The sequence below is a fragment of the Xyrauchen texanus genome, chromosome 41, assembly GCF_025860055.1.
Source record: "Xyrauchen texanus isolate HMW12.3.18 chromosome 41, RBS_HiC_50CHRs, whole genome shotgun sequence".
In the NCBI taxonomy this organism is placed as follows: domain Eukaryota; kingdom Metazoa; phylum Chordata; class Actinopteri; order Cypriniformes; family Catostomidae; genus Xyrauchen; species Xyrauchen texanus.
In genome coordinates this window covers 7,582,459-7,726,637 of record NC_068316.1, presented here as the reverse complement: position 1 = coordinate 7,726,637, position 144,179 = coordinate 7,582,459, and the positions used below count along the sequence as shown (strand labels likewise).

Here is a 144,179-nt window from a genome sequence, read left to right as displayed (position 1 = left end):
GAACACACACCCACACGCATGCACGCACCCTCACACACACACATTACACAGAGACATGTTCTTGTCATGTTTTGTGAGATACACCCACATAGCTTTTAAAGCACAGGCAGGGAAATCAAAGATGTGCCCATCAATTCATGTTGACAGTTCTTTGCTGAAATGAAAATCACATCTTAAAATCTTATTCTTTTGAAGTAAAAACAAAATCTTAAGGACAATCTTAAATAATAAAAATAGTGCCCTTGCTTCTGTAGTCTGCTTTGGTGACAGTTTGAAGTGTGAATGAGCACAGAGGAGGTAGGGGGGAAAGGGGAGGGCTGCCTCCACGAGCCACTGTGTTACTGACATCAGGAAGCTAATGATGTCATAGTGATGTCAATGGCCCTGACAGTGACTGTACACTGAGCTTGTGGTTTGGAGAGCATTACATACTGACAGCAGAGAGACACAGTCAAGCTTTCAGCTCACTATACATGGCTGTGACTGGAGATGAGACAGAATCAGGTATGTTTGTTGTTTGTTTTTGTGTGCTTGTCTTGTGGTTTTAATTGAATTTAATGTTGGGAACTCACTTTAAATATATCTTTATAAAGATTGCATTTTTATTCCACGGTTTAGGTGATTTTCCCAGTGTGTTTGTTGGATCATTTTGAATTTGATTAAATAGCATTCAGAGATTATGAACAAAAACTACATTTTAAAAAGAACAAACATATAACTAAAGTTTGTTTGAAACAAACAGAGATGGTACACATTATTCTTGTAGTGAAAAGTATGTGCTGAACGCAACAGGCTAAAAAGTATGACATTCTCACTTCTCATAAGTCTTTTTTTACACTTTTTGTTCAATTCATCTGTAGCCATGCACTCACTTTTTTCAGCACCTCTCTCTCGCCATCCATCTCTCTCTCGCTCTGAAATGCATGAATGCTCTGCCCACTCACAGTTCATCTGACGTCATCATGTTTCCTAGAATTGCACACTAGCAGGGAAATGTTAATGCTGAACAGCAAATAAGATGTTCATTGAAGTCAGTCATTCTGTGATTACAGGCAGCTCCTTTAGTGAGAACAAAACTACACGATTAATCACTCTTAGATAATACTCTGCAGTCTCCACGGAGACAAAGAGAAAGTGAGATTTCTAGACATGCAGAGAAATGTTACAATCACTTGCATATCTTGCAGTGCACTTTTTTAATGTTCATAATATTAAAACATTTAAAGGACTATTCCGGGTTCAATCGGTCGACTGCATGTGTTGCATAATGTTGAATACCACAAAAATATATTTAGACTCATACCTCCTTTTGTTAAAAATAAAAGGCATAAATCTGGGATCCAGTGAGGCACTTACAATGGAAGTGAATGGGGAATTAACTTTAAAATACTCGCTGTTTAAAAGGATAGACAGAAGACATAAACAATATGTGTGTTAACATGATTTGAACCTTTTCTGAGTACATTTATGTCCAATTTTATAACTTCGTTGCCATGACAACATAATGCCGTAAACCCTAAAGCAACCATAAAAATTTACAGCATACATAATACATATATACATAAATAGCATGTAATGTTCTTTTAAATTGTGAAGATTTAATTTGATTAAAGAAAGATCAAACAGTATGGTTGGAAATGAAGTTAGGATTATGCAAGTTCATTTTTGTCCTTAATGTGACCTGCTGTTTTTTTCGTATTCGTGACTGTGATCATGAATAAGAGTTGTGAGGATCATTTCCGTTTTCATCAGAACAGGATGGTTGTCTTGCATTTCGCTCTGTGCACAAATACTGTGAGTCAGAGCTCTCACTGGTGTATAATCCAGTTTATAACTGTACAGTGTGTAGATCTGTGTTTGATCAACTTCTGTGACTTATTCAGCTGCCACACAATGTGTTTCCAGTTCACCAGTGGGTATTCATTTACAGCCTTTAGTCCATGCAGACATTTAAGATGGTTTATCTTTATGTACGTAGTAACATGGCGATGTCGTGGGCAGATGACATCAGAAATCATCAAAATGGACTTCTTGTCAATTTCATCTAAATGTTTTTTATTTTTTTATTTATAAAGCTATCCCTCCTCTCATTTTAAATTGTAATTAGTATGTGTGTTTTATGGATAAATGTTTTTTTGTCTGTCTTACAATTTAGGACAAATGCCAGTTTGTCATCTCAGATTAATCATCTAACTGTTGAGAGTTTTGCTGAAGGAGATTAGCAGATTTGAACTCTGAGCCACAATAACATCTGAAGGTCACCGCTAGCATGCTTGTGGAGAGTTATAATGCTACATTCTGGTGTACTTGTGTTGATGTGAAAGGAATATTCTGGGTTCAATACAAGATAAGCTCACTCAACAGGATTTGTGGCATAAAGCTGATTACCACAAAACTTAATTTGGACTTTCCCCTCCTTTTCTTAAAAAAAAGAATGAGCATGAATGGGGCCAATCCGTAAAAATTAAAATACTCAATATTTCAAAAGTATAGCCACAAGATGTAAACAATACAATTTAACAAAATTTTAGCATGATAAAATTGCTTACTAAACATTTCTGTGTATATAGCCAATTTTAAAACTTCGTTGCCATGATGATATAATGTCAACAAACCCTAAAACCCTAAAATGACTGTAAAAATTATAATTTAAATAACTTTATAGCTCAGATAATGAATGAGTTTTTACAGAAGAATTCATGTAAGGGCTTTTATAAAATGATCAGCTTCACATTTCTGCCTTTAAACCCTCCAAAAATTGGCCCCATTCACTTCCATTGTAAGTGCCTCACTGTAACCTCGAATTGTGATTTAAAGAAAAGGAGGGACGAGTCGGAATAGTTTTTTTCTGGTTATCAACATTATGTCACAGATGCTGTCGATTGATCTTAACATTGAACCTGGTGTATTGCTTTAAAGAGGGAAATACATTTCAGTCTCAGTTTAGATTGGTTCATGTTTGTTTAGTCTCTTGAGTTTCTTAAGCAATAAGAACACTTCAAGTATGGTAGCCAGCATTTTTTAATTTGGTGATATTAAATAATATCTTTGACTTGAATAACAGCAGTTAATTTAGATGTTGTTTTCAATGCATGAATCACATATCAAAACACATTCAACATGTTCATATTTTGGAGCTTAGTCTAAGCCCTTCAGTCAGTAAGACCGGTCATTCACTGTACTCTGAAGAATGACCAATATTAGCAGTCTAGATAATAGCAGCCTTTATGGTGTCAAAGGCATTAGGTAATTTATCTTTGCCCCACCTACTTGGCATACAGTATATATGTTTACATAAAACTGTCAGGCAATCCACGTGCACAGCCATACCAATAACCACAATATCATACTGTGACTAGGAGGAGGGTGTGGAGAGTGCTGATCAACGGGAGAGTGAGATAAAGGCAAGCCAGAGGCGCCAGATCGAGAGAGAGCGAGAGAGACGCACGTGGCTGCATTGCATGTGTGTCTATGTTTGTTTATACTTGTTTTAAGTTAAGTTTGACATTAAAACTTTATGTTTACTGTTCAGCCAGTTCCCGCCTCCTCCTTGCCCATCCTTAAATGGGTGCACATAATTTATCATTATTGTTTACATATTACAGGTTTTGGTCACATAAAATACCCAGGAAAATAATGTTTTCAAAAGAAAGGATATCCTGTAATATTCTTCCATAAATGAATGTGTGTGTGTTTTTTGCAGCCACTACTGCAGATATGTCGTCGTATCAGATTCACTCTTCTACCTCTAGGAGTTCCAAGGTGATGGGTAGCTCACCTGACTCTTTACCCAGCCCTCAGGAACTGGCTGAGGAGGCATCACGCAAGAGGGAACTCCGTCTGTTGAAAAACAGGTAAAACCCAGCAGTCTTGCCCCACTTATAGTTCACCATAGTTCACCCAAAAAAGCAAATTCTCTTATAATTTACTCACTGTCATGCTGAATATCTGAGATGTGTGTGACTTTCTTTCTTCTGCAAAACTCAGCAGGCCCTAAGAATGGTAGAGGATGGTGATTCGATATTTGTAGGTCCAAAAATCATCTTATCAGCATAAAAATAATCCATCTTGACTCCAGCCATGACATTAATGTCTTGTAAAGCTAATCGCTCACTTTGTGTGTGAAAAAGAACGATATTTAAGCACTCTATTATAAAAGATCACATACAGTCAGGTGTTGACCAATGGACAAATTTTCACATATTGATTGATTTGCTTGAGAAGACATTAATGTCACCACTGGAGATAGGATGGATTACTTTTATGCTGACTATCTGTGCTTTTTGTACCTACAAATATCTAATCTTCATCCTCTCCAATTCTAAAGACCATGAGCCTGGATCTTTTTCTACAAATCCTCAAATGTGTTTTGCAGAAGAAAGAAAGTCATACATATCTCAGATGGCACAAGGTTGAATAAATGATCAGAGAATTTTCTTTTTTGGGTGAACTATCCCTTTAAGGATTCTCAGTCATTCTGTAGCCTAAGAACATGAATTCATTGACATTATTTCATTTTCACCTGATTTTCATGTTTTACCAAAATGGCAGCAATTGATTCTTTACTTCTCATACATCTCATTCTTTCTGCATGATGTTAAAAGTAGCTTGTCAGTCTGGGCGTGTTGACCAAACGTTTTGTAACCGGTCCTACTCGACCTGCTGCGATTGGAATTCAAACTAATGTCTCTGGTATAAGAGGCGAGTACGCTATTAAGAAGGCTAACGTCTACAGCCTCTAGCATCAATCACTAGTGTGCTGCTGGAGGCCAGGGGATTGAAATTTACACACTGCACAGCTACCTACCAGCTGGCTAACGTTGCACTAACCCCCTAAACCTCACTTCCATCTGGGTCACGGCACCACTATAACTGGTCCTACTCAATCCACTCCAAGCAGGATTTTAACTGGGGTCTCTGGCATGGGAGGCAGGCATAGTAACGAGGAGGCTTAAGGCTACAGCCTCTAGCGTCCATCGCTAGTGTGCCTCTTGAGGCCAGGGGAGTGATGTTTACACACTGCACTGCTACCTACCAACTGGCTACCATTACATTTTCATCAGCTCTTTCTGCGTCCATTAGTCTTTATTTCGTTCTGTGATAAAGTCACAGGATTTCCAGTATCATTGCATCATGCTCGTTCCGTCTTGAATTTGAACATTTTTATCTCATTGTCTTTCCATTTACTTTTATCTTCATGCTTAAATGGGAAAACTTAATTCTTAAAGGCACAGTTCACCCAAAAATTTAAATTCTGTCATTATTTACTCTACTCACATGTTGTTCCAGACCTGGAAGACTTTCTTTCTTCTGTGGAACACCAAAGGCAGAATGTTAGTGACTGACAGCCTTAGTCACCATTCACTTTCATAGCATCTTTTTCCATACAATGACAGTGAATGGTGACTAAGGCTGCCAGTCCCAAACATACTGCCTAACATCTCCTTTTGTGTTCCAAAGAAGAAAGAGAGTCATATGGGTTAGAAATAACACAAATGTATTCATGCTTATGAAGGCTGTCTGTTGTTGCTTCCAGGGAGGCTGCCCGGGAATGCCGTCAGAAGAAGAAAGAATATGTCAAATGTCTCGAGAACAGAGTTGCTGTACTTGAAAAACAAAACATGATGCTCATCGAAGAACTCAAGGCTCTTAAAAATCTGTATTCTCACAAAAATGAATAGCAACAATCCAATACAAGCCACACACTAAAGACTTTGCCGTGTACAGACTTGCCACAAAGTGGAAAACAGGCTTTTCACAAAATGTCTAGCCACCACGGTGACCACTCACAACAATCGGATAAGGTGATGGCTGCATGGTTGTGTTGTCCCACGTGCTGAAGATGGTGATGTGTGCTTGCGTGTATGCTGGTGGATACAGAAAGCTCCAAAGCAAGTGAATATGCTGTGTTGCCTGTGTTACTTGTGCTTTTTGCAGGGTTGTTGGCCAGACAGTGCTGTTTCAGGAGAAAGGAGTATGTGCAAAGTCTAGAGACCCTCCTTGCCACGATGGAAATCCGGTACAAGAAACTAAATGAAGAACTGAAGCATCTAAAGGAATCCTGTAAATAGCACACCAGACTGCAGTTCTCACGCCTTCCCCTTTTTGACTCCTGTTCCTATTTTAATGTTGAATATTGCTGTCATATGTGTGTGTGTTTTATATCTTCTGTGAAAACTGAACACCAGACCAGCACAATACTGCCTATGCTAATTTTGAAAGGTTTTATATTGAAAACTAGATTCAATATTTGACATGTTTACAGTTAAAACTGAGGAAAGTATCTAGAGATATTTCTCTGAATGTCCTCTGTATGTAATTTCAGAAGGCCACATTAATCAGTGTTATGCAGTCATCATTCACTCACACCAAAAACTGATGTGAATATAGTAACTGTAAATGTACATATATATATTTAATAAATATTGCTTGAACAGACATTTATCTTGCTGTAGACTGGGTTGAGGAGTAATGGAATACATGTAACGGGATTACTTATTTAAAATACTAAATATAAGTAACTGTATTCCACTACAGTTACAATTTAAATAATTGTTAATTAGAATATAGTTACATTCAAAAAGTATTTTGATTACTGAAGAGATTACTTTATCTTTTATTGTCATTTGTTTCATTTAATATTTAGTCCTTTCAGATGAAAAACATTTATACATATAAATTATGTGATTCAAAGTATATTTGAACAGCGGGGAAACATTTTCTTATAATGTTTTACATTCATACGAGCAGACAGAGAATTAATCTGAAGTAAGTCTGAAGTAAGTTTGGAGCAGAAGAAATAGAAATAATCCTTGTGTAAATTGTTAGCGTTACGCTAAGCTAAAATGCTATTTCTAGCCATTTTACATGCACATGTTACCAGACACGATCATATTTTATTATAAAGAAAATTCACGTTACATCATAATTTATTTTTTCTTGTAAGATCTTTGATATTAGGGCAAAACGTCTAGGTTACGTATGTAACCTCAGTTCCCCGATGGAGGGAACGAGACGTTGTGTCAGAGAACGACACTAGGGGTCTCTCTTGAGCGCCGATATTCACCTCTGTACTATGAAAAAAGGCCAATGAGAGTTGGCAGCCAGTATTTGCATGTCCCGCCTCGACATACGGGTATTTAAGCGCGCAAATACGGGAGTTCATTCAGGATTTTTCTGAGGAGCCGGAAATGGTCCGCCACAACAGGGGCTCGGCTCAGCGATGTGGCAAGGGGGACACAACGCCTCGCTCCTCCATCGGGAACTGAGGTTACATACGTAACCTAGACGTTCTCCTTCTGTCGCCTCTCTTACGCTGTGTCAGAGAACCACACTAGGGGTCCACTTAAAAGCGCCATGCGCTGAGCCGCGTACGTGATCCGCTGATACAGGAGCGAGCAGGTATTCCTACGTGCAGAACGACCAACTGTATCAGGTCGCGACGCACTCTTCCCCAATGCCCCATTTAAGCCATCAGGATTCCTTATCGCTACCCCGAGGGGGGAACAAGGTGACGGCCGCCAACATGGGAACGGGCCAGCCTGGCTGGGCCTCTTTTCTCTATGTTTCTCGCGATAGAGCAACTACGGCCGGGCACTTACACGCATTGAGGGAAGGGGGTCTTAGCCCTTGGTAGGGCGGGGAAGACCCTGCGGAGGCCACACCTACCCGAGGGGAGGCAAATTTGAGTGGCACATACATCGCATGGCCTATACCTAGGCCTTATGCGAACAGTAGTGCGGTGGTAGCCCCAGCCTCAGAGAGGGGGAGCATACAGCACGGCACCTGAGGTAGCTGTGACTGCCTAAGGGAAACACGGCCAACTCACGTGAGGGGACAGAACCGTGGTTTTACACACAGGGGAGTCCGAGCAGGAGGCCTTACCTGTGGGGCCCCTATACCAGTACAGGGTAGCTAGCGGTACCGCGAGTGGTTTGGGTCGGCGAGTCCCTCCAAGAGAACTGCGACCCGCAAGGGCTAGGGGAGGAGCCAACCAGTGTCCCAAGCCTGGGATCTCCTGGGAAGAAGGCGCACTGTTTCCCTGGTTAGGGGAAGGGCGCTGGGTGCAAGCGATCCACCCGGTCAGATCGTCGGCGTGTCACCGAAGTTCTACGGGCTCGGTACCTGAGAGAACACGGGACTAAACTGACTCAACTCAGAGATTGTAGAATCTCGCAAGAGTGTTAGGTGTTGCCCAGCCCGCAGCTCTACAAATGTCTGCTAGGGCAGTGCCCCTAGCCAGTGCCCATGAGGACGCTAACACTCCTGGTGGAGTGGGCTCGACCCAGCAAAGGGGGGCACGGCCTGGGTGTGATAAGCCAGGAAATGGCATCGACAACCCAGTGGGCGTAGTCTCTGCTTGGAGACAGCTGCTCCTTTCTGCTGTCCCCCAAAGCAGACGAAGAGCTGCTCAGAGCGCCTGGTGCTCTGTGTGCGGTCCAGGTAAATACGTAAGGCACGTACCGGACACAGCAGTGAGAGGGCTGGGTCTGCCTCCTCCCGGGCAGCGCTTGCAGGTTCACCACCTGATCCCTGAAGGGTGTGGTAGGAACCTTGGGCACGTAGCCCGGTCGCGGTCTTAAGATCACGAATGTGTCTGCCGGACCGAACTCCAGGCAGGCGTCGCTAACAGAGAACGCATGCAGGTCCCCGACCCTCTTGATGGAGGCGAGTGCGATCAGCAGGGCAGTCTTGAGAGAGAGGGCCCTGAGTCCAACTGAGTCAAGCGGCTCGAAGGGGGGTCTCCAGAGTCCCCTCAGGATGACCGAGAGATCCCAAGAGGGAAATAGGTTAGGCTGGGAGGGAATCATCCTCCGGGCACCTTTTAGGAACCTGACGATTAAGTCGTGCTTGCCAAGAGACTTGCCGTCTACCGTGTCATGGTGGGCCACGATAGCAGCAACATACACCTTGAGGGTGGAGGGGGACAGCCTCCTCTCCAGCCTCTCCTGAAGAAACACGAGCACTGACCTAACTGCGCACTTCTGCGGGTCTTCGCTCGGAAGAACACCAGTTCATGAACAGACGCCACTTCAGGGCGTAAAGATGCCTGGTCGAAGGGGCTCTGGCTTGGTTAATAGTGTCTATGACGGCTAAAGGTAGGTCGGCTAGACCCTCCGCGCCCGGCCCAGGGACCAGACGTGGAGTTTCCAGAGGTCTGGGCGCGGGTGCCAGAGCGTGCCCCGCCCCTGAGAAAGAAGGTCCTTCCTCAGGGAATTCGCCAGGGAGGGGCTGTCATAAGGAGCGTGAGATCCGAAAACCACGTCCGGTTGGGCCAGTAGGGGGCCACCAGAGTGACTTGCTCCTTGTCCTCCCTGACCTTGCATAGCACCTGTGCAAGAAGGCTCACTGGGGAAAAGCTGCTTGCGAGCCCCACGGGCCAGCTGTGTGCCAGAGCATCTGTCCCCAGGGGAGCCTCTGTGAGGGCATACCAGAGCGGACAGTGGGAGGTTTCCTGGGAGGCAAACAGGTCTACCTGGGCCTTGCCGAACCTGTCCCAAATCAGCTGGACCGATTGGGGGTGGAGCCTCCACTCTCCGCCAGGCAAGGTTTGTCTTGACAGCGCGTCCGCTATCACATTGAGGTTGCCGGGATGTGAGTGGCGCGCAGCGTACTCCAGTCGCTGCTGACTCCAAAGGAGGAGACGACGGGCGAGCTGTGACATGTGGGGAGCGTACTCGCCTTGGCGGTTTATGTAAGCCACCACCGTGGTGCTGTCTGTCCTGACCAGGACATGTTTGCCACGAATCATCGGAAGAAATTTCTTCAGGGCAAGACGAACGGCCAGCAGCTCTAGGCAGCTGATGTGCCAGCGCAGCGGCCTTGGTTCCACCGGCCTGCGGCTGCGCACCGCTGCACACGGCACCTCAACCCAATTTAGAGGCGTCGGTTGTAACCAGAACGCGACGGGACACCTGCTGCAAGGGTACCCCTGCCCGAAGAAAGCAGAGGTCTGTCCAGGGTTTGAAGGTTTGGAGGCAGGCAGTGGTAATTTCCACGCCGCGCGTGCCGTGGCGCCATGCTCGCCTCGGACTCGAGTCTGGAGCCAATGCTGAAGTGGTCTCATATGCATCAACCCTAGTGGCGCGACCGCCGGAGGATGCCATATGCCCCAGGAGCTGTTGGAAACGCTTCAACGGGACCACGGTGCCTGGCTTGAAGGAAGCGAGGCATTCCAGCACTGACTGAGCACGCTCGCTGGAGAGACGTGCTGTCATTGAGACTGAGTCTAACTCCAAACCGAGAAAAGAGATGCTCTGGACTGGGGTGAGCTTGCTCTTCTCCCAGTTGACCTGAAGCCCCAGCGGCGGAGGTGCTCGAGCACCTGGTCTCTGTGTGCGCATAGTAATTCCTGCGAGGGGCCAGAATAAGCCAATCGTCGAGGTAATTGAGTATGCGTATGCCCGCTCCTCGTGAACGGGCAAGAGCCGCCTCGCGACCTTCGTGGAAGACGCCGAGGGACAGAGACAGGCCGAAGGGGAGGACCTTGTACTGATACGCCTGGCCGTCGAATGCTAACCGTAGAAAGGGTCGGTGTCGAGGGCTAATTGAGACGTGAAAGTACGCGCCCTTCAGGTCTACCGCTGCAACCAATCTAGATGCCGAACGCCAGATAGAATTTGTTTCTGGGTGAGCATTTTGAACGGGAGTTTGGACAGGGTCCGATTGAAAACTCGCAGGTCCAAGATCGGTCGTATGCCACCGCTTTCTTGGGTACAACGGCAAGGGCTGTAGAAACCCTTCTTCGCTTCGGTTGGAGGGACAGGCTCTATCGCGTCCTTGATTAGAGGGGAGGTGATTTCCTCACGCAGGGAGAGGGCATGTTCGCCGTGCACTGCGGAGGAACGAACGCCCAGGAAGGGGGCGGAGACCTGGCAAACTGAATTGCGTGAATCGAAGTCGAATGGTCCGGTGCAGCCAGCGTGACGAGCTGGGCAGAGAAAGCCATGCCTCTGCGCTCTGTGCTAGGGGCACCAAGGGGACAAGTATTTTGGATGTACCCGGCGGGCTTCGCGAGCGTGTGGAACAGGTAACGCAGCGCCGGGAGGCTCTGTGGCGTCCCGAGGCTCTGGTGCTGAGAATAAGCTCAAAGCACTTACCTTGTTCCGCGCACCCGCAGGGGCAGGTTCGTGACAGAGGAGGAGGTCTGATGTCGGCGTCCTCTGGACTCGCTCTGAACCGGCCGGCCGGGAACAGTCGTGGGGCTGAGGGCGGAGCACCGCATCCTGGGCGCTGGACTGTTGAGGCCTGAAACAAAAGTGCCGTGGAGAACGGCATTTGCGGGCCATGTGACCCAGAGGTAAAGGAAATAGCTCTTTTATTGAGAATTTGGGTACCGCAGCCCCCGCCAGGGGTGCGGCAAATGAAAAACACAAGATTCTCCTCCCGCCCTCCACCGGGGACGGAGCAGTCTCACCATCTCCGGGCTAACTTCTCGCCCTCTGGGTCCGCTGTCTCAGGGACGCTTGGGAGCCTTCCGGTCCTCGACGGGTCCGTGGAGGCAGGGGCGTACGCTTCCTGCGGTTTGCTCGACGCTGGGGCTGAGAGCTGGGCCCAGGTTGGGGCGGAGCAGAAGGTCTTCTGGTCGCAGGAGGACGCCTCGGCGAAAGCAGATGGGGCCTGGGCCGTGGCGCAGGCTTGCGGCGCCGCATGATGTGAGAAATGGCCTCCGCCTGCTTCTTCACCAGGGAGAACTGCTGGGCAAAGTCCTCCACGGTGTCGCCGAAGAGGCCGAACTGGGAGACAGGGGCGTTGAGGAAGCGAGTCTTGTCGGCTTCACGCATCTCAACCAAGTCCAGCCATTGCTGACGCTCCTGGACCACCAGAGTGGCCATCGCCTGCCCGAAAGTGCCTCGCGCTGTGACCTTCGTCGCCTCAGGGCGAGGTCGGTCGCTGAGCGCAGTTCCTGCAGCGCGTCGGGATCAGGGCCACCCCTTGCATGTTGCGGAGTGCCTTGGCTTGGTGGACCTGCAGGAGAGCCATGGCATGCAGGGCGGAAGCGGCGCGTCCGTAGCGCTGGAGGCCTTCGCGGTGAGCGAGGATGTTGCTCTACAGGACCGGAAGGGAGTACAGGGCGCCCCGCCAGGTGGTAGTGCTTCCGGGCATAGATGGATCGCAACAGCTCTATCCACCTGGGGATCTCCGTGTACCCGTGGGCGCTCCGCCGTCGAGGGTGGCGAGGGCGGATGAGCAGGTGGCACGACGAGTGGAGAGGGGTACTCTCCACGAAGACGCCAGCTCATCATGCACCTCCGGAAGAAAGGTACTGGGGGCGAGGCTGTGAGCGGCGCCCACGCTCAAAAACCAATCGCCTAGCCGTGATGGCTGCGGGAGGATGGAGGGTTCCAATCCAGGCCCACGCTATTGGCTGCCCGGAAAGCATATCGACAACTGCGCTGCCGGCCTCCTGCTGGGCGTGCAAGCCCGGCGGCAGCCCAGAGGAGCCCTCAGCGCCAGAGCCCACGCCCGATGTCGCGGCGAACTCATCTGCTTCCATCGCCTGAGGGTAGGCAGACTGGCTGTGAGGCGAGTCGCCGCCACCTCGAAGCGAGGACGGAGTCAACGAGCGTGCCGGGCGCTGGTGGTCCGAGGGGCGCATCCGGCGTCGCGAGCTGCACCCGCTGCCATCCCCAAATCGCCTCCATCGCCAGCCGCGATCGCCCTCAATCCCGTGGGAAGAAGGAGCGACACGGGGCGGCTGGAGTGGCTTGCTTACGATTGTAAGCAAGCCGCGATCGCTAACGTTGTCATGGTCATGTTCTCGCAGTGAGAACATGAACCATCCACAAACGCAGCCTCGTGTGATCACTGCCCAGACACACGAGACAACGCCTGTGGCCGCCGGAAGCGGAGAGTACTCTACCGCGATCCAGGAACAACACAGGGGCGAAGGGCATCTTTAAAAGACGCGCCCTTAAAAGGACGCTCACACCGCTTGTGTTTTTGCTCTTTTAGAGAAATTACTCTTTTAGAAGAAATTAACTCTTTTATGAAAGAAAGACTCGTGAGAGATCCTTCTTATTTCTGCAACTGTCGATGCGCTCAGGGGCAGGAAGTGCACAGCCGTGCAACCAGGAGAAAGCCACTGTTGTGCGCCGCAGAATCCAACAGCATGCAGCAGAGGATAGCAGGAACTCGGTGTGTAGTCACGCAGCAAACTGCAAACACGACCATCGGCTCCGAAGAAATTTTCTGAATGAACTCCCGTATTTGCGCCGCTTAAATACCCGTATGTCCGGGGGCGGGACATGCAAATACTGGCTGCCAACTCTCATTGGCCTTTTTTCATAGTACAGAGGTGAATATCGGCGCTCAAGAGAGACCCCTAGTGTCGTTCTCTGACACAACGTAAGAGAGCGACAGAAGGGGAAATCATATTCTTGATGTTTGTATTGCTTTCCTGTAAAAATATCTAAAAATCCTTAAAACAAGATCAGTTTGATTGATCTTGTTTTAGAAACAACACTGCATAAGATATTTAGGTTTTTTAGAGAATGTATTTTTAACATGTGTGTTTTGTCTTACTGTCCTGGCAGAGTTTTTATAGTCAAAACATGTGAAAATATCCACCAGTATGAATTCAAAGTATTTAGAATATGTTTCTGACCTTGAGTAATCTAATTTAGTAACCCTCCCAACCCTGGCTGTAGATCAGATGATCATCACTGTGTTTACTGATTTTGTGTGGGATATCCAAAGTTCAGTTTGATTGACTTTTATGATTTAATGGAATAAATGAAAATTTTTAAAAGAATATTTCTGCTCTGTTTGTCCATGCAATTCAAGTCAACAGAGTCCAAAACTTTGAAGGTCCAAAATGCCAATAAAATGACTCTAGTGTTTTAATCTAAAGCGATATGATTGTTGAGGGTGAGAAACAGATCATTTTTAAGTTCTTTCTTGCTACAAATCTCCACATTCAAACTGCCCTCCTACTGTAAGATTTTCTTCCATGCATATCGCCACCTAATGGGTAGGTAGGATAATTTATAGTTAAAATGACTTAAACATTTATCTGTTTCTCACCCACACCTATCAAATCACTTCTAAAGACATTGAATAAACCCCTGGAGTCATATGGATTACTTTTATGCTGCATTTGTGTTCTTTTTTTAGGTTCAAAATATTGGACCTTGTTGACATGCATTGAGTGGATCTACAGAGCTGAGATATTATTCTAAAAATCTTTGTTAGTGTTAAGCCAAAGAAACAAAGTTGAACACATCTGGGATACCATGAGGGTGAGTAAATGATGAGAGAATTTAAATTTTTAGGTGAACTATTAATGTAACCATATGCTCTACAAATTTTATGTGACTCATTTCTGACTATTCCAGTACAAATATGCATGGTAGGGGCATTCTAGTGTTGTTTACATTAGGTTTAATTTTCATTGATTGTAAAACTGTTGAAGGAAAACAAAGGGTACGTGAAACACCACTTTAACTGATCTGTTTTCAAGTCCTGAGATCCATATGAAAGAAAAATACACTTCAAAATACATTTTAGAGACACTCCCACTGGCTGTGGCTTTTACAGTCAGTCATTTCCTTCACTGCTCGAGGCCACTGCACATGCGCAGTACAGCGTCAGTGGGGCGACGCAACGGTCCCACTCATAATTACAAATCGAAGCAGGGGAAAATATCACACACATTGGAGTTTGTTACGCTTTTTTTTTCTTTACCTACATTTGTAACAACCAGTCTCACAACTCCGAGGAGACCCAGACAAGGAAGGCAATCTAAACCGAAACTATCGACAGAACAATTAAGTCAGAAACCAACTACTAACTACACAATGTAAGTTATTCCTTCTCTTTTTATGGACTGAAACAACAACTCCCAGTGTTACAATCTTACTCTTTTACCGCAGTTGACGCGGTTGTTTCCGTAGCTACTTGCGCGTTGCGTAACGCGGGATTATGACGTCACTGTAAATATTAAATCAGAGGCTTAGAGCTTGTGTGTGCAGATTTATATTTAATGGCTATTTAAGTGTGAATCATAAAAGTGTAGTAGAGTGAATGTGTTAGGCCTCTGCAGAGGTAGGTGGTGGTTACATGCAGAAGGGTGTGTAGTATCTAAAACAGTGAGTCACTGTGTGTGTGTGTGTGTGTGTGTGTGTGTGTGTGTGTGTGTGTGTGTGTGTGTGTGTGTGTGTGTGTGTGTGTGTGTTTTGGAGGTTATTGAGAATATTGAATGGAAAGATTTTCCAGTGCTGTCATTACATGTCAGATTTTGGATTTTCAAGACTTAGAGTGGCCCCCAAAAAATCATTTGCACACTTAAAACACATAAAAAAATATTTGAATGTTCATTACATTAGACAACAAAGATTAGTATCTGTATAGTAAATGCTATTACAGCATACTTGTGGCAGTAACATGTACAGTAGTGGTATATAATACCATGGAACTGAATGAATACCATATTTGTGTTCCAACAAACATAGCATTAAGAAAACATGGTTAGTATACAGTAATTATATATATATATAAAAATTATTTCAGTGGAGTAAACAACTTTATTCTTGAGACTTCATTGCATTGTTACAGCAACAAATAGACAATAGCAACACAAAGAAAATGTGTATGTTCATCAGCTCAAGTAATAAATCTGGTCCCTGTCAAGTTGTTGTATCTGTGAGTAAACCCTAACAAGTAAAATGTTTTTGCTTCAAAGTAATTTAGTAATGATCTTTCTCAAAACTCATTTAACCAAGTTCACCTAATGTTTTCTTCGGGATTTTAGTAAAGTTTCAGCTATTAGATTTAGATAAAATTAAAATAGTGTTAGTGTTCACTTTATCATTTCCAGAAAATTGGCTAAAAACCATAAATTTGCATGATTTTGGTGAGAACTGGTTTGACTTGAGCAGGGTAAGTTCATCAAAGGGAACGCTAATCACTGTCAGGGTTAATTCAAATGAAATATCTATTAACAAGAAAACAATATCGGCTAATATACCATACTTATTCTAAATAACAACTAAAGGCCTATATAAACCTCCATGCTTTGCAGGGCTTTACACTTACTATTTTAGGTGTTAGCACTGGTGCTGCTGGGCTAAAAGATTCATTAGCACAAATACAAATTAATTAGCACACATACATGTATGTGTGTACTTATTATTATTATTATTATTATTGTTATGTTTATTATTAAATGTGGAATGGCATGCAACTAAGTGGTAGCTCATTCATATAATCATTTTATCACATAATGTGCTTCAAACAGTATGCTACTCTTTCATTTCTATCAAAGATTCAATGCCATAAACTTTGCAAACTTTGGAAAATGTTGTCTAGTTTTTGAATAGTTTCTTCTCAAAGGTGCTTATTGTAGCAGGCTAGTTACTTCTAAACAAAACTGCATTGCAGCCAGTCAATCAGAAAGGATTTTCTGCCAGCTCTTGCCCTTTTTGCTGCAGTATGCATCATGCCATGAATGATCTGTGGGTAATCCATGGGCATGCTGTCTGAGACTGAGACTAACCTTAAGGATTGAAAAAAATTCAAATTTATTTCCTTAAATATTCATCGTTTTAATTGTTTTGTGTTTTACAATAACAGCAAGTTAAGCATAAGGGAGTGCAAAATAAATAATCAATCAGCTTTTCATTTATCCTATATCCATAACACATTTTAATACAATTACATACTTTATTCCTAATAATACTCATGTTAAGATATATTATAGCCATTTCTTAAACTCCAACACATCATAGAAAGCATATTTACTTATTCTCTGCTTTGTTAAGAATAATATAATACTTGTAACCTTATATTATAAATAATATAAACTATTTTAATAGATGTTTTTGTGAACATTCATTGTACTGGGTTAAAAATAGACCACCGAGAACCCTGATATGTCGACTATTGCTACTAGAATGAGTGGTAACAACTAGGTTTATTGTAATAAATTAAGTAACTATAACCAGATTAAGTGCACAGCATTGCATAGTTTACATTGTAATCCCTTCCAAGCTGACACTGAACTCATTGAACAGTCTGAGAACAAATGTAAATAATATATTTTTCAAAATATCCCCTAAATGTGAATTGTGTAAATATTGCTGTGTGGCCTAATTATTACATTGTTATATAGAGGTTACAATGCCTACTGCATGTGTTGCTATTGAGCAAGTCACTTGGAAATTGGAAAATACAATGTGGCAATGATCAATTAAGGAAGGACACAGGGAACTGGATTCCTCAATCACAGGTTGGAAACTTTTAATGAACAATTTCACTGTCAATAAACTCATTGCTTTATCATTGCTAAACAGTTCAGTCCAATGGCGACACCGTGTGTTACCAAGGTGGAGCTGACAGTCTCCTGTGAACATCTGCTGGACTTGGACATGGGATCAAAGTCTGACCCTCTGTGTGTCCTGGTCATGAATTCATCTGGAAACCAGTGGTTTGAGGTCAGTTGATTAGACCTTTGTGCAAAAAAAATTAGGGAACAGGTTGGGAATACAAAACTTATTATGAGGGAACACAAAACTATTGTGAGGAAACAAAAAAATGTATTGTGAGGTAACGCAAAACTATTGTGAGGAAACAAAAAAACTTATTGTGAGGTAACGCAAAACTTATCATGATGGAATGAAAGCTATTGCGAGGAAACTCAAAACTATTGCGAGGAAACGCAAAATGTATTGAGAAGGAACGCAAACTTTTGGAAGGAAATACAATACTTATTGTGAGGTAACGCAAAACGTATTGTAAGAGTATGCAAAACATGTTGTGAGAGAACGCAAAACTATTGCAAGGGAGTGCAAAATTATCGTGAAGGAATGCAAAACATATTGTGAAGGAACGTAAACTATTAAAACACAAAACTTATTGTGAGGGAATGCAGGTGTTGCGTACTAATGCGAAACTTATTGCAACCAAATGCTAAACTTATTGTGAAGGAACGCAAACTTTTGTGAGGGAACAAAAAATGATTGTGAGGAAACACAAAACTTATTGTGATGGAATTAAACCTATCATGAGGTAAAACACAATTATTGTAAGGGAATGCAAATCTGTTGCAAGGGAGAGAAAAATATATTGTGAAGGAACGCAAAATTATTTTGAGAGAATACAAAACTTATTGCAACAAAACTCAAAACTTATTGTGAAGGAACGCAAAACTAATTGTGACAAAACACAAAACTAATTGTGAGGGAATTCAAACTTTTGTGAGGGAACAAAAAACGAATTGTGAGGGATGGCAAAACTTGTGAGGTAACGCAAATCTTTTTTTGATAGAATTAAAACTATCGTGAGAAAACACAAAATTATTGTAAGGGAACGCAAACTATTATGAGGGAATGAAAAGCTTATTGTGAAGTAATGCAAACTATTGCGATGGAATACAAAACGTATTGCAACAAAAAAAAAAAAACTTATTGTGAGGGAACGCAAACTACTTCATGGGCTCTGTAGTAAAGACCGTCTGAAAGTGAATGAATGTGTTTTTTGCAGGTTGATCGCACAGAGAGGGTTAAGAACTGCCTGAACCCAAAATTTGCCAAGAAGTTTGTCGTCGATTACTACTTTGAAGTTGTTCAGAAACTCAGATTCAGCATTTATGATATTGACAATAAAACCATTGATTTAAGTGATGATGACTTCCTGGGAGAGGTGGAGTGCTCTTTGGGTCAGGTAAGACAATCTCAAAATCTTAGAAACATCATGGTTTAAAAGTCATTTTCTCTTCCATGATGTCATCCAATGTGTTTTATCAGCTGTTTTTAAATATCTACTCAGATTGTTTCCAGCAGCAAGCTGACAAGACCTTTGGTGCTAAAAAGCAAAAAACCTGCAGGAAGGGGAATTATTACGGTGAATGCCCATCATACACAAGTTCTTATGATGTTTAACTTAAAATTCACTCTGCATGATATTGCTTCGGGATAATAATTTTGCATAAACATTTTACACCATAAAGAAAATGAGCTTACTGCCAATATGTAAAGAATAACTGACTTCAGACCATTACATTATTAAAATAATGAATGCAGGAATGCTGGAACTACTTCATAACCGTGCCATTAGAAAATTAATCAACACCTTTGAACATATCACTGTCGTGGTAAAACAGCAAATATTGTATTGTACTTTTTAGATCTGTGCGGAGGAAATCAAGGACAACAGATTTGTGAATTTGGAGGTGGAGGCCAGAAAACTGGACAACAAGGTAAGACTATGAGTGACTGAAGAGCGAGATTGTGAATCTTGTGAATTTGTTTTATTTCTAAAGGATAGAACGCAGACAATGTCTAAGTGGGTTTTGTTACAGGATTTCTTTGGAAAGTCAGACCCATACCTGGAGTTTTATAGGCAAACAGGAACAGGCTGGCAGCTTGCACACAGAACAGAGGTGCAGATCTGCTAACATACAGTACAGTAGCATTCCCCTTAAAGGAATAGTTACCCAAAATTAAGACGCTCCTAACTTCCTACTTTTCATAATGAAAAACTCTCTTTCTCAGGTGGTGAAGAACAACTTGAACCCCAGCTGGAGACCTTTTAAAATCTCTCTTCAGTCTGTCTGTGGTGGGGACATAGAGAAACCAATCAAGGTAGAGTTTCTATAATAGGGTTGCATACAGAGCATGTTTAGTGTTTATTGGTTAATCCGAAAGGTTTTGCAATGTAAGAAAAGCTTTGACAACGGTTGAGAAAGAGGGAGAGAGAGAGTGTTGTCATTGGGTTTTTCAGTGTCTTGCAATTCGTTTTCTTGACTTTGTGATTTTTGTTTTTGCATAAGCATCTTAAAGGGAAACTCACTGTCTGGAAAAGAGGTATATGCTTTTAAACAAAATGTGTGTTTTATTCATAAATGTGTCACAGAATAGCTTCTGGTGTGTCTTCTATAGAACTATTCTTTTAAACTGTTATCCTCTGAATAGGTCATTATCAACCCTTCTCAATTGTTTATAGGGATAGTTCATCCAAAAATGTAATTCTTTCATCATTCACTCAACTCATGTTGTTTCAAACCCACATGAATTTCTTCTGTAAAACACATTTGTGAGTTGTTCATTTATAGGTGGATTTGTATAAAAGCATTTGCTAAATGTATACATGTACTGTAAATTAGGCTTGGGATCTATGCCTTTTACATGCATCTATCAGAACATTTTCCCAACGATTATTGATATTTACCACAATTGTTTTCAGATATAAATTGGGCTACCTGTTGCACAATAGCCTTTGTCTCTTTAGACGTATTTCTCAACACAACATTGTGTGAGCGGCAGGGTAAATTAAAGAAGGTCTCACACTGGACTTGTCTGGCATACGACATGGCACGTTCTAAAATAATAAAGTTATCTTCTATAAAGGATGACGCTCTGCTACAACTCCGGAGGTTGCATAAAATTCGACAGTGTCACGGAGTTTTCCATCAAATTAGACACATCATTATCAAAAGTCTAGGTAATTTACTCTAGCCATCAGTGGATGATATACTGTGTATATGCATCTTTCATATACTGTACCTACACAGTGTAATTTCAGTTTGTGGCAGAGCCTAATACGGGACTGGGTGCGTAGGATCACAACCCGGCCCCGCCCTTTGCATAATCATTTATAATTGAGTTGTTTGAAACCAGTTAAACCAGTTTAATTCTAACCTGCAAACTAATTGTCACTTTCATTCTTGGAGAAGTACAAAAACCTTTGTATCTTTTGTGAGCATAGTGCAAGGAGCTCTAAAATACCATCTTACGTTGTGATACCTGTACCTTGCGACCTTCTTCAGTCAATGTTGTACCACCACCTTGTGGTCTCCCAACGCTATTATGCCAAACATTAAACAGAAGCTCAACTGAGTGAATTGGAAAGCATGCAAATTAGGCTTCTAATTTTACATGTTGGCTAATGTTAATATCGATGCCTCAAAAATATATCGATAAAATAACATGCCAATTAATTATCGTTATATTGATATTTTATGACATGCCTAATGTAAATGGAATGTAAAATGGAACACTAAAGGAGAAGTTTAGCAGAATGTTTCTACTGGAATTCTCCAGTACATTGAAAGTTCCATTCCTAAAAGATCTTTTTTTTAAGAGCAGTCAATGGAGACAGATGTTATTCATCCATTCATTCATTTATAATTCTGCTATCCTGTTTGGTGTGCAGTTTCAGTGGTGTCTTACTAGTGTTTTGATGAAGAGACCGATAGATCTGTGGTTATCTATGGTTCTTCATTTGGTTGAAATTGTTTGCATGATCTCTTTCTCCTTCAATCTTTTAATCTCTCCCTCTCTCTCTCTCTCTATCTATCTATCTCTCACTCTCTCTCTCCATCTCTCTCTCTGATTAAGTTTGGAATCATTTCATCATGTATTTTGCACCCTCTCTAGGTTGAATGTTACGATTATGACAGCGATGGGTCTCATGATTTGATAGGGATTTTTGAGACCACTGTGAAACGCTTGCAAGAGGCTTCCCGCACTACTCCAGTAAGAAAACCCTGTGAACATATGTTTGATTTCTGTCCCGTACTGCAGACTGATTTTTGTGTTTGAACTAAAGAGTTTGATGTGTCCTGCAGGCCGAGTTTGAGTGTATAAACAGCAAGAAAAAACAGAAGAAGAAAAATTATAAGAACTCTGGAGTCGTGAGTGTGAAAGTTTGTCAGGTACTGTTACATAAACACACACACACCTAGTAACGACATCCAACATTATACCCGTTACATTATAATGCAAAATGTTAAAATGCTGCATATGTTCCCTCAGATTACCAGAGAATACACCTTTCTAGACTACGTAATGGGAGGCTGCCAGATAAATTTTACTGTAAGTTATGCATTATACTGCAATGTTCTTTCATTTACAGTACTCTATTTACAAAACTGTAAAATCTACACAACTTTTGTTATAATGAGATAATGAGAAATGTAAGTTAAAATTATAAAATGTTTGTCCTCTTTGTTCATGCAAACTATATATTTATTTAATTAAATGACAAAAAAAGTGGGCAGTATAGAGTATATAGGTGTTTCTTAAACTTCAGGGATTTTAATATCCCAGTAGTTGATTTTTACTAAAACAAATAGATTTAAACTTATTGGCTTTTTGTTATATGAAGGCCACATTAAAACTGACTTTTACTAGATACTTTTTCAAATGCCATTTATGTGTTGGATTTACTGTTTTAGCCTTGTCCGAGACCCAGACTTTCAATATTAAACTATACAAATCTATTATAAAAATACAAATGATTAGATGTTTAAAGCTACTATAATCTAGAGAAAGAGTGAAATAAAAATAAACAATTTCAATATTTATTATCTGAAAATAATTTCTATCAATTTTCCAAATATTACGATTGTCTCACAGTTGTGGTGGCATTTCAACCACACCAAATAGTTTTTCCTCTAATAAAGTTTTTAAAAAGTTAGTGTACTTGTTAACCAAGTCGACGACAGTGAAGAGCATGCTTGAGATTAAATACTGAGACAAGTGATGTTTGAAGAACACACATAAACAAGAGTATTTTTAGTGGACATCATTTCCAGTCAAGCTGTAATTTTGCCAAATTGTGCAAAAATTAAAAACATTTATTTAATTGTGTGTATTTAGTATACATAAAATGTTAACTATGAAACCAGCCTTAGCAAGACAATGTAGTCCACTGCAGAATTATATTAAACACAATATAGAGTTTGAGATGTGGTGGGGATTGTCATGACATTCAGGAAGAATTACAAGAAAATTGACATAAATCTCCTGTGGTGCATGTACATACACTGTTGGACATTGTTAGTAGTAGTAGTAGTAGTAGTAGTAGTACTTGTAGTAAATTAAATAAACTAGTAAGAGTGTGAAAACAGGAATGTACTTTCTAGAAATTCAGAATATTGAACAAACGATTTTTTAAAAACGTTTCTTCAGGTGGGCATCGACTTTACAGGGTCAAATGGGAACCCCAAGGCACCTGATTCTTTACACTACATCAGTCCTCAAGGTGTGAATGAATACCTCTCAGCCATCTGGTCAGTTGGCCTTGTGGTCCAGGATTATGACAGGTAGGAACACTTTTAGTCATCATACAGCAAAATCACTGACACTTAATATGCCTCAATTGCATCTCTTTCATCTCTTGCAGTGACAAAATGTTTCCAGCGTTTGGCTTTGGTGCCCAGATTCCACCCAACTGGCAGGTAAATTAAATGTAACATTTATCATTTCAAACTAAAAATTTTTATATCTGTTCAGAAAAATGTCAGTAACCAAATTTTCTGATCTCTTTAACGTCTATTCCAGGTGTCACACGAGTTTCCTCTTAACTTCAATCCCTCAAATCCATACTGTGCCGGTATGTTACCGTTAGCCCGTGTTTGCACCTGGTAATAACATTCATATCGGGGGATCCAGTCACAGGTGGTCAAGCTTGACACATGGCCATTTACACTTGGTAGAAACATGTCCCAAATGTGTCTCGTGTGACCACTTGTGATCGGATTTTGAGGCGAGGTTAAGGTCTGTGAATCAACACTGCATATATACGTCATTGACAGAAATAATGCATATGAACAAGAAGATGCATTTCTGTTCTCGCAGGTGTTGAGGGCGTGGTGCAGGCCTACAGGGTGTGCCTTCCACAGGTCAAACTTTACGGCCCAACAAACTTCGCCCCCATCATTACACACGTGGCACGTTTTGCACAGGAGGCGTTACAGCAGAACACTGCATCGGTGAGGGTATTTGCTTAACTTGAATTGAACCCGGAATATTCCTTTAAAATGAAGAAGAATTATGCAGATGCAAGGATAACATTGATCATAAGGTTTTACACAAACTTGTGAAGTTCAGCTTGAGAGCATGGTGTCATTAAAGCAAAAGGTGGATTTACCAAATACTATTCAATTATGTCAATTTTCAGTTCAACTTTTCACTCAAATTGCTATGCTGACAATATCATTTACAATGAAAAATGTTTTATTAAATTAGAAATAAATTCACTACTGATCTCAGATGTTTGGATCCCTTTGTATATAATCCACTGTGTGTTTCAGCAATACTATGTTCTGCTGATCATCACTGATGGAGTGATCACAGACATGGATCAGACGCGGACAGCCATAGTCGCTGCCTCCCGCCTGCCCATGTCTATTATTATTGTGGGCGTGGGCAAAGCTGACTTCACAGACATGGAGATTTTGGATGGAGATGATGGACAACTGAGGTCTATAACGGGAGAGCCGGCCGTACGAGACATTGTGCAGTTTGTGCCCTTCAGAAAGTTCCAGAACGTGAGTGGAACCTCTTAAACTTTACTGGTCTGAAGAGTTTTGAAAGAATACAGAAATTATAATGGCCTTGTTCTTTCTTTGGCTTTCTGTATTTCAGAGACAATCTCTAGCTTTAACTTTATTAGTAACACTTTACAATAATGTTTTATTTGTTAACATTAGTTAATGGTTAAGTTATCATGAACTAATACTGAACACTATATAACAGCATCTTTGTTAATGTTAGTTAATACAAATACAATTGTTCATTGTTAGTTCATGTTAGTTATAATTTGCTTTTAAAGTAATTGACAAAATGGCTAAGAAAGATAATTTTTTTTTAATTTGAAGCAACAACATTCAGTCATTTTATTTGTGACTTAAGTGTCCAAAAATTCACTTTCACACAAATCACAACTACAATGGCTGATTTTAACATTATAAACATTTATTTTTCACACTATTACTCAAACTGCTATGTTATGATATTGAAACACTTTTACTCTAATGCATAATTTGAAAAACAACATATTTTAATGCTTGCATTACAATCCCACCTACATTGTGGTTAGCTTGTGCTGTTGCTCACCTGGAAGAGTGTTGGACTTTGGACAAGGTTCGAGTCTAGACAAACATATAAATTGACACGTGAGATTAAATTGTCATAGATGTGTAAAAAGGGGTATAAACAAACTATTGTTTCGATGTTGGATTCCAATAGAATAGCCCCTGAAGGTTTCTGCATTGTTCTGTCTTTTCTGAGCGCTGAAGCAAACACACGTATTGTTAATTTGCACTTTGTCAATTGACTCCAAAAAGATTATCTGACTCCAATTTTATATTAATCTATGTGATTTGGTGGTGGTCTAAGCACATAACTTGTAATCTGAGAATCAGAAGGACACTGGTTTGAACCCCACATCCACCACCATTGTGTCCTTGAGCAAGGCACTTAACTCCTTAACTTAACATTGCTCCAGGGGGATTGTCCCTGTAAGTAAGTTGCTTTGGATAAAAGCATCTGCCAAATGCATAAATATAAGTGATTACTTTGAATTGTCCTAACTTTCATTATCCTTTCATTCAGGTCCCAATTGTCGCTCAGAGTCATATGCCGGCCGATTAATTGCATAGATCTCACTGACACAAAATCGCCAGTCCTGTTCATAGTCAGCGGTTGCCGGGTTTACTAATATCATCTGATTCGGCCGCCTACTGCTTGCTCATTACCAGATGATAGTTTTATTTAGTCACATTTCATACAACTTGCTAAGATGGTGATAAGCAGTGACTGGTAGTCTTACGTGGTTTTCTCCTATTCATAAGCTCCTGTAATGAACATTATACTGGACATTAGTTTGCGGTAACAAAAGGCATCCCTCGAATCTACCGGTGATAAATGATTTTGGAGGAATACAGATTAAATCAAAAAGTAACCATTTGTTTTCCAGGTAGGACTTAAAAAATAAGTTACATAAGTCAATTTCACACATGATCAGAATAAACAAAATTCCTAAAAATAAAATTCAAGTCAAAGAAACATACCTGGCAATGGAAAACTACACACAGCAATTGTGTGGGATATCTGACTACAGACTGCCCAATTCCTTTGTCATCTCTCCTTAAGTACCAAATTATTCTATTGTTATTTCAGATGTGTGTGTTAGATGTTATTCAGGATTTGGTTTACAATTTAGGAGGTTGTAAGTAGACCTGTGAAACTTGTGATTGAGAAGGCGTTTGATGTTTACAAAGAATGCTCCTAATCTGCATACAGCATCCGGTCCCTGATAGAATGCAGTGTTTTACTAAGTTCCTAAATCTTACTTGTGATTTGACTTTGCTGAAAGGGAATGAGACTGTTATACCAGTTGCACTGAGACCTCTTGAATGATACCAAACATGTATGATCAGAAAACCTTTTACATTACAGAACAGGATAAGTCATAACTTTTTGATAATGTTTTTGGTGACCCGAAAGTGACCTGAGGTGAGAGAGAGAGCAGATGTGAGTGAGATTTGTGTTTTATGGTCCTTAATCAGTAGGGTGTGTTGTCTCAAGTGGAGATGCTCTTCTGTGTGAGAGTTTTATGATGTTGGCTCTCAGAGAGCCTTTTGGGTGTAGACATCCTGGTGCCAGTCTTATAGAAGTGACACAAAAAGACGTAGTTGCTTCAGAAAATGTGCTTTTCATGTCGCATTTGCTTTTAGGACACTTTCGGTTATGTTTAGGTCTGTTTGGTGTCTACTGTACCTCTCATTTCATTATAGGGCACTATTGGTTCAGTTTGGGTTAAAGTGTAGGTTAGGGAGGTACGTTTTACTCATTAAAACCATGTGATTATGACACTATTTCACTCGCTTTTGGTGCCCCCTCCCTGCATCCTTTTCCCAGACCCAGACTTTCAATATTAAATTATGAAAGCTATTGTAAAAATACAAATGATTACATGTCTGTTACTATGATAATCTAAAAGTAAAATAAACACAGACCATTTCAATATTGATTGTGTTAAAATAATTTCTATTAATTTATAAAAAATATGACTGTCCCACTGCATCATATTTACCACACCAAATCATTTTTAGTCAGAATGACTAAATCTCCTGGGGTGCATACACAAACACTGTTGGACATTGTTTGTAGACCAATAAAAATGTTTTACTGAAAGTGTGAAAATTTTTTAACGAGACTTTGCTTAAAGAAATCTAGTACCCGAATTTGAAGAAACAACATGTTACTTTTTTTTTCATTTCGACTTACTTCGGTGGAATTATTGCAGCTATTCTGAAGGAATTGTACATTTATTTACAAATTATATAAATATATGATATATATAAATCCTATATATTTATTTAAAACATTTTATTTGCTTGTACATGGAGGTTAGTGTTAAAAAGCATGCCGATAGACACAGAGCAAAGCAAAACACAACTCTTGTTTTTCAGTTTGTGTTTTTAGCCCCAAATGTCGACAAGCCATCAGCATTTGGTCCATTTCATTTCAGGCCCACTGGGAAAGGCTTGCCCAATGTGTACTGGGCTAAGTGAATCAGACTTTGCCTTTTTTTTTTAACTAAATATTTAGTTATTTGCTGCTGTTTATCATTATTTTTCGATTCAGTTATATATATATATATATAATATATATAAATTATAGTCTATTAGTTTAAATTAAGTATAGATTTATAATGTTGTCACCCTATTTGCATAACCCTTATGGAAATTAACCTGGTTTTACTATAGTAATATGGTAGTAACTTTATGTTGGTAGCTTGAAGTGTAGCTAACTACTTCTTCAAAAGATCTGCTGGACTGTAGTTTAACTACTTTTAAGTTATGAGTAGCTTGTAGTTGGGGAAGCTACAGTTTCAAAGTCAGTCTTTATCGCCACAATTCTTTGTACTGTTTACATGACATTACAATGGGAGAGGTAAGAGTTGTTATACAATTCAGAGTTTGACAAAACTGAAGTTTGAAAAGGATGTGAATGTCTCATAATTTCAGTATTTCTGACATGACGTTAAAGGAATATTCCAGGTTCAATACAAGTTAAGCTCATTCGACAGCATCTGTTGCATAATGTTGATTACTTCAAAAATGAATTACAACTTGTCTCTCCGTTTGTTTAAAAATGCAAAAATCGGGGTTTCAGTGAGGCACTTAGACTGGAAGTGAATGGGGGGCCAATCTGTAAATGTTAAAATATTCACTGTTTCAAAAATATAACCAAAACGTAAACAATATGTGTTTTAGCGTGTTAAAATTGCTAACAAATCTTTTTTGTGTAAAGTTGTATCCAATTTTACAACTTCGTTGCTATGACGCCATAACGCCATAAACCCTGTAATCCCACAGAAACAAAGATTGAACCACTTTACAGATAAACTAATACATACATTTTGACAGAACAATGAATGTAAGTGCGTTGGTAAAATGATAAGCTTCACATTTCTGCCTTTAAACTCTCCAAACATTTTCCCCATTCACGTTCATTGTAAGTGCCTTACTGTAACCTTGATTTTTGCTTTTTTAACAAAAGGTGGCACCAGTTGAAATACATTTTTGTGGTGATCAACATTATGCCACAAATGATGGCGATTGAACTTAACTTGTATTGAACCTGGCATATTCCTTTAATACTCTAAAATATTTTTTATTTTTGCATTATGTCTGCATAGTATTTTAACAAAGCATTTAGCTTCTTCCCTCTCGACATCCCCCACCACGATATTATACATTATCTTCTGCTGTTAAAAGTCTGATGACTAACACTTCACTCCTCTCTCTCTCTCTCTCTCTCTCTCTCTCTCTCTCTCTCTCTCTCTCTCTCTCTCTCTATGTAGTCTCCTAAAGAGGCTCTCGCTCAGTGTGTTCTTGCGGAGGTTCCTGGTCAGGTTGTCACTTTCTTTAACATGATGAAGCTTCCTCCTCCAAACAATAACACTCCAGTTGCTGCTTCACAGGGGCCGACACAGAACTGAAGGGCCCAATCCTTTCCTCATACTGAACACAACTTCCAACTCAACAACTGGATACATCTCCACAACGCTGACCTAATATTATGCTTTCTAAAGAGAAACACCACCTTTAAAATGATACAGTTGCTTTGCAAGAGCCTTACTTCTAAAGTGAAATACTTCTATAGATCTTGTTAGGACTGCATAGTTAGGGAAAGTATGGCTGACTGTATCCTAAATGAAGAAGAAACATTCTGCTAGAAGGGGAGAAATGGTTCCTGTTAAATTCCAGAAAACGTTACTGAAGAAACACTGTTAGACATGCAGGTGAGATGGCCAAACACATGGGTGGTATGAATGTCTTTTAAAAACAAGTTCAGTTGCCATTTAATTCCCTATAAATCCTCTCGAAACTTGTTTAGAGTTTGCATTATGATTTTTTTACTATCTTGCCATTCTCATACTTTTATGTATATATATATATATATATGTTTTTTATATCTGTAGTTGATTTTTTTAAACTGTGCCTGACTCATAAAGCATTTTGCAAAGCCATATTGCTGTGTATTTGAGACAAAGTCTTACATGGATATCAATAATGCGCCAGTGCAGTTTTATTTACATTTCCTGTACAAATTGATTTACACAGATTATGGGAGCTTTATATGCCAAGCTTTATGTATGGCAAGACTGCACATAGACCTAAAGAGACTGTGGAAAATTGCTCAGATTTATCTCATAGATTCAATGTTGGATATAAAGTTAATGTATACAGATGAAAGCTAAAACTGATGTTTGTCTGTTTCATGCAGCAGCTACTATCATGTGCTTGAATGCACTGTGCATGGATACAATAAAAGAAATATGCATTAATCAACTTTTACGATCAGTATTAACTATGTTTGAGATTTAAGTCTATTTTGTTAGGTGTAACTTGCCGTTTACATTACCACCACAAGCCGTAAGAAAGCAATACATTATATCATCCTTGTTATATTTTAAAGATATATTTTTTATCAGACTACTTTTTGTTTGTATTTTAAAGGGTATCTTGTGTATTGTTAGCACACTATTGCATGTGTTGTATGTGCTTTTCTTAGTAAGTACGATCTATGTCCCTGTAGCATGTTTTGTGCCAAATAAAAAAATATATAAACATATTTTTACAGTATTATTGAGGTGATATATATATATATATAAGATGACAGAGTGCAGGGTATATAATACAAATTTGATTTATATGAAAAACATTGAGCTATTTACAGTGAACAAAGCAAAAACAACAACATCAAAAAAGTCACTTACTACACTGGTTGAATAATGAGTGCAAGATTATTAGTGGACAGTGTCTGTCACTAAACAGTTTTGTAGACTGTTGTATATACTATAACCAACAGGAAGCCATGAACCGCTAGGTGAATTATTATTATTCGTCTAAATGACTTGCTGAGCCTATTTACTCTTATGGGGTTTTCTTAGCAATATTTTTCCCTCTGAAAAAATAAATAAACTAATGTGGTTGAATAATAAGTACAAGATAATAAGTGTAATGTAGTGTCTCATTAACAGTACATTTTACTGGTTAAATCACAGTTTTGTAGTCAGTTGTTTACAATCTCAACCACCAGTTGCAGAAGCCCTAAACCACCAAGTAATTGTTTTTGTCTTAGCGCCTTCCTGAGCCCATTCCCTACATTTAGAAGGGCTCCACTTTTTTGTTTCCTCCGAAAAAGATTATAATAATCAAGTTGAATCAGGTTAAGTCCAAGATTGATAGTGGAGAGTGACTGTCACTTAACAGTCAATTTTACAGTTGAGTCACACTTTTGTAGTCTGTTGTTTAGAATCACAACCACCAGTTATAGAAGCCCTGAACCGCAAGGTAATGTTTTTCTCCACAATATTTTTTCCTCTAAATAATTTTTTAGAATAATCAGGTTGAATAATGAGTGGACAGTGACTGTCACTAAACAGTTTGCTCCTACATATTGTCCCTCTGAAAATCAAAAAACAACCTTATCTGGTTGAATGATCAGTCCAAGATTATTGAAACAGTCAAGATTACTGTTTAAATCACAGTTTTGTTGTCTGTTTTATACAATCACAACCAGCAAGATAAAACAATTGTTTTGTCTTTGTGCCTTCCTGAGTGCATTTTCTACTTTTACAGGATTTTCTCTGCAGTTTCGTTTGTTGTGAAAAAATAAAATAGAATAAAATAAAAAAGTAAAATTCAGAATGTAAAAAAGTTTTCTCTGCAAATGATGTGCATTATTGGACAGATGTTTGGATGGGATGGTTGTTGTATGGATGGATAGCAGAGGGATGGATAGAGAGATAGATGAACCTCGTGTTCATCATGTGTAGCATGATGTGGTCAGATGGATGGATGAATTTACATTTACATTTATGCATTTGGCAGACGCTTTTATCCAAAGCGACTTACAGAGCCCTTATTACAGGGACAACCCCGGAGCAACCTGGAGTTAAGTGCCTTGCTCAATGACACAATGGTGGTGGCTGTGGGGATCGAACCAACGACCTTCTGATTAACAGCCCTGTGCTTTAGCCACTACACCACCACCACTCCATATGATGTAATGGACAGACAGGATGAATGATGTAATGGACAGATAGCCGGATATATGAATGGATAGATTTCCTAATTTTGTTTCTCTGCTGCTTGATGAGCCTGAAAAAAAGAGAAAGTATACTGTAATTTCAGATCATCATCACAACAACATTCCGCAGTCAATATGGCCATAGATATATATATATAATATATATATATATTTTTATATGGCTAATTCATACCAGACCAGCTTCCAAGATGGTCAAAATCACGGTGACTGACTAGTTATTTATCAACATACACAGTTAGAATGCTGTAGTAATCTAACTAAAGCTGCTTCCGCACCACCAGCACAGAGAGAGACTGCATTATATTCACAGTCCACACATACCGTACCTTTGAAGAGGCAGCTGTCTTCGGTTTCGGATACTACTGGAAAACTGTATTGTTCAACTGCGTGTTCTTGTGTATCGGTCCCTCTTTTTATGTGTCTAAATCATTTGACAGCCATTTTATTGTATGTGTATTGCAAGCACAATATGCCCTGTGTTTTAAACATTTTTAAAGCAGCATATTGCATTCGACATTGTGTGACTTGAAGAAGTAAGGATTAAAGTTATTTCCTCATCTCCAATAATAGGACACACAGCGATAATTGTTAATTATCCCACTTTGTCTTGTGCTGCTGACTTTATGACTGATCTTTGATATCTATCTTGTCTTAATGTGAATTAAGCCAAATTTCCGTCTTGAAAGAAGAATAACGAAACCCCCAAAAAACGTTATTTTACTCGATAAGCTTGATAACATTGTGCAATATGGTCGTTCTACGAGTCTACGACTATATGTCCTTACCAGGAATATACTGTAATGTCTGTTGTTGTTGTTTATGCTTGAGGACTTGCTATTGGCTGTTGTCATTGCATAATTAATGAGGTACATCTGTGCAGGTTTTGGGGACTGTTTGGGGGTGTTATTACTTAACATTTAAAAGTTATTGGGGGTTACAGTCATGTTTTAAGTTACATCTAATATTATGTTGTTTCATGTTGATGGGTGAGATTAGTGTTCCTTTGAGCCCCTGAGTACATTTATTTACAGTATCCCAAACATGCAGCAAATTCAATGGCAGATGACATATTGCATTTCATTATTTCATATGTTTTAACCATTTTACCTCTATATCATTTTATTTTTAAAGTGTGAACATCCCATACCCTAAGTTTCTCCAGTAATCCTCCCTTCCCAAAGCCTCCAAAAGCACGCAGCATTTTAGGAGTGGGAGGTTTGGTTCCAAACATTGCCAGTCCTTTCTTCTTTTCTCCATCATCTTGGACAGCAACTTTCCCTTTGGCTTTCATCAGCTTCCTGATGAACCGACAATGAATAGTCCCTTATTTTAGTCATTGTGTTTCAAATATGTCATTGATGAAACAGCACGTTGCATATTTATGTCTAAGTGTGGTGCTCAATTCCACTTTAACTCACCGTCCCTTCTTAGCCAGCACTTTCTGGGACTCAGGATAGTGGACCAAGATATCATTCAGATCTTTCTTGTCCAGCACAAACAGATTGGCGAATCCATGAGCAGCTACATTTGCAGTTCTTCTATTGCCTCCATCTTTTGCTGACTGTAAGAGACTGATAAAATCAAACATTTTAGAAATTGAATATTTGAAGCCTTTTAAAGTAGAAATGAAATCTAAATTGACTATTTACTTTCTTAATGCATGCTCCTGGTCTAATTGTGCATTATTCACTGTTGCACGTTATTTCAAGGAAGGTCTTCCTAATTTAATATGACGATCAATTAACTTGCTCTGACTCTGAAACAACTTCACTTATCACTCTAATTTTCGGCCTCACTTCTCCAACCAGCTGGCTCCATTCTGGTATGCAACACCCATGTTTTACAATCCAACCAATTCCCAATGAATCCAATCAATTCCCACAGAAGTTCCCTCTAAAATGTCTGATTAAGGAATGATATGACTACTGCCCTTTTGCACATTGTATAACTCTATTGTGCACACCGGACACTGGTCCTGAAGCTCATACACTATATGTCCATTACACATTGACACTGCACAACTGCTACGGCCCTGCACCTGTTCCTTGCACAAAGACAATAAAGTTGAATCAAAATCTAATTATAAATTATCTGATTCTAAAATGGGTTGCATTTTCCATTTCCCGTTGATTTTAATCATAAAAACAGATTCCTACCTGATCTCTCCGAACACACAGCCTGCTTTCAGTGTCACAAACACAATCTTATTGTCCGGTCCACCGATGACCTGCACCTCTCCTGCCTTAATAACATACATTTCTCTTCCAATGTCACCCTGCATGGAATGATAAGAGAAGATTTTCTGTGAAGCTGAATCATAATATTCAGTCTACAAGCTGTGGTAAATATCAGGGGGTGTGGAGGAATTTATGACTGTAGATATTCTGATTTATGATATCTGATATTCTCACCTTCTTACACACAAAGTCTCCTGGCAGGTACACAATGGATTTCAGACGTAGCAACATATCTACGAGCATCTGGTTGTCGCAACCCTAGTGAGATACATTTTATAATTTAAATATTTTTTTATTATAGGAGGAAAGTGTAGAAACAATGGGGTCCTAAACTGGGTTTGATCACAACTACCCTAACTACTAGGCCACAGCATAATTTGATTTTTCAATCACAATATACCTGAGAAAAAAAGAAACCCAGGCAAATCTAGATGGGCCTAGCCCCCATTTATCATAGTTTCTGCCTTTTTTTTTTTTTTTTTTACACATTTATAACTCTTACTTTGAAGAGGTCGATCTTTTGGAAAGTGGCGAGGTTGACGTCGATAGCGATGGCCGTTCTCATGACCAGAGGCATCTTGTCTAACAGCTCTGACTCATCTGTGGAGACATCATTAGAGATTTCTTAAAGTGATTCAAATACGTTTTCCATCTACACAGAGGCCATCTTAAAGGGATAATTCTCTCATCGTTTACTCACCCACATGCCATTCCAGATGTGTATGACTTTCTTTCTTCTGCTGAACACAAACAAATATACAACCAATCAATACCTACAATGTGAGTGAATGGTGGCCAGAATTTTGACTCCATGTTGAATGTTGACAGAAAAATGACTCCAGTGGTTAAATCCATATCTTCAGAAGCAGTGACGTGCACAGACCTTAGCAGGGACGGGGCGGATGGATAAAAAAAAAAGGGCACTGTTTTTTTTGTTTTTTTAAATGAGTAGTAATTATAAATACTTAACTAAATTCTTTGCTTTTTGAGTATTTAACCATTTTCTTGTATATATATATATATATATATATATATACATACATATACATATATTTAAGCAATATCGGAAGAGTGCAACATGGCCCTACATCAGCACTACTGTGATTCAGCCATAGGTATTCACAGCAGTGCTGATTTAGGGCCATATAGCATGATTGCGAGTGTGATATTGCTTATATATTACAGTTCAATGAACAAGTACATTTTAAATAAATAGGAAAAACTGAGTATGGTCATAAAACACATTTGTGCATGAAACTACTTTCTTGCGCGACGGATCAGAATCTGCCGTTGCTGGTTCAAAACAAATGATGCATCCAAGCCTACGTTAGTAATTAAAAATATCACTTCAGAAATAGTATCACGGCTTGTACTGTTTCTACCAAGTTATTGGATAAACAAGGATGGATGGATGCGTGTGTGTGTGTGTGTGCGCGCGCATGTGTGTGTGTGAGAGAGAGAGAGAGAGACAGACAGAGCGTGTGCAATCACCTGTTGCCACACCCAAGCAGAGATGCTGTCAGCTTTCTGAAGATCAGCTTTCTCAGTGGAAATATATATATATATATACTGTAGATAATGTTGTCCATTTTTCCTTTATCACAAATAATAGCCTATTCTGTTATATTTCTCACAAAAAGCACCATGGTAATACACTTGTTTATTTCTTTATTTTCAGACATGGTCTGTGATAACCCAGTGTTTTTCCACATGTGTCATAGTAAAGCCATGGAATTTTTCATAGTACCTTGGAGCACAATGACATAATCATGAAATATGAACATGATCAATCATCCTGTACCATGGCATTGCCCTGGTAACGTGGTGCACGGTGCGAAGGCGTGGTGAGAAAGTGCAAGCATGAGGACTCGAGGAGATCAACTGTGTTCCGCAAATGCTACAGGATCCTTGAATAACGTGTAACATGCGAGTAAGGGCAGCCAGTGTTTCTGGTGCCCCCCTAGGGCATGATGTGCCTCCTTGGCAGATTGCATAATATGCATATAGGGAGCAATAATACTGTGGTAGCCTAATGGTATTTTTCTGAAATAATTAGTCTAATGGCTTATTAGTTTCAACAAAACCAAACTGGCTTTGGCTGAAACAGACAGCTCCTTCATTCTATGTCAATATTCTATAATAGACTAATTAAATTTATATCACTGAAAGTGAAACGACCACTCACATTATAATTAATAAATCTGTCTACACTAGAGGTACGCAATGTCGTAAATGTGGTAGCAATCAAGTATTATTCTTTAAAAAATATTTATAACATAAGTATTTTATAACTTACAGCACAATACATGGAGTGGACTTTTTATCTGACCTGTTACTTGTCTGAGGTAACAGCACTTCGATCCTAATTTTAACTATTTTAATTTAATTATTACAATTTCTCCCCTTTTTCTGGATGACCAAAAGGATACCCGTAGATTTGTGAACGATTACACCCCTACTGCCCCCGTTCTGTGCACATCAGTGTTCAGAAGGGATTTGATAGGTATGGGTGAGAAACAGATCAATATTTTTTCACTTTAAATCTCCACTTTCACTTCCACAGTCGTCTTCTTTTGCTTATGGTGTTTCACATTCTCCCTTCATTTCACCAACTCCTGGGCAGGGAGGAGAATTTATAGTAAAAATGACATAAACATTGATCTGTTTCTTATCAACACCTATCATGTCATTTTGGAAGACATGGATTTAACCACTGGAGTCATGGATGGCTTTTATGCTGCCTTTATGTGCTTTTTGGACTTCAAAGTTCTTTCCACCATTTACTTGCATTGTATGGACCTACAGAGCGGAGATATTATTCTAAAAAGAAGCAGAAGAATGAAAGTTATACACATCTGGGGTGGCATGAGGTTGATTAAATGGTGAGAGAATTTTCATTTTTGAATGCATGTGGAATCTCCTAATTAAACTTTCCTAAATAATAATAATAATAATAATAAAAACAGGTTAAACCAGCCTAAAATTGTTTAGTTTGTTTTGGTCTTAGCTGGTTTAAGCTAGTCTCCCAGCCTAAAAAGTAGCAAACCCCCTCTAAAACAAGATCAGTCTCGGATACCAGCTAAGACTAGCAAACTATCATAGACTGGTTTAAGACGTTTGCTAGGAAGAAGAAAAAAGTATCCTCTAAGAATCCACACTGAATGACCTGAAACAAAATACACTTTTCCTCTATTATTTTGATCAGAATTTCAGTTTATTTAGTATCTTAATTGAATCTTAAGATGATTCATTAGGTTTGATTTCAAACTCTGATAAAAATTCCATTTGGCATTCCTTTAGGAAAGAGCACATCTGTATATATTTACAAATGACTGTATCATTGCTTTAATTATTGGGCATAGCTATTCTGGTAAGCAAGTTCTTACCCAGCATGCCCTGAGAGTCCCAGGTGTAGTTGTACCAGGTGCGCACTCTATTCTGCACCAGTTTGGGGATGGTGTAGGTGTTCATATATGCCACACAAGCATCCATAGATGCACGGAAGTAGGTCTGACCTGCCGTGGCTGCACCAATTACATCTCTCATCTGTAATTAAACAGAGAACTAGGTCAGGGGTTCCACAGGTAACAACTTCCAATGGTGTAAATTTATTATTATTCAGCGTCACGTGTTTTGTGATTTTCTTTCACCTGTCCAATCAAACTGGAGAAGACAAAGACTCCTGTGAAGAAGTTCACCAGCTGGAAGATGATCTCGAAGAGTGTGTGGGGCTCAGGTAAACCTCCAATAGTGATCAGTGTTCGAGTGGCAAAATAATAGCAGCGGAGATACCTTTGCAAAAAACACATTTGTAAATAACAAGCCCTTCTGATATTTAATCATGTGCAGGATATGAATTATAGAATTACATTTTCACTAGTGAATATGGTGATTCTAGATATGAGTTATTAATTTTGCTCTAGTAAAATGTACATTTTTTTACATAAAAAATGGCATCAATGCTCTTGATATCAAAAATGGAATTTCAACAAGTAGAATATAGAATTTTTTATATCTGTATGAATAATTAATTTCTTACTAGTTAAAATTCCAATTTCACATATCATCGATGTACTTAATACTAAAGGAAAAATATACATTTTTAAATCAATAATTGCAAAGTGAAAATGCTAATTTTTTAAATCTATACATTTATTTCAGCATGTTAGATTTGGTATTTCAGATATATGGAAATATCAAATATCAATATATTGAAAAGTAATCTTTAAAAGGCTTTTTTCCCTTGTTACAGTTATACTGTACATCTCTGAAATGAACATTGCCACTATTGAAAATCAAAGTCCAAATATCAAAAATGTGCATTTTTACTAGTTGTAATTCAATTGCTAATATCAGGAATTTATGTAAGAAATTAATTATTTGTATTGCATTTTGAACAGACATATACATATACACTCACCGGCCACTTAATTGTGTACACCTGTACATCTACATATTTGTGCGATTATCTAATCAGCCAATAGAATGGGAGCAGTGTAATATATAAAATCATGCAGATATGGGTCAGGAGCTTCAGTTTCAACCATCAGAATGGGAAAAAAAATATGATCTCAGTGATTTAGACTGTTGGTGACAGATGGGCTGGTTTGAGTATTTCTGTGGTGAAAACATGAAACATCCAGCGAGCGGCAGATCTGTGGGCGAAAACGGCTTATTAATGACAGAGGTCAGAGGAGAATGGCCAGACTGTTCCAAGCTGACAGAATGGTGACAGCAACCCAAGTAAACACGTGTTAAAACAGTGTTATGCAGAAAAGGGTTTTCTGAACACACAACATGTCCAACATTTAGGCGGATGGGCTACAGCCCCTCCAGGTTACACTACTGTCAGCTTAGAACAGGAAACAGGCTGCAGTGGGCACATGCTTCCCAAAACTGGACAGTTGATTGGAAAAACATTGCCTGGTCTGACAAATCTGGATTTCTGCTGAGGTACACAAATGGTAGGCTCACTGCTGCCTCTGTTTTCTGTTCTTGGCTGACATATGTGGAACCCAACGTGGTCTTCTGCTGTTATAGCACATCCGCCTCAAGGTTCGATGTGTTGTGCATTCTGAGATGCTATTCTGCTCACTACAATTGTACAGAATGTTTTTCTGAGTTACCGTAGCCTTTCTGTCTGCTCGAACCAGTCTGCTTATTCTCTGATGACCTCTCTCATTAACAAGGCATTTCCATCCTCAGAACTGCCGCTCACTGGAATTATTTTGTTTTTCGCACCTTTCTCTTTACACTTTAGAGACTGTTGCACGTGAAAATCCCAGAAGATCAGCAGTTACAGAAATATTCAAACCAGCCCATGTGGCACCAACAATCATGTCATTGTCTAAATCACTGAGATCACATTCTTTCCCCATTCTGATGGTTGATGAGCCATATCAGAATGAATTTATGCTGTACACTGTTGCCACACGATTGGCTGATTAGATAATCGCATGAATAAGTAGATGCACATGTGTAACTAATAAAAGTGTATATATATATATATACACACATTATTTTTTAAATAATATCAATGAGTTGATATACGCGTTTCATTTCCATCGTATGGTCAGGCACCTCCGCTATTTGTTTAAAAAATGTTAACAGAAACTGTATACTTTTTCAATGCAAATCTCCTGAAACTAAGAAACAAGCTCTTACGCGTTTCCTTTTCCATCGTACGTCCATCTAGTGCTGCCCAGTCCCTCGTATTCTGATGCTATGTAATACAGGCAGGAGTTGATATGTAGACAGAAGAGGAGATATCCAGTAGTGCGGCCAACTCTGAAAAAGACATTTTAGATATTCACATTCATTAAGAGCAGGGGCATTGCTAGTCAATGAAAAAAAAAAGTCCTCTAACTGTTTAACTAAATCCTTTTTTTTTTTTTTATTGCTGGGTGAGTTTGAACTTTGATTAGTCAGAAATTGACAATGCTGTGCTTCAGAGTGTTGTCATCTATTTTATTTTTCCTCTTTTACCAAAATTCTTTAAAATCCCAGTTACCTCAATAGAGACAATAAAAAAAGTCCCGTACTGTAATTTTGGGATGACTTACTACAATGTATCTGGAAATGAACATACTGCATTATCACTGATGAAGAAATAAGCAGAGCCAAGGAAGAATGCACATAATTTATTTTATCTTATCATATCAAATGTAACCATTCTTTTGAGGTCTTGTGTTGTACATATCAGAATTCTCAAAGTTGGTTTGATCTTGTAAATTCTGCAATTAATTGCTTGTCCGGGACATATGCTCAGCCAGTTGGATCAAGAGCCTCTGCTGGATACTTCTGCTACATATACAGACTATGAAAAAGTTACATGCAACATCAGTTGCTGAGGATGATTCTTTTGAAGTGTTTTTAGCCCCCAAAAGGGATTTTTTTTTGCCAGATATCACAAGAAAGATAAGCTATATATATTGAAAATATTTTTTTCCCCCTGTGAGGGAATTATCAGCATAAAATCATAGCAAGCATAAGACACAATAGCCTATATAAAATAACGTATTTTCCCACAAATGTATTCTCAATATTAATATATCCGCAAAAAATATTTAAAATATACATCTGGTCGTCTAAAATCAGTTAATAGCCTAAATAGCACATACATGTTTGGCATGTTTGGACAAAACATCATCTTACGTGAATTATTTTATTTTAATTATTTAATAATTGTATTTTAATTATTTGTTTTAATTACAGATCAGCTTCTAAGTGAAAGCCCATCGGCATTAAATCTGTATTATTATTGAATCATACCTAACAATAATTCAGTGAAGTCTGGGAAAACATCTGAGAAATGTACTTTTTACCTTGATATAGTATTTCCTGGATTAATCATTCATGTGTATGTAGTAATTATATATAGTTTCCAAAAATGTCATAAATCATGTCACAGAAAGCTACATCCACAACGTGCATTTATTGGCAAAGGAATGTGTAATGCAGCGATTTTCTTCAGGATCAATGCTTGTCATGTTCTACTAAAAAGAGAGAATCCTCATTTTTGGACAACAGGAAATGGTGTGATTCTGAAAATTTACTGTGATAAACACTTTGTTCAGTTTACAACATGATGTATCTGCAGCTTGTTGATGACTCGTACACAGCTGACAGAAAACTGAACTAATGCTAATGATTATGACTTTAACAATGGTAATGTTTAAGGTTTGATGCAACATTTCTTGATGCAGAATCATATAAAAAAAATGATCTAATACTGCAGCAGTCGGTGTAGTATTTTAGTAAATTTAGTCAGTTTGGAATTCTAGTGTTTTAACTGCACCATTAAACCCTAGCAACCACATAGCAATGCACTTGGAACAGTTTAGCAAACACATAGTGACTCCCTGGCAACCACCCACAACACCTGGCATCATGCTGGAGGGTTTTGCACAGGCAAGAAACTATTCAAACAAGTTTGAAAGCTAGTCCAGGCCTTTTCTGGTATATATCTCATAGTTGTTTTGAGGTATAATGCTTTAAAGGTAAATTGTTCAGACGTACCTCCAGATATAAGCCTTGGCCATTATGCTTTCCAGGCGATCACTGAACTCAAAAAATGATTGGTACTGAAATGCAAAGGGAATATTCATATTATTCAGAGCTCAAATACACATGCTGTGTAACCAAAAACAACTACACAGGTGATGTGAACAAAATCCATATTGAAGATGTTTACTGGAGTGGTGGTGGTGGTACTGACCCGAATAAATCTGTTAATTCTGAAGATTGAAGTAAATCCAAAGTGAAAACACAGCAAGTCAAATGGGATAATACTTATCAGGTCAGCCTGTTCAGAGCAAGAGAAGTAGAAAAATCACAAAGTACGACCACAAAACACAAAAACAACTTATAAAATAATTTATGAAATCTTACACGGGTCTCTGCAATACTTAATTTTGGATTGGTCAATCATAGCATTCATATACAGCATATATTGGTGTGTATATCTACATTTTACCCACCTGAAACCTGGTAGATTCTCTGTACTTCTGTTTTGCCAGTACTCTGTCCTTCTGTGTAAGGAATTTTTTTATTTTCTTAGGCATTTCTCATAGTGGGAATTTCAATGATGACCTTCCTTGTTTCTATAAAATGATCTAAGTGTTGACTTACTATGATGTCTCCCGCTTTCACAAACTGTAAGCGTGGCTGAAAGATGGTAATGTCAACAATGTTCACTATATCGGCAAGGACATCAAGAATGATCCAGACAGGAATCGTCTGAGGAGTGTGGTATGGAAAACACAAACGTGCCGTGGCAAACCATATGTTGTAGTTAAAAGCGACCGTTACGACACTAAGCCATTTGATATATCGACGATCTGATGGTAGAATAGAGAAAAAACAGGGATTGATACAATGTTAAGGCAATTTCCTCTAGCAATGTCACATTTCAAGCGACAATTCTCAAGCCTTAATTTCTCATAATGTCCCACCTGTGAACGGATCGATAGTTGTCCCTAAGTATGTGTCCATCTTGTCTTCTATAGGTTGGAGCAGTATGTCTATGCATGTGCATTTGATTTTGGGGCACATGGCCTCCTCTGCCTCTTTCTCTGCTTTCACCTTCTCAGCTTGCAGCTTTTCTTCCTTCTCCTTCCTTTCTTTTTCCTCCTTTTCTTTCTTTGCAGCAGCTTTCTTAACATCCTCCTCTTTTTTCTTCTGTTCAGCCTCTTCTCGTTTTATTCTCTCCTCTTCCTGCTTTCTGATCCAATCTTGCTTTCGATAAATGGGTGCTGGAAATCGAAAGACCAAGTTCAGTAGGGTACAAAAATGAATCCACATCAAATAAATTAACAATAATGTCAAGAGGACAGATGAGGGTGTGACGAGGAGGAGGGCGTGGCCAGGCTGTGATGGAGTACAGCCGGTGCTAAATCAGCTGATCAGTGGGATAAGGGGCTGCCGGAGACGCCAGTTCGAGAAAGAGACGCATGCGGCTCTGTGTCCTTAAGTTGTAAGTTGTTTTAAGTTCTTTTATATAATTAAAGTTTATGTTTACTGTTCAGCCAGTTCCCACCTCCTCCTTGCCTGTCCTTATCTGTTACAGGCGGATGGATGGGTTAGTGTGTGGATGGATGGGTTGGAAGATGCATGATGGCTTGGATAGATGGATGAATGGATGGATGGGTTGGTGGGTGGGTGGGTGGGTGGATGGATGGATAAATGGACAGACGGATGGATAGAAGGATGGGTTGGTGGATGATCATGGCTTAGATGGGTGGAAAGATTGTTAGATGGATGGATGATGGCTTGGAAGGGCAGATGGATAGATGATGGATGGAAGGATTGATGGACAGACCAATGGATAGATGGATGGACAGATGGATAGGTTGGTTTATGGATAATGGCTTGGATGAATGGATGGCTGTGTTGATGATGGATGGATGAACGAACAGATGGATAGATGGATGTTTGGAGGATGGCTTGGATGGATGGACAGATGGATAGATGGATGGGTTGGTGGAAAGATGGATGGATGGATGGAAAGATGGGTTGGTGAATGGATGGATGGATGGATGGATAGATGGACAGATGGATAAATGGTCAAGATATTTGACTGGAATTTGGATCTGGTTTTGACCTGGGAAGACCATCTTGTACCAAATAAACCTGGCTTTTCCAGCAGGGTGGACAAGTCAAACAGTCAGTTAATTCTTACAAATAAAATAATGAATCATTACAGACACGTTACAAATTGTTGAGAAGAACCTGCTTGTTTCTGTCAAACAGCAAAATTTTGAGGGACTCAGGAAGGTAGGGTGATATTTATACTTACTGACAGGAGGGCTGCGCTCTGGGGATGATGCATAGGGGTCTATGACTTTCTCCTTATAAAGCTCTGATCTATCCCGTAATCTCTTCACAATGTCTCGCAGATGGTTGTCGGAATACTGGTTGATGACAATGGGTTGAGGGGGTGGGGATGCATTGTCCTCACTACATGAAAATGGCAAATTTAATTAGGGTAAGCCACAGAAAATGTACAAATAAACTCTCTTTAATATCTCAATTGTTTCTCCCAATCACCAATTAACCCTGGATCAAAGCACATCCAACCAGAACGTGTAAGTCCTAATACTGACTATATACTGTATGTCTATAATGCCAATTCTTTTTATTTCATACACACTATTTTGAGTGTTTGATGGTGTCCATCTTGTTTATTGCTTAGCTGAGTCAAAATAAGTAATACTAAACTTAGCACAAATTGTATAGGGCTGTTGTCCAAACCGCACAGTAATGCCAAGACATTTCATGAGTATCTTTCTTTACAATAGATACATAAGTTCATAGAAAACATATTAGCATAATATTAGCATTATCATTCTTTGCATAGTTAATTGAAATCAATACTATGTTGAGCATCACATTAACAACAAGGAAAAAGTTCCTGTTTTCATGTGACAACATTCCAATGATCTTCTTAAGTGGTAAATACAGCAGATCCCATAATCTCCTTTCAGCTACTTTTGGAGTCGCACATGTTGCAAAGCATTGTTTAGAAGTTGACAACAAAGATCTGCTCTATAACATCCAATAATGAAATGACATAGCAACAAAATTGCGATCTCACAATTGTGAGATAAGTCAGGTGTAGTCAAGACAAGTCCCTCCAAGACCTAGACCCAAACCAATACCAGACCCCCTAAGATCCAGACCCAGATTAGACACCCTCAAGACCCAGATGAAGACCAAGACTAGACCCTTCAAGACCCAGACCACGGTCTGTGAGTCCAAGAACCAGGCAGTACATTTTAATTATCCAAGATGCTGAATTTATATTTGAAGAATCTTCTTTCCCTTCTGTGGCTTTCCACCACAGTAGAGGTCTCCATGACATTGGTCTGATTTTTACAGCATGTACACCCATTAATGCTGTTTTTCATGCTGCTAAAAGGAACAATGTGAACTTTCTTTACTGATACATAGAATAGCAATGAAATAATTCAGGAACACAGTTCTCAGCTTGTTTGGGATGTGTAGCTACATAAATAATACGGAACGCAATACATTTATATTAATCAATATTAATAATAGTGATTACAATATCCAGGGAAATAATCTTAAATTATGATTTTAGTCATAATCGTGCAGCCCTACTCCCGCCAGCAACTCATAAGAATAACAGCCACTCTCGCTCATAACTTCCACAACGTAACAAGCTTATTGAGTCCCGCGGCTACCGCGGGTAAAGTCACGGCCTCTACATGCCAGATATAACCATGCATCACTAATGATCACTTTGAGTGGTTAGACCATAGTTGTTGCACTTACAATAACTTCTCAGTAATGGTGAAGATGCCATGCCTACTAGTGGTTGAAATACTTATCACATTTAGTGCACTGGTAATACACTTACACTCACCTAAAGGATTATTAGGAACACCTGTTCAATTTCTCATTAATGCAATTATCTAAACAACCAATCACATGGCAGTTGCTTCAATGCATTTAGGGGTGTGGTCCTGGTCAAGACAATCTCCTGAACTCCAAACTGAATGTCAGAATGGGAAAGAAAGTTGATTTAAGCAATTTTGAGCGTGGCATGGTTGTTGGTGCCAGACGGGCCGGTCTGAGTATTTCACAATCTGCTCAGTTACTGGGATTTTCATGCACAACCATTTCTAGGGTTTACAAAGAATGGTGTGAAAAGTGAAAAACATCCAGTATGCGGCAGTCCTGTGGGCGAAAATGCCTTGTTGATGCTAGAGGTCAGAGGAGAATGGGCCGACTGATTCAAGCTGATAGAAGAGCAACTTTGCCTGAAATAACCACTCGTTTCAACCGAGGTATGCAGCAAAGCATTTGTGAAGCCACAACACGCACAACCCTGAGGCGGATGGGCTCCAACAGCAGAAGACCCCACCGGGTACCACTCATCTCCACAACAAATAGGAAAAAGAGGCTATAATTTGCAAGAGCTCACCAAAATTGGAAAGTTGAAGACTGGAAAAATGTTGCCTGGTCTGATGAATCTCGATTTCTGTTGAGACATTCAGATGGTAGAGTCAGAATCTGGCGTAAACAGAATGAGAACATGGATCCATCATGCCTTGTTACCACTGTGCAGGCTGGTGGTGGTGGTGTAATGGTGTGGGGGATGTTTTCTTGGCACACTTTAGGCCCCTTAGTGCCAATTGGGCATCGTTTAAATGCCACGGCCTACCTGAGCATTGTTTCTGACCATGTCCATCCCTTTATGGCCACCATGTACCCATCCTCTGATGGCTACTTCCAGCAGGATAATGCACCATGTCACAAAGCTCAAATCATTTCAAATTGGTTTCTTGAACATGACAATGAGTTCACTGTACTAAAATGGCCCCCACAGTCACCAGATCTCAACCCAATAGAGCATCTTTGGGATGTGGTGGAACGGGAGCTTTGTGCCCTGGATGTGCATCCCACAAATCTCCATCAACTGCAAGATGCTATCAATATGGGCCAACATTTCTAAAGAATGCTTTCAGCACCTTTTCGAATCAATGCCACGTAGAATTAAGGCAGTTCTGAAGGTGAAAGGGGGTCAAACACAGTATTAGTATGGTGTTCCTAATAATCCTTTAGGTGAGTGTATGTCTTCACCATAAGACCATAAGCCGAGACCCAGGTCCAGACCAAGACCGCATTTATATGATCTCAAGACGTCTTGAGACCAAGACCACAAGATCAAGACACCAACCTCTGCTTAATTGGTATTTATTATACAGTGGCGGGATCCAGCTTCCACGTATCTCTGACTCTACAGCCATATAGTTAGATCATTGAACTTGGCCTGATCATCATTTATACTGAACTCTTACCACTTTGCAGTTTCTGCTCCATGATTTGCTGTATCCGCTGGTTTTGCCTCTGGTTTAGGGAGCTCTTGGGCGGGAGTAGGAGCTGTGGCAGGGGCTGGAGCTGGTTCTGAAGATGCACAGATATGTTTTTTTGTTAGATACTGTAGATTTGATAACTTTTTTTTATATCTGCTTTATTTAATTTTAATTTCTAAACATTCAGTAACTTACAATGAAATACAGAAACATAAATGGTAATCTAACAAACATTTATGTGATGAATCTCTGATAATCAAGAAAGAGCATACAGTTATGTATATTGTGAAAGGGCGGAGGGCGGGGCCGAGTCGTGATTCTACACACCCGGCCCCTTATCAGGCTAATCAAGCCTCCGAGAGGGATAAAGGCAAACTGCGGACGGCGGTGCGAGAGAGAGAGAATGTTTACGGGCAGCTGTCCATCATATGTGTGTGTTTGTGTCATCTGGTTCAATATGGTTCAGTTTTATATTAAAACTATGATTTATATCGTCAAGCCAGTTTTCGCCTCCTCCTTCCCGGGTTTTGGCACCAGGGAAAAGGGTACTAACGGAAAGGAGGAGGCGAGAACCGGCTTGACGATATAAATCACAGTTTTAATATAAAACTGAACCAAAAGACACGAACAAACACATATGACGGACAGCTGCCCGTCAACGCTCTCTCTCTCCCTCGCTCCACCATCCGCAGTCGGCCTTTATCCCTCTCGGAGGCTTGATTAGCCTGATAAGGGGCCGGGTGTGTAGAATCACGACCCGGCCCTGCCCTCTGCCCTGTTTCATATATGGTTACTCATTCAATTTGTTTTTATTAGATTTTCCTTTACTATCTTCTTTTTCTTAATTGTTCACAGTCATTACATTTTCATGAAGGCAAAAAAGCACTGAAGGAAATAAAAAAAGCTTAAATGAAACTGCCTCATCTACTTTGAGAGCTGGATTATGTCACAAACACATGTACAGCTCTGTAGATTAGTGGACAAAGCCTACACTTGTGGCTTACACTTTTGACCCCATAACAACTGTACATATAGACCCAACATATCACACCTCTGCAGTCAGTATAGCTTTACTGAGAGGTCTCATGAGTCTCCATGGTTGGAGATGGAAATTGCTTATTCCATCTGGCACATTTTTTTTTTAAAGTGCCTTTATTATAAGGATAAATCATTATCAGGCCTCTATGAAAATAAGACTGGCTGTTTTCAGCATTGTGCATGTTGCCTGTCTTGGTTTTCCATTATGCTAAAGGAAAGTAACATTTGTGTGTAAAGGCGTATCTTGTGCCCTGGTTCTACAGGATTTACAGTATGTCTAGTTAATTCAGATACTGCAAAACTCAAAGTTAGGCTTGTGCTATTACACCTAACCTTGCACTGATGTTTATTCAATTTGTATCTACAACTCTAGCAGCATTGTGCGTCATCTTTTGAATATGGATTGTGAACAGGAAGTCAGGTTAAAGTTATCTCAAAAGACTCACCAGCTGACTTTTCCTCCTCCTTTTTCTCATGTTTTCTTACTTCATCTTTCTTTTCATCAGATATTTCCTCCTGCAAACACAGATGTTTTTTTATTTTTTTACCAGTCTGTTATTTTGATAACATCACAATTAAACTTTAGGTTAATGGCAGATCAGTATCACCTCCATATAGATTGTGATATAACATGAAAATGTATCTTATGAAAGCAGTTCATCGGTTAGTTCCGTTTCATTAAAACACAAAATGTTTGAATACATCTGTCAACAATATCACACCTACTGTCAATTAAATGAACAATTACTGAGATTTGCTAAAGCAAATGATCATATTTAAACCACCGTGTACTATTACTGAAACATCCGAAGCCGTGAATTGAAATGGTGATTTTATATGTAAAATACAAAAGTTAATTAAATGTATATACACCCTGACAAAACAATTATCATGATAAACATATTTCCCACCAATATACTGTTCTATATCATATTTACCACAGTTAATGTTACCAGAATAAAAATATTGAAACTTGATATTAACTACCACAGCCAAATAATACATAAATAAATACTTTAAAGGCTCGCTATCTTTTCAATGAAAATAACCAATATGGTATAACAATATTGTTATTGTGGTGTAACAAGTATGTTGCAATTGCGATTCATTTCAATGAATAAAATTGACATTAAAATGCTCAATTTGACTCGATTCGGTCAACTGCAAGCCGTATTCTTTATGCTGGCTACACATCAAAAACAAGCTGAGAACTGTGTTCCTGAATGACTTTATTGCTGATTTATCTATCAGTAAATCAAGACTAGTTACCCAAACGGTCAACTTTACATTGGCTCTCTCAGCAGCATAAAAAACAAAGCAGTTATTCAAATTTTTAACAATACAAGATAAGTGAACAATGGACATGTCTATGATTAGTTAAAATGATAAGTCACTGCAAAAACACATGTTAAATATATTAATGAAATGGCACATTTTGGCGAGTGTTGCCGAAGCCAGGTGGTATTACCTTTGCAGGTGGGGCAGGTGCTGGGGTCGAAGCTGAGGCAGGTGCTGGTGGTCCAGGGCTCTTAGCAGCTGCTGCTGCATTTCTGGGCCATAAAAGTGTTTTCAGGGTTCTGATCATGGCTGGTGGCTGCACTGGCTACAAAGGGCACGAGATTCCATCTATATTTATCCCTCAGCCAACTGTCACTGATGTCTAAACGCCGACCTGCTTCAATTAATTCTTAGAGCCCTATTAATTCCCTCCAAGAAACAGCCCTTTTCCCATAGCTCATTACAGCTCACACTGACCTATCACATGCCCTAGTACCTGCAGTGAACCAGTCACAATGCTTTCCTTACTGTATTATAGAGGGATTTCCCTACAAAGGGACATTTCTGTTTCTAAAGCCATCAAATACACAATAGTTTTACTATCATTAACAAAAACTAAAAGAAAACATTTTCATTTACTCTAATAATAATAGTAATAATAACAAAACAATTTGATTCATATATTTTTATACTATATTACATAGATTTTTGGAATAACTCAAACTAAACTAAAATGGACTCCAAAACTGTTCTACAACAAAACCAAACTAAACTAAAATGACCACAGATCATTTTTAGTTTTGATACACTATACATCATACAAATTGCAATCCTTTATAATCTTCCTTCATTAAACATGAAAACTCCACTATATCCCATTAAACATATTGAAATCATTAAGTGAAAACTGACATAAACAAAAATGAATTTGAAGAACAAATTGAAAATAAAATAGAAATAAAAGCTAAATTCAAAACTATATGAACTCTGACAGTGATGTTTCATTGATATGGAAGATTTTGGGTTTGTCTTGGCTAATAACAGATTCCTCAGTGTTCAAAGAGTGCCAGATAGCATTTTAATAGTGCAGTCAGTTTAGAGGCAGTCATGGGATATTCTCGACAGCCATTCTATTCCTGCTCTGTTTTCACTGTATATTTGTGTTCACATTTAGAAAGATCACTAAGTTAATTAAATCTCTCAATGTCCCTGCCAGGCTAAAGAGATTAACTGAGATCCTACGGCATATTCACTAAACCGCCAATCCTCGACTAACTGAGAGCGTATTGCACAAGGCCTCTGTAGTCGCAAGTATCTAAATACTACATGGTTAGGTGTGTCGAATTCAAGCGAATTTGTTTCATAAATAATAAAACCTCTCCACTTAAAATAAGTAATTACAAAATAAGTCTTTATTTAGGTTTTAGTACAAAATATCTACAACATTTGTACAGAGAAATATATATATATTTATATATATATATTATAAATAAGTACACATTTCAATCAAATGCACTACCAGTAAAAAAGCTTAACACACTCGTCTGAATTTATGTTTCTTGATCTTAAATTTGTTTTAATCTAAATTAGATTTGTAAACAAATAGAACTTGCATACATTTGTTTACAAAACAAAAATTGTTGTTCATTTTTTCTAAATAATGGGTTAGACATGCTAGTAAACACGATAGTGTTCTTTCTTAGTTTTAATGACTTTACTATCTATATAACATGTTAAAATAGTAATCATAAAAAATGTAATATGTTTTTACAAACTTTTGACTGCTAGTGTAGGTTATGCATGTATCGGTCTGATTCAGAGTTCTGGAACACATTTGATAATAATTACTGATTGGCAAGTACTTTGGTTGGCAAGGAAATATTTTTTTTTGTTTTGAAAGATGGAGCTCAGTTACTGTGAAAATATACATGAAGGCTGAAATCTTCTAAATATAAGTAGTAGTGAACCATTATACTGAGAGTAGAAGATTTAAAAAGAGAACAATATACTAAGAGTATTTAATAAAACAGTTGATGACATTATTGGCGTTCTGCGGAAGCAGCATTCTAGGAAAGAAAATGTAAAAGAAAAAAAAAATTAACTTTGGGACAAAATTTGGGACGTTATTGTGCATAATGTTATCTGGTTATACAGATTGGTAAACTCTTATTTGAATGAGAACTTACCTTAAGTCTGTCCATAATGCCTTGTTTGCTGAAAACCCCTCCTCCAAAGGCACGTAAAAGTTTCGGAGTAGGAGGTTTGTTTCCAAATAAAGCCAAGCCTTTCTTCTTTTCTTCTTCGACTTTGGCTGCAGCTGGACCCTTGGCTTTCATCAGTTTCCTATGAAAATGTGTTTGTCAGTATTTAAGATTTCACTGTTGCGTAGGACTGGGTATTGACATAGATTTACCGATTTGATTCCGATTTACAAGCTTCCGATTTGATTCCGATTCAATTCATATGGGCAGATTTCTGATACAATGTCCATTTTGCTTACATATCAAATACAGTTTTTCTCAGCTAATGCTCTTAATTATAAAGGAACCTTCTAGGCAACCCTTCTAGGTACAATTCGAAACAATTCATTTGACAAATTATATTTTATATTTAGTTTCTCATCAAAAAGGTCACATTTAAGCTTTTGAAAAATATTCAAATTCAATCTACTCCATCAAATAATGTCTTGAAATTGCATATTATGTTACATGTATGTTTGTTACATTTTTATTGTTTACTTGCATAATTTGTACTATTTACAATATTTACATTGACATGTAGAACACGTGCTTAATCGGTTCTGTCTCTTTAAGACTAGCGGTGTCAGCCAGTAAGCGCATAGCTATAACGAGAGAAGTTGTGCAAAGTTTGTGCACAAAAAATGTGTGATTCGAATTAAATGTTTAATTCTTTGCTGTTTTTAACCAACAAGTGATTATAACGAACAGAAATGATATTAAAAGAGACATTATTCAATGACAAATGGATCCGTGGATCTCTTCTTTGGACACACGCGGTGAAAGGACCTTTGTACTAGTAATGTCTTCTCCACTATACTACTCAATCACTGGTGAGTGAAATCCGAACATTTACAAGCCAGTGGGTAATCACAGACATGTTTAGTCGCATAGCGTGAGATTTGGTTGCACTTGCGAGTGATTTAGTTGCATTATAGAAGGTTGCCACATAATAGGCGGTGGGCCGAGTCCGTCTATCTCGTTTAGTTTTCGATTTGATAGTTACCCAGCAGCTGTCTGGCTAATTTTTTTTATTTGTCTGTATGAATAATTCACAAAAAGATTACCGATTGTTTCCAACGCCAATTGTTGCACATTAAAGTATAAAAATAGATTTAATTTAGCTAGCTGATCACAAGCGTTGGCGGAGTGAGATCCAATCAACGCTTGTGTTGTTACTTTGTTGAATTGATTTGGCCAATCACGTTATTCGTTGAACCGGCGTCGCGTGACTCGCGTCAGTCTGAAGCCAAATGAGTCTACAACCCAACCTGGAGAGCTTTTGGCTTGGTCATTGATATTTAAGCACAACTTTTCACCTCATAAATATTTTATTTGGAATAACTGTAATATTTTACACAAGAATAAATCTATATTTTTTCAGAATTGGTTAGATAAAGATATCTTGTTAGTCAGTCAATTAATCAATTCTCAAGGGCTGTTGTTTTCATATAAGGAATTTCTAAATCATTTTCAATTTCCTGTTTCTCCCAAAGAATTTTCAATAGTTATGGGTTCAATCCCATCAGGTGCTCTTGCTTTATTGAGAGGAACTCATTCTCTTCTTCCAGTCTGTCTGAGTTTGGTCAATACTCCTGTTGGCAAATTGTGCTTTGCTTCTCCCAATAAAAACAATAATAGATCAGTCCGTTCACTATTTCAGCAAGACATTGTTACTTTACCGCCTGTGACCGCTTATTGGAGTAATTTAGTTGGTAATATCTGTTGGAAAAAAGTATGGATGCTTCCACATCTCTTTTTCTTAACCAATAAAGTAAAAGAGATTTCTTTTAAAATAATTCATAAAAGCTACCCTGCAAATCACTATCTAAAAAAGTTCAAAAAGGATATTTCCTCCAGTTGCTCTTTCTGTGGCAACTCTGACGAAACCGTAGTTCATCTTTTTTGGTATTGTCCATTTACGAAAATGTTTTGGCAAGATGTTTTAGGATTTATTAGGTCTGAAATCTATAATGAATGTGTGTTGTATTGGAAGGATGTGGTCCTAGGCTTTGTTGATTATGATAAATCTAAAAAGGGTCATTTTTACGTAATTAATATGATCTTATTACTAGCAAAATTCCATATTCATAAATCTAAATATCTAAATGCCAAACCTCTCTTTCTTATATTTGTTAAAGAACTTGAAAAATATCTATTTTCAATTAAGTTGTCTGAGAACAAAAAAGCCTTAAAAACATTATCTGTTTGTAATTCTTTTCCTTTTTTCAGTGTCATGTCATTCTTATAATGTATCAATATGTTTAATTTATATCATTCCCACATTGTTATTTTTTATTTTATTTTTTTTATTTTTTTTTGGTGTTGTTTTTGTATTCTGTTATCTGTTATTATTTGTGTATTGTGTTAAGCATTAATAAAAAAAATACAAATAAAAAAAAAAACCCAACCTGGAGAGACCGGTGTGTCTCGGCAAGACAACGTCAAGGTAAGATTTGTTTTACAATGATTATACACCCCTATATCTTAATGCTTTTCATATAAGTTTTATTTAAGACTGCAAGCTATACTTCATCGTGAATATATGCGTTGTCGTTGATGAGAACGACATCAATCAGTAAAGCTAGGTCTAACGGTATGTTGCTTAGGCTAATCCAAATCATTCGGTACATACACAATGAACTAAGCAAAGTACGGGATAATTACGGGTAAATATTTAAATGGGAAGACAGTAGGAAATAATTTGACAGGTATGTCAAGGTTGGATTGGTTTATAGCAAGCTACCTAGGCTACAAGTAAGCTAGACTAATTATCAGCTAAAAAGAGTGCAAAGCAAAACAAAGAAATTATTTCAAATCAACTTTATAGTGGTAGTCATGGAGTCATATAAGCCATTTATGGTTGATTGTCACAGTTTATACAATGACACAATTCTGTGCATGGTAGCTTATGCTTTTTGCAAGTGCAGTTCCCTCCCACACATATTTTATTTAAAGATGGCTGTTTTTGAGCTATTTAACACAATTATTTGTGGTTAGAACTGCAGTAGTCTTGTCAAGCTCATTTAAGATGGTTAGCATCTTAATTCAAATGTTAAGATGTAAAATGTGATTTAAAATTATCTAGTAATGTGTGCTTTCTGTGTTTATTTATCTGAATATAATTCAGTTGTTTATCTAACACACAGACACGGACAGGACAACATCATATCTCTCCACACCCAAATGACTACAGAGGTGATCGTTGACAATCATCACATCAACAGCACCATGAACGGAGCAGGTCAAGATCACGGAGTTGCTTAGTATCCACATCACAGATGACCCATCTTGATCTATCGACACCACCAACAGAACCTGGCCAAGAAAGTCCAAAAACCTCTGCACTTCCTCCCACAGTTGAGGAAGGCTCATCTCCCACAAATCCATCCTCTTAACTTTCTATAGGGGAATCATAGAGAGCCTCTTCCTTCCACCCCCACCCTCCAATAACCTAAGGGCAGCTGATTGACTCTTGCACAAATACACTGGTAGTTTACACTATGATGCTGCTACATTGGTTTATTTTTTTATTTTTAAATTTGCTATGAACATTTGACCCCACTTACACACATATTGCACTGCCTTTTGCTACTTGTCATGTCATCCACTTGCACTGAAATACTATATTAATTAGGGATGAGTCACGATTTTCGAATATTCGATTAATTGATTTTATTATAGAATATTGAATAGGATGTGCTTGGGATGATTGTCTTTAAAAAATCCCCATGTTTTAGTTGTGGTTATAAGTTGCAATCCTAAATTCACATAATATTTTTATACATTTTATAAATATATTCTTAATATTTGTTGTTTTTGTTTCTATGTTTGAGCTTATATATCTCAATATTAATAACAGTCTGGTTAATTTTGAGTCTTGAAATGTAAACTCTCAAGGGTTGGCTTTCTAAATATATGTTGGTTATGTGTATATTCAGAATGACTTCTGAGCAGCAACCTTTTTATTTTGGGGATGTCATGAATGCATCACTTGCCGAAATTGGGGCTGACTAGTAAGGGGTTAACGTATATAAATGAAACGTTTTATATAAAAATTATACATTTGATACAAAACTTCACTGTTGTTAGCTGCATTTTCTATCTTATTACGTGCTCTTCTTATGTGTTCTTTGTTGGTGAAGAGCATGTAGCATTCTCTGTGAAATCCAACATTAGCCGGCACATCTTGGACGTCTTCGGAATTTAAGTTAAATGCCAATACGGCTTTTTCAGCTACTGTACTCTCTGTGGTTTGCAGGTTCACCCATAAATTTGTACATTGAACAATCTTTGCCCAACTTGTCTGGGAAAGGGGGGTTACAGGGCTTTTTACATTTGAGGCTAAATGGATAAAACACCTAATTTTTACCTCATTATTACTGAACTACAGAACAAAATTTACATTTTTAATGATTTACAGAAAAATTGTAATTTCGAGAACGCAGCTTCCTGGTCATCTGTGTTCATTATTTACATTGATTGTCAAGGAAACGGGAGGTTTTCTAACGTTATGATTAGTACTCCTGCTTATTTGCCGGTTTAAAAAAGTAAGAGTTTGTAAGGACATTTTGCATCAAATGTGCAAACAACAAAGATGGAAACAATGTCTGTAGTACTTATACGATTTTATTACATGACCTCATCAAAAAAAGACTTACACAGCTGTGAGGTAAGTATTAAATTCATAATTTCGAGGTCCAGCCCACCGCCTATAAAGTGAAAGATCGATCTTGAGATTTAAAAATCAATATCGAGATCTTTCAAACGAAGATTGCGACGAATCGGATATTCAATATTTTTACCCAGCCCTACTGTTGATAGCAATTCTTGGACAGTGTAGGTTATCAGAATTAAACCAAACTATCCAATATCAAGATCAGATCAAGACTAGACACCCCTGACATCCTGATCCAGTCCAAGACCTGTTAGTCCAAGAAACACTCTATTCAAGTTCTATTGTAATGAACTTGAATAGAGAAAATGTTGAACTTATTACAATATTTATTCTGCCAACCTGTGGTTGAGGTAATTAGCAACATTAGTACATTAGAAACATACTACAGTAAATATAAGCTAAGACACAGATAATGTCCAAATAATGCCGGTGAGAGGTTTCGAGATTCAAGTTTAAGACTCCAACTCTGCTAGTGACATTGCATTTGAGTTTATTGAGCTTTAAAGAGTAGACATACTGTGAAACTATGCACAAGGGCTTCTGGGAACACTACTGAGAGATGATTCAAATGAATCAGTTCTTGAACCGGTTCATAAAAATCGAATCGTTCCATTAAAACGAATCTCTGAATTAGTGTAGGTGCATGTGCATCTGTTATGAGGTTCAAGAGCTAATGTGACATCACTCACCGTCCCTTTCTGGCCAGTACTTTCTGGGACTCTGGGTAGTGGACCAGGATGTCATTCAGATCTTTCTTGTCCAGTACAAATAGGTTAGCGAATCCATGTGCTGCTACATTAGCCGTTCTTCTGTTTCCTCCATTGGCAGAAGACTGAAGCAGACTGGTGACAAATATGTATACCGAAATGTCAGTTCATACATCATACTGGTCATGTTTGTGGCTATGGAGTAGATTCTTATTTTGATAGCTTACCTGATCTCTCCGAACACACAGCCTGCCTTTAGTGTCACAAACACAATCTTATTGTCTGGCCCACCGATGACTTGCACCTCTCCTGCTTTAATGATGTACATTTCTTTGCCAATGTCACCCTGTAAATGGAGAGATAAAACTTTATGCTTTTCCTCATTCCTTTGTGAGATGTGTTTTCAGAAAAAGGGCAATATACCGTACGCTACCAGTCAAACATTTGGATACACTTGACTTAGTTTGCTTCACGTGATCTTTAAAATCTTCTGATCTAACAGATCATACTTACATGGTTAAAATTTGTGTTGTAGACAGATATAAACTGTGCAAAAGAAAAATTGCAATATATAGCCTAGTGTTTTAAACCCCAGATAGTGGAGGAAAATCAGCCAAATTGATTGATGATTCTTAAAACCTAAGACTCACTTTTTTACACACAAAGTCTCCTGGCAAGTACACAATGGACTTTAGTCTCAGTAACATGTCCACAAGCATCTGGTTGTCACAGCCCTGTGGGAAATCAGCACAGAACATTAGCACACAACTGATCATATACTGATCATTACATGTATCTTTCCCTCAGAGTGAATCAATCTCACCTTGAAAAGGTCAATCTTTTGGAAGGTGGCAAGGTTGATGTCCACAGCGATAGCCGTTCTCATGACTAAAGGCATCTGTTCCAGTAGCTCAGACTCATCTAAGGAAGTGGAAAAATCAATTCTGCAATGTGAATTACATCTTTAGGGGCCGTTCAGACATAACACGTTAATTGAGCCAAAAAAAAAGAAAGAGAAGGGTCTGTCAGCATCCTGCAAGACTACTACAAGACACGCCCACTACAAGTTACGCCCCTTCAAATAACCTGCAAAAGGCATGAGTCTTGGAACAGTTGTTCTGCAGCAACCCTACACCTATCACTACCCCTAACCACAAAGAATAAAAGTTTGTAAAATTATTAAACATACAACAACTTAAAAGTACAGCCATATCACTAGGTGGTGACAGTGAGGAGAAATGTGAAGAAAATGAAGAGAAGAAGCAGCTAGTGGTATGCTAAGCTAATAGGCTAACTGGTAAGCTTGTGAGAAATGTATAATTTCACCATTTATATCTTCTGTATAATATTATGATATGTGACATGATTTAAAATTTATTCTTTGTCACAGTTACAACATTGACACAATATGAATCATACAGAGACTGCGTAGGATTTAAAAAAATATTTTAGACAATAAAATTGCTTTATGATCCAAGGTGGCGTTACTTGGAGTGGGAGTGTAGTGTAGTGGGTGTTTCTTGCTGTCTTGTGAGACGCAGATAGACACACTTGGAAAAAATTTATATCCAAGATTTTCCAAGATTTGGATTGTTTTCTGGAGAACAACAGCCAGTTTAAGTGTTAGTTTGAGTTTGTTGGCTGAAGATTTTGGCTGTCATAACAACTTTAAGAAGTTAATGATATAAACATAACTAACTTAGAGCCATCACTTCATGTCATCTACCCACTCAAGTGAGGCACTGTCAAAAGACATGGTGGTCATGGTGACCCTGTAAGTATAAGCACTATCAAGCCTCATGTTTGCAGATATCTTGAGATGCAATTTATTTTATTTTTATTTGAAGCTCTTTGACTTGACATGGCTTCTAAGAAACGCAACGCACCTGCAGGTGATGTTGAAAAAACAGAGAAAATAAACAGTGCGAGTGCACTAAAACACGTTCTTGTTAAAGAGATAGTTCACCCAAAAATGAAAATTATCTCATCATTTACTCACCCTCATGCCATCCCAGATGTATGTGATTTACTTTCTTCTGCAGAACACAAATAAAGATTTTTAGAAGAATATTTAAGCTCTGTAGGACCTCACAATGTAATTGGATGGGTGCCAAAGTTGTGACGCTTCAAATAGCACATATGACTCCAGTGGTATTTTTGCTAGAAATACTTCTACCTACCCAGTATTGGGCATATGCATGAAGAATCTGAATCACCAAAAACAAAAGAAGAAGAAGTGAAGTGTCAAAGTTAAAGTGGAGATTGGCTGGGCACATTTTTTGACTTAAATATTGAACTTTTTCTCACCCACACCAATAATATCGCTTCAAGAGACATTGATTTAACCACTGGAGTCATATGGATCACTTATATGCTGACTTAAGTGATTTTTGGAGCTTCGAAATGTAGGCACCCATTCATTTGCATTGTATGGACCAAAAGAGCTGAGATATTCTTCTAAGAATCTTCATTTATGTTCTGCTGAAGAAAGAAAAAGTCATACACATCTGGAATGGCATGAGGGTGGGTAAATAATTAGATAATTTAAATGTTTGGGTGAACTATTCCTTTAACGGCCTTTAACAGAACGCAGGTTTCTTGAGACACACTTTTAAAAACTGACTAGTCATCTAAAAAATGCAGTACATAAACGCAAAGGACGTGCTACGTTTTTGATGTGAACAACCCCTTTTGTAGACGCTTTACTTTTTTTCTAGTAAAAAGATTAATTATAAAACTAGATTTACCCAGCATGCCCTGGGAATCCCAGGTATAGTTGTACCAGGTGCGCACTCTGCTTTGCACCAGCCTGGGGATGCGGTTGGTCACCATGTATGCCACACAAGCATCCATAGATGCCCGGAAGTAGGTCTGGCCTGCAGTTGCTGCTCCAATGACATCTCTCATCTGCAACATAAAAGTTTAATGCTAATGTTTCTGATAAAATAAACTTGCTTTACACCCTATTTTCCTAAATTTGAGCCTTGCTCCTACATACTGGAGTCCCATAACAATAAATAAACAGGATTCTTGTAGAGATGATAGGATCTATCATGAGATAGGAACTATCATGAGATTGGCTACTAGGGGTTAAAGAGGAGCTTTTTCATATTTACATCACATTGTGTACCTGTCCAATCAAACTTGAGAAGACAAAGACACCAATGAAAAAGTTTGTTAACTGAAACGTGATCTCAAAGACTGTGTGAGGCTCAGGTAGGCCACCAATGTTGATCAGGGTCCGTACAGCAAAATAGTAACAACGTAAGTACCTGTGAACAATAGATTGAGAGAAAGAAAAAAGGAATAAATATATCTGACAATTATAAAAATACATATTACAACATCACAACTTCAGACCTCATACAAGTGAGCAAAGCCAATGCCAAGAAAGAGAGTCAAACACAAAAGCAAAGAAAAAAGCTGCAAAACGTAATATTTAGCACAAAATAAAAATAGTTTTTTAAAAATGAAGCGCTTCAGGAGTAAAAGCTTTAGAGACAAAAGCTTTGGAGACAAAATGTCTACCTGGCCAAGAATGATGGACAAAAATAGGGCACCAAAAAAATAGTTGGTCATCTGAAAAATCTGACCAAATATGCTCTCAGGAAAAGGAAGTTCTGCGATCATCAGCAGGGATTTCTCCGCATAGAAGAAACAGCTCAGGTAGCTACGAGAATATGAAAACCCAAGAATCTGCTATTACTAAAATCTACATTTTGCAATTTTAAAGGAAATCATAATAACACTTCATTGTCCAGAAACAAACAAACACAAAAAAAACAATCTGGTAAAAAGCCATTTGTGTACTCAAATCTGTATTCTAATCGAAGGGTGGATTGAAGTACTGTACATACGCGTTGCCATGGCCGCTGTAGACCCATTTGGTCTGGCCTATGCCCTGGTAGTCCGACGCCACATAGTAAATACAGGCGTTGAGATGTAGGATGAATAGCAGGTATCCAATGGTACGAATTACTCTTAAAAAAAGAGCAATTGAGAAAACGTTTATCTCAGATTGTAATGGCAAATGATTGTAGCGACAGATCAATTCTTAACTAGGAAAGAACTTGTTACATACCTCCAGATATAGGCTTTAGTCATGATACCTTCAAGACGATCACTGAACTCAAAAAAGCCCTCAAACTTCAGAAAAAAAGAAAATATGAACAAAACATTTATATGCAAATGGTTATTGCATATTCACAAGGATAATGAGATCATAACCAATCACTGCTCCTGTAAAAACAAAAGCCTTCCGGAGTTGCAATGCTCATTACCTTCATTAAACGATTTACCCTGAAGACAGACCGGAATCCAAATGGGATATATAACAGATCCAGAGGCAGGACGGATAGTACATCACTCTGAAATGATAGGAAATACTTAATGGATGCATAATGTCTTCTTATGGGGATGGATTGTTATTTTGAAGATGAAAAAGCAGCTAAAATATCTGATTGAGATACCTGAAATCTCGCAGACTCCCGATATTTCTTCTTAATTACAACTCTGTCATACTGAGAGAAATGATCAAATTAGAAATAGTTCCATTATCCATAATATGACACTGCTTTTACAACAGAAATGTAGCAGAAATGCGCAGATTGTATATTTTTCAAGCACTTATATTAATTCTTCCATACAAAAATTGGTGTTATTCGAGCTGTAAAGTTTTCTGAATGTTCTTTTTAGCAGTAGGTTCTAATGCCAATGTCAAAAGCCTTGCATTACATAGTGTCACAGACGCAGGCGATAAATGTAAAGTTGTATGGAACCTGGAACATTTCTTTAAATAAAACAATTGCTGTGTGATTTTCATACATATACCTCAACATATTTGTCTATAAGGTAGTGTGAAAAAGAAAGAAAAAGAAAGAAATAGTATCAATATTGTTTTAGAGGGATTATAGAGGGCGTTTTCTTACTATGATGTCTCCCCCCCTACAGAACTGTAGTCGTGCCTGGAAAATGATTATGTCGAGGATATAGATGGTGTCGGCGATGATGTCCAAGGTAAACCACATTGAATTGTACTGTGGGTTATGATATGGAAAGGCCATACGGACTGGTATGAACCATAGGTTATAGTTGAAGGCAATGGTCACAAAGCTTAGCCAAGCTATATACCTGCGGTCTAGTGAAAATCACATGACAAGAGCAGAAAAAGAAGGCTTTAGATAGACATAGTGGATGTTTATTAGTAAATCTGAAAATGTATGGTTGCAACACTCTGTCTTTTGCCTACAATATATTAAGAATAGTGGGACCTATAGTATGTGTTTTTTTAAACCTGGAAATAAACAAAGTTTTAGGATTTTGTTTTAAAGGGACTGTAAACCCAAAAATTTAAATTCTCTCATAATTTACTCACACTCATGCCAACCCAGATGAGTATGACTTTCTTTCTTCTGCAGAATACAAACAAAGATTTTTAGAAGAATATTTCATCTCTGTATATCCATACAATGCAATACAATGCTGGTGGCCAGAGCTTTGAAGGTCAAAGAACCCCATAGAGGCAGCATGAAAGTAATCCATACAACCCCAGTGGATTAATCCATATCTTCAGATGCAATATGATCAGTGTGGGTGAGAAACAGAACAATAGTTTAGTCCTTTTTAACTATAAATTCTCCTCCTTGCTCAGTAGGTGGCGATATGCAAAAAAATAAGTGTATTGCCAAAAATTCAGAGAGCTGAGATATTCTTCTAAAAACCTTTGCTTGTTATCTGCAGAAGAAAGAAAGTCATGCACATCGGGGATGGCATGAGGGCGAGTAAATGATAAGAGAATTAAAATTTTTGGGTGAACTATCCCTTTAAGAAATTCTAAAATTCTCTTCAGATTTTTTAAATCAACTTTTCACTAAAATTTGTGCGCAGATAATATACTTTATAATGCAACATTGTGTATTAAATGACAAAAATGCAAAACAGAAGTATTTTCACAACTGGTCTCAGACTTTTGGAACTCAATGTACAGTGCATTTCGATTCTGGTAAAAGTCTAACCTGTGAACGGGTCGATGGAGTTGCCAAGCCTTTTGTCCATTCTGTCCTCTATGGGCTTCAGCAGGTAATCAACACAGGTGCATGCATATTTTGCAAATATGTTCCCAGACTCTTTGGGTGGCTCATCTTTCTTCTTCTCATCTTTCATTTCCCCTGGCTTCTCCCCTGCTTTCTGAGCCTCTTCCTCTTTTTTCTTCTTCTCTTCCTCCTCTTTCTTTTTCTTTTCCTCATCCTCTTTCTTTTTCCTTTCCTGTTCCTCTTTCTTTTTCCTCTGCTCTTCCTCTTTTCTTTTAATCTCCTCCTCTTCCTTACGTTTCCTCTCCTCCACTATCCTCGGGTAGTCTTGTTTTCTAAAGACAGGTGCTAGATCAACCACAATATCTGTTAATACCTGAAGATGAGCAGAGCAAGGTCATGAACTTTTGTTTAATTAATGTGTACTAACAATGTATATGCTGTAAAAAATTTTTTAACATTTGTTAAAAATGTATTATATCATTAATTAATAAATCATCAATAGTAAATATATTTGGAATGTTAAACAGAATTCACTATGCTTTTATTACACTACTTGTCATATTCGTATGGCATCTCTTTTGATGGGCTACAAGGTTATATAAAGTCATTTTGCAGAGTACTCACTGACTGGTGGACTGCGCTCTGGAGAGGATGCATAGGGGTCAATGACCTTTTCTTTATACAGTTCAGTCCGTTCCCGCAAGCGTTTAACAATATCAGTGAGCAGAGCATCTGAAAACTTGTTTATCACGATGGGCCGGGGTGGAGGTGGAGGGGCCTCCTCACTATAATTATTTAAAAGACAATCATGAAAAGAAGGAATTAAAACATTAGAAACTATCATTGGTATTATTTTCACAGACTAAAATGGCACTTGAAAATATTTAGTTTTGCTTTCAGTAGGGGCATTTTTGTTAAAGCACTTATTTTTGATTTTCGCTACAGAATTGTGTTTTGATTGACCTGTAAAGTTTTTGTGGTACTATTGGCAGATGCACATGTAAACAGTCCCTTTCAGGTAATCTTGCACATGTTGTGTGAAAGTTACAGTGTTTACTAGTGATGGCGGCTTTACATGGTCAAAAAGAAAAAGTCAGAGAAACAATTATAAGAGTTTGTACATCAATAATAATTCAATCACCTTAATTCAACTGCAGCATATGACATGTTGCATGCATAATGAATAATATCTACGGTAACTATTTTGAAAATCTATTATTTGTATTACAATATAATAAAATATTAATCAACGATTAATCAACTTATCAGATGTCAGATCTTGCCATATGTTCTCGCCATATATACTACAGTATATAATTAATATTATAGAATAGAATCCTTTATTTTACTCACACATTATACACGCAGTTTTTTGCATATATACAGTAAAACTTATTTCACATATCCCAGCTAAGCTGGGGTCAGAGTGCAGGGTCAGCCATGATATGGCACCCCTGGAGCAGATAGGCTTAAGGGCCTTGCTCAAGGGCCCAACAGTGGCATCTTGAACCCCCAACCTTCTGGTCAGCAACCCTGAGCCTCAACTGCTGAGTACTTTGTCTTGTAATAAAAAAAAAAATCAGATCATTGATTTTCAAAATAGTTACCCAGGATATTTCACCATTTATTTTCTACATAGTATAATAATAATAATAATAATAATAATAATAATAATAATAAATAATATATATATATGGTTCATTGAGTAATGATAGTATGCCATTCCAAACTCAACAACAGCAAGGTACTCTAAAATGCGGTCGATTGTGACTGTCATCAATTCCAACTAAAAACCCACCCCACAGTATAAACCCACCCCAACACTGATTGACAGTTGTCTGTGTAGGGCATCGGAAATGCAAGTGCAAAGGGAATTGCGATTCAGCCCATAGACTGATTCAGGGATATCTACATCGTCTTGAGCAAGCCAGAGTTCCGAGTTTCTGAACAAGCTTCTTTGGGCAGATGACTGATGACACTTGGCACACTACAGTCCCACTAGCGGAGCTCAAACCCACCGGATGGTCTGTCTTAACTTGTCTACCAGATTTCTGGCTCTGGTGAAGAGAGGCTTTGCAAACAATTGTCTACATAGAAGCATCTCTATATAGAGTACCTTACATCATCCTCTTTATCCAGACTATGAGTGATGACATGGTGTTGCAGGGCATAGGTGTCTTTCTATATCTCACCATACAAATCTCAAAAGGGAAGGATCTTCAGGGAGCAAATGGATCTGGTGAAACATGCCATTAATGTCCCCACTAATGGCAATGGTATGTTCTCAAAACCTTAACAACACTCATAGGAGTGAAGGTCAAAGAGTAGGTCCAGGCAGCAGCCTCTCGTTGAGATTCAGACCCTGGTATTTGTAAGAGCAGTTGAATACAATGTGGTTTTTATTGTTGTGTGTCACCATGTGGTGTGGGATGTACCATGATTCTCCATCTTGTGTCATCTCTTGTGGACTAAGACTCTTGACAATTCCAGCCTGAGCTAACTTCTGAATTTCAGCATTGTATGCTTGTGCTCGCTCTGGATCTTTAGCAAGGCACCTTTCAGTATTTCTCAGGCTGGGCATCACCATTTCCTTTGAAGTTTGGAAGTGAAGCATATCTTTCCGCCTGGGCAGGGGAGTGGTGTAGCATAGGGTTAGGTTCCATCCACATCAATGCATAATAAGTGCCACTTGGTCTTATCTAGACCTGATGACATGTTTCTCATTCCTGAATGGGAGTACATCAATAGCCATAGTTTCTCAACATTTTTGAAGAGATCTGACACTTGAGGAATGGTCGATGTCAATACGCACTGCTGTTGACAGATTAACTGCTCAGTAAACCTTGTCAAACCTTGTAGAGTCCATCCCAGCTTGGTCTTAACAGCTGCAGGTCCTCCAGGTTGTCCCAACCTCACTGAATTGATGGGAGTAGTTATTATGGGTGGTCAGCACCAATGAGGATTAAAGACTGTGCCTCCTCAAATGCTTGGATAGGAAGCCCCACAAGATGTCTGTAGTTTTCAGTTTTTCCATAGGGTAAGAATGAACTAGATGGCCTGGCCCCAGTGATGAGGAAGGTGTAATTTGGCTTATCCACTGGGGAAATTTGGATTGACACTGTTATTGATATTGTATAACATTGAGTGTTACATTTTATGCCTATAAAAACATGGATGGGAGGCTACCATATTATTGTATGTACATACTCCATAATGTTTACATTGCAAAGCCATTGAAATAATAATTAAATGCTGCCCTGCTGGTTACCTGGTTTTAGCTGGCCTTAGCTGGTCTAAGCTGGTCAATCTGATCAAAGATGGTCAGGGTGGTCTTAGTTGGTCAGGCTGTTCTTAGCTGGTCAGGGTGGTCTTAGCTCGTCAGGGTGGTCTTAGCTGGTCTCCCAGCCTGACCAGCTAAAAAGTGTTCAGACCCACTCTGAAACCTGCTAATTTACCAGCCTGGCTAGGCTGGGTGACCAGCTAAACCCAGCCAACCATCTTAAGCTGGTTTTATCTGGACTTTTCAGCAGGGGTCAGCAACATTTTTGACATGAAGTGAGATTTTTTAATCCCCTGTAAATCCCTGTACCTCCTCCAAAAAGAAAGAAAATACAGACAGATGATAGACAGACAGACAGAACCTGTCCATGCAGAATAAAACAACTTTTATGAGGTTACTATAATGGAGTCTTCATCTCATGTGAGAGATCGATTTTATACATATATTTTAAAATGATTGTTGATTTCATTGAGTAAACATTTGTAATGAGGAAAACAATGACTGAGTACACCTTGTATTGTGTTGATTTGCGAGTCACCATCTCAAAATAAGCGGATTTTCTGTTATTTATAGGAGCTTTTCATACAATGTGTGTACTGTACATGAGCCAAGCTGCTATCTGAGGTAAAATTGTTGATCCAAATTTGGTTGATATGTGCTGACCTCTGCTGGTGGTACTGCCACATTACAACATCATGAGTGTCGATGCAAATGAAACTTACATGCTGCATTATTGTACTACATCTTTCAAACAGACAGAAAGACATACACACACACACAAACAAAATAAAACACAGTCCACTAGAGATGATACTGAATGTGAATAACTTTGATGATAATATCCATTATAAAAACCACTGTGGGTTGCTCACTGATTGGATGTCAGTTTTACATTTCCCTTTCTTTGTAATATTTGTTTCTTTCCTTAAAATTAAGTAGCTCCAGTCCAGAAATCGTCTTAGGTCAAACACACTGCAAATCTTGTAATCTCCTCTCAGCTCCTTGCCTCATAATCTTCCAGCTCTCTGTTAGACAGTCATGGATCTTATGTTTACACACTGTAATACTCACATGCTACACTGTGGACAACTGCGTGTCCCTTCAAAAACAATGAGACTAGTTCATTAAGTTGCCTTATTAATAATACACTGTACATAAAAGACGGGTCCTTGTGGTTTATCTAGACTCAAATGCTTCTCAGCACTAACAAGCAATAATATAAAGTCAACATGGACCCTATTTATACTTCCTTATTACAAGTTCCTGGTCTTACTGTGAAGGATTCATTAATGCACATTATTCCAAATGAAAAAAAATGCTTGGCTTTGTCATTTAAAGACCACTTCTCGCAATCCAATCAATTCCTGTTGGATAAAATCATTATATTGTCAATTGTATATTGCTGATGTAATGTATAGTCACATTACAGCAGGGTTGTCGATAAAATTCTTTAAGCCCGGGACAACATTTTAATTGTCTGGTCCCCTCTTCCTCTGGCCCAATTAGTAAGCTATTCCATACAGTACGTTTGTGTGACACCATGGTGCCAGGACAACATTTTGGTTTTCCCTTCTTACAATGGCCCTGCATTAAATACACCTGTTGGGTTGTGAAAACCGTTTCATGTTGATTTGAACATGACAACATTTTTGAAAATGTTAAAACCAATGACCTAAACTCTTAAATTAAATGTGTGATTTTAACTTGTCCATCGAGACCAACCTGATCCCATATAAATTACATGACTGTGGCAACATTTTTGCAAAATGATATACCGTTGTCCCTACAATTTATTGGTTCAGTTCTAAGGCCACTGTGTGGCGCTAATAGACATTTATATGTTTTCCAAAACTCTATCAAGTTTTAAATCAACAAAACTGACCTCTCTACCCTAAACATTAAAACTAAACCTAACTGATTGTATTATAAAAGCAGATATCAGATGAAAAATGCAGTTGCTACAACTACGTTATATTGTGGTGCTTCTTGAAACTTATTGTTTTTGCATGGTAAGCTACTGCGCAATTTGAACGCACTTGAACAAGTTTGCAAATGTAGTTATTAGGGTTAGGTAAATATATAAATTACTCGATGCAGCACAGTCTTCATTTGAACGATCTCAATATCAATTCTTGAATCACAAGATCGATCTTTTACTTTATGTGCAACCCTCCACTAAAATGATCACTCGCATTTGCAACCAGATTTCGCGCTATGTGACTTAATGTGTATATTTAGCAACTGGCTGGTAAATGTTTCGATTTCACTCACCAGTCAATGAATTGTGTATTATAGCGGTGGAGTATTCAGCAGCGAGATGCTTTAACTGAGTGTTGAGAGTAAAAGTGGTTCTGTGTATGTGTGTCCAAAGAAGAGATCCACGCAACTGATTTGTCTATAAATAATGTCTCTTTTACTACCCTTTCTCTTCTCTAGAGTCTTTTGTTGACCCAAAACAACAACAAAAAAACAACAACATTTAATTCTAATCAGGCATAGCACAAGTGAGATAAGGTCATTAGAGTCTCTCTCATTGGGTGTTATAATGTGTTTCCTTAAAGAGACAGTACTGTTTTTTTGTAAGTGTTCAACAAATCAACTTAAATACATGTTAATAGTTCAAATTGTGCAATTAAACAATAAACATGTAACAAAATATAATATATGAAATATAATATCATTTTTATTGATTACATACATTGATTTGTTCATTTTTATAAAACAAAAATTTGACCAAAATGATTAATGAATGACTAATAAAATATCATTAGAAACATTTATATTTTCATATTGTACCTTGTTAGACGGTCCCCTGTATAATTAACAGCATTAGCTGGGGGAGATCGATATTGAATCGAATAGAATCGAAATCAGAATCGAAACGAGGGTTTGTGAATCGGAATGGAATTGGGAAATCTGTATCAATACCCAGCCCTATTGGTTATGTATGCAAATGTTAAAAAGTATCGCCTTACACGTCATGCACTATAGATAAAGTGTTTACTTATCATTAGATATTATTGTGTGGGGGACAGGGTGAAAAGTAAGTATTTATGAAATGATAATCTGCCATTTTACGATTTGTGTAAAAGGGTGATAAAAGTCATTGTTTATTTAACTAGGAACGAGGCACATAAAAAAAAATAATAGGTATGGTAACCAGGTTGACCGAGACACATAATACTTTCTATAAGATCTGTTTTACCCTTCAGCAGGTGGCTGGCCATTAGCTGGGGCTGCAGGCTTCTCCTCTGGTTTGGGGGCCGGTGCTGGGGTCGCAGCCGGGGCTGGAGCTGGAGTTGGAGCTGGAGTTGGAGCTGGAGCTGGGGCTGGAGCCGGGGCTGGGGCTATGGAGAAAATAGAACCATTAGCTGGGGCTGCAGGCTTCTCCTCTGGTTTGGGGGCTGGTGCTGGGGTCGCATTGTAAGTGTAACAATCACTTACAATGATTGTTTTCCTGCATGGTTTTTATAAACACTGTCCTTGCTGAGTCAAGAGTCAGTGCACAGATGGAGCAGTGACCCCTGAAGCTGCTTAATGACTAGTCATATGTGCTGTTGAACTTACAATGATTGTTAATGCAGAGAAACCTGTTAGAGACAATACAAATCTATTTAAAATGCCTCTCATCTGGAAAATATCTTGCACAGGTGCTTACTGAAAGAATTATGCTAAAATTCACAGGATAATTACAATGATAACGGATGACTCACCGGCGGCTTTTTCATCTTTCTTGTCTCCATTTTCTTTGTCAGCAGGCTTTTCCTCCTACCGGTTGCAAAGTTAATCATTATTCCAGGTTAGATTAGCTATTATAAAAGCATTCTTATAATTCTCAAATCATTCATTATTCATAAATACTGTAGATTTTTGAGCTAAATTTGTTGATTCTAAATTATTATCAAGCACCCTGTTACGAACGCCGGTGAAGGCGCCTCCTCAACCGGCCACCTGAGATCGGTTTCACCCGAGTACTGACCATTAGACTACAATTCCCATAAACCCACATACCTGGCGTGATTACGCTCCAGCTGACTGTCATTAACTTCACACTACTTAAACAGTGTTTGCATGTTCATTCATTGCGAAGTCTTGTTTTGCTTCGGCTGCATTTCTGAGCGTTTATCCTTGTTTATTCCTGATTCTCTGTGTTTTGACCCTTATCTGATTATACCGTCTAAGTCTGTCTGCCGCCTGCCTTTACTGAGTTTACGCCTGTCCCTCTACCATTGATAATTACTGCCTGCCCTGATTCCTTACCTGTCTGACCACGATTCTGCCTACCTGTACATTCCTGTTTGCCTGCCAATTACCTTCACCTGTACTGACATTGCTTACCTTAATAAATCGCTGATGGATCCCAACCAACCTGAGTCTGCATTACACACCCATATTTTTATTTAAAATTTTTACGAGATGTAAATATATACACAGCCAAAATCCAATCAAATGTTTACAAAGATAAACTCAACTTTATATAAATTATAAAGTGTAAAATAAACAACAAAACTGTAGCATTTGTAAACCTTAGAAGGAAAAGCTATTGATTCAAAAAGCCTTTAAAAATAATATGCGTATATACATGTATTATGATTCACTTTGCACTTCTATAGTGTTTGCAGCCTTTTTAAAACACCAGATATAGGAATATAGGAATAGCAATTATGATTGACAACACATTTTTAGAATTCAAATAATTTGACTCTGAATTTGAATTTTAAATATAATGTAAACAGAACACTGTTGCTCCCTTGCAGGATGTTTTGGATAATAGCAATAATGTAAATGTAAAGAAACATAATGTATCTCTGTGCATTGCAAGCCTGTTGTTTTACCTTGGCAGGTGCAGGAGCCGAGGCTGGTGCAGGTGGTGGGGCTGAGGTAGAGGCTGTGGTGGGACCCAGAGTGGGACCTCCAATGAGCTTCTTTAGCTTGCTGAACATGGCTCTGTTGCTGTGAGTATCTGACGAGATCTTTACTGAGTTTATCCTTCTTGTGTGCCCACAGCTCCAGTCCTCCTAATATTACTGCCTGATGCAATTAGCACTTTTAGACCACTAATACTAAGGAAGTGCGCTGAGGCCACAACTCATCACACATGGTGTCTGCTGTATACAGATAGGGTTTGAAACCATACTTACAGCCACAAATTGCATTATAAATTGTATGTTATTGTTATTCAATGTTAAATTAAGCTTGTACAGTCAAACAAAACAGACAATTCAAACTTTAAATATATAGGCTGTATTTTGATTCATAGTATTGTTTTATGTGGTTTGCAGCCTTTTAAAATAATCATACCACTCTAGGATTATCAGCAAATTGTCATAGAGCTGTGAGCAGATTTCACTGGTGGACCTGTGAGCTGTTCTGCTGGATTAGTTTGGCTCATATGGAGCAGTGGACCACTTACTTAATTAAATCTTATGAGCTTTTTGTTCAGCTGAGGGGATTTACTGTTGTGGTTTCACAGAGAACAGGCGAGGCTAGCATGACTTTGATCTTACAGGCCTTCCATTTCTTTATTCTGCACATTGTGTTTGACCTTTTTTAAATTCAAAATAGACCCATATTAAGTTAACATAACCCTCTGCATGTATTTCTGTTATAAAGGTTACCTTTGGTTAGAATATTAGTTTTCTTTTTGAATATTCAATGCAGTCTTTACCTTATTTTATGTGAGGCTATGTTAATGTCAAAGCTTAATATGCCTTGTTCACTTGCTAAATATAAAGTTGAATTGCTCAACATACAACACACGTTTATCTTAGTACTACCATGCTTTGTTTTTGTTTTTTTTGTATTCTTTGAAGTGCTTCAGAGTACCACGTTAATACATTGGTAAATTATTTTGATAATCATTCAGTATCATGGTATTGCCAACTAATATAATCCCTGTACCTTACCACAGCATACTTTTTGTAAGGGTTCACTAAAACGTTGCAGTGATTTTTCTTCCATTATCGCAAAAAAAAAATTTTTGTTGCTGTTGTATATTTTATTTAAAGAACTTTCACATTACAGAGCAGACAAATAAACAATCACAATACGCTCCCACCCTCCACACACGCTGTGCCAGTAAATGAAAAGGAAAAAACCTGGATAGATTACAGATTACCCTTGTATTAGATGTTTATTCACTATCACATATTTGCATTATGAAATCTTCCCAGAACATTGTGGGTATTCACTGTACTCCTTAAAAGAATATTCCTGATTCAATACAAGTTAAACTTGATTAACAGCATTTGTGGCATAATGTTGATTAGGACAAACATTTATTTTGACACATCCCTCCTTTAAAGAAAGCAAAAATCTGTGTTACAGTGAGGCTTTTACAATGGAAGTTAATGGGGCCAATGAGGCCAACTCAAATTACCTGGGGGCCACTAGCCAGTTGGCATTCTTCATCGAGGGCCAGTTGAACAGTTCATAGATATATATACACACACATACACATACACTGGTGGCTAAAAGTTTGGAATAATGTAAAGATTTTGCTTTTTTGGAAGGAAATTGGTACTTGTGTGGCATTCAACTGATCACAAAATATAGTCAGGATATTACTGATGTAAAAAACAGCACCATCACTATATGAAAAATAATATAAAATCTAGACAGGTCCCATTACCATTTCAAGCCATCACTCCAACACCTTTTCCTTGAGTAATCATGCTAAATTGCTAAATTGGTACTAGAAAATCACTTGCCATTATATCAAACACAGTTGAAAGCTATTATTTAATGAAGCTTAACATTGTCTTTGTGTTTGTTTTTGAGTTGCCACAGTATGCAATAGACTGGCATGTCTTAAGGTCAATATTAATTCAAAAATAGCAAAAAAGAAACAGCTTTCTCTAGAAACTCGTCAGTCAATCATTGTTTTGAGGAATGAAGGCTATACAATGCTTGAAATTGCCCAAAAAAACCCTGAAGATTTCATACAAAGGTGTACACTATAGTCTTCACAGAGATTAATGTAACACATCATAAGAAAATGTTTCACTGCTGTTCAAATATACTTTGAATCGCATCATTTACATTTATAAATGTTTTCCATCTGAAATGACTAAAAATTTAATGAAACAAATGACAATAAAATGCAAAGTAATCTCTTCAGTAAAATACTTTTTGAATGTAACTGTATTCTAATTACCGATGATTTAAATTGTAACTGTAGTGGAATACAGTTACTTATATTTTGTATTTTAATTAAGTAATCCTGTTACATGTATTACTCCCCAACCCTAACTTTAAGGTGCGTGAGAAGTGCTCGACAAGACAGACACATCTATAGCAAGCGCTACAGGAAGTGTGGGGTGAAAGGTCACTTGAGTATCTGGACAATCTGACAGCTAGAATAACAAGGATCTGCAAAGCTGTCATTGCGGCAGATGGATGAATTTTTGATGAGAACTCTTTGAAGTAGTTTAAGAAGTTCTGAATTTTTTATTTTTCAAATTGTAAAATGACATAAATAACATTTAAAATTACTGACTATACATTGTGATCAGCCGAATGCCACTTTTTTTAAATGAAAGTACCAATTTCTTTCCATAAGAGCAAAATCTGTACATTATTCCAAACTTTTGTCTGCCAGTGTGTGTCTATATATATAGTAATGATCCCTGATATTGCATGTCATGAGAACGGTAGTCCCACTGGAAGTAGCAGTCCCGTTTAGAAATGAGAAACATCAAGAGCTACTTTGATGTAATGGCGAGAAGTTATTTAAATATATAAGGACACAACTTACATAGCAATCAGTTTACACATTTGTAAATGAAATCATTTCAGTTCAGTTGGATGGGAAAAATGCATTACTTGTAGCTGTACAGCGCATCATAAATAGAAATGGAGCGGCCGTCACCTGAAGCCATGTCGCATCAACAGATGCTTCCAATACAGACAGCTCTGTAGATCATGATGGACATGATCTAGTTTTGTTAATTGTGGTATAAGCCATGTGGAATATATTAGGCTATTGTTTAATCATCCTTTAAGAGAACAATGGGCAACATTAAAGACCAAAACAAACATAACAATGTAAAAATTTATTGGATGGCCTGGTTTGAGGATAAACTGTTAACACTCATGCGGGACATATGAAACAATCTCATGGGCCGCATTTGAGCCCCTGTTTTAAATCCTCCAAAAATTGGCCCCAATCAATTTCAATGTAAGTGACTTACTGTAACCTTGATTTTTTCTTTTTTTAAAGAAAGAAAGGATGAGTCAAAATATTTTGACTCATTATGCCACAAATGCTGACAATAACCTTAACTTGTATTGAACCATAATTATTCTTTTAGTGGGCGTTCACTTTGAGCATTCAAAAAAATATAGATTTTTTTTTTAATTGAGCCAAGAGGTCAGCGTGTGACGTTGGTTACACGTCCTCTTGTCATATGGATTCGCAGGTAAGAGTTCACCAAACTTAAACTCTTGTAAGCAGCAGAGTACAAAATTCCATTGCATGAGCTTGCGTTTCTGATGTCCCACATTTAGATGCTTTGAATGGCAGGGAATAGAGCTGTTCAGCCGTGATGTCAATTTGTAGGCAAACCTGGAAGTCTAATTTGCCATGGGTTCCCTCTGGATTTTCCTAGGGGTTTTTATAATGGGGTTTTTGAACTTATGTATAAAATAAGGTCTGTGGTAAATATTACTGGATGATACGTGGACGTTTTATTCTACAACATAAATTACACAGTCATACCTCAACCCATAGATAAAGCCTGAGGGAACCCAAGGCGAATTATCTTCTGGGTTTGTGGACTACAAGCTGACCTGTTCTATAGAGCATGAAGTGTAGTGTAACTGCCCCTTTATCCATTTTCAAAACATGTAAGGAAACGTTCCCAGGTTTGAAAAAAATCTTTGTGGATTCCCCACTATTTCATACTTAATTTTCTCCATATGCAGCACCCTGCTAAGTTTAGTTAACTACATCTCAGATTTTGGAGGAGACTCATATCAAAATGACTTTGAACTCAGTAATTGAAAACATGTTCATCATTGTAGAGGTATATTCAAGTAATTCATTCATCGACCCATTTATGAATTATATAATTTTCTTTTAACATGAGAAACCTGATCTGTTTGTAATATGAGTAGGGCACATGGCTTACTGTTGTAGGCCTGTCTGTTGCCATAGCACACATCACAACAAAAAGCCCACAGTAATTTTCTCTCGCATGGGTTGTGACCTGATATTTCTACCTATTACAATGTCTCAAATCTCATATCTCATATAATCATGACACCTTGATCTTTTTTGCAATGGCACTTCAAACAACCACGCATGGATCAAACCATTCAGGTAAGAGAAAATCACAAGTATTTAACATGAAGTTTTGTTGTAAAGGCCTTCAAAAAAGACCAGTTTATTTGGCTATACTGGGAAAACACAGCTATTTGTGTCGTTGCATGCTACTTTGCTTCGCAGATTATCTAAATGCAACTTAATTACTTTTAACACAGCAGGGCACAACATATCCCCAGTAATTGACTATGCAAAGCTGAGAGACTTGTGCAGAATTACTCAACTTAATGAAAGGTACACGTACTGGGTATAAATGTTTTGGTTGTTTTCATCTGCATTTGAGTTGCTTTTTTGAACTGGTGTTAAACTAGTCTTTAAAAACCCTTTTATTTTTTTTTTCATGAACAATACTTACCAGTGTTGCTTCTCTTCACAGTTGCATTTCTACTGAAGAGGCCCATAAAAAATTCATGAATTCTTACAAAAGAATATTCTTGCGCCCTCAGACATCTTCACAGAGAGCACACTGTAAGAGCAGAATGTGAGTAACTATCAGGAAATTATTGTAATATTAAAAAAATATAAATACAGAAATAAAGTTTATTATGCATAGTTTGCAAATGAATACTATAGTATGCATGTTCAACCAGTCCAGATTTTCAGAGTTTCACCAACGTTCACTGGAGTTTTCACCATAGGTTTGCATTTTTTTACTTAATTGCATTTGCCATATATTAAACAGCTCACTGGGACAGTTTGTCAGGTTGTTGACTCTGCTACTCTTGTTACAGTGCAGGACCACAGCGTTTCCAAGAAGTGTATCATCCAAGCTAAAGTCAGGTCCATAACTAGCTATTTGAGCAGGATAAGTTTCAGGCAACGGTATAATCCTCTAAACTGGAAATGTGGTTTACTCTGCTTTAGAAAACTCAACTCAACTCAACTCAATTTTATTTATACCAAAGTGCTGTACATGGAGCTCCAAAAAATAAATAAAATCACATCAGTCAAGTCAAGTGGCATACATACAGCTTAAGAATGCAACAAGCTAGGGAAAATAAATACATTTTTAAGGCCCCCTGGAAAGAGAATAGAGACGGAGATGATTTTATGACCAATGGAAGCTCATTCCAAAGTCTAGGGGCTGCCACCGCAAAAGCTCTATCACCTTGAGTTTTTAGGCGAGATTGAGGAACTGACAGACACAGCTGATCACCAGAGTGGAGAGACCTTGAAGGTTGATGCAAGCTTATCAAAGCAGAGATGTAAACAAACCTAATGGAGCTCAGAATTAAGCAATATATATTATATTATTAAACTCTCAGAATGCTTGATTATAATTGTTCTATCGCGGCATTGAGTGGTCATATACTTTTGTATAATGACTGTTTTCCAAGGCAAACTGTTTCATATCTCTGGTATCACTCACCATGCTCTTTTTTATATTGAACAATACAACAGAATTCAGTGCAACTAAAGTCTTAGTTCATACACAACAGATGTGAATGATGAATTACATTTGTAAGTTTAGTCTTTCAAATCATTTCGGAAACGATGTATTGAAATCAATTTGATGTGCAATTTAATGAACGCTTCAAAGTACTTAAAATAATGTTCCATTCAATGAAAAGTCTTTTTCTCTTCAAGCTTCTTTTCAAGCTTCCTTAATTTCAGAATTTGGTTATATTGTACAGTGAAACTACATTTCAATTTTGGAATTCATAAAATTGTATTGTACTGTAACTTTGCTGATTGCGTTGGAGCAGTTCTCAACCCTCCTGCAACCCCCTCACCCCCAAATAAAACTAAATGGAAAAGATCTGCGTCATTATACTAAATAATCATATAAAGGACACGTGAGCCGCACCCCTGCAGAGCGTGATGCAAAAACTCAGGGCCTGTCATTCAATTCAGTCCCACTGCAGCTCCACTCAGAGAAGTACTGAGCAATGTTTACAGTCCTCTGGCACCCTGTTGGAGCAGCACAAATTAATGTTCTTGTGGGTAGTGACATATGAGTCATAACTCTAATTGGCTGAAATATAGATCTGCTCTCAGTCAGAACCAGAGTATCTTGTAAAGTACTCGCAATGGAAGGATATTTAAGAGTTGGTTTGAGTGAAAAATGGCGAGTCATTATCTTGTAAATCAATATTAGAGTTGTGGGTAAAAAGGTCGTTCTGATTGAAGGCACTGCTTAATGTGGCTGAACGTTTTAGTTATTGTATGCTACCAGTCAAACTTTTGGCCAGACCTACTTAAGTTTTATTACTTTTTTCCCACATTTTGAAAGAAGCGTTAACTCATTGAACTGTCCATTGGATGGACATTTAAGAATGGTGTAGTGACCAAAAAATGTTAAACATATAAAAAATATTGTATTTTAGATTCTTCAAAGTAGCTACCCTTTTTACACTCTGGGCTTTTTTCACAACCAACTACATAAGATGCCACCTTGGATGCTTTTAAGCAGTAAGCATTGAAGCAGTTTACTTGTATGCATAGATAGATAGATAGATAGACAGACAGACAGACAGACAGACAGACAGACAGACAGACAGACAGACATAGGTAGATAGATTCTTTGAACTTATTACCTGGTAGCCAATCAGCACGCTCACATGTGATATTTCAAGCCAATCAGCTCACATGGTGTAAGCTGATTGGCTAACAGATAACAAGTTCAAAGAATCTATCCTGATGTATCATTGGAGAGCTTATTAACTAATGTCTGTTTGATAAACATTTTAAATTTGCTCAGTTTGCAATTAAGCTGTTTTCACTGCAGCACACTGTGAGAGTTTTCTTTGAAAAATACTCTTTGCTTAGGTGGTTGCTGCATCTGATTTTGACCATGACACATAGAAGTGTGTCTTTAACAAGTTAAGCCATAGCAACATCAGGCACTGGAACAAACTGCTTTCTTATATCATTTCAATTTAATTTAAATAAATCCACATATAGCTAGGCTAAGTCACTAATTAAATAACCCAGTGTTTCCCAATCACTGTGCTGCAGCACACTAGTGTGATTGTTCAGAGCAATGATTAATGTGCAAAAGTGAGCGATATTTAAAGGCATTAAGGGTCTTTCACATGACTTGCATGAGTGCTGCAGAATACTTTGAAGTCTATAAGATGACATCACTTTACACCAAAGTGTTTTTCACACACACGTTTTTGCTTCACCAATAATGTCTTTGAGAGTAGCCTACTAAGCAACAAGAAATATTTACAAACTGTCCAAATTTGTGAAGAGAGATAAAATGTCTCAAAATTTCTTTAAATTATATTACCTTATTGTTTACGAATATCAGAGACCCCACATATTGAACTAATTAACATTAATCTGCTTCATGTGGTGTCTCTGTTGTTCATCTGTTCACTTCAAAAATAAATAAATGCATAATCAGCTATATGCTCGTCCTATAATTTCATGATTAAAGATGAAAATGTGAACGAAAATAAAAGCTATTAAATGTCTCATCATTAAAATATAAAAATTAAAATGACAGGTAATAATAGATTATGACAGAATTTTTACGAACCTGTCCGTCAAAATTACGGACGATGAGAGAGTCTAACTTAAGCATTGTATGTGACTTGTTTATTTTTTGTTTTTGCATAGCCGAATTTCTAACATTACAAGTATACCCAGTACGTGTATGTAAAGCAGTTCAATGGAAAGGAGGAGGCGAGAACCGGCCTGTCAATATAAACAATATTTTAATGATTAAATTAAACAAAGGACAAACACACACACATGACGGACATGTCCTCCCTCGTTCTCTCAGGCAGGGGAGACCCCGGCATGACGTACATCACCCCCCTCTTTCCCTGGGGGAGGGCGTGCCCTAAGCCCTGTCTGCCGGCAGGTCATCCCCATCTACCTGGATGAGGGAGGGGACAAGGGGAGGGAAACAGAAATATATAAAAATGGGGGGGGGGTACCTCCTGTAACAGTGTAGTACCCCCCAAAAAACACTGTACAATTTAAACGAGAGGGAAAAGGCCAACGTGGATCGGCAGTGAGAGAGAGATGAAAAAAAAAAAACATTCAGACTGAATGCCCTGGCACATTCTCGGGGAACAGAAGGGGTCTCCCCTGCCCCTGGCAGCGGTTTCAGTGGCCGGAAGGGGACTCCTCCGCCCCTGGCAGCGTCCCTGACCGTTCCATGCGGTCGGTTAGGAGCCCCTTCTCCCCTCGCAGTCGGCGGCCATTCCTCCGCTTCCAGGTGGCCGGGCTCCTCCGACCCCTGCAGACACTGCTGCTCCCTTGGGGTGGATGGTAGTGGCGAGAACTCTACTACGGCGTATCCCTCCTCCTTCCCAGATTTTGGCACCAGTGTAAAGCAGTTCAATGGAAAGGAGGAGGTGGGAACCGGCCTGGCGATATAAACAATATTTTATTGATTAACTTAAAAGACAAACACACATGACGGACATGTCCGTAAACAATCTCTCTCTCGTCGCACCACTGTCCGCAATCGGCCTTTATCCCTCTTGGAGGCTTAATTAGCCTGATAAGGGACCGGGTGTGTATAATCACGACCCCGCCCTCCGCCCTGTCACAGTGTATTTGTACATTTATACCCAGTACGTGTACCTTTCATTAAGTTGAGTAATTCTGCACAAGTGTCCGTACACATGACGGACATGTCCTCCCTCGTTCTCTCAGGCAGGGGAGACCCCGGCATGACGTACATCACCCCCCTCTTTCCCTGGGGGAGGGCGTGCCCTAAGCCCTGTCTGCCGGCAGGTCATCCCCATCTACCTGGATGAGGGAGGGGACAAGGGGAGGGAAACAGAAATATAAAAAATGGGGGGGGGTACCTCCTGTAACAGTGTAGTAACCCCAAAAAAACACTGTACAATTTAAACGACATGACCCCGGCATGTGTACAGACACTTGTGCAGAATTACTCAATTTAATGAAAGGTACACGTACTGGGTATAAATGTACAAATACACTGTGACAGGGCGGAGGGTGGGGTCGTGATTATACACACCCGGTCCCTTATCAGGCTAATTAAGCCTCCAAGAGGGATAAAGGCACGTGTACCTTTCATTAAGTTGAGTAATTCTGCACAAGTCGCTCAGCTTTGCATAGTCAATTACTGGGGGTATGTTGAAATAAGCTATGGGCTTTTCAGGTACACATTATAAGTCAGGTCACTAACCGTTAAGACATTCGGCCAAGCAGGCCCAAGTGCACCTAGCTAGCATACACTCGGTGCACATGGCTCTTCAGAGCAGCAGCAGTAGACAAGTATTGGCGGTAGATCAGCTTGTTTGTGGGTAGTGTTTTGCATTTGTGCAGCTTTCCTGCTTTTTTGGGGGATTGGCTCTGTACTTGTTCTGTAGCAGCAGCAGAAGCAGCATAGACCAATATCCTATCAATACGTCATGTCCGCATTAACATGCTAAATCTTTCCAAGAGTTGTCATGACTGAAATTACTAGGTTCAGGCATGAAACTCTGAATGGTGCAAGCCCATGGGTTCTTTGAACTGGTTATCTGTTAGCCAGTCACATGTGCTATGTCAAGCCAATCTGCTCACATTGGGTAAGATGATAGGTCCTTTGATGTGTAATTGGGTAGCCAATTCACTTGCGTACTCTCTCTTTCCATAACGTTTTAAAGTTTGCAAGTATGCCGGTTTCACTGCAGCAAGCTGTGAGTATTCTCTGAAACCCTCCAGTTCCCCAGCTCCACCTGTTTAGATCTGCTAAATGTGGATTGTATTTATGTCTAATTTTGCATCAGGATATCATACATACTTTATGCTGGATGTCTTGTGCTTTCTGAGTGTGCAGCAGAAGCAGTATTTCCACGTACTTAACTCAGTATGTCTGTTTCAGTTCTAGCAGTAGCAAATGGCAGTACTTGCTCTGCAGCAGTGGCAGTGTAAAAGATCTAGTCTGTCAAGGCCAATATCCTATAGATTTTTCTTACCCACATTAACATGCTAAATCTTTCTGAGAGTTGTCAAGACTGCACTATATTTGATCAGGAATATCCTAATATATTACATTCTGATTCAAGAGCACAAAGTCCAGAATTGGCAAACAATAGATCTCAACCTTACAGTGAGAATCACAAGTTCTTCTGTGTTCTTCTTGGCAGACAATCTCCAGTGAGGCTGAGAGTACCGGAGTCCATTCAGGAGGTCATCAGACATCAGCCACATGGAAAACTGGCCCAGGAGTCACTCATGAATCATGTTATCAAAGCCCTTAAGAAACTGTGAGTATTTTAAGTGTGCCTTGTGTCCTTGTGAGTACATTTTGTCGGTAGTTTAAATATTAGCGTAAGGCCCTTTTAATAATACTTAGCATTACATGACTAATATCAAATTTGAAATGTAAGTGGTTTGACAGGCCTGATTTGAAGCTATTGGGGTGAATTTCATGAAGTCTGTTAAAGCTGAAGTGTGTAAGTTTTTCTCTACTCCAGCTAACTATGCAGAGACAGCTGACACAGCAACTTTGATTCAACAAATGGAATGAGTTTGGGTCGGGAATATCTACTTGTTTAATCAAAGGCAGATGGGGGGAGTTTTCGTTAAAGCAGTTTGAAAACAGTGTTTATTTTTGCAATTCCACTTTTAGCTTTAAAATGTCCGGGTCATTGCACTCCAATGCTAAAATGTACAAATAAGAAACTTTACTTTTGCAAAGAAAACAAACCATTATGACTGTATGTATTGTGACATTATTTTCATGACAACTAGGCACATTTTCTCCCCCAATTTTCATTACTGTAATGCGGAAAAGGACGATCTAATTACCGTAATGTGAAATTAAATAATTACATTACAAGTATGTATACATAGTATTTGATGTACTGCCTTGTAAAAGTATTGTGTCTGGACAGGATGTTTCTCATTACTGTATTATAGCAATAAAATTCACCAGTGTGAATAATGAGAATTATTACCACCCGGACACCTCACAGTAATTAAGCATGTGTCCGGTCCACTGACTGTATTCATTCACTCTTTAAGGGATGGTAGACCCCAAAATGAAAAAGCTGTCATTATGTACTCACCCTCATGTTGTTCCGAACCCACATTTTCTTTCTTTTTTCAGTGGAACAGAGAAGTAGTTGTTTGCAAAGATTCAGTCACCATTCACTTTCAGTGCATCTTTTTTTCCATACAATGAATGTGAATGGTGACTGAGGCTACATTCTGCCTTACATTTCAAGTCACATGGACTTTCAAAAACACGAGGGTGAGAAAATGATGACAGGGCTTTTACTTATGGGTGAACAATCCCTTTAAAATCAATCAGTTTATTATTATTATTATTAGACTGACAATTTTTTTTAAATCTATTTTTCTTGTTTTATGTTCCGATATTGATGTCATAAATTGACATTTGAGTGTCTGCAAGCAAAGTTTAAGATGTTCATGTACCAACAGAGGGCAGTCTTTACAGCATTTCAAAATCATCATTGGCAGTATTTCTGCTCAGAGCCACATCCATCCCAGATTTGATTTGTTTAATGCTTGAAATGACATAGTTTTAATTAGTTTTAACCTTATGTGGCAAATTAAAATCATAGCCTTCAAAAAAAATTAAAAACATTATTAAGACATTTTGAGAATTCACTGTTGATTTACATCTGGGAACACTTCATTGACGTCCCCAATGCATAATACAGGATGAGGCTAATCTCTTGCCAAAACATCTCTGCATTATCTTATAACATTATATTAATTCATATTGATAGGCCTTGTTTCACTTTCCTGCAGACACAGTTTATTATTGTGAGAATGTCAGAGATAAAGGGGATGAGAGAGTGAGAGCGAGAGAGCGAGAGCCATTTAACCTTCTTTGGCTCTCATATGCACCAGCAGGGAAATGTGGGATTGGAGATCCCAAACAGTATTTTCTCCTCTTAAAATATGTTACATGCAGGCCTGTGAATATCATTCTTGATGGAATCTCCCCCATTAATCTACTTAACTTCCTTGGGATACAGTACTATGCTATATATTTGTATTAGCTGTGTTGGGCAGACAGACTGCAGAGATACAGGAGAGAAGATATGGTGATTTTTTAAGGGCGGATTGGCACTGGAAATGGTACATGGGTTAGGGCCCTATTTCAACACAAGTCTATGGGATATTTCTCCTGTTTTATCATTTGCGAGTTAAATTTCATAAGTCTGATAGCTTGGGAAATACACACCTCTCCTTAACAAGCCACACAATTTGAGGTATCATTTATGCCAGTAGAACAAACATTGTTCAAGTGTTACGTGCCAAAGTGTAATGCTTGGGGTAAGAGGTTTGTTTAAATCCCTTAAGTACCTTAAGTATCAGCAACAGTAACAGTGATGCTTGCAGATCCATAGTCACACCATACCATAATAGAAGCTTGCAGTAGTGCACCATGTTAGAACCTAATCAGTGTGTATACTGAGCACTCAGTAAATGATAGATGGGCTATGCCTTAAGCAGAGTTAATGGAGGCAGATGGCAGAGCATTTCTCCTGGTCTGCTCCATCACTTTGATGTGCTTTGCATGCTTAGCTATAATAAGGGGAACATGGATCACATATAGAGAGTTTCTTGCATGGACAGCTGGAACCAGCACTTCCTGTGATGCCCTCCATGTAGTTAAATTGACAGTACCTAAAGGGTTTGCTGTGCCCTTGTAGATGGCATCTGTGGATCCTGCAAAGATCTTAATGCTTTTTAATGTCTTCATGGTTTTCTTTTTCCAAATCAGTGTCTAGATATCTGGGTCATGTATGCCAATTGCCACCGGGGGAATATGTTTGAAAGATGTGAGCTGGATAAGAGAAATAGGTCACAATTTTATTCGATTTGGGAGATGGAGTCTTCTCGTTCCTGTGAGGATCTGCCGTGTGACATTCTGCAAGCTGTATTGTGAAAAAATCTCAGCCATGTGGAAATGAGATTAGAAAGGGTAAAAAATTTTAAGCCTACAGCGGTAGACACTCGACGGTGCCATAGGAACCACTATAAATGATGAATGAGGGTCCAAGGATTTGTTTTAACGGTAAACAGACCAATTTACTAATCACTGATTTGGTTTAAAGTCAACATTAAATTAAAATGTACCCTATTTGTAATGGACTTTCCTGGTCTTATTTTGCATGATTCATTGGCACACAAATGGCTGTGTTCACATGCTTATGTTTAATGTTTTTGGCCTAATTTTTCAACCTCTTCCAACCACCTGGTCCAAATCTGGTATGTAAAGCCCACATTTCACAATCCATTTTTTATTATTATTGAATATCCTGTTTCACCTGGAAATACGTGGTCCAAAAAGCCGAGACCACTTATTAAATTTTTTTTGTGCCATTTTCCTAATTATATTATTAGCAATTTTAATGGAAAGTTTAATAAAAAAATATATGAATTTTAGAATTTATTTGTATTTAGTATATTTCATCCTTTTGTTTTAATGCCAGCATGCACGTAAACTGGCATGCACTCCACAGGTTTGTGCAAAACCCGATGATCCATTTTATCCACTATGTACAAAGTTAACATGGCACGATTTTTTAATGAATGGTGAAACAATTTTGAAAAATGGTTTTGAATCTCACTGTACATCAGATTACGGAAGTAAAACATTTCATGTGGATTTTTACGTGGATGGCATTTTATGACTTTTATTCTTTGCATAGTAGGGTTAGGGGTAGGGCGTGTTATGTGTGCGTTTTATTGTTTGGGCCTCAATTCTTTGCTCGGATAACTGTTTTCATCTAATAAGAACGTTTAGAACTCACCTGAAGGTCATTTGGTCAAGGTCATCTGGTGACCCTGTGTGTGTGTGTGTGTGTGTGTGTGTGTGTGTGTGTGTGTGTGTGTGTGTGTGTGTGCACACTCCTCAATGTATATTTGTTTTCTTTTATGTCTTTACATCTGCTCTTGTCATCAAGCCAGTTTTCCCTATCCAGGTCTCTTGGGGAGCAGGACTAACTGTGCTGGCAAAGCACGCACACACACATACATGCACACATACATACACATATACACACTTCCTCTAGCACACTGTTCCCATGAGAGCCTGTCTCTCTGCCAGCTCTGGAGGCAGGAAGTGCTTGGCTTCCCTCCGTGCTGGCATCGCCCATGTAGCTCTACATTCAGGAGGCCATTGTAACAGGCAGAGCAGTGCAGGGAAATGCATTGATCAGGGGGGGGATTACTCCAGGAACCAGCGGAAGACGTTCAGCTTATTTTACGAAGGAAGCCGGCCAGCACAACCTGCTTTGTGTGCACTTTCTGGCTTTATTTTCGTTACAGTTCATGTATTTATTTTGCTCTGTGATTTCAGGGCTCTGACACCAGCCGAAGACTTTCCATTTTCCCACCATCCTTCTGTATTTCCTGGGGATGTGTGCTAGACAGAGAAACAAGCTTTGACCCAGAAAAGGTTTCAGTGTTACCTGCAAATCAGGCCAAATTTGAGGCAGCTGTTTTGCACTGATGCCAGACTTATCATTTGTTATATTTAATCATATTTTTGGTTTGCATCCATCAAGATTCAAATAAAAAAGAAATTATGAGAATAGGGTGTTTGCTTGATAAAAAATTATTTATACGGTGTTACCTTCATCATAATTGCCCCACAATCAAGTGAGTACTCCAATGACTGCAAGGGTTCAGGGTGGCATTTGAGACAAATTAGATAGACCAGTATGAATTTTTCAGGGTGGTTTATTCTGGATAGTGCTCCTTTGGTTGGAAGTTGGTCTTCTGATGAAGCTTTTTGACCAACGAAGTCTTGTTGGTTAAGCTAGTTAAAGGAATAGTTCTGCTAGTTTAAAAAATATATCTGTGATATTCATTAAAACATCTCATTTTCTGTTTTGCATTAGAGAGAAAGTCATATGAACCATTGTTTTGACCCTTCCATGCATTTGGCAATCAAGTAACACTATAGTACTTTGCGGGTCAAATTGACCCGGCTTGTTAAATCAGATTAATCATAGTGTGTGTGTGTGTGTGTGTGTGTGTGTGTGTGTGTGTGTGTGTGTGTGTGTGTGTGTGTGTGAGCATGTATTTATCACATTTTGGGGACCAAATGCCCCCATGAGGATAGTAAAACCCAAATATTTTGACGTTGTAGGGACATTTTGTCGGTCCCCATGAGGAAAACAGCTTATAAATCATACTAAATGATGTTTTTTGAAAATGTAAAAATGCAGAAAGATTTCTGTGAGGGTTAGGTTTAGGGGTAGGGTTAGGGGAAAGAAAATAAAGTTGATACAGTATAAAAACCATTATGTCTATGGAAAGTCCCCATAAAACATGGAAACCCAACGTGTGTGTGTGTGTGTGTGTGTGTGTGTGTGTGTGTGTGTGTGTGTGTGTGTGTGTCTGTGTGGGGGAGTGTTGGTGTGTGTGGATCAAATCCCATACATATTTGTTTCTATCATGGTGGAACTAATATTGCACTATACTGATATTGGTTTCTATTGTTTTCAAACAATTCTAGATGTCATTTTGATAAGTTTTGACACTGCATCACAATTTTAAAATACAAGTTTTGTGGTCTTTATTTGAACCGGGTCAAATTGACCTGCAACAACTTCTTTGTTGCCATTTTTATGGCATTGTTTATGAATGCATTAAATAATAATTGTAACATTGTCAGAACCATGGAGGATGTAGTGAATTTTCAGACCAAAAAGTTAAAATTACGTTGATATAAATGGTGTTAAAATTTTAAACAGGCCAAACTGACCAGGAACTGCATGGTAGGGACACAAGCATAAAAACATAACTCAGTATATACTGGTGCCAACTGTGTTATACATACAGACACATTGATAGTTTCAGTCAATGAAACACTGGCAATTCCAGATAAAGGCAATTCTGACATGCTGAACTGCAAAGTGTTTAAATTCTACCTTCCTATTCACTCAACTGCTTCAAGGGACTCCTTTTCAAACAACAGTTTTTCACATCTATTAGCACTTCAAAAACCACAATTTAACATCTGTCACAATCTATATATTCAGCCAAAGGGCGTGATAATCAGATTGAACTGTTCAGATCAGTATATCACTCACGATGTTTAGTTTTATGGTGTTTTCTTAAAGTGTAGATCACTTGGAAGGCTCTGGAGGTTATGTTACAGAAATGTGTGTGGAGACAATGATTGGCCATGTTCCTTATCAGCCTACAGTATCAACACCGCTGATGTATTTGCTGTTTAATATGTTGTCAGGGTAACGGCCGATGGAGACTGTTGAGTATTTGCCAAATGACAGCAGGGGAAAACTCCTAAATGTTGTATTTCATTTGTATCTTGTGTTTCACAAACTCATGTGCTATGAACCTCAATGTTGTGTCTTACTGCCCCTTGTGCTTTGGAGATGCTGGAAGTTAAATTGTTTTCCTATTGGAAGAAAACACTGCGTGATGCTATAGAATTATTCCTCATCTGTGCTATGATACTTATAATCTTACATCTGCATTGGATCTATTTGTGTTTGGATTGCATGATGAGATATTTAACATTTAGGGACGTAGAGAAACAAGAAACACCCAGGATTGAAATTCTCCTTTTTGTAAATCTCAACTCACAGAGGGAAAGCAAAGCCAGAACAAAATGAGACTGGATACTTTATGGAAATATGACCAAGATCAGGTGTTGTTTGAAATGGTATCACTGAAGTCCCCTGACTCCAAGAGTGATGGAGTCAGGGGAGTAGTGCACTGGTAAATCTCTTTACTTCAGAATCATTTTACTGAAGGAGTGAAGTTTCACACAAGAGGAACCCTGATTATAACAACAGCTGCAGTGGAAACTCCATCATCATTGGAGAGGTCAAAAATTATTTGGTGGGAAGATGGGGAAGTCCAGTTCTGGGCAGGACAGGGCTTGCTGTGTTGAACCACACTTCCTTAAAATCAAACTTGAGAACAGAATTTATTTGTCCCAAAGCTAAATGAATGAACTCATTGGCTTTGCTCTAAAACAGACGCTCAGAATACTTGATTTTGATTAAACCCAGTTATTATTTAGTTGAGTGCCCTGCTTATGTTGTGTACAAGCCAGTAGGAAAGAAAATCACAAATTACATCCTCCTTCATAGCTCAATTGTTTCTCCTAAACAACAATGTGATTAAATGGAGAACAAATTGAGAATTTGACTTCAAATTTGCATCTCAGCATGCCATTGTATCTTAGATGTGTCTCTTCAGTTTCACAAGAGGTAACAGTGTCTCAAACCATTCTCAGATTTGACCATTTTATAGGAGAGATTTTAGAGAATGACTGAACCCTGCAAGATGCCACTGACAAACCTCCTCATTGTGCCCAAAATGTTTATCAGATGCAATATCAAGTCTGAAAATGTGTGTTTTTTTAATACAACGATTTTGGTTTTCCCATTTTGCAAAATCTCCTGCTAGGCGTGTAAAAGGGTTTTGTTTTCACAATGTGCTGTTGTGATCCAAAAAAACATTAAAATTTTTTATGACATACACACATGTTGGCTGAGGAGTCTTATTTAACCATTTTGACAGTTATAATCTTCGCTTTGAGCTCTGGTTTTCAAGACTCGGGACTCTTTGGCTGTTAACAGGATTACCTCAGAACCAGCTGCAGAAATGAGATTTCTGACAGCTGCCACAAGATAGTGAAGAAAGACAATGCGTTTTTGCTCCCTTTATCTCGCACATGTGCATGGCAGTTGTTGGTTGCTAGATTCTCAAATTTATAACGAGTTTCCTCCAACCAGATCATTATAAGGAGCGAACGTTTTACATCAGGTGGGCTTGCAGAACACCCTCATGTTGACTTATTGAGAGCCTGTAGCCTGCAACATATTAAACTTGTGTTTGAAAACAAACAATCAGAGCTAGTGGAGAACCATAATAGTGTAGCTGCTAAGGGGAAAGCATAGGTACTGTTCCACCATCAGGTGAATGGTTCTGAGCACAGCGAGTAATGTTCATGTAGCATTTCCACTTGAGCATGGTTCGGTATAGTATGGTTACAAACAGTTTCTGGCATGAAAAGGAAACTATAACATTGTTCTTGTTGTGGAACCGTGCTACTCTGTACTGACCTTGGCTCGTAGGCACGGTTCCACAATGAGAACCGTTTGGCCCGAAGTGGAAGACCACTTAATTTCACAGCTGAAAAGACCAATATAGCTGGTCACCAGCATTTTATGTTTTGATGCTAGTGTGCTGGTCAGGCTTTTATACTATCTTAAATAGCAAGACTTCCCTGGTCAACCAGGTTTACCAGAAAGATCATGGTGGGCGTCAATGATGACAAAATTTAAATTTTTGGGTGAACTATCCAAACCATCCAGCTTGAACCACTATTTAATTTCTGGTCTAAACTGGTCTTTTCAGCAGGGATATTAAACTATCAGACTGCACCGATCTGTCGTGCATGATGGATGCAGCATTGGACGTTTTTGATAAAGACTACAGCAGTTCTGGAACAGTCTTATCTCTGTTGGCTTTTATAGAGCTTGTCTATTCTAACTCTCTTGGTGGGATAAAGGCAATGAAAAGAACAGTGAAATTGTTTAGCTTTTTTTCCCCTTTTACTTGCGCTCGAGAAAAGTACTGCAGACAATTTAAGAAAAGACAGCGGAGGTTATCAGCAATGAGATTTGCACTTCCTAGATTGAATTGATTACCTGAGAAGGTTTCCCTTTTATCTTCAAAGTAAAGTGTCACTTGGAATTTGAATTAAGTTTGCTGCCCATTCTGACCCCCCAAACAGCTTTGTGGCTTTAACTTGGCTAGGCCTTATCGATGTACCTCTCTCTCTGTGATTTATGTCAGTGGCTGCTCTTGGTTTAGTGGCAATTTTCCTGCTGCATTCTCTGGAGGAAAGTTTTTGGTGGCTGATAAGATAGTGTTGTAAAGACGGCCCGCTTCACAGATAAAGAAAGATTACAGTTATTTGTTGAAAGACAAAGGCTCTTGCTGTCCGACAGACCTGTGAAAGCTGCTTGGAGCAAGCGTTTGGCCATTGAAACCTCTTTGATGTTTCTGTAAATGTCTCTCTGCATGAACTGTACAAACATTAAAGGCTGTACTTAACCTTGCTCATGGGGGGTAAAGTGAGGACGTCTTTACTGTAGGCTTTTCGTGGCCTTATTTTCTCTTTGAGTTGAGTTGAAGTTGTTGCTCATTCTTTGATTTCAGAAAATAGGGGAGACAGAGGAGTGTTGTTACTCACTTTAAATGCATGTGCAATATGCCTCAAACTTTTATATAATATTCCTATATTTATCTACAAATGAAAGCTGATGTGTGTATTTTTCTCAATGTTAAAATACTTTCTCTTGTCCCAGCTTAATATGCAGAGACAATTGTAAGAAAACCATTCCTTAGTTAATGACTTCTTTCTCCTCTTTTTCGTTCACTCTTTCCTTCTGCTGTTTTTATTCACTGCCACAGGCTCTATATGCACCACAATCAGCAGACATTCTCTATAAAAAAAGAAATAATTCAGCCCCCCCCCCCCCATTCACACAGTGATAAGATCCCTCCAGTTAATTAGAATCTTATGGAGGGATTAAAGATTGCAATTATTAATGTCTTTCGAGAACTCATAATTAATGGAAGTATATGGAAATGTCAATGAGAATCCTGGAATTAAGCCAGAGATCATTACCTAGTCAGCTTTTGTTACAAAGTCACAGATTGGCGATATATCACCACAAAAATGTTTTTAGGTTTAAAGAGCAATGTGTTGGTCCATCAGAGATAATAAATGCATCAGGGCTCACTGAAGGTTTAATAGAAAGAGGAACACAACACAAAAATGTCAAACATTTGTTCGTTTTTTTATGATATCACTGCTGGTAAAGTACGCAGTTATCTTGCGAGTGGGGCCAGGGAGAGGAAAGCAGTGAAGAGGGCACTCGTAAAAAAATGTGCAATGTCCAACATGGCGTTGTAGGCAAGATAGTCCTGCCTTTCCGTTATAAATGCTGATCGCCATGTTGGCAAATGTAAACAAACTTTAGGGGCGTTTCTCGTACAACTACATATCTCACTGCTTAACCACCATTGTATGATGCATCACTGGAGAAATTAACTAGATAGTGACGACTGTTTCCCGAAACCGTAGTAACTATATTACACATCCGTCATTCAAACCATATTGGTTCAACAATATAGATCTGACGTAAGGATGTTACACAGGGAGTGGAGTAATACATTCTGAGGATATCAAATTATAATAGCTCATTTACACGTACTTCTGAACACAGTTGAATGTGCAAAAGCTGCTGAAGACATAAAATATTTGCTGCTAAAAATTTCCCTTTACATTAGACTTCAGGGTTCCCCTGATGCACTTGAGCACATACACCATCCATCCATCCATCCATCGTCAACCGCTTATCCTGTGTACAGGGTCGCGGGGGGCTGGAGCCTATCCCAGCTAACATTGGACAAAAGGCGGGGGACACCCTGGACAGGTCGCCAGTGAGCACATACACACTCTTCAAAAAACACATAAGAACTTCACTAATGCATTAACTTGGACACATAAGCCATATTCTCCGATTGAAACCATGTGTGAAAGTGCTTTCTCTTAACAGCCTTTAATCCCTTAAACAGCTGCATCTGCGTTTATGTGACTTTTCAGAATGCTGCTTTCTGAAAAACCCCGGGATAAGCAGTTTTCTTAAGTGCATGTAAATGTGGGTAAAGTCTTGATAAAATGAAAGACATAGAGTATTTGCAATAAAAGATATTGAAGCCTCACCAAAGTGAAATAATGTCCACACGGCAAACTAACAAGGAACTATGATACTAAACACAGGTGGAGACCTCGTTTGAATTACGGTTTCAGGAAAAACCAAATCATTGGACTATGTTGGTAACGATGGAACTTGCGACCATAGTTGGCTAACGATGCTTTTGGGAAACGCACCCCTGGAAAATACTTTTGGATATTGGCCATTAAAAATAAAAAGACAAGCCCTACAATATGCCCAACCCCAACTTCATGTTTCAAGAGAGCGCAACAGTTGGGTTTTGGAAGTTAAAATCATATTCATATTGCCCATAGGCAAATAGATTTTAAACAATAACTTATAAATCTTTAAAGACAGACCTACCATGAGTTCCGAGGTTGTTAATCAATTGTATATGCTTCTGATGAAAACATCAGTATGCGCTAGTTCAGCTTTTAAGCTAAATATTAATTTGTATATATTTTGTTCATTTTGTGGAGGAGTAATTGGGTGCACCTTTGGGATTCTTTTTTTCATCTTCCCTTTTTCTCCCAATTTGGAATGCCCAATGTGCTCCAAGTCCTCGTGATGGCGTAGTGTCAAGGTGGCAGCGTCTGAGACTGTCAAACCACGCATCTTATCACGTGGCTTGTTGAGTGCGTTACCACGGACATGTGGAGGCTTCACACCATCCACCGCGGCATCCGCACACAACTCACTGCGCGCCCCACTGAGAGCGAACCACAATATAGTGATCCTAAGGATGTTACCCCGTGTGACTCTACCCTCCCTAGCAACCGGGCCAATTTGGTTGCTTAGGAGACCTGGCTGGAGTCACTCAGCACACTCTGGGATTTGAATTAGCAATCTCCAGGGGTGGTAGCCAGCATCTTTACCACTGAGCTACCCAGGATCATTTGTTCATCAGGCTTTTCTCTTGAAAGAGGATATGAAATTCAAATCCTTAAATGTTTAGTTTAGGACTTGATAATGTGACCTGACATGAGCATGGACTCATTCCCTTCTTAAGGTAAATGTTTCTGCTAATTGTATCTTTCAAAAGGTTTTTCTGCTCTCACTCCAGAAATTACATACAGTGTAAAAGACAATACCACATTATCTTAACTGCATAATGTGTTTCTTTTTATCCACATAGCTTTTTGGCAGGCGGATAGGGAATTACAAACTAGCACAGAGGATGATTTGTGAACCTTGAAATTAAGGCTCCCAAACTGTATGCGAGACATTTGAGATGTTTGTACATTTCTAAACTTCTCCATCTGTGTGTTGTTCTGCTGAAAATGTTTATTGTTTGTAGTCAGGAGTGTATCAAAGATTTAAAACATTGTAGATGGATAAGGTGCCGTTCAGCCCAAATGCATTCTTGCAATAAAAAAAGCTGGACGCAGTGCAATGCGTACAGTATAATATTATTCAGATGTCTTGAGACACACTTTTAAAAGTTAGTGTTCTTCTTTACCTGGCACGGCATCTAAAAAATGTGACACTTTTGCGCAAGACGCTGGAAGAACATCTGACATCTGTTTAGTGTATGTTCGTTTTGAACAGCTCTTACGTGACTAGTTTTGAGGGCATGTAAAGAGATTTCAATTTGAAATCAAGCAAAAATACAGCAAAATGACTTTCTGAAATCACAACTGGAACTCCCTCTCTGACATTCTCATTGATCAACAGATGCTGATGTCAGAGTGCACTGCTTGAAATGTAGTTGCATGATGGAGCATCACTTCAACAAACCCTTTCTTTTTTTATCTACATCCTTGTAATGCACCGTCTCCATTGAAATTAATGGTTCCCCTTCTGTCGCTCTCTACACGTTGTGTCGGAGAAGCGACACTAGGGGTCTCTCTTGAGCGCCGATATTCACCTCTGATCTTATTGAAAAGGGCCAATGGGAGTTGGCAGTCAGTATTTGCATACCCGCCCCGGACATACGGGTATTTAAGCGGGGCAAATCACGGGAGTTCATTCAGAAAATTTCTTCGAGCCGATGGTCTGTCTGCAGTTTGCTGCGAGTTACACGCCACTTAAACGTTCCTGTTTTCTTCTGACGATCTGCATGCTGTTGGATCTTGGCGGCGCACAACAGCGGCTTTCTCCTTCTCAGTGCACGGCGTGCATTGTTGCCCCTGAGCGCTTCGACAGTGCGAGACACGTACACACACACACTGTGTATTAAAAGAGTTTTTACTAAAGAGTAATTTTCTCTAAAAGAGCAAACACAGCGGCGTTGAGCGTCCTTTTAAGGGCGCGTCTTTTCAAGATGCCTTTCCGCCCCTGTGTCGTTCCTGGATGCAGTAGAGTGCTCTCTGCTTCAGGCGGCCACAGGCGCTGTCTCGTGTGTTTGGGCCGCGATCACACCAGGCGGCGTTGTGGATGGTTCATGTTCTCACTGCGAGAACATGACCATGACCACGTTAGCGATCGCGGCCTGCTTTCAACAGAAAGCAAGCCACCCCAGCTGCACCCGCATTGCTCCTTTTTCCCACGGGATTAAGGGCGGTCGCGGTTGGCGCTAGGGGCGATTTGAGGCGGCAGCGGGTGCAGTTTCGCCGGGTAGCCCCCGCGAACCTCCCGTTCCCGACACGCTCGCTGGTCTCTGTCCACGCTTCGCGGCGATAGCAGCTCACCTCACAGCCCGGCTGTCTATCCTCCGAGTCGAAGCAGATGAGCTTCGCCGCTGCATCGGAGAGTCGCGGTGTCTGATGCCGAGGACTCCCCTGGACTGCCGCCTGGGCCAGCAGGCCCAGGCTGAGGCCGGCAGCTCAGATGTCCGACATGCTTGCCGGGCCGCCTTGAGCGTGGGGTTGGACTGGAACCCTCCATCCTCCCCACAGCCTTCTCGGTTGGATGATTGGTTCCTGGGGACAGCGCGCCGTTCGCGGCCTCGCATCCCCCCGGTCCCTTTCTTCCCGGAGGTGCATGATGAGTTGACGTCTACGCGGAGAGCGCCACGGGTACGACGCGATTCCCCAGGTTGATAGGGCAGTTGCGCACCATCTATGCCCCGGTAGCCCTACCTCCTGGCGGGGTCGCCCCGTACTCCCATCCAAGCCCTGTAGGACAACATCCTCGCTAACGCGAAGGCCTACACTACTGGCTGGACGCGCTGCCTCCGCCCTGCATGCGATGGCCCTCCTGCAAGTCCACCAGGCCAAAGCTCTCAGAAACATGCACGGGGTGGACCTGATCCTGATGTGCTGCAGGAACTGCGCTCAGCGACCTACCTCGCCCTGAGGCGGCGAAGGCCACAGCGCAGGCACTTTCGGACAGGCGATGGCCACCCTAGTGGTCCAGGAGCGCCATCTTTGGCTCAACCTGGTCGAGATGCGTGAGGCTGACAAAAACCGCTTCCTGGGCGCACCTGTCTCCCAGATTGGCCTTTTCGGTGACACCGTCGAGGACTTCGCCCAACAGTTCTCCGCGGTGAAGAAGCAGGCGGAGGCCATTTCGCACATCATGCCCCGCCGCAGACCTGCGCTCACGGGCCCTGCCCCATCTGCCCGCCGAGGCGTCCCCTGCGAGAAACCAGCTCCTGCTCCGCCTCAACCCGGCCCAGCTCTCAGCCCCAGCGTCGAGCACTCCGCAGGCGGCGCACGCCCCTGTCTCACGAACCCCCTCCAGGACCGGAAGGCTCCCAAGCGTTCCTGAGACAGCAGACCCAGAGCCGAAGACGTTAGCTCCGGAGGTGGTAAGACCGCTCCGTCCCCGGTGGAGGGCGGGAGGAGAATCCTTTGTTTTTTCATTTGCCACACCCCTGGCGGGGGCTGTGGTACCCACATTCTCAATAAAAGAGCTATTTCCTTTGCCTCTGGGTCACCTGGCCCGCAAATGCCGTTTTCCGCGGCAATGTGCTTTCAGATCACAACAGTCCTGGTACACGGACACGGCGATCCCGCCTTCCGCCTGCCCACGACTGTCCCCGGCCGGCCGGTTCAGATGAGTCAGAGGGCGCCAACATCAGACCTCCTCCTCAGTCAAGAACCCGCCCCTGCTGGGCGCGGAGCAAGGTAAGTGCTTTGAGTCTATTCTCAGCACCTCAGCCTCAGGCCGCAACGAAGCCGCCCGGCGCTGCATTACCTGTTCCGCCCGCTCGCGAGGCCCGCCCGGTACGTCCAAAATACTGCGTCCCTTTGGTGCCCCTAAGCGCCAGAGCTGGGAAGCGTGGCTTTCGCTTCCCAACGCATCACGCTGGCTGCACCGGACCATTCGACTTCGATTCACGCAATTCAGTTTGCCCGGCTCCGCCCCCTTCAGGAGCGTCCGCTTTCCGCAGTACACGGTGAGCACGCCAGTTCCCTGCGCCGCGAAATCGCGACCCTCTTAGCCAAGAGCGCGGTAGAGCCCGTCCCTCCAACCGAAATGAGGAAGGGTTTCTACAGCCCTTACTTCATTGTACCCAAGAAAGGCGGCGACTTACGACCAATCCTGGACTTGCGAGTTTTCAATCGGGCCTTGTTAAAACTCCCGTTCAAAATGCTTATGCAGAGAAATATTCTGGCTGGCGTTCAGCATCTAGATTGGTTAGCAGCGGTGGACCTGAAGGGCGTACTTCCGTCTCAATTCTGCCACGACACCGACCCTTCCTACGGTTCGCGTTCGACGACCAGGCGTTTCAGTACAAAGTTCTCCCCTTCGGCCTGTCTCTGTCCCTCGCGTCTTCACGAAAGTCGCAGAGGCGGCCCTTGCCCTGCTACGAGTAGCCGGCATCCGCATTCTCAACTACCTCGACGACTGGCTCATCCTAGCACACTCTCGAGAGTTACTATGCACACACAGAGACCAGGTGCTCCGGCACCTCAGCGGCTGGGGCTTCAGGTCAACTGGGAAAAGAGCAAGCTCACTCCGGTTCAGAGCATCTCTTTTCTCGGGTTGGAGTTAGACTCAGTCTCAATGACAGCACGTCTCACGAGCGGCGTGCTCAGTCGGTGCTGGACTGCCTCGCTTCCTTCAAGCCAGGCACAGTGGTCCCTCTAAAACTTTTCCAGAGGCTCCTGGGGCATATGGCGTCCTCGCGGCGGTCGCGCCACTGGGGTCGATGCATATGAGACCACTCCAGCACTGGCTCCAGACTCGAGTCCCGAGACAAGCGTGGCACCACGGCACGCGTCGGGTAAGGATCACCCCGCCTGCCTCAAAACACTCCGACCCTGGACAGACCTCTGCTTTTTACGGGCAGGAGTGCCCCTGCAGCAGGTGTCCCGGCGCGTCCTGGTCACAACCGGCGCCTCCGGTCGGGTGGGGTGCCGTGTGCAGCGGGCGCGCAGCAGCGGGCCGTTGGAAAGGGGCCCGCTGCGTTGGCACATCAATTGCCTGGAGTTGCTGACCGTCCTTCTTGCTCTCAGGAAGTTCCTCCCGTTAGTTCGGGACAAACATGTCCTCGTGAGATCGGACAGCACCACGGTGGTGGCGTACATAAATCGCCAAGGCGTGCGCGCTCCGCCACATGTCACAACTTCGCCCGCCGTCTCCTCCTATGGAGCCAGCAGCGACTCAAGTAAGCTGCGTGCCACTCACATCCCGGCAAGCTCAGCGTCGTAGCGGACGCGCTATCCGCGACAACGCCTGCCCGGCGGAGTGGAGGCTTCACCCCAGTCGGTCCAGCTGATTTGGGAGCGGTTTGGCAAGGCCCAGGTAGACCTGTTCGCAGCCCAGGAAACCTCCCACTGCCCGCTCTGGTGCACCCTAACAGAGGCTCCCCTCGGGACAGGCAGCTGGCACACAGCTGGCCCTCGGGGCTGCGCAAGTACGCATTTCCCCAGTGAGCCTTCTTGCACCGGTGCTGTGCAAGGTCAGGGAGGGCGAGGAGCAAGTCACGTTGGTGGCCCCCTACTGGCCCACTTCGGACTTGGTTCTCAGAACTCAGGCTCCTCGCGACAGCTCCTCCCTGGCGAATTCCCCTGAGAATGGACCTCCTCTCTCAGGGACGGGGCACGCTCTGGCACCCGCGCCCAGACCTCTGGAACCTCCACGTCTGGTCCCTGGACGGGACGCGGAAGAGCTAGCTGGCTTACCGGCGACCGTTGTGAATACCATCAACCAAGCCAGAGCTCCCTCTACCAGGCACCTTTACGCTCTAAAGTGGCGCTTGTTCGCAGATTGGTGTTCTTCCCGAGCCGAAGACCCGCAGAGATGCGCGATTAGGTCAGTGCTTCTGTTCCTACAGGAGAGGCTGGACAGGAGGCTGTCCCCGTCCACCCTCAAGGTGTATGTTGCCGCTATCGCGCTCGCCTCCATTAAGAGGGTCGGGGACCTGCAAGTGTTCTCTGTCAGCGACACTTGCCTGGAGTTCGGTCCGGCAGATACGTCTGTGATCCTAAGACCGCGACCGGGCTATGTGCCCAAGGTTCCTACCACACCATTCGAGATCAGGTAGTGAACCTGCAAGCGCTGCCCGGGAGGAGGCAGACCCAGCCCTTTCGTTGCTGTGTCCAGTCGCGCGCCCTGCGCATTTACCTGGACCACACACAGAGCACCAGGCGCTCTGAGCAGCTCTTTGTCTGCTTTGGGGGCGGCAGAACGGGAATGCCGTCTCCAAACAGAGGCTCGCCCACTGGGTTGTCGATGCCATCACACTGGCTTATCACACCCAGGCCGTGCCCCTACCCTTACGGGTCGAGCTCACTCAACAAGGGGTGTTGCGTCCTCGTGGGCACTGGCCAAGGGCACCTCCCTAGCAGACATCTGTAGAGCGGCGGGTTGGGCAACACCCAACACCTTCGCGAGGTTTTACAACCTCCGCGTTGAGTCGGTTAGCGTCTCGTGTTTTCTCAGGTCGAGCCCGTAGAACTTCGGTAACACGTGAGACTGACCGGCCGGGTGGATCAGCTTGCGCCCAGCGCCCTTTCCTGATGTCAAGGTAAAGTAGTGCGCCTTCTTCCCAGGGTGCCCCACTCCGAGTCGGGCCCCTGGTCGATTCCTCCCAGCCCTCCGGGTCCAGCGGTTCAGCGGAGGAACTTCGCCGACCCAAGCCACTGCGGGTACCCTGATGGCCACCCCGTACTGGTATAGGGGCTCCACAGGTAAAATAAGAAGGCCTCCTGTTCGGACTCCCCTGTGTGTAATTCCACGGTTCTGTCCCCTTACGAGCCGGACCCCGTGTCTCCCTTAGGCAGTTACAGCTGCCTCGGTCGCCGTGCTGTAGCAACTCCCCCTTTCGAGGCTGGATCTACCACCGCACCATACTTTCCACACGAGCCCTAAGGCGGCCGTGTGGCGTGTCTACCACTTTTCCTCCCCAAGAAAAAGGGCAGGTGTGGTCTCCGCGGGGTGTGGGTAAGACCCCTTCCCTATATGCGTGTAAGGGCCCGGCCGTGATTGCTCTATCGCGAGAAACATAGAGAGAAAGAGGCCCAGCCAGGCTGGCCCGTTCCCATGTTGGCAAACATCGCCTTGTTCCCCTCCCAGGGTAACTAAGAAGGACTCCGATGTTCTTATGGGGCATTGGGGAAGAGTGCGTGCAGCCAGGTACAGGCGATGCGTGGCACTGGATGAAATCCCTGCCCGCCTCTGTATCGGCGGTCCACGTACAAGGTTCAGCGCATGGCAAGATTGGAATGGGTCCCCTAGTGTCGCTTCTCCGACACAACGTGGAGAGAGCGACAGAAGAGGAACGTTTGGTTACGTATGTAACCTCTGTTCCCCGAGGGAGGAGCGACACGTTGTGTCTTTCCTCCGCCATGTCGCTGAACCGAGCCACTGTTGTGGCGGACCATTTCCGGCTCCTCAGAAAAATCCTGAATGAACTCCCGTATTTGCCCCGCTTAAATACCCGTATTTACTCCAGTGACAATGGCGTTGATTAACGCGAGATCTCTGGCAAATAAGACCTTTATTTTGAACGATCTTTTTCTTTCTCATGAAATTGATTTTTTATTTGTCACTGAGACTTGGCTTAAGGCTGGTGAGATGACTTCTCTCTCTGAACTTTCTCCTCCTGGTTGCAGTTTTTTAGTACCCCTAGGTCTGTTGGCGGTGAGGGGTCTTGCAGTTGTTTTTAAAGACAAGTTTAGGTGTAGACTTTTACCTTCTGCATCCTTTTGCACTTTTGAATCTCAGCTAATTACGCTGAATTCTTTTAAATCTGTGTTATGTGTTTTGATTTATAGACCCCCAAATTTTCATGGGGATTTTATACAAGAGTTCTCTGAACTTTTATCTGGTATTGTCTCTTCTTTTGACAATATTCTAATTTTTAGGGATTTTAATATACATGTGTGCTGCCCTTCAAAGCCCCTGGTCAAAGAATTTTTAAATTTAATAGAGTCATTTGTTTTTTGCAATGTGTTTTAGGTCCAACTCATGAGCGTGGTCATACAGCTTGACCTTGTATTATCTAAGGGATTCTCTGTTGATAAGCGTGAAGATTGTCGATACTGTTTTTAGGACCATAAGACTGTAATTTTAAGTTCTAACTTTCCTTGTGGCGCCGAGTAATATTGCTTCTGCCTCGGTTCCATCCGCATACTCAATCCATGCACAGCTAGTAGTTTTTCAGCTGCTTTTAATGTCTCTTCTTTTTTTCCTTGACCGAGTCACACTCTCCCTGTATGGGTTTGGAAGAGTTGGTCGATCAGTTTAATTCTTCTTGTTTAGAGATTTTTAGATGTTGTGGCTCCTGTTAAAGTCAGGGAAAAAAAGTCAAATCACAGCCCTGGTTGAACAGTACTACCCAGCTCTTAGGCAGGAGTGTAGGAGGGCTGAGCATAAATGGCTCAAAGATAAATTACAAGTCTCTTATGAGATTTTGAAGAACCATTTGAGCAATTTCAAAGAGCTGTTAAATTGGCTAGATCAAATTATTTTTCTGATATCATCTCCAGAAACTGTAATAATTCTAGAGTACTTTTCTCGACTATAAATGCTGTTCTTCATCCGACTACTACTCCTCCATTCACTCCTTCTGCTAAGATGTGTGAAGAGTTCTTAAACTTTTTATTGGTAAAGTTGATGGAATTAGATCTCAGATTTCATCTGTTCTCAATGTTTGTTTTACTCGTGTTGACCCTACTGAATCAATTAACCTGTTTTATGCCTGTTTCTTTGCAGCAGCTTAATGATATAACTGCTCATATGAAGCCCACCAGGTCCCCTGGTGATGTGCTCCCTTCTTCCCTGTTTAAGAAGGTACTTGATTCCATTGGCCCAAGTATTCTGTCTATTATGAATACTAGTTTGTCATCTGGTGTTGTTCGGTTAGTTTTAAGCATCGCGGTTATTCAGCCCCTTCTAAAGAAGCGGCTTAGACCCTTTTGACATGAGTAGTTTTAGATCCGATTTCAAAATTGCCTTTTATTTCGAAGATACTGGAAAAAATTGTGCATGCACAGCTTAATGACTTTTTAATGAGGAATAACATGGCCGATAGATTCCAGTCAGGTTTTAGAGCTGGTCATAGTACAGAATCTGCTCTTTTGAGGGTCTCTAATGATATCCTCACGAGGTGTTGATTCTGGAAACCGTGTTGTTCTGCTTTTGTTAGATCTTACAGCGGCATTTGATACAGTTGATCATAACATTCTCATTGGTAGGTCTTAGGAATCAGGTTGGTATTCAGGGCTTAGCCCTGAAATAGTTCTCTTCCTATTTGAAGGATAGGACTTTTTCAGTCAGTTTAGGGGATTATTTTTCTTCTGTTGCCCCTCTTGTGTGTGGGGTTCCACAGGGCTCTATACTGGGACCAATTTTATTTTCCCTTTATATGCTCCCTCTAGGCTCGATTTTTGAGAAATTTGGGATTCAGTATCACCTGTATGCGGATGATTCTCAAATTTACTTACCACTGAAACATGGCCATAGATGTGCCATTCAGTCTCTTCGTGCATGTTTGGCGAAGTTAAGTGTTAACTTGCGAATAACTTTCTCCAATTAAATGAGGATAAGACCGAGATGATTTTATTTGGAAATAAGGGCTGTGTGGATGATGACTGCCTGGGGTTGTTTCCTGGGAAAAAATTGTCTAAGCGTGAGGAACCTTGGTGTCATTTTTGACTCTGATCTTAAATTTGACCGGCAAATCAATGCTGTAGATTAAGAATAGTTTTTCCATCTTAGATCAGTTTCTAAATTGAAATCTATCCTTTCTTTTGGCGATATGGAGAAGGTTGTTCATGCCTTTGTGTCATCCCATTTGGATTATTGTAATGTATTGTATCTGGGTGTGAGTCAGGCTTCTCTCTTCAGCTTGCAGCTCGTTCAGAATTCAGCTGCCAGACTTTTAGCGGGCACTAAGAAGAGAGCACATTACTCGGTTTTAATTAAATTACATTGGTTACCCATCACGATACAGAATCCAATACAAAGCTTTGTTGTATGTTTTTAAGTCTCTGCATGGCCTAGCACCTGAGTATGTTAGTGATTTAATCAGCCGTTGTCAATCAAGTAGATCTCTGCGCTCTAACGATCAATTGCTTCTCATGGTTCCGTGATCATGTTTAAGATGTAAAGGTGATCGGGCATTCTCTGTTGCAGCTCCTAGGCTCTGGAATGACCTTCCTCTGTCTGTAAAAACTTGTCCTTCATTGGGTGCTTTTCAGAGTGCGCTTAAAACTTACTTGTTCACTTTAGCTTTTGACAATGCTTTGTAAGTTTTTATGTAATATGTTTGCATTGTTTTTATGTCTTTGTTTTTACTTTTATACCTTCTGTACAGCACTTTGGTTCCACTTGTGGTTTTGAAAGTGCTCTATAAATAAAGTTGAGTTGAGTTGAGTTGAGTTGAGTTGAGTATGTCCGGGGGCGGGGTATGCAAATACTGACTGCCAACTCCCATTGGCCCTTTTCAATAAGATCAGAGGTGAATATCGGCGCTCAAGAGAGACCCCTAGTGTCGCTTCTCGACACAACGTGTCGTTCCCTCCCTCGGGGAACGGAGGTTACATACGTAACCAAACGATTTGCAGTGTTTGACAGGCTCCCTAATGCTTACATTTGTGATGTTTATCATCTGTGTGATGCCTTTTGGTTTCTTGTTTTTATTACTGAAGTTAAAAGCATTGGCATGTAAAGGGTGATAGATGTCAATCATACTTCAGAAAGAGAAAATTTGAGTTAAAAGCAGAATTGTTTGAGAAAGTTTATTGGAAAGTACTACTCCGTTGAAGCTGACACTGATTTGTGTAACACACAACCACATGCAAACACTTACAAAGGATTGCTCGATGGATTTGACTTTCCAGTCTAAGCAAACTCACACACACACAACAACCCACACAGACAGCATATCAGCATTGTAATGACCCATTTACCCTTTCAGCAGTATGGTCCTGATAGCTAAACTCCTCCCTAGCCAATCGTGTTGAATTTTTATCTTTTGGAATTCCATGGAATTAGACACCATGCTAATACCATCACTACACTTTAAAACACTTATTTTCCCTAAAGAATCACTTTTAAACAGTAAAACATGCTGGAGAGGGTTTTTCTTAATGGCAAATGTCCAGGTTTCATTATCTGAGCTGGTGCCTGCAGGACAGAGAGGGTGTGAAAAGATTACAGAGTGTTCGGTTTGGGTTGTAGGGGGTTTGTCTGGGACTTATTTTAAAACCGATAAGACCAGGATTTTAAACTGGCTTATCCCATAGGCCTAAAAATGTTGCCTTTAATGGATTCACACTTAAATTGCTGGAGACTGCCAAGAACCAATGAGGTTTAATGTTATTTATGTCATTGCCATATTTGATTCGGGCACTGTATACAGGAGTTGATCAATGATTTGACTGATTTGAGAACATAGTGCAAGAACTGCACAACGATATCAGTCTATTTCATGCTTTTGAACCCTCACTGACAAAACGTCTAAAGTAATAATAATAATAATTAGTGCTATCAGTCGATGCTAAATGCTAAACTTGACACCATATATAATTATTTCCCTGTCAAAATGCATTTATTTCCATCTTAGGAAAGAAAACAAAACAATATGTAAAAATATAATGCTTTATTAACATTTTCCAAACAAAGCACACCAATTCAAGTAACATTTAATGTTTCTAAAGGTCTAATTTGGGGGTTTTGACTAATTGAAAGACCTAGTCTCCCCACAGGTTGCATATTCATTGAAATGGGCATTAAATCTCTTAAACTCTCGTCCTCAACAATATTAATCTGTCTGCTGACTGTGGCTATCCACTTTCTGACAGCTATCATGAAGCTGCGTTCAGGATTTGCATCAGAGTGCTAAAGCCAGCATCAAGCGTCTCTTTGAACTCTACATGAAAAGCGCTTGCAGACAAATACGTCTTATTATGTGTTTTGACGTGCTTCTGTGTTGATTAAAATGTGCCTGACATAGGCTGAAAAACACTTAATTTCTATCACAAGTCCCATCTGGGCTTGTTTTTAATGTCATATAGTGCTAAAAGGTCCTTTCTCCATCATTTTATCAGTGACAGGGAAGCGCTGTTGTGTGTGTTGTGAAGTGTGCTTCAGTGTAATGACTCTGGGCATACACATCGCAAACGTTCCTCTCTCACATCAAGTGTTTATGCTGGTTTATGCTGTATTTACAGTCACTAAATGTGTTAATTGCGATTTAAGAAAATTAACACATGAAACGTTTTTAATTAATCACATGCGTTGATGCGTTAATTGACAGCTCTAAATATAATTCAATATTTGCAATTTATATGTAGCTTGCAAAAACATTTTGTTAGAATACATCTACTTTTGAATGGCTGTCAAAAACAAGATGATTTTTTTCAGTAGGGTTTAAGAGTGTAACCTGAAACTCTAATAGCTTTTTGTGTGTTTTGCAGCCCTGTTGAGAGATCCCAGGCTGAGCATCATGTCATTTATAAACTGCTGAAGGGAATCGACAGTCTGACCTTTCAACTGAGCCCGCAGGAGCTAAAACAGATCAGTACCATCGCCACCATTGAGACCTGGGATCGAGGACAGATCAGTAAGGCATATACAAACACACAGTCAATAAGGGTCCAATTCGAATTTATAAGTAGCATGATGGGAAAAAATAATCTTTTCAAGTGCCACAAAGAACGCTTTATTTTTAGTTCTTTAGAAAACCATCTAGAGTGTCCAATAAAACATGTTTGGACACAAATAAACTCAGAAATGCATTAGATAACTACATATCACACACTATTTTTGCAACTACTTTTAAACAACTGGACATTTTAGTGGATGTATGAAGTCATTCACCCTCAAGTTCACACAGGTGTCTTAGCAGAGTAACCTCAGGTGTAGTTCATCATATTTACTATGGACATTTCCCACTATTTTCTGTGAACCAGAAAGTGTCCTTACTTTTTGTCATAATTTTGAAAAGTACATATGATTTTGTATTATTTATTTATTTATTCTTGAAAAGTGTGTGTGTGTTTGTGTCATTGCAGACAGCTTGAGTTGCTGTGATGGACTCGGACAGTTTTATTTAGAGATGATTTCATCCATCATTTTCCATCTGCCATTTCTGTACATGGACAAGGGCAGATGGGAAATCACACACACACACACACACACACACACACACACACACACACACACACACACACACACACACACACACACACACACACACACCATAAATGTATATCGTGCTTGTTTAGAAATTTTGTCTTCCTGCTCATCAGGTATATCATCATCTGTTTATAATGTAGAATTTATCCATAAGTGAACAAAGCCACATGCACTTATTCTTAAGAGTCTGAAATATCCCATTGTGGAAACAGTGTACAGTGAGTGATGTGATTGTTCCACAGTGAACTTTATTTTTTTCTTCTTAAATTATATATCCTCATTGTCCTTGTCGCTATCTGGTATAGTTTGCGGAGAAGAAAATCAATTTTGTTTCGTCGCACGTTGATTTGACTATACGTTCGTTCTAGTCTTCAGCCAATCAGCTGAAACGTGTCTGGTTACCATGACAATTATGTCACGCGCTTAGGTCCTGTCAGTCAGCGCAAATTCTCAAAATAATGCAAAAATGCGTTTTCAACAATGAGCTGAAAGAAGCCGAACACGTGAAAATGTAAGCCGGGTGCTTTCTCAATGTTCATTTTCTTCGCAAGAACTGAGGTAAATCAAACAAGTGTCATTCAGACAGCTAAACTGCACTTTTTTAGTACAAGCACTTAAAGTAATATTCCGGGTTCAGTACAAGTTAAAGATCAAGCGACAGGATTTGTGGCATAATGTTGATAACCACAAACATTTATTTTGACTCGTCCCTCCTTTTCTTTAAAAAAAAAAGCAAAAATCGAGTTTACAGTGAGACACAATGGAAGTGAATGTGCGTCATTCAGTATATGTTAAAATACTGACTGTTTCAAATGTATAACCTCAAGACATGAAGGATATTCGTGTAATCATAATTTTAGTGTGATAAAACCACTTAATAACTTTACCAACTTTTTCTGTGTACTTTGCCATGAAGATATAATGTCAACAAACCCTAAAACCCTAAAATGACTGTAAAAATTATTATGTAAACAACTTTACAGCTCAATTAATACATGAGTTTTAACAAAATAATTAAAAATTATAAGCTTCACATTTCTGTATAAACTCTCCAACAATTTTCCCATTCACTTCCATTGTATATGTCTCTGTCTCACTGTAACCTCGATTTTTGCTTTTTTTTTTTTAAGAAAAGGAGAGATGAGTCGAAACTAATTTTTGTGTTAATCGACATTATGCCACAAATGCTGCTGATTGAGCTCAACTTGTATTGAACCCAGAACATTCCTTTAAATGTTGAGATGTGATGATCTTATTTTGAATTTTAGGTTCCGATGTTGTGAATTTTGTGTACAAATGTGTACCTGACATGACATATTTACCCATGTTATATGGCTAGAAATAGGCTACATGGAATTTGTTCATTAAAAAAAGCTAAAATGTGGTTAAATAGTGAAAAACTAAATATGAAATATGCATTGTCACAAACTATGCATTGCAGAATTTTGCATACCCCTTTTGTTTTAGGCCTATATTTTTTCACACCCCTTTTCAGAATACATGCAAATATAAGAAATCAAATATGATATATTATATATTTTATGTAGTTCTGCCCTTCAAAAGCTAAATTACACAAAATGTACTGTAATTTACATAAATCATCCTGTTCAAAAGTTTGCATCCCCTTGGGTCTTGTGCTGCCGCCTTGAGCATCAATTAATATTTGTACATTTTTTACTAGTTTTGTGTGTGTGTGTGTGTGTGTCCATCAATTGTCCTAAGTGTCAAAAACTGGATGTCTATATAATTTTGCCACTGTTGGGAAGAACTCAAATGTGCAGAAGATGCTGGGAAACCAAAGAATGAACAACATTTTTCTTAAGAAATTGGGCAGCTTCACAGCTCCAGACAAAGCAGGGACTCATGATCAATTACACAAACAGTCATTAATCTTAGAGAAAGTAACACACCATATTAAAGGGTTTGCTCTTGTGCCAGTAGCTCTAAAGCTGGCTTGCAATCTGTCTTATGACTGCGCACAGGAGATCAACGGTCGGTGAAGTGTTTCACTTAATAATACATCAGATTTCGGTTTGTTTCTCACCAAACCTTATCGTATTCCTTCAGAGTCACATACAATAATTTATAAGACTTCTGAATTATACTTTTCTGTCTTTTTGAAGTTTGAAGAGGTAGTCACATAAACTGCAATTGTTTTTTTTTTTTTTCACTATTTCTCCCTTTGTGTTAAGAAAAAGAAAGAAAATGATATGGAGTTGTAACAACACAGGAGTGAGAAATCTCAGTATAAACTCAGCAAAAATAGAAATGTCCCTTTTTCAGGAAACTGTATTTTTTATATAATTTTGTACAAATCCAAATAACTTTACAGACCTTTATTGTAAATGGTTTAAACAATAATTGACATGCTTTTTCAATGAACCATAAACAATTAATGAACATGCACCTGTGGAACGGTCGTTAAGACACTAACAGCTTACAGACAGTAGGCAATTAAGCTCACAGTTATAAAAACTTAGGACTCTAAAGAGACCTTTCTACAGACTCTGAAAAACTCCAAAAGAAAGATGCCTAGGGTCTTTGTTCATCTGCGTTAATGTGCCTTAGGCATGCTGCATGGAGGCATGAGCACTGCAGATGTGGCCAGGGCAATAAACGGCAATGTCTGTACTGTGAGACGCCTAAGACAGCGCTACAGGGAGACAGAAAGGACAGCTGATCGTCCTAGCAGTGGAAGGCCATGTGTAATAACACTTGCACAGGATCGGTACATCCGAATATCACACCTGTGGGACAGGTACAGGATGGCAACAACAACTGCCCGAGTTACACAAGGAACGCACAATCCCTCCATCAGTGCTCAGACTGTCCGCAATAGGCTGAGAGAGGCTGGACTGAGGGCTTGTAGGCCTGTTGTAAGGCAGGTCCTTGCCAGACATCACCGCAACAATGTCGCCTATGGGCACAAACCCACCTTCGCTGGACCAGACTGGACTGGCAAAAAGTGTTCTTCACTGGGATCACTTTATAGGTGGAGCGTCCATCATGGTCTCGGGCGGTGGGTCACAGCATCATCGGACTGAGCTTGTTGTCATTACAGGCAATCTCAATGCTGTGCGTTACAGGGAAGACATCCTCCTCCCTCATGTGATACCCTTCCTGCAGGCTCATCCTGAAATGACCCTCCAGCCATACTGCCCGTTCTGTGCTTGATTTCCTGCAAGACAGGAATGTCAGTGTTCTGCCATAGCCAGCGAAGAGCCCGGATCTCAATCCCATTGAGCACGTCTGGGACCTGTTGGATTGGAGGGCGAGGGCTAGGGCCATTCCCCCCAGAAATGTCTGGGAACTCGCAAGTGCCTAACATCTCACAGCAAGAACTGCCAAATCTGGTGCAGTCCTTGAGGAGGAGATGCACTGCAGTACTTAATGCAGCTGGTGGCCACACCAGATAATGACTGTTACTTTTGATTTTGACCCATTTCTGTTAGTCACATGTCTGTGAAACTTGTTCAGTTTATGTCTTAGTTTTTGAATCTTTTTATGTTTATACAAATGTTAAGTTTGCTGAAAATAAAAGCAGTTGAAAGTGAGAGGACGTTTATTTTTTTGCTGAGTATATATTATTTCTTTAGATAGGGATAATTTAGAGAAAAATAAACTAAATTGAATGGACAAATTTAAAATGAAGAAGAAATAAAAAACTCAATTAAAATTCAAAACAATATTAACTTTGCTTTTAATGACGAACGCAGCTTTCACTTTCTTTAATCTATTTTTGAGTGGAGGGAAAAAGCAACAAATAACTGAAATATCAACACAGTTTTGTCTTCATACACCTAAAGCATATGCTTTCATACTGAAACCACTTTGAAGTTTGTTCAGCAGGAAACTAATCATAATATATATGAAATGCAACAGCTTTTTTTGTTGCATTCATATTGACAGTTGTTTTTCTTAGTTGTGAAAGTTAAAATAAGCTTAAAAAATTAATTTCAAGTTTACGTTACAATTTGAATTCAGATTCATTCAGACTCGACTCAGACTCGGCCTGTTATGTACTCGGTCTTGAGTCCGTTTCGGCCCCTTTGGACTCGGAATCGACAAGGACTTGATTGTTTAAAGACTCGAACTTTACTCTGATTCGACTAAGGTGGACTTGCACCCAATAAAGAAAATCTTCAAGAAATAATCCATGTTATATATAACTTGACCCATCCCTTAGTTCGGGATTTCCCAACCACTCTGTGTGCCGTGAAAGATTATCAAGTGTACCAAAAGAAAAAAATTATTAAATGAAAACATTACCAACATCTCCTGAACCGCTGCCTCGTCAATATTTTCTTCTGTGTTTTCCCTGTTGTGTGCAAATCAGTGCAATTAGAATGTGAATTGCCAAAAACAAAAGAAGAAGCATGTGAAAGTGGAGATTGATCATAAAAAAAGTATTAAATATTGACTTAAATGTTTCTCTCCAACACTTATTATATCGCTTCTGAAGATAAGTATTTAACCACTGGAGTCATATGAATTATTTACTTGCTGCCTTTCTATGGTTTTTGGACCTTCAAAATGTTGGTACCCATTCAGTTGGGTTGTATATTTCAACAGAGCTAATATATATAAAAAAAATGTGTTTGTGCTCAGCAGAAGAAAGAAAGTCTGGGATGTCACGAGGGTGAGTAAATAATGAGAGAATTTTCATTTTCGGGTGATATCCCTTTAAAAAAATGTAAGGGTATTATTTATGCCTTGTTAATACACATTGTGATGCGTTATTTCTTTTCATAAATCATTTTAACCACAGTTATGATACCCTATAATACTTACATGTTCATGGTTACATCTTGAAAGCGTATAATGCATTATAACACACTATAATAGTGCATAAAGAATATAATGCATATACAGTATATATGTATAAGTATATATGTACAAGGTTCATAGAATGTTGGCTTCTTGTTAACCAGGGTCTTGCAGATTATTTGGTTCCAATTAAGACACCTTATTCAACAAATACTTAAAACAAATTACCTTTGCACCCTTTCAGAATTCTTTGTTTAGACATTATTTATCACTTGTCTATCGGTGGCCTTTATAATGCGATAGCGAGAAAGAAAATCTATCAAGACATTTCAAACACAACGTTCATTGGCATGATTGGTGTTGATCTTTCAATCAATCCACTGGTTTTCCTCCTGTGATTGGTCTGAATATCATATAGGAAAGACAATTTGATGAAAGTATGCATCCGTGCCTCCACACTGATGGTTAGTGTTTTGCAAATGTCTGGTATTTTTGAGATTTCTGTATTGATTTGTCTGGAGCGGTTGGTAATGGCTGCGGTGTGTTGCATGTCACAGATGGAGTTATTCGTTATGGAGCGACGTGCTTAAGTCTCTGTAAGTTTAAGCTGCATATGATTGCAAGAGCATAAACAATGTGATTTGCTCTTGATGGCCATCCCAAGGCAGGCCCAAAAGTTTATGTGAGGAATGAGAGATGGCATAGCGCTGAATGTGTGCGAAGTGTAAAAGAGATGTTTGTTTTTCCGTATAGAATGTTTGCTTGTAGAGAGACGTTTTGATCCCATTCAGATCTTTGTGTTAAGGTCATTTATTTGTCTTTCTGTGCTCAAACTGTAGAATATAAATATAGCCCATTCAAAAGTGTGTGTATGTGTATTCGCCAGTGTGTGTTAGCATTTCAGGAAGATTGTTTCAGTCTTTTAACTGTTTTTCATAGAAATGTGAAGGATATGTTGCCTTTACCCAAAAATAAAACTTCATTCAGTGTTTACTCTATTTTCTTCTGTGGAACAGCAAAATAGGTATTTTGGAGACTGTCTTAATGGCTGTTTTCAATTACACTTTATATTAGGTGTCTTTAATTACTATTCACTAACATTAAAATACATAAAATCAATGTACTTATTGTGTAACACTAAATGATGTTCTGCCAATTCCCCACAAGATTAATTTGCTGCTACTGAGGTTGAGCTACTGTTAGGTTTAGGGGTAGGGTTAGGGCTTAGATAAGGTTTAAGGTAAGGGTAAGATTTGGGGTAGGATTAGGTTTAGGATTAGGGGTTAAGGTTAACTGTATAACTACAGTACAGATGTAATGAAATGCAAGTTCTCTAAAATGCAAGTAAAATGCAACAACACGTTTATTAGAGACACCTAATATAAAGTGGGTCCCTGTTTTGTATACATTAAAATTGAACGTGAACAGGGGCTGTCTAGCTCCAAATAGGACAAAAATGTACCATAAAAGTATTGTAAAAGTAATCTGAAGTCATACGATAGCTTTGACAAGAGACTAAGATTTTAATCATTAAAACTGAAAATCTTATCAGTAGCACATCTCCCTCCTTTAATGTTAATTTATTGCAACAGTAGCTCCACAGAGAACCGCAGAGAGTGCTGCTTTTGTTCACTTCATTTAAAATGGGATTTATTTAATGAAATCGAATGGGAGCAAATTGCTAGACGATGGACAACCTTTCAGAAACCATCAACCTTCATCCATTTATTCATTTGCTATTATTTCAGATTATATGGGCCTCAAATAACTGTACGATAGTCCTGGTTTAGCTTTCCTTTCTGAATTCTTGGAGGCTGTGGAATCTATTTTCTGTGTGTGTATTATTTCTGGATTTAACATATTCAGCTTGTAGCTTTAATGGTAAGCCTCTTGCACACCTGCAAAAATGGGGTCAAGCGTTTTGCCCTAAAACATCTGATCTGAGACCATAACCATTGTGTGGAAAGTTACTTTTATAATTCAGAATGTTCTTTTGCAACCTTTGTTATATCATTCTCTCCCTCTGTTTTTGTCTCTGCAGTTTTTGGACATAATAGATTTTACATTGTTCTGAAGGGTTCAGTGAAACCATACAACCATGAGACCCTTAAAGAAGATCAGAGTGTATCTATGGTATAAAATGATGATTCTACTTAGTTACTAACCAGTAAACACAGTACATTAAACAAATGTTTTGGGATTATTACAAGTTAAGCTTTATCAAAAGCATCTGGGACATGTTATTGATTATTACTGAATTTTTTTTGTCCCTCAGTTTGTTACAAGCACATGTGTGGAGTTTTTCACTTAATATGGAAGTTAGTGAGGCAAGACATTGCACTGGAAGAAGGGTTAAAACACTTTTTTGAAAGTCCAATCCACTTTTTTCAACTCGTGTTATCACCACGTAAAGTTGATGTGATACAGTATTTGCAAGTATACTAGAATGGGACTGTTTAAATCCATCCACAGGAATTATGTGGTAAGTTCAACCACCTAAAACAGTAGCCCACTGCTTAAAGCATGATTTAGACAACTTTACAGCTCAAATAACACAACATTTTTTAAATGTATAAAAAATAATATACCTGAAGCAGTATAAAAGCTTCAGTTTTTTTCTTTTATACCCTCCAAAATGCCTTGCCCCAAAGGCTTCCATTATAAGTGCACTAGTGAAAAAAACAATAATTGTCTGTTGTTCAAAACTCAATTATTTGAGTCTGAAACATTTTGAACAGCCTTTTGTAAGAATTGTAGAAACAGTGTGTTAAATTGTCCATCCTTGTTTCCATCTAGATTACCGTTGGAGGTTTCTTTGGGTCCTTTGGCCCTATAAATGCTGTAGATGGTGGTGCCATCGTCCAGTGTGTCCTAACTCTTGAGAGTTGCAAGATTCTCAAAATATCTGGCACTGGCTATGAGAAGCTGAAAAAGGTGCAACAGCTTTGTGATACTCCACAGTCATACAACTTAATCTCATAGAATGGACGTTACTTTAACTACCTTTTTGCATACTGACATTTACATGCTGAATTCTATGGTTCATCACAGTTTCTTGGTGAAATTAACACTAGAGGAGCTACAACAACTGTGTTTTATTTACAATGATCATGCCTACAATGGCTGATTATAACTTTATAAACACTACTATGTTATGATATCAAAACATTTTACTCTAAAACATTATTTAAAAAACTATACATTTGAAAGCTTGTATTACAGACCCACCTAGATTTACAAACTCATTCCAATGTGAATAGCTTCGGTAGCTCACCTCATAGTGTTGGACTTTGAATTCGGAAGACCAAGGTTTGAGACCAGTCAAGCACGCAAGCTGACACTTGAGACGAGATTATCATAGAAGTGGCAAGAGATGACTTGGTTGCTTCAGAAAATGTGCTTTCAATTTCTCTTTTTTTTTTTGGACACTATGTTAGGTTTAGGCGTTGGTTAAGGGTAAGGATGTCTGTTATGTGTCTACCTCTCATTTAATTTGAGATCACTTTTGATTAAGTTTAGGTTAAATTAATTTAGGGAGGTACTTTTAACGCATTAAAAATTGCATCTAATATCCACCTTAAAAACTTTGTCTGATTACGACACAATTTCACTCACTTTTTGTGCCCCCTGCTGGACATGCCACTGGGAAACTGCAGCCAAATGTGTAATAAGGCATGTAATTTTGTTTTGCAAAAATGTTGCCACAGTCACGTAAAGTCACGTTCATGAGACCGAGCTGCAATCATAACACGAAAGACAGTCTGTGGCTGTCTTTCATGTTAGGCTGCCGGTCCCGTATTAGGCTAATCAAGCCTCTGAGGTGTAAAGGTATTCAATGGAAAGGAGGAGGTGAGAACCGGCTTTTCAATATAAATAATAGGTTTAATGATAAACTTAAAAGAAGACACAAACACACACACACGACGGACATGTCCGCTAACGATCTCTCTCTCCCGCACAATACTCTGCAGTCGACCTTTAAACCTCAGAGGCTTGATTAGCCTAATACGGGACCGGGTGCGTAGGATCACAACCCGGCCCCGCCCTCCGCCCTGCCACACAGTCGTAATGACCAAATCTTTTAGTATTGAAGACCCTTTAAAAGCACTTGAGTTTTCTTTCATGTGTTCATATTTTCCATGGAAACAGGTAGTTTGGGTAGGACACAAAGAATGACCTTCGATGTGTAACTAAGCCAAAATTCTTAAAATATGTAAGGGTTAAAATACAATATTATTAGCTGGAGGGACATTCTTATTATAGACCGTATTTGACTAGACAAAACATTTAAAACATTTAACTTTACATGTTCCTTTAGACAATGTCCTTTCCTGTGATTTGTAGGACATCTTGGCACAGGATCATGCCTTTAAAGTGTCTTTGATCCAGGCTTGCCAGCTTTACCTTCATTGGCATAAGTTCTCCATTAACCAACTAGCCGATGCCATGCACCTAAAAACATTTCCTGCTAATCAAGGTAAGTGTGTTCCTTGATTGAAAAGGTTTTGCTATGATGAATCACAACCAACTCTGTACACTCTTAAGTTTGCTTTTTGTTTTGTGGGGTTTATTGAAGACTAATACTTAGCACCCGGGAGGCGTAATCATTTTCTGTGCTTGGCATGATATGTTTGCTTCTAAAATGTGTTTATGGGTGGAGAACACTTCAATATGATTAGAGAAAAATACAAGAGCTGCTTCATTACCCCTCACAGCTGACTTTAATTACCAGGACTGGTGCTTTTCTAACTCATTGGTGAAATGTTGATGCCCAGATATTCATTTGAATGCATATGGTAATGTGTATGTAATTGCAAGTGTCGAACAAACATTGCTCTAAACAAAGAGTCAAGGTTCAGCTGTTTAGCATGGGCCAGTTTGCCCCTGCTGGTAGATGTGCTAACTACACAGTAATGAGGGGGAAAACCATTTTTCTACATTGAAGGCCATTCAAAAGAAGCGGTGTATGTTCGGATCCAGGGGGTCCTAAGCCAACCAAGCAACTGCCATTGAAATGAATGGGAATGCTAATGGATAGCTTTTGTCCTTGGGTCAGTCATACATGTAAGCCTTCGAAATATTGCTTTCCTGCTTCAGGAATAGAGTGCAACAAATTTTGTCAATCCCAACACTCTGTTCCTAGTCTGTTCAATATCAGTTTGCTCTCCTGGAGTTGACAGGCAGGCATATGGTGTGCTGCGATTGCCCTGAGATGCTGGGCGGAGATCAGCCATCATGGCTGAGATCTTTTTGTCACTGGAATCTCTACACTTCTGTGGCTCCCGGTGTCTTCATCTGCATCCCATTATCTGTATCCTTCCTCCAATTCTTGGTCTTCATTCATATCTTCCTCTTTAATGAAAAGCTTCTGCTTTATAGTATTACTATCACCATGTCATACAATTGGTTTTCTTCTGTGAGATCAATTTTCTCCTCCCTTACGGCCATTTATTTTTCCTAAATATGCACGATTACATGCTTAGCTGTATTTTATTATTTGCAATTAGCATTGTTTTTTCCTCAATATCTGTGACCTAAAACAGACCTGCAAATAATTTTGGGGTCTTGACCCACCATTTGACACTGTGCTAGACAACATCATTTAGCATCACTGTCATTGCTTTGGGTTTTAGTTGCAGAATTAATCCTCGGTGTATGTATCAATGCTTTATCCGGCATGCTGATCATATCATGGCTATTTTTGTCAAAGAGACAGAGAGAGAGACCTGTGGAATGAGATGTGATTAGACAGAGAGACAGGTGTGTGGGAGAGCAGATTGATTGGGTCTTATCTGAGCATGCAGCAGATAGCTGATGGATGGGCGAGAGCCGTTAGACTCCTGATCGTTTCAGATGCTGGAGGGGCGGCTGCTCTTAAACCAACTGCATCATGAGCTGCTGTATTACCTTAATGTAGGGAAAACATTTTTCATCAACATGATCTGTTGGTGCCTATACGTGGCATAAAACAAGTTTATTTGCAACACACATATTTAGTAGGAGGGAAATGCTGTAGTATACACAGTAGTAAACATATTCCTGTCATTTTTAGTTTATTTTACTGTTGAAAGTATTGCATCAGGCTTTAGGGTGTCCTGAAATATTAACCATATCTGGGTTTGTTTTGATTTTGAAGGGCAGAATTGAACCACAGCTCAATAGGCTCTGATTTTATCAGGTTTTGGTTTTCATTTTTCTGCTTTTGGTTTCTTTCTTTCTTTTCTACATTTGAGGCAGTTGTAACCAACCCATCCTGGCAAATAATTCTACCCAATCGGCATCCAAGAAGATAGCTTCATGAAACATGAGCAGAACGAATGTTTGTGTATATCATTTGTAGAGCCGGTCTGATGTAAATTGTTGGAATCATGAAAGATTTTGTATTTTCAAAATGTTAGTCGGTATAAACAAAATGTACACCTGCTCCCGACCATGTGTAAATTGTGTGTAAGACATCTGAATGTGTTGTGTTCTTTTAGACAAAATGCCATGACTACATTTTGATAGAAGTAAAATTAAATAAGTAATGAAAAAAATTATTAATATTTCAATGAGTGAAATGAACCTTAATAAACCAAAAATAATAATAAAAAAGCTTTTATTTAAACATTTCTTTGCTGCTTGCATTTATTATTTCAAAGTATATTTTTCACATCTCTTCTTATTTCCAGAAAAAGTCTTGATATGGGTTTGATTTGTAAAAATACAAATATACAAAAATAATGCCCTCTAACATGACTGGCTGGATTTTTTTGCATTTTTTTATATTAGCTCTAGTATAGGCAACGGTAAATCACGTTCAGTTGACGTATGGCCAGCGATAAAACCTTAAAAGAACATATCGCGTGCAGGTGCGTAAACAATACAATGAAAAAAAAGCCTGCACACTGTTGTATAGCTTTAAAATCTGTAATATCTTGCAGCGTTTCGGTCAAAGACCTTCTTCAGGCATTCTATCAATTTCTTTGAAGATTACTCAAGTTTCTCCAATGATGCTGGCGATGTGCTCCACTGAACCAGAGAAGGTGGACATCCTCCTATGACCTGTCGGCATGAGCTGAACATTTTTACACTAAAGCTTCATGTCAAACCATTTTTATTGACCTCTTGGACTAATTCACAAAAGAACCTCTGATGACAGCAAATTACTAAGTTTTTGTCTTTCTTTTTAGATGTGTGTGTTTGATAAATAAATATTTTACGAAGTGAATGCACTCCACTGTTTGCGTATATGTTTGCTTCCTATTCTCCTTTACTTGCGAGTCTGAAGCCTTCCTTATATGGCATTTCATGGGCGTGGATTATGATAATTTTGAAGGAATGTGCATGCACTAACATACACAATTTGTACTAACAAATCTGGGGAATACGAAGCATTAATGAATCCGGCAGAATGTTTTTGGGAAGCTACATTTTACGCGATTATTATCATTTATTAATCCCAACTCTGTCATATATTTACATAAAAAAAATGTCATGAATGAGGCTCAGTGTCTCCTGTGCAAACTTGAACTGAATAAGAGAACTAACCTGTAACGTGTGCTGGCAATGACAGGCAGACAAAGACGATGATGATGTGAAGAACCAAAGTGAAGTTTATTTATAAATGTGAAATCCAAGAAAAAATTTAACAAAAACATAAACATGGAATGGAATGGACTAGACTAGACTAGACTAGACTAGACTAGACTAGACTAGACTAGACTAGACTAGACTAGACAACCAACAATTAACAATAACAATACCTGACAAAGGACCATAGCAAACATGAGAGTTTAAATACATGGATAAGGGTAACAAGACAACCAATGAACAGACAGAACAATAAACAGAATAACAAGACTAATTAACCAAGAACCAATGACAAACTAGTACTGATAATGAGTTAACAAGACAATAAACCAATGAAAACAACATGAACATGGAGGGAAACAAGATATCACATGACCAGGAAACACAAGACTATAAAACAGGAACTAAATTTCCAAAATAAAAGACATGAAAACCAGAACAAAACACATAAACGTGATATAACCATTTTTAGGTCTGTCTGTCCAAACCTATAATTTAGCTCCAAGATTTACAATCAAACTTTGTTCTGATAGATTGGTTCAAAATTATACAATTACGTTTTGGCCATACAAGAGAAAGGGAGGGAGAGAGTGAGACGATGGAAGAAGAATAAATGCTATGATTTATTTAATTTTTCAATTTGAACGTTTCATAGCATGTTGATTATCATGGTCAACTGCTGATTACAGGAGTTTATCTGCTGTTTGTTATATGCATTGTGTGTGTGTGTGTGTGTGTTTGCGTATTATGTCTAGAAGTTAAGATAGAGTGATATTGTTGGGTGTTTGTTTTCTAGGATAAGTGCATTTTTTTTAGAACCTGGAGTGATTTTGCACCATGTGAATGGCCGATGTGCAGATCCATATGGAAAAGTAGAAAGTTCTGTCGATTTCTGCAGGATTGTCATGCCCTTTATACAGAAAATTTACCACATTCTCCACCCCTGCATCTTTTTACGTATTTTGACTAATTTGATAATAATTCGCTTTTAGCTACCAATAAGAATGTGCTACTCTCCAACATCTGTGCAGAAAGTGTGGAAAAAGGAATTGCATCTGGCCCTGATGATGTGTCATGCACATCATCAGGGGATGTGACACTTTTATTACCAACTGGGGTACAGATGTGTTATACAGCAATAGTGTTTGTGTGACAACAGTGTTTGAACAGAATATCTAAAAAAACAAGGCAAATATCTAGAAATAATTAATTACCAATACAACAAATTCCATTGTTTGAAGTTAAAACTTCAACTTGATTTTCATAAATTGTTATGATACTCTTTCTTTATCTACAGCATGTTTGTAGCATGAATGTAAGCATCTCTTGTGTATTTGTGTATGTATTTGTGTTCGGCAGAGTTTTGCATTCTGTGCTTACATTGCATGCAGTTCAGTACCTTGGATAGCAGCAAAACATATAATCAAAGCTAACAGGTGCAGCAACGTACACTCCTCATAGCTGAACATGATTAGTACTCAAGTGCTGGCATCCAGTAAAGGGAGCATGTGGGTGAAGATATCTCTAATGGATTTCCCCTTTTTTGACTCCATACGGATTATGACTAGCTCCAAAATGGGCCAACTAACAACCTGTGACCACCCTGGCTGAGCCAAAGCCACTGTCCTTATGTGAACTTCCTCTTGACCATGATGTATGACCTAACAGGCCTGATCCAGAGACCACTGCACTTCCCTATTCAGCTGTCTGACCCCAATGTTCTGCCTGACCACAAACGTCAAACCATTAACAGCTTTGCCTTGCTATCACATGCCTTAACTTTGCGTCACACAGCTCATTGTGGCTCCACTCCGTTTTTTACCTTATTTCCCAGCCCGCACTTTCTCATCCTAATTTTATAATGTTTTAAGTTACAACACTCGGGTATTACACATAATGTTAAACAGACCCGGGACCCGTAGCAATAGAATGGGACACGACCCGGACCCGGCTGACCATATAAAAAGTGGATCCGAACCCATACGGGTTCCGGGTTGGATCTCGGGCCTCAGGGGTAAGGTCGACCCATGAAGACCTCTACTTTACCACATGGCATGAACCAACAACCTTTATGTTACCAGGAAAGATCTTTAATCACTAGGTTACACATTCATCTCTATGGGATAGCTGATAGATATATCAGTGTAGAAGTTGGGGCCCCAACAAGTATTTGTACACTTAAGCCAATGCATTAGTGAAACAAAGAAAGTATCATACCAAGTGTAATTTATTTTTAAGAAAAGTGAAGTGTACTTGTGCAACCTAAGGCAAAACATATCACAATAAGAAGTTTATTATATATTAAATTACTCTACAAGGAAACATGTGTAAACTTTAGGGGATCTGACTTTATTGTGACCAGTTGGATAAAAATATTTTTAGATCCCACTTGATATTTTGTTATCTAATAGGGTTGCCAACTTTTCTGAATTAGCCAGGACATTGATCCGTATTTTGGTCCTGATTATTTTTCTGTATTTTAGTGGCGAGACATTAGAGGGGACCCCACCCACAGTCAGAGGGCCAAGCGTCCCGTTTTTAAGCAGCAGAATGCTCAAGAGGGACTCCCGTCCCGTATTGACATGCTCAAAATTCTCAAGTGTCCCACATTCAAGTGGAAGAAAGTTGGCAACCCTATTATGTATTGAAATTTACATTTACATTTTATGCATTTGGCAGACACTTTTCCAAAGCGACTTACACTGCACTTATTACAGGGAAAACTCCCCCGGAGCAACCTGGAGTTAAGTGCCTTGCTCAAGGATACAATGGTAGTGGCTGTGGGGCTCGAACCAGTGACCTTCTGATTAACAGTTATGTGCTTATCTTACTTCCCTCAAGGAAACTAGATTTCATGACGGTTTAGTGTATAATTACCTACTCTCGATAAACATCTGATCATACTGTATTTCTGTCATCCCAGGAAAAATTTTATATAGTAATTTTCTGTATTGTCACACAGTACAAACAGTGCAGATGACTGAAAGTGTGTCTCCCAATTAAGTTACGTACACATGCACACACACAATGGACAATCCTCTTAGTATACTTTGTTGGTTTTATTTTATTTCTGTTAAGGGAATTGTAAAATTCTCTGAGATGCAGGCTAGCTAGCAGTTAGTTATTTACTAGTGGTGGCTGTTGACTCCTCTCCTTTTTCAATGCGTTGTGTGTTATAGGTTTTTGACACTTCCACAGTCCCTATATGCCCCCAAAGTACCTACTCCAGACTAAGAGCTAAAAATCCCCTTAAAATGGTTCTGAGGAACTATAGTTCCATAGGTGCGATGTCACAAAGTACTAGTCCCAGGGAAAAGTACCTAAAACAGGCTTTATTACCTGCAGTGGGAAAGGACCTAAAGGTCTCTTCTCTCTGGACTCTCTTCCCTATCTTTTTCCAATTCTCCCTCTGAATAAACATGTAATTCAAGGTCAGGAGTGAAATCACTGGTCCATTAGATCATTAGTCTCTGGGCTACTCTTCCAAAGGCATGAGCTGTACAAAATGGAAACATGCTGTGCTGTACGGTGACATTACGATATTAACTGAGTCCAGTACTGAACTCCATCACCCTGTGTCTGCAGCTGTCCTGCTTTCATGCAGTCTGATCTGGGCAGCCACTTCTAGGCTATCAATCCAGTCAGATCAAGGGTTTTTAGCCATCTCCCTTTCCATCATGTTCCATGACTCCAAGTCCAAATTTACAGTCCAACATGAATGTGTCTGATTATGTGAGCAGAAGTTTAATGATGTGCAACTGTTTGGCCCACCCATTCAGAGGGAAAATCTACTGATGACGTATATATTCATGTTAGCATTTAATGATACAAAATAGATTCTTTTTTGTCTTAAGATGTTGTCCAATGCCCTTGGGTTCTCCTTCAATCACAGTTCCCAGATCAGTTCACAGTTTTATCAGTTCAAGTAATGCCGGAATCCTGCTAGCTGATTATTTAGCTGATTTTCAGTAATAAGCTTCAGGCATATAATCATACTGTTAACTAGGTGTCAAAAGCCCCAACTTCCTGCTGAGTTAATGGCCCAAACGACGCTCTGACCACATCTACCAAGTTTGAAATGATCAAAGGCAGTCTTTGGGCCATTTTCTGCACTCGTTGATAACAATACCTGTTCAATTTTGTCATCAAAATGATGTCTAAATAAATCCATCCATCTATCCTCTATAGCCACTTGTTCCGTGTAGGTTCCTGGGTAGTGCTGGAGTCTTTCCCTGTCTAAATAAAGGAATTTATTAAAACTTTAATCCAATATACATAGTACAATTAATTGTCAAAATAATATTGTATTATTTTTATAAAATGAAGTGCTTTTAAACAGAACCTCACAGCACAATCCAAAATGCAACATTGGAGTTATTTTTGGTCAAAGTGCTGCACAACATATTTTTTATTAATATGTTGTGCAGCACTGTTGTGCACATAAGTGATCATCCCTATGCCCTATTCCCTTCAAAGACTTTACCATTCATTCTGAGTGCTTTGGAAAGCTGAAAGGTGTGAGGTTCAAAAATAAAGTTAATTCCAAACTCACTTTTTAAATCATATTTATTGGAAATGCAGTTTGATGCAATCTTACTAAGGACTATCATGATTGTCCTTCCCTTGAAGTGCCCTTCGGAGGCTGATTCATACCGTTTGGATTGCAGGGCCAGTGTGATTTATTAAATTGCTATTTATTAAATTACTATTTAATTATATATATATATATATATATATATATATATATATATATATATATATATATATATATATATATATATATATATATATACACACACTACCTGTCAAAACTTTTGAAACACTTGACTGAAATGATTCTCATTATCTTAAAAATCTTTAGATCTGAAGGTGTATGCTGAAATGTTTGAAATTAGTTTTGTAGACAAAAATATAAATGTGCCACCATATTAATTTATTTCATTATAAAACTAAAATGTCATAAAAAAACATTTTTGAAACTGATGACTTGGACCAGATAATAAAGAAAAGCAACAATAAGTGCCCAACATAGATGGGAACTCCTTCATTACTGCTTAAAAAAAAGAGCGTGTTTTCTGTGTATGAGCCAAAAAGTTATGAGCAGTTTTGCAGACACTGGCTCCACACATTCACTTTGAAGTGAGTAGCACATGCAAACTATATATTTATCTGATTAAATTGCATCCTTTGCAGTTTAATAATCACACTAGGACATAACATGATTTTAATTTGTGCTGAAAGTTTACAGAATGACATTCGTATATCAAACGGTATCTGTTTTGGTATCGGACCATTTTTATGAGCATGAGTACAATTACGTGAGTGCAGTATCTCACTAAATTCTTATACCAGTATCGGTACCGTGACATTCTTAATCATTTGTTACTTTTTTAATGCTAAAATTCAACGCAACAATGGAACACAATAATGCAGCAGATTCTTTTTTAAGTAATGTTGCCCAACACTGGTTCTAAGTACTAAAAAGCCAACTGTGGTAAAAGTATATTGTAACATAAAAAAAGTGTAGAACTGGATTGTGGATCTAATGAGTTTTATCCTGTTCCACAGCATTTATTGGGTTTTGGAGTTAAGAAATGAATAATTCTTTGTGTTAATGCCCCTACTGCGGCATGTTCATCTAAGAAGACAAATAGCATGTACCAGAACCTGCTGTGATTTCCCAATTGATCCAGATATTTGCTTTTTAATGGCTTGCGAAGACACGTGGAGCAGGCGAATAATATAGTAAAGGCACATTTGCTTAAGAAAGAGAGTTTGAGAGATAAGATTAAAAGCATAGTATTGAAACTCCTAACAGTTCTGAGTCCAACAGCAGAGGCCTGGTTTCTGTCACCAAACAAATGGACTCTGCTTGTCCCGATCTCTGCTTCACGGAGATGGGATTTACCTGTCAAGACTGATATACAGTGTTTCCCCTGATGTTAAAGGCTCACTGTAAATCAATTTAATACTTACCTCCACAAACCAACCTCAGTTTTGTCACAATAAGAAATAATCCATCGCTTTTGGGGCTGCTGCCAAAACATAGATTTCTTCTGTTGTAAACAGTGTCTTTTTTCATCTTTCTTTCTTGCCTGGGTCACTTCTGCTGTTTCCTAAAATATATTTATTATGCTGAGGACTGAAGGAGCTGCCTTGTATTGATGCAATGGCGGACACACAAACACTCATAGTCATATGAACAAACACAGAGGTATGTGTCTATGTTTTAAATAGAATTCTAGAGCACTACTTACAGCATAGTATATACTGTATACAACCTACTATTTAAAAAAAGAAAATAGCATGTGAAGCAAAATGCAGTACTGACCTGTTTCTGTGACTTCACTTTTTCCTGGCTGCCACCATATTTGTGACCATCAGTGTTAGGAATTAATGGCGGTGAATGGAAAAACACCCGTAAAACGATATCAAGAAAAACATCCAAAAAATTGCTTTTGATCAATGCCAAGTTATAGGAAAAGTGAATACAGATCTGAAGTCAGCATAAATATTGCGAAATTTGACATCTGGCATTTAATATATTTTATCCACGGTTTATTTCCATATGCCAGTCAGCCTGATTTTGTAACCGGCGAGTACACACGCTTGTATATCATCGTAAACATCTCTCATTCAGAAGTTATAAATGTTTTTGTGTTGTGTTCTGGTCAGACTTGGTCAAAGTATTACAAAACATCTGTTATAATCCTGTCTGTATGCTTTTAACTAGATGAATACACAAAAAATAACGATGCATAGTAGTGTGTATGACTAATTTGTTTACATTGTAATCTGGTACTGATAAAGTGTCTGCTTCATAATCTTATGATGTGTTGTTTATTGGCGAACATTTATATATCCACATTGAACTATATACTGTATTGACGTTATAGTGCTTTTTTAATTATCACATTGGTTTACAATAATTACAAACATTTATACAGCCTCTGTGTTATGAATTTAACATCTTCCAGGTGCATTTCCTGTTTTATTGTATCTGACTGAATTGTATTATAAATATAATTGACACGTGTTCAGATAACTGACTGGCCTGAATAAATTATCAAAAACCAACACGTGTTTTATCCGTGTTCTCCTTCAACGCTTATGACCATGTCACTTGAAAGATATAACTTTATTGAAAGAAAAATGGCAGATGCTATTTACACTCTGGTACAAATAAAGGTAGATGATATTTACACCCCATTGCAAATAGTGGCAAATATTTTTTGCACCCCAACCCTGGTACAAATAATGGTAGATGCTGTTTTCACACTGTAACGGGTAAAGGATGGGCAAGGAGAAGGCAGGTACCAGCAGAACAGTCAACATAACGTTTATGACATAAACAAACAATGCAATAAACAAAGAAACATAAATATATGGACACACATACAGTGGCCGTGTGTGTCTCTCTCTCTCAAACTGGCATCCCTGGCTCCTCTTTATCCCTCTCCTGGCTGATTGGGCTGATTCAGTGCAGGGCATCCATCGTTACGGCCCAGCCACTCCCTCCTCCTTGTCACAATTCTCCACAACCCGATTCAGGCTGGAAAACCCTCCAGTATGATGTACTCCCCTCTCCTCCCTTCCTGTAGGGGAGGTGTTGCCCTTCTGGCCATCCTGCTGCCGGCAGGTCTTCCTCATCTCTCTGGAGCCCTGGGAGAGACGTGGGGAGGTAGAGGGGAGAGGGAAAGGGCGAGGAGGAGAGACCGAGAGAGAAGAGAGATAAAAACTCTCTTGCCGGTCCCCAAACATGCCGTCGCCTGGTCCTCAGCCATTCCTCTGCAACTTGGCAGACAGCCGCTCCTCCCCTGGCGGATGGCAGCGAGTCCTCTGACCCCTGGTGGACGGAATGGCTCCTTACCTTCCTAACGGATGGCAGCAGTTCCTCTGACTCCCAGTGGCCGGCAACAACTCCTCCGTCCCCTTGCGGACAGCCATGGCTCCTCCATTTCCCAGTGGTTGGCAGCAGCGAGCCTGGGTTTCGGCACTAGTGTAATGGGTAAAGAATGGGCAAGGAGGAGGCGGAAACCGGCAGAACAGTCAACATAACTTTAATGAAATAAACTAATTTAAAGAAACTTAAACACACAGACACACACACACACACACACACACACACACACACACACACACACACACACACACACACACACACAGAGCGGCTGCATGTGCTTCCCTCTCTCTCTCGGACTGGCTTCCCTGGCTCCTCTTTATTCCTCTCCCAGCTGATTGGGCTGATTCAGCACCAGGTGTCCATTGTTACGGCCTGGCCATGCCCTCCTCCTCGTCACACACCCCAGTGCAAATAGTGGAAAGCACTACAGTATTTGCACCCATAATTAAATACTAACAGTATAGAGGCATCACTGCAGCATGTTTATTGTGTTTATTTAGAGTCCCACATAGACCCTACACAAACCCCTAACCCGAAACCTAAGTATAAACTTCCCTTACAAATATTAACCATGGTTTTACTTCAGTAAACTTAGTATCACCATGGTATTTTGTAAAATGATAGGAACCACAAAATTAAACATGGTTACTATATAAACACCATTGTTAATTGCGTCAAATCTATGGTTTCTGCCACAAAATATGGTTACTACAATATTACTAATAAAACAAACTTTATGGTATTAAAGAAAATATTAAAGGTGCTGTAAGTGATTTTTTTCATGGAAAGGTACGCAACATTTTTTCCTATTCTCTGAGAAATATTAATTAATTGTTGCAAGATATCTCACCTGTCACTTTGATAGCTCTAGACTCTGTAAACAGCAAACAAAAATGTGTCCACAGACAATGACCCGTCAATAATTTTACACATTCTCATAGTATTGTAGTTGCAGCAAATTATTGAGACTTGCTGCCATTTTTAAGCCATGTTGTTCATAACAGTTGTCAGTTGAGGGTTCTATTTACATTTACATTTATGCATTTGGCAGACGCTTTGTTGCTGTTATTTTTAACAACCATTTCTGCACAATGTCGGTCTCAATAAAGCTCATTTAGGTATCTTTGGAGCATGGGGTATGGAACGGCTGAAATCGCTCACAGCATCTTTAAGAGAGGAGAGTTAACAGAATGGGGAAAAAGTGTGCAACAAATGCAGAATCATACCAGAGTCGAAATGGCACAGTCTCGCTGGTGTTACGCCCCACACCACTGAAGCAACACTCACGATGCAGTTTGTTGTAAATTTCTTTGTTTCCAATAGACTATTGGGGTGCAAATAGCCACATTGTGTGGCAGGTGATATTTACACCTGAGTGCAAATAGTCACTCTGGAGAAAAATTGGGTTCTGGTCAGACTTGGTCAAAGTATAACAAAACCTCTGTTATAATCCAGTCTTTATGCTTTTTACTCGGAGATTACACAAAGAATAACCGACGCATATGTATGCAACTATGACTAGATTGTTTACATTGTAACCGTAAATGTTTCAAACAGAAATCTTTTTTTTTAAGTCATATAATGTGTAAAAAAGATTTCATTTCAGTTGATATCGCTTCTGGCCAAGTCGACTTTAGTGCATTGTTAAATACAGTATTCTATGTGCATTTTGGTAAATGCAGATCATCTGGGTATGCTGTGTATACTGTGCATAGTGTACATACTGCAGAAACAGTATGTGTAGTATATCAGTATATACAATACATTATAACATACCCTTTGCCAAAAACTTCCAAATTGCTAACACCTGTATGTTTATTACCTGTATATATTGATCACAATCTGAAATGGGAATTTCATTTATTTTCTGAATTAATACATTGTTTTATCTGTCTATTCAGTGCTGGTGAAGGAGGGGGAGATTTGTCCATTTGTGGTCTTCATTGGACGTGGAGAATGTAACATCCTTCAGGACGTGGGTTTGCTTAAGAAACCCATGGGTAGAAAGGTGCTCCCAGATTCTGTGTGCTGTGACATGTTAGTAATGTTACATAAAACCAATGTTTTTAAAAGGGACATCCATGCAATAGATTTCTTATTTTACTGCCTTTTTTGTCAAAGCTACTCAGAACTGACCTTGTGTTAAATGCATTCTCTGACCTCATTTACACAGTAAAAAATATATATCTAGAGAATATGTATTGGATTTTAGAGCATTTTGTATTGTTCGATTATCAGAGTTTTCCTTTTGTTTAAGCACAATTCTGTGAAGTTAATGTTTGGTTCAAAACAAACTTTTTTAGATATTTTTACTGGAAAACAGATAAAGATTGGTTGGTTGTTTTGCAGTGTAATTTCCATGAATTCTTAATAGTATGAAACGGCATTTGACCGATTTGCAGAGCTGCAAAATACAATTTGTGGTGGTTGGTAAACTGGGTCCAAAGCAGTCGTTCGGAGAGGTCAGCATCCTATTGCACCAGCCTTCCCCCTGTACTGTTATCACTGCTACTGAAGTTCATGGTGGAATCATCCAACCAGAAGCTCTTAAAGGTCAGTCACTACACTTCATTGCTCACTACATGCACCGAGCTAACAGACTACCATGACATTATACCTCAGAAGTAATAGCTTTAAAACCATGTAACAGTAAAGACTGAACTCAACTGAACTCAGAACACTGGTTTTAATACACAATGTTTGCACAAATGTGGCACATTTAGATTGAGTGTGTGTATTTCGTATATATGATGGTTAATCTAAATTAGACAGATGTTTATTTACTCCGGTCTGGATTCATAGAGCTGGACCAAGTGACCACCTCTCTTCTACTGCAGACAGCTCAACCCATATGTGGAAAGCTCAGTGAGGTAAGGAAAAGGGACGTTTCAAACAGCATATCAAAAGCTGGGTTTCCATCCACATATTGTGATGCAAAGTTTTGGATATTGCATCATAATGCTGGATGGAAACAAAATTTTGGAAATGCGAATAAACTTTCCAAAAAGTGCATAAAAACATATGCTTAGGGGATAATTGTTTTATTGGGTAAGAAGAAATGCACATGAACTATGACACATTTAATTAATAAATGAATAGATGCACATCAAAAATGTCATGTGACTGAATTATTGCTCTAGTCAACCAGCTCTGGTTATTCTGAACTGCCAGAGTTAAGCGTGCAATCAAAATGATTGTCTACTATTACCTCGCAGAACTGTTTGACATGCTGTCATTCCCGGACACAAGTCATCTGTCGGTGATTGCTAGCAAGCGTTGAGTGTTGAGGGCCCTATGAAATCTGTTTTATTAATTTTTTTCACATTTCCATTAAATTTTTTCCAAAATTCTGTGTTTTCTATACAGAATTTCCGTGTACTATACATGTAATGTATTTCTATCAAATTTTTTGTTTTATTTTGGAGTTTTGATGGCTTCACTTCTCACCTCCCGAAAAGAAGTTCGCTATATTGGCCCAAACTTGTCAAATGTTCCGTGTTTCATAGTTTTATGACTGTATTCCACGATTACATCCGTGTTTTCTGAAACACGGAAGTCATAGAGCCCTAAGTTTGTGTTTTGCTTTTTGTCTGCATGCTCCTAACTGCAAGTCATTTATTAAATTTTTAACAAAGATCTTCTCCACTGGCTACAACTTTCATTTTCATTTATATTTTGTGCTAATTTCTCCAGAAATGACACTTTTCTTCTCTTAAACTCATGGGATGAAATGCTGCTTTATTAGATTTTTTTTTTTTGCCATATTCAGATTTTTTGATCAAATTTCCAGCTTAAATGGAAACCTCACTACACTGTTTACAGATCTTTTTTGAGTGATAAGTCAGGATATATAATACAGAATGCATAGCATGTCTATTACTTGTTTTTCAAACTGTATAGTGCCATGTGCATAAAAAATTTTAAAATAAAAATAGTAATATTATAGGGGCATGCACTAAATGGACCATTATGAACAATATAAAAAAAAATCATAAAGTAAAAAAAATAAAAATTAGGCTCATATTTGACTGTTTAGCGTGTTAAAAAATGAACTATTTATTATTACCTGTTTTTTCTTTCACTTCCTGAAACGTAAATATTTTCCACACTTCCTATCACTAAAATTATATATAAAATTTCAGGCTTTACACGGTTGACTCGGGTGCACATTTTAGCACACAAACTGATTGTGTAGAGCTGTACACTTTTAGTCATTACATGCGGAGCAGATTTACTGTATGGAGAATGGACACTTCACCTGCAAGTGGTAAGCCAATTGTGGGAAAGATATGGACAAGTTGCCGCTTTGTATCTCTTCGCATTACCCGAAAAATCTCACTCACTGTCATCCGAATCAGTGTCAGAAAAAATGAACAGATGTGAGAGACCCAGCGTGTGCTCTATAGAGACTGAACTACAGCCTGAGAAAATTATAGTTTTGAGATTTTAAACTTCAGCTTTTAATTTGTTTTATATCTCTATGTATAGTGTCTTATAATGCATTGGAAATGTACACTTAAGTTTATATTGCCATTAAAGCTTGATATAAATTGAATTTGAACATTTGATCCAAATATTGAAAAATAAGTCTACTGAAAAATGGCAGAACATTATGCCCAACTTTTAACTATACCATGCTCACTGAGTTTATGGTTTAAACCTACTTGTTTAACTATAACAAATGTCTAATTTAACTATCAGCAAAAAACTGAACATTTTAACAATAAATTATGATTCTAGCAACTTTCTTGAGACAAAGTATAAAGTAAATGTATTTTTATGATTTATATTTAAATGTTTGTTTTATTGTAACATGTACCATGATTAATCATGATTCATCAAAGAAAACTGTGTGATTAATTAGTTCAAATAAATCGATTCACAGCCCTTAAAAAATGTCCATTTCATGCTTTTACGAGACCTTAAAAACAGTCAGTGGCAGAACATCTTTAATACTGCAGCAGAATTGTGTGAAGTGTAATTCTGCATGTAATTCTGCAATTAAATACTTTTTTAAAGGTCTATTTTGAAAGGTGTATGCTATTGATAAAAATCAATGTCTCTTGAGATTTTGAAAGGGATTTTTCCTCATAGAATCCTACTGCTGTGCTCTATTCTTTACCAGTGGAAAGTGACAGACTTGAAATAAAAAATTGTACCTTCAGAGCTGTTTGATGCTTTAGTTTCACATGTATGTTTTTCTTTGTGCAGGAGGAAGTCATGAAGGAGTTCCTGACACAGGAGAGGATGAAGAAATGGGAACATGAGAAGGTTGTTCTCTTATTTATTTTTTGCCTTTAACCTTTAACCCATATTACAGTGTGCGTTCTTCTTGAGAGAGCATCCAGGGTGTGTATTGACAGTGTAGAAAGCCCAGTGGAGAGAATTATAGAGCCAAACCCTTTTGGAAAACACGCAAAATGAAAACAACAGAAATCAGGCAGATATTTCATGAGATGCACACTCCTTACTTACTCTCAGACACCCTTTCAACTCTCATTTTGTTCTCATAGATTCCAGAATCTGACTTCTTTGTATTCGTGTGCCAGTTTGCCAAACATGGTAGCACCCACATGCTCTGATATTTTACAGCATGCTCTGGTCCTCTCTAGTACATGCAAAATTCATTTGAAATGCTTTCCAGGCTGGCCTGAACCTCTTAAATATTACTCTCTGGTAAGCAGGTCTTTAGTGGTTCTCACCTGGTTTTAATTTATTCAGGGCCCAGAATTTATATTTGACATCAAGTGGCAACCCAACACTGTACCAAAATAGTTTAGCATACAAAAGTAAACAAAAATGTAATTTGAGGGTGAGTGTATGTCACACAACCTGTCCATGTTGGAATTTGCCTGATTTGGCTAACTTTTACCAAGTAACAGATGAATTTGTGGCAAAATATTGTAGAGGTTGATTGGTCGCACAGCCTTTGACATCACAAACAAATCATATGGGAAGCGGTCTATATTCCCTTTTAAAAGTTGAAAACTCTATTTAGTTTGCTATTCTAACTATGCACCATTACATGGTTTATTGCATTTTTCTTTGATACCCTATGATAACAGATCTGTAACACGTCAGTTGATAAACACTATTCTAGATTCCATGGTCTAGTGTGTGTGTGGTCCTTGGAGTAATTCTGTATTCCTGAGCGGTACAAAGATCCTAGCGCTCATAAACAGAAAAGACTACCGCTTTGTGTGTTTGTGTAAACATTTCTTTGTGAAGTGCTCTGATCTTCAGCAATGTTCTTTTTAAATCTTTTTCAGATATGCCATCGGGAGCTCATGTTCAGTTGTAGCTTTATAGATCTGTAGATAGTTGATGTGCTTTGATATTTGTCTTGACTGACTGTTCCTCCATGTAATGTCATTCTCTTTATATTCCATGTGGAACATGCTTCTTGACTAGTTCTGCATGAGATCCAGGCTGCATTCCAATTCACATACCTCCCATGCTGGCTGACGATGGTTCGAACCCCGTTCAGAGTTGGTCGAGCAGGACCGGTTACATTAGCAACCACCAATAACAGCCTGGCAACCACATAGCAAGTGCTAAAAATAAATTCTCAGAATACTTCAGCAGCTGCATAGTGACACCCTGGCAACCACCCAGAACACGCCAGCAATCACATAGCAAGTGCTATAGACCACTCAGGAAACTTTAACACCTTATTAAAAGAAAGTATACAGGGGCCTGGGTATCTCAGCAAGTATTGACGCTGACTACCATACCTGAAGTCGTGAGTTTGAATCCAAGGTGTGCTGAGTGACTCCAGCCAGGTCTCGTAAGCAACCAAATTTGCTCGGTTACTAGGGAGGGTAGAGTCACATGGGGTAACCTCCTTGTGGTTGCTATTAGTGGTTCTCGCTCTCAATGGGGCTTGTGGGAAGTTGTGCTTGGATCGCAGAGAGTAGCATGAGCCTCCACATGCTGGGAGTCTCTGCGGTGTCATGCACAATGAGCCACGTTATAAGATGTGCAGATTGATGTCTCAGAAGTGGAGGCAACTGAGACTTGTCCTCTGCCACCTGGATTGAGGTGAGTAACCGCACCACCACGAGGACCTACTAAATATTGGGAATGTGGCATTACAAATTGGGGAGAAAAGGGGATCAAAATAAATAAATAATTTAAAAAGAAAGTATAAAAATCTTGTAATTTCTTTATTGGTGTATCATAAGCTTCATTCATTACTTTTTATTTGAATATGTATTACGCTTTATTATGATGTTTGTTATAAGTTTAAAAAATAAAGAATTTTGTTCTATAATTATTAAGTGATGAAATAATTACACATTATATACTCATAAATCACAATAATTTTCCATTAAATTTAAGTATCGGTAGTAATATCAGTATCATCGGTAATGGCCTTAATAAAATAAGTGATATCTGTAGTGCAAGTGTTCTGGACAATATTAGCCAAAAAAGCATGCAAGGATGCACACTTCAAAAATTCTACAGAAATTCACTTGAATATTTTCAGCGTACTAGGATTTGTATCACACAAATCCTAAACTTCTCACGTAAAATTCGACTTGGGATGCAGCCATTCTTTGTATCTTCCATATGGAACATGCTCCTTGACTGTCTTTGCATAAGATCCAGCCTTTCTAAACTGTCTGGAGTTATGTGACCTCACCTCACTTCTTAGCCTGTGCAGATACACACCTGTTTCTCATTCTCTCATCATTATACTCCCCAGAGCAGCATGTACCAGGCCAACAGAAACACACCGTTTATTAAAACACACATGTACACTTTTAAACTGTTTGTTTTTGTGATGAGATTTGAAGCTTGTATCGTCTGTTGCTGGTGCAGTTTGCTTCCATCAAGAATGCCAGGCAGGAAAAATAGGTTTATGTAAATAGTCACTGGCAAAAATGCAGTCTCTGGCAGATGGTGATTTTTCAGCTTAATGGTTAATCTGACAGATTAGCCATTAAGAGTGAAGTTGCCCATTACTTTTCTTGATTTTTAGAACTATTCCGATTAAGCTGTGTACAGAGGTTATAAAACCATTCAATTCATATTTACAGTTTACATGCTATGGTGCAACGTCTGATTTATGATAAAAGACAAGAAAGGAAAAGCATGCATCATTAAGCAGTTTAATTAGCATGCATGGGCCAAAATGGCACCACAACCTATGATTACGGTTTGATTAAGGTGTACATCTTGATATAGTCTAGTGATTTAACAATCTAACCTTATAATCAAAGTTTTGAAGGTTCAAACCATTGCTTCTTTAGAATCAGAATCAGATTGGGCTTTATTGCCAAGTATGCTTACACATACATACAAGCTTCCAGTGCACAAACAGTACAACAACAAGACAATAATAAAATAATAATATAATAAAAGACAATAATAAAACAATTGACCAAAAACACACAGTAAGACTATATATATATATATATATATATATATATATATATATATATATATATATATATATATATATAGTATTTGTACAATACGTATGTACAAATACAAAAACAAATCTGTTATATAAGATGTAGGGTATGTTGGATAAATATAAATAGACTAAGGTGTGTATTGCACTTAATTTTTGCTCAATGGGGCAGTTTTAACGGTTCATGAGGTGGATAGCCTGAGGGAAAAAACTGTTCCTGTGTCTGACAGTTCTGGTGCTCAGGTCTCTGTAGTGCTGTCTATAAGGCAACAGTTCAAAAATGTTGTTTCAGCCTTTTCCTCACTCTGGAAGTGTATAGTTCTTGAAGGGAGGGCAGTGGGCAACCAATAATCCTCTCAGCAGTCCGAACTGTCCTTTGTAGTATTCTGATGTCCGATTTCGTAGCTGAACCAAACCAGACAGTTTGTCAGTTTTGACAGAATCAATGTGGGTCTACCACTTCAGGTCCTGTGAGATTTAGAGCCCAGGAACCTGAATGACTCCACTGCTGCCACAGTGGTGTTCAGAATGGTGAGCTGGGATGATGGTGTTGAAAGCCTGAAGTCGACAAAAAGGATCTTTGCAAATGTCCCCGGTCTGTCCAGATGTTGCAGGATATGATGAAATCCCATGTTGACTGCATCATCCACAGACCTGTTTGCTCTATAAGAAAATTGAAGAGGATCTAGAAAGGGTCCAGTGATGTCCTTCAGGTGGGCCAACACCAGTCTCTCAAATGAATTCATGACCACAGATGTCAGAGCAACTTGCCTGTAGTCATTAAGCCCTGTGATTTTGCGTTTCTTTGGGACAGGAATGATGGTGGAGCGTTTGAAGCAGCAGGGAACATCACACTGCCCCAGTGAATTTAGAGGAAATGTTCACCTAAAAATGTAATTCTGTTGTCATTTACTCACCCTTATGTCATTCCAAACCTTTAAGACTTTCCTTTTGATGTGGAACTCAAAAGGTAATGTTTAATAGAATGGTCATTCTGTTCTTTTCCATACAGTAAAAAAACACACACACACGCATACACACACGCACACACATATATTAACCAAGTGCTGTCAAGCCTCTCAAAAAGTCTGTGTACCTTAAATGTAATTCATTAACAATAGACTTGTCATCTTTTTCTTGAAAATCTAGCCCTCATTTTCAAAGTTGGCACATTGCAATCACCAATGGTGAACCTATGGTGTTTGATGTCAATCACGTCAAACCTGGCATCCTAAAACCTAAAAGTGCTTTAAGTTGGAATATGCACAATTTACATGAGGGTGAGTAAATAATGACAGAATTTGTGGTTTTGAGTAATATTTTTACTTTAAGCAAGTCACTAAACCTCAGGTTACTCTACAGTAAGTGGGCTGTTTTTAATAACTGTGTACTGTCACTTTGAATTTGACTAGTAATTTAGCTTTTATACACTGTATTAGATTATGCTTGCAAAGTACATCTGGAGTGTCTGTTTAGAAATATGAATGATTTGAATGAATTGAGCATGCCAGTGAGCTTTGAATTGTAGGAAAATAATCTAAAAATATAGACATAAGCAAAAGGAAATGAATAGTGAACATGAATCATGCACACTCTTCCGGCCAAGGTGAATGTGTGTTTACTGTCTGTAAAATATGTGATTGTTCATGCCAGCATGATTATATTTAACTTTTAGGTCATGTGGCATTAAACAAATAATACTATTACAATTAGATAATGTCATATATATATATATATTAGTGCTGTCGAAGTTAATGCATTAATACAAATGTCACATGCATTGACCTTTGGGAAATCAGGTAGAAAGACATTATGCTGATACCTGTGCCAAGCATTCTATCAATGCATCACAGCAGTAGAACATGCCCGCAAAGCACAGATAGAGCTTGGCACAGTGTTAAATGATTGCAGTGGCAAGACAGCTGCCATTTGAAACCTGCCTTGCACTGCGAGGTGCGTTACGAAAGTTATGATGCGCTGTGCGAGTGTGAAGTGAAAGTGTGAGCACGAATTGTATGGTGTCCCTTTAGGCTCTAAAATATGACTGTGCATCACACACTTGTCTCACTGAAAGTGTCACTTATTGTCTTCATTTTTGAAAGGTTCTACCATTTACTCAATTAAATTCAAAACGCAGACATCACGTAAACCACTTGTGTCAGTGAAGCGTGTAAGCAGACGTCACACTTCATTCACGTGTTGCAGTGGAGTGATTTGTGCAGAGGTGGGTAGAGTAGCCAAAAAAATTATTACTCAAGTAGAAGTAAAAGTACTAACATAAATAATTACATGAGTAACAATAAGAAAGTATCCAATTAAAAGAGTACTCAAGTAGTGAGTAACTCGTTACTTTCACAAATGACATAATAGACGTTTACTCCCCTATATTCTATTACATAATACACATTGAACATGTATTACAGAATTATTATTATTATTGGAAATTCTGTCATCATTCACCATCATGTTGTTCCAAACCCATATGACTTTCTTTCTTCCATACAACACAATAAGGAGATATTAGACATAATGTTTGCCTGAGTCTGTGAGTGGAGTGGAGTGGCAACAATTTCCCCTCCACGCTCAAAGCATTCTTTAATCACTCCGCTCTAGCTCCACTTCGAGTTGTCCATTTCCCGCTCCTCGCTCACTCCGCGCTCCTGGATTAGAGAAACCCCACTCCGTGTTCGCTCCATGGCAAAATTAGCGCCTAACTACCTCTCCACTGTAAAGTTATTTCAGTATGCTTTTAAATATCACAACCTTCCATGCGGAAAAAATAAATACACAATACTAGAAGAAAAGCTACAATGTGCTTTATTAGAACACTAACATTAGCCCAAGACTAAATTAAATACATTTTATTGCACCGTTAAGAAATTAAAGTAATACATATTTTAGTGGGCTGAAAAAATTATAAAAATGTAAATGAACTATTTTACAGAATTTAGGTGTAGGTTTTTAATAACACATTTAACTGTGTTTAAATAACTAAGTTTGTACATATCTGAGTCCGTTCAGCAGCACACTTCATTAATTGAGTCTGATTTGACAAGAACTAGAGTTATTAGAGTTATCAATATTGTATTAATTTGATGTATCTATTTTCATACACTTATTACTACTTCAAATTTGTCAACAAAGTGTCATTGGTTTTAAGAGTTTACACTTTAATTTGTAACCCCATGTTTTATTAAACAATGATATATTTTGTCCCTTTATGTGTATGGTGACATTTTAACCCTGAATTTTTTATAATTTACTTTAAATAAGGGCATTTTTGCAAACAATACAATGTTTTACAGTTTTACTTGTGTGCTTGGTGACATTTTGCCAGTAGCCCACAATGTGGCAGCATCAGTTTGTTTCCGGAAGTGAAAATCCCATTAATTTATCTCGTAGAAAAATTTATTATCAATGATAATTTGTAAAACTTCAACGTCCGTTGAATCTATCCATCTGTGTAATCTCATCTTCATTGTTCAAAAATCGAGTTTGATAGTAAACCCTTCACCCTTTAAACTACTATTGAGGTCAGGGCTTTGTGATGCCCACTCTAATATTTAGACTTTTTTGTCCTTAAGCCACTTTGCCACAACTTTGAAGGTATGCTTGGGGACATTGACTATTTGGAAGACCCATTGGTGACCAAGCTTGAACTTCCTGGCTGATGTCTTGAGATGTTGCTTCAATATATCCACATAATGGTCCTCATGATGCCATCTATTTTGTGAAGTTTATCAGTCCCTCCTGCTACAAATCACCCCCACAACATGATGCTTCCTCCCCTATGATTCATGATTGGGATTGATGTTTTTCAGCTTGCATGCCTGAGGACATTTGTCCAAAAAGTAAGATTCTTTGTCCCCGTGTGCACTTGCAAACTGTAGTCTGGATTTGTTATGAAAGTTTTGGAGCAGTGGATTCTTCCATGGATTTTTTCATTTTAAAAAGCTAAAATGTGACCAAATTTATATAAAGCTATGTTAAAATAAAATTTGTAAAATGTATATTTTCAGAATGTACATAGTCAGAATATCCCCTGTATAATTTACAGCATTAGCTGAGAGAGAATATATTTTATATGCAGGCCAAAAGGCCATTTTAACTCAAATATACCCATAAGAATCAGAATTGAATCAAAGTTGGAATCAAATTGAGAGCTTGTAAACCGAATAGAATCAGGACATCTCTATCAAGTCCCTCCACTAATAGTATCACAGTACTATGGAGGAAGCAGATTTGAAACGTTCTCTGAATTGGATGAACTATAGTGTGAATTTTTCATAAAAGTGACCAAACACTTTAAGACAAGTTTTTCAGGGTAATTAGAAAAATCTTCAACCTGGACCTCATTTATATGAAGTGCTTCTAACAAGTGATTATATGATTGGAAATTGCTTCAATTGCACAAACTGTATTTCTCGTCAAATGACTTGAGAACATAAGCTATTGCTGTGGTATGAAAGCTATGGTATTGATGGCAATTTTTTTTTTATGTTTATTTCAATAAATGTATTATTGATCTGAGCAGATATTCTTTCTCCCTTTCTCCCACAGAGAAAGATACTTTCTGATGCTCTGTTTCATAATGGTGTTCACCCCGGAAGTGGCAAATGGACGTATAACAGAGGTCCAAGAAGAGTGTTGAGACTTCTCAAGACCACATACTCTAGTCAACATAGCCTTGGTTTGGGTCTCAAAACTTAATGGATCTAGACTGCTGCCTATTTCAATTCCAGTAAAGCTGATAATTACCTCAACCACCAGCTCTATCCTTACCAGTTCCAAGACTCTCAACGGCTACTTGGCCACTTTATAAAATGTCTCTCTCTGTTTCAGTTTATTAAACTGGACAGCCGGGTTCCTGGACCAAAAGGTCTGGGTCTTGGAGTGTCTGGTCTTGACTCCAGCTATGATCCAAACATTTCTACTGCCTTAATCTAGAGGAAAACCAGGACTCTGAATCCAAGTGAATTCAGTGTCCAAATTTATATCTCCAGTATTTGCTGGAAATGAAGATTTGGAGCCCATACTCCGCACTTTAGAGACACAGATACAGAGAGACAAGACACTGAACCCCAAGTTGCTCCCAATCTGCTGTCATTGGTGTATGAGTGTTTGTGTGAATGGGTGATTGGGACACAGTGTATAGCGCTTTGGTAACCTCTAAGGTTAAAAAAAGCGCTATGTAAGTGCAGACCATTTACCATTTAAGCATCTATTTTCATCTGCAGAAAAATCTGAATTTTAAGAGTATCTACTTTCAAATATTTCAGTTTTGACAATGCACAGTTTTTCCTCAATGCTTATGTGAACCACAGGGATTTTGTACCATTTACCCAAAAAATATGCAAACATAAGGTTGCAATTAAATCCACTTTTGATTGACGAAATGAGAGCCCAGGTGCTTCTGCTCAGCACAGCCAAGGAATCAAACCAGTGGGTGGCCACCGATCCACAAAGACCCAATCACTTCACCTACAAATCCACAAAGATCCAGCCATCCCTCAATAACACTGGCAATAATTCCTAACTGTTTTGTTCTTCGCCATCTCTGTAACCTTTCAAATGAGGCTTTGTGCTCTTTTGTCACAAATTCTTACATCACAGACCCCCAGTGACAAAAGAGCAAATAAGCCCCTGTCAGTTGCTATTCAGACAATTGCAATTTACTCAAGCATGTGTGTGTGTGCACATGTTTCATAATGTGTGTGTTTTTATGCATAACAATACACTGCTGACTATCAAAATCGACTTATTTAAATAAAATCCAACAATGTAAAAAAAACATGTTTACATGACATTCAAAATCATTGGGTCCCTCTGGTTTTGACATCGAATCATAAACTGGCATGCACACATTAATGTATATAAGCTGGTAAAAACACTGGTAAAGATGATGACATGCAGAGTTAAAATCAGGGTAAAAATCTAGGCAAGCTTCTATGTGTGCCAATCAGTTGGTACACAAATAGTTTATGATCTTGCCCTAAGAATGTCTAGTTTTTTCCTCAGATCCTTCATTGCCAGGTTGGCCATGAAGTCATCTGGCTGAATATTTGTAACGGAGTGCTCAAATCATAACGTAAACAAATGAAAAAGTATTTTTAAACATCAACATATCAAAAACAATGGCAGGGGTTTAAATTATTGCATGGTATTTACCAGACTGCCATGTCATGCATGCATACTATAAACTTTGAGGATTTCGTTTGTCAGCTAAATACTGTTGCAACTGCCTTGTGCCAACTCCCATCTTACAGGCCTTGAATTAATGAATTTGTATGGAAATTGCGAGCCTAGAATACTTTTAAGTCTGTTTAGGTTCAGGAAACTTTAGGTGCTCCATTTGGGGATGGCTAATCTCAGATTCCTGTAGGAAAACATCTCTGATTGTTTTTATAACCTAAAACACTTATTTAGTCTGTGTCTGACCTTAGATGACTGACATTCCACAGTAATTATGCTGTTTTGCCTCTTTTAAATGTGGCCTATATCAGACACCATTATAAACATGCAATGCTCCAATATTAACCTAGTTGTGTAAAACAATGTTCTGGCATGTTTCTATGCATTAGCTTTAACATTTTAACCTATTGTCACTTTCTTTTTCTACACAACTTTTAAAAACTGTTGCACATCACTATACACTGATGAGCAAAAACATTATGACCACTCACAGGTGAAGCAAACAATGTTGATCATATCCTAACAAGGCCGCGTGTCAAGGACTGTCAGATTATATGTTAAGCGAACAATCTGTTCTTGTAGTCAACGTGTTGAATGCAGGATAATTGGGCAGGTGTAAAGAACTGAGCGACTTTGACAAGGGCCAAATTGTTATGGCCAGATGACTGGGTCAGAGCATCTCCAAAAGGCTTGTGGGGTTCTCCCTGTCAGCAGAGGTGAGTACCTACAGACAGTGGTCCGAGAAGGGACAAACCACAAACCGGTGACTGGGTGTTGGGCACCCATGGCTCATCGATGCACAAGGGCAACGATGGCTATCCTGTCTAGTCCAAATCGACAGAAGGTCTATTGTTTCACAAGTTACAGAAAATATTAATGATGGTTACAGGAGGAATGTGTCACAACACACAGTGCATCACACCCTGCTGCATATGGGGCTGCGTGTCCGCAATGCCCATGATGACCCCCGTCCACTGTCAAAAGCACCCACAATAGGCACGCAGGTGTCGGAACTGGACCTTTGAGCAGTGGAAGAAGGTCATCTGATCTTATGGGTGCTGTTTTCTTTTAAATCATGTGGTGCACCATATACCTGGGGAAGTGAAGGCACAAGGATACACTGTGGGAAGACGACAAGCCGGTGGAGGGAGTGTGATGCTCTGGGCAATGCTCTGCTGGGAAACCCTGGGTCCAGCCATTCATGTGGATGTCAACTTGACACGTGCCACCTACCAAACATCGTTGCAGACCAGGTACACCACTTCATGGCAATAGTATTTCCTGATTGCAGTGGCCTCTTACAGCAGGATAATGCGCCCTGCCACACTGCACACATTGTTCAGGAATGGTTTGAGTATCATAATGAAGAGTTCAAAGGTTCAATATTGGCCTACAATATCTATGATATGTGTGTGAATTCTAGTTGCTGTTTTGAATGCTTAACTTTCATTAAGCACCTCCAGATATAAAATAAACATAAACAGGTCATGTTTCAAAATTAAATGTCAAAGCTCTTAATGTCATGGTTTTTCCATGCTAATGTAAGTATACTCTTGGAGGTGAACATTCATGGCAATGTTTTGGCAGGTGGAGTGTTCGGATGTTTCCGTTTTATGTGTTTGTTTGGGAAAGGTCACGTGACTACCAAAGAGAAAAAAGGTGCCCACATGTGACTAGAGAGGACAAGAGGATGATTTTTTTTTTTTAAAGATAACACTTCAAATGACCTCTGACCCTTTTGCTGGCCTGTGTTTTTTTTTTCAATTACTGAAATTACCCTTACAAAAAATTTCTCGGGTGGTTTCATGGTACTGATATTGTATTAGTTATTAATACCATAGTACCTTGATATATAACATACTAAATAATGATCATGTAAAAAAAAAAACAACAACAGGAAGCCAATATTTTGCCGACACACATGAACGCACCCAGTGACATCCACCATTGTTTCCCCTTTGCCTGACATGTACAGAAATAGCAATAATGCAATTATCCTGGCACAGTGCCCATCTCCCTCCAGACCAAAACTTCTGTAGCCGGCAGAACATCCATCATACTTCCTCAACCATCACCACAAATACCTCACATTCAAATACAGCAAAGACACAGCAAATCCATCTGCACAAGATCAGCCCCTTTCCAGCCTCCACAGCCTATTAGATGGTTATCATCTACTGTTTGTTTAAAATGTATGTAAGGATGTGAAAAGTCTCACGCCATATATTATAAATGAATACTCGTACATGTTCGTCATCCATTGTTTAACATTGATTTTTTTTTGTCTTTGTTTTCTCCTGAATCACAAATCAGTAATATTGCAGTCCTGTAATAGTTAATTAAACATATTTTTTGGGTGAATATTGTACTTTTTTGTGTGAGATTGATAAGGTGTTCTGTTGCTATGCTGGCTTTAAGGTTTGCTGGGGTGTTAAAAGTTTAGTTCACCCAAAAATTAAAATTCTCTCATAATTTACTCACCCTCATGCCATCTCAGATGTGCATGACTTACTTTCTTCAGCAGAACACTAATTAAGATTTTTAGAAGGCTATCTCAGCTCTTTGGGTCTATACAATGCAAGTGATTGGTGGTCAGGCCTTTGGCCTTTGAAGCACAAAAAAGCAGATAAAGTCAGCATAAACATAAAACAGCAGACTCCAGTGATTTAATATGTCTTCTTAACCGATCCAGTTGGTTTTGGGTTGGAACAGACCAAAATGTAGCTCATTCAGGAAGTGTTGTTGAACATAGCATGTATGGGCTCCAGTTTCCTGTTCATATGTCCACAGAGTAGCACCAAAAGCAAGCTGTGAGTTTATTTGTAAATTATTTTGGAACCAAAGGGAACTAACCTTTCCCAAAATGGAAAATGAAAATTATTTCAGAGCTTGAAATTATCCACTGAAAACCACACTCTGACCCCAGCTTAGCTGGGATATGTGAAAACAAATATATTTCACTGTATATATGCAAAATTGTATGTACAAGGTGTGACCAAAATAAAGGCTTCTATTATTGCAGTCAACTTTGAAAAACCCATAGCAGTCAAACCACTAACCCACAGACCCCTAATAATACAGAAAGCGTAGAAGCATAATATACTGTATATATTAGACCATACTAATAGTGATGCTAGTAACAGATGCAGTACATTGTGCGTTTCAAATTAAGTCTCATATAAGGTTATTAAGGTCTAAATAGAAGTGGGCAGATTGTGGGAGCAAATGTGTCTGGCTTCTGGGTCACTGGCTTCAGAGGAAAATGGAAATTATGCAGAGTCCCAACCAAAAAAGGCAAGTTCTTTCAAAGGCCCAAACCAATAATTTGGTATGGAGACTCTTTCCAGAGTGAGTTTAATTGCATCACTGTGTCTCCTCTTGAGAACTCAATGAGAAATTAAGACTAGGTTTACTTTTTTGGTCTTGGAATTTCTATTTTTGCACTTTGACGAGGAAAGCCACCACATTTTATGAGAGGGCAGACAGTATTATGTGTTTGTTGAGAAAAAACATTGTTGTACTCTAACTGTGTGTTGCAGGCGAAAGTTACTATTCTTTTCCCATTTCAATATTGACTTTGTTCTTTAAATTTGGAAATGCAAAGATAGGTAGTCATTTAGGCGTTTGGGTGAGGGGAAATTCACCAATACCTGCAAATTAGAAAAGGTGGAAAGAGATTGAGATTGCTTTAGCAGAAGACACCACAGATCAAGACCTTTGAAGGATCCAAAAATAAATACCGCTGCAGGCATTTGACATAATTCTAAAAAAATTTGAAGCAATTTGGTTGAGGATAAGAGGAGTATTTTGAAGTCTGTTAAAATTGCCTTACTTTCTGCTGCCAGTTGGTGGTGCTATGACCATGACCCACAATACATTTACATTTATGCATTTGGCAGACGCTTTTATCCAAAGCGACTTACAGTGCACTTATTCAAGGACATAAGTGCCTTACTCAAGGACACAATGGTGGTGGCTGTGGAGCTCGAACCAGCAACCTTCTGATTACCAGATTACCAGTTATGTGCTTTAGACCACTACACCACCACCCAATTACCAGAATAGCCACATATATGTAATCAGCCCCCATTACAAAACGTAGAGCTGAATTTTCATCAAAATAATACAATGACCACAGAAGTTATAAGGATCTTCCTGTTTCACATTTTTG

At 39.2% G+C, this 144,179-nt stretch overlaps 5 protein-coding genes across 7 annotated transcripts; 3 read left to right on the top strand and 2 right to left on the bottom strand.

Moving 5' to 3' along the window:
• Positions 1–390: 390 nt before the first annotated feature.
• Positions 391–6,431, top strand: cremb (cAMP responsive element modulator b). 2 transcript variants are annotated; one of them, XM_052114119.1, is made up of 4 exons: positions 436–504; positions 3,360–3,463; positions 3,704–3,854; positions 5,537–6,431. In XM_052114119.1, exons 3-4 carry the CDS (start codon positions 3,718–3,720, stop codon positions 5,679–5,681), a joined length of 282 nt encoding a protein of 93 aa, XP_051970079.1. In that variant the 5' UTR covers positions 436–504; positions 3,360–3,463; positions 3,704–3,717; the 3' UTR covers positions 5,682–6,431. The 2 variants fall into 2 exon arrangements, with proteins under 2 accessions (XP_051970078.1, XP_051970079.1); XM_052114118.1 differs by lacking the exon at positions 3,360–3,463 and having other exon boundaries at positions 391–504.
• Positions 6,432–14,582: 8,151 nt separating this feature from the next.
• On the top strand, positions 14,583–29,870 carry cpne3 (copine III). Its single transcript, XM_052113773.1, has 16 exons — positions 14,583–14,800; positions 17,292–17,432; positions 18,481–18,660; positions 18,766–18,840; positions 19,124–19,195; positions 19,298–19,378; positions 19,491–19,580; positions 21,375–21,473; positions 21,566–21,652; positions 21,753–21,812; positions 22,911–23,044; positions 23,125–23,179; positions 23,283–23,334; positions 23,580–23,713; positions 24,035–24,271; positions 28,597–29,870. Exons 2-16 carry the CDS (start codon positions 17,301–17,303, stop codon positions 28,732–28,734), a joined length of 1,626 nt encoding a protein of 541 aa, XP_051969733.1. The 5' UTR covers positions 14,583–14,800; positions 17,292–17,300; the 3' UTR covers positions 28,735–29,870.
• A 102-nt stretch (positions 29,871–29,972) lies between these two features.
• Positions 29,973–49,051, bottom strand: cngb3.1 (cyclic nucleotide gated channel subunit beta 3, tandem duplicate 1). The gene is made up of 18 exons (XM_052114140.1): positions 48,935–49,051; positions 47,913–47,982; positions 46,414–46,519; positions 43,386–43,546; positions 42,043–42,342; positions 41,720–41,928; positions 41,569–41,619; positions 41,307–41,393; positions 41,108–41,172; positions 39,254–39,376; positions 37,240–37,381; positions 36,976–37,135; positions 34,092–34,189; positions 33,764–33,847; positions 33,509–33,627; positions 32,771–32,923; positions 32,500–32,650; positions 29,973–31,402 (listed from the first exon to the last, which is right to left on the bottom strand). The coding sequence occupies exons 1-18, from the start codon at positions 49,049–49,051 to the stop codon at positions 31,373–31,375; spliced, it is 2,226 nt and encodes a 741-aa protein (XP_051970100.1). The 3' UTR covers positions 29,973–31,372.
• A 1,465-nt stretch (positions 49,052–50,516) lies between these two features.
• Positions 50,517–70,621, bottom strand: LOC127634108 (cyclic nucleotide-gated cation channel beta-3). Its single transcript, XM_052113515.1, has 18 exons — positions 70,514–70,621; positions 69,392–69,446; positions 68,884–69,025; positions 63,023–63,183; positions 62,381–62,743; positions 61,295–61,503; positions 60,836–60,886; positions 60,647–60,733; positions 60,448–60,512; positions 60,224–60,346; positions 59,895–60,036; positions 59,114–59,273; positions 57,190–57,287; positions 57,017–57,100; positions 56,594–56,712; positions 56,349–56,501; positions 50,931–51,087; positions 50,517–50,810 (listed from the first exon to the last, which is right to left on the bottom strand). The coding sequence occupies exons 1-18, from the start codon at positions 70,619–70,621 to the stop codon at positions 50,784–50,786; spliced, it is 2,304 nt and encodes a 767-aa protein (XP_051969475.1). The 3' UTR covers positions 50,517–50,783.
• Positions 70,622–74,860: 4,239 nt separating this feature from the next.
• cnbd1 (cyclic nucleotide binding domain containing 1) lies at positions 74,861–139,586 on the top strand. 2 transcript variants are annotated; one of them, XM_052114282.1, is made up of 13 exons: positions 74,894–75,000; positions 75,162–75,237; positions 75,380–75,484; positions 81,069–81,188; positions 104,435–104,580; positions 111,964–112,055; positions 112,719–112,856; positions 114,267–114,399; positions 127,299–127,405; positions 127,800–127,950; positions 128,200–128,267; positions 130,609–130,668; positions 138,377–139,586. In XM_052114282.1, exons 1-13 carry the CDS (start codon positions 74,961–74,963, stop codon positions 138,524–138,526), a joined length of 1,386 nt encoding a protein of 461 aa, XP_051970242.1. In that variant the 5' UTR covers positions 74,894–74,960; the 3' UTR covers positions 138,527–139,586. The 2 variants fall into 2 exon arrangements, with proteins under 2 accessions (XP_051970243.1, XP_051970242.1); XM_052114283.1 differs by lacking the exons at positions 75,162–75,237; positions 75,380–75,484 and having other exon boundaries at positions 74,861–75,000.
• The last annotated feature ends 4,593 nt before the right edge of the window (positions 139,587–144,179 follow it).

Coding starts and splice junctions, on each gene's coding strand:
- cnbd1 (XM_052114282.1), top strand. CDS start 74,961: ATGGCACTTCAAACAACCACGCATGGATCAAACCATTCAG. Junction 127,406..127,799: donor AGAAACCCATGGGTAGAAAG/GTGCTCCCAGAT, acceptor ACCGATTTGCAG/AGCTGCAAAATACAATTTGT. Junction 127,951..128,199: donor CCAACCAGAAGCTCTTAAAG/GTCAGTCACTAC, acceptor CTGGATTCATAG/AGCTGGACCAAGTGACCACC.
- LOC127634108 (XM_052113515.1), bottom strand. CDS start 70,621: ATGTTCAGCAAGCTAAAGAAGCTCATTGGAGGTCCCACTCTGGGTCCC. Junction 60,347..60,447: donor ACTAAAGCCTATATCTGGAG/GTATGTAACAAG, acceptor TCTTTTTTTAAG/AGTAATTCGTACCATTGGAT. Junction 57,288..59,113: donor GGATTCCCAGGGCATGCTGG/GTAAATCTAGTT, acceptor CCACTTCCTTAG/ATGAGTCTGAGCTACTGGAA.
- cremb (XM_052114118.1), top strand. CDS start 474: ATGGCTGTGACTGGAGATGAGACAGAATCAG. Junction 505..3,703: donor TGGAGATGAGACAGAATCAG/GTATGTTTGTTG, acceptor TGTTTTTTGCAG/CCACTACTGCAGATATGTCG. Junction 3,855..5,536: donor CTCCGTCTGTTGAAAAACAG/GTAAAACCCAGC, acceptor TGTTGCTTCCAG/GGAGGCTGCCCGGGAATGCC.
- cngb3.1 (XM_052114140.1), bottom strand. CDS start 49,051: ATGATCAGAACCCTGAAAACACTTTTATGGCCCAGAAATGCAGCAGCA. Junction 34,190..36,975: donor GGACTCTCAGGGCATGCTGG/GTAAGAACTTGC, acceptor ATGTCTCCACAG/ATGAGTCAGAGCTGTTAGAC. Junction 31,403..32,499: donor GATTACTGGAGAAACTTAGG/GTATGGGATGTT, acceptor TCTTTTTTTCAG/GCTCATCAAGCAGCAGAGAA.
- cpne3 (XM_052113773.1), top strand. CDS start 17,301: ATGGCGACACCGTGTGTTACCAAGGTGGAGCTGACAGTCTCCTGTGAA. Junction 21,653..21,752: donor TGAGTGTGAAAGTTTGTCAG/GTACTGTTACAT, acceptor ATGTTCCCTCAG/ATTACCAGAGAATACACCTT. Junction 21,813..22,910: donor GCTGCCAGATAAATTTTACT/GTAAGTTATGCA, acceptor ACGTTTCTTCAG/GTGGGCATCGACTTTACAGG.